This window comes from Globicephala melas, chromosome 19 (genome assembly GCF_963455315.2).
Source record: "Globicephala melas chromosome 19, mGloMel1.2, whole genome shotgun sequence".
Taxonomy (NCBI): Eukaryota; Metazoa; Chordata; class Mammalia; order Artiodactyla; family Delphinidae; genus Globicephala; species Globicephala melas.
Window position 1 is genome coordinate 28,974,970 of NC_083332.1, and position 144,179 is coordinate 29,119,148.

The following is a 144,179-nucleotide window of genomic DNA, read 5'->3' on the forward strand; positions in this document are numbered from 1 at the left end:
AACTCAACATTTAGGAACTCAACAAGAAGAAATCAGCTCCATTGTGAGACACACTGTCAAGGTTGCAATAACTCCTTAGCCGGAGGCTCCAGAGGCCTTACCTGGTTGAGAATCTAAAATTATTGGGACGGGGGTCTCAGTTGGATCCTGGTAGAACATCAGCTCCTGAGAAAACCACCAGAAAACCACTGACCAAGCACAACTGAGTGCATTAGACCTGCTGCAGAGAGGGGTGACCACCACCTTCACAGTCTTAATGGTGCCTCAGAAAGGGGAGGTCAGGAGAGGACATGTATAGGGTTTTGGGATAAGACCTCAAGTCGTTCAAGGTGAGACTTTCAACTGGTTAGGACTGGACAAAATTCAAGACTTTAAAATTGGTAACCACACAAGGCAAGGATTTTGAAGAAAGCCATGTTAACCATTGGTAAATGAGCTGTTTGCCTGTATGAAAAAATTCTCTGGGTTTAGAGGAATTTCTTAAAGCAAACAGTAAAGTCACTTTTTGGTTTCCAGCCCTATCTCCCGAGACAAGATTTCCCTGGAACAAATAATTAAGCCATGTGGCCTCAGTTCTCAATCCTGATATTCAAGACTGGTATGGATACAGATGATCTCTGCTCTCACCCTTATTACATGTGATAGATTCCAATATTGTGTATTCTATTTTTTGTTTGTTGTGTTTGTTTAAAAACAACAGCACAGGGGACTTCCCTGGTGGCACAGTGGATAAGACTTCAAGCTCCCAATGCAAGGGGCCTGGGTTTGATCCCTGGTCAGGGAACTAGATCCCACATGCATGCTACAACTAAGAGTTCACATGCCACAACCAAGGAGACCACAAGTCACAACTAAGGAGCCTGCCTGCCGCAACTAAGACCCAGTGCAACCAAATAAATAAATAAATGTTTTTGTTTTTTTTTTAAAAAAGAAAAGTAGCTTTAAAAAAAAACAGTCTTCCAGGGAGAAGTGAATTCCAAACTGCTAAGTAGCACTTGCAAAGGCACTGAAGCAGAAAAAAAGCAGAGATTTGGAGGAACATATACTCAAAGTTATTTGCCCTTGTGCCTTGGTAACCTCACTCTCTTATACTTATGAAGAGAGTCTGTGTCTCTTAATCTGTACCCTCTCAGGAACATAATGTGACCGTATCTATCTATCAACATTTAAATGGTTCATATCCCTTGAAACAGCAATTCCATTGCTTAGAAATATAGTTCATATAAAATTTGTATATATATGCAAAGATCTATGTTCATGAATGTGATCATTAATTTTGTATCAACTTAAAATGCCAAGATGCCCAGATATTTGGCTAAACATTATTCTGGATTTTTCTGTTAAAAGTTTTTGGATGAGATTTATATATTTTTTTAAATTTATTTATTTTATTTATTTATTTATTTTGGCTACGTTGGGTCTTCATTGCTGCACAGAGGCTTTCTCTAGTTGCAGCGAGCAGGGGTTACTTTTCATTTCAGTGCATGGGCTTCTCATTGTGGTGGGTTCTCTTGTTGCAGAGCATGGGCTCTAAGCACGCGGGCTTCAGTACTTGTGGCGCATGGGCTTAGTTGCTCTGTGGCATGTCGGATCTTCCTGGTCCAGGGCTTGAACCCATGTCCCCTGCATTGGCAGGTGGATTCTTAACCACTGTGCCACCAGGGAAATCTGATTTACATTTAAATGCATAGACTTTGAGTAAAACAGATTGTCATGATAATGTGGGTGGGCCTCATCCAATCAGTGGAAAGCCTGAATAGAACAAAAGATTGACCTCCTCTGAGCAAGAGGGAATTCTACCAGCAGATGACCTTTAGACTTTAACTGCAACGTTGGCCCTTCCCTGGGTTCCAGCGCGACGGCCTACACAGATTTTGAAGCTCACAGTCTCCATAATCACATGGGCCAATTCCTTAAAATAAATCTCTCTATATATACATATCCCATTCATTCTGTATCTCTAGAAACTGGTTAACTATCTACCTGAACTGAAATGGAAAGATCTCCTTGTCACATTATTAAATGAAGAAATCATTTCATATAGCAACTAGTAAGATATGATTCTATTCATGATTTTAAAAAAGAAAAATAATTCTATATGTATATAGATGTATTTAGTATATATACAAAAATATATAAGTAGATAGAAAAGATTACTATAGGGTGTTCCCTGGTGGTCCAAGTGGTAAAGAATACACCTTCTAATGCAGGGGACACGGGTTTGATACCTGGTGGGGGAACTGAGATCCCACATGCCACAGGGCAACTAAGCCCACGTGCCACAACGACTGTGCTTGCATGCCTCAGTAAGAGAGTCCGCATGCAGCAAACTACAGAGCCCACGTGCCCTGGAGCCCACACGCCACAAATAGAGAGAGAAAACCCCCACACCACAACTAGAGAGAAGCCCACCACAACTAGAGAGACGCCTGCGTGCTATAACAAAAAGCCCACGCCACAAAAAAAAGATCCCGCACACCTCAATGAAGACCCCATGTGCTGCAACTAAGACCTGACTCAACCAAAAAAAAAAAAAAAAAAAAAGAAAAGAAAAGATTACTATAAGATAACTAATAAGAACCTACTGTATAGCACAGGGAACTCTATTCAATACTCTGTAATGACCTATATGGGAAAAAACTTAAAAAGGAATCTAAAAAAATCTAAAAAGAAAAGACTCTAAAAAAAAGTAGATATATGTATGTGTATAACTGATTCACTTTGGTGTACAGCAGAAACTAACACAACATTGTAAATCAACTATATGCCAATACAAATTAATTAAAAAAGAAAAGATATTTACCAAACTAGCAATAAATTATAGTTGCCAATAATGGTTACCTTTGAGACGAGGAGTGAGTTTGAAGAGGGGATGGTAAAAAGAAACTTAAACTTATATTCCTTACATTTCTGTATCATTTAAATCTTTGACCACTAGAATGCATTCTACATTACATTAACGACATAATTTTAAAAAGCTATAACTACCAAGGTCTATTACTACGTTTTTAAAATCCAGAGCATTTTTACCCCTAATGTCTCTTATTTGGCTTTGCTTCTTCCCTGTCTATGGGAGTCCCTTCCTCGCTTCCTCTCTTCTTCCCTTTCTTCCTTTAGCAAACATTTACTGAGTATCTATTACATGCTAAACAATGCACCAGGTGCCTTGGTGAACCAAAGAGCCAAGGTCCCTCAGGGAGGTTGCAGGCTTTTAGGGGAACCAGACATTAGACAAACACGCACAAATGAACCAAGCAACTGACAAAGGTGTTGAAGAGTTGGAAGGGAAAATAACAGGTTGCTCTCTCTGGCTGTGAAAGGGCATAATTGGATGATTCTGAGTAGGATGTTCAAAAAGGTCTCTTTGCAATAGAGAGATTTGAGCTGAATGTTAACCAGGCAGAGGGTTGGGTGTGGGGAGGTGGGAAGCCATCCTAGCAGAGGGTAAACACTGACAGGTGACTGCAACTTCCCTAAGGTAATAAGCCAGAGGAATTGACCAGAAGCCCAAGAGACTGGCCAGTTCTGGGTGAGGGTACTAGTTTTATAAGATAAAGTTAGAGAGGTAGTCAGGGCCAGGTTGTGCATATCTAGGTAAGGAATTTGGGCTTTCTTATAAGGGTAATTGAACACCATTATCAAGTTATAACCAGAGAAGAGAGGAGATCTAATTTACATTTTTAAAAGCCCTTTCTTAAACCTACAGTATGGAGAAAAGACAAATCATTATTGAAGGACACTAATGAAGGTCTAAGGAAATGAAGAGCTAAGGACTTCCCTGGTGGCGCAGTGGATAAGAATCTGCCTGCCAATGCAGGGGACACGGGTACGATCCCTGGTCCGGGAGGACCCCACATTGCCATGGAGCAACTGGGCCCATGTGCCACAACTACTGAGCTGCGCTCTGGAGCCCACGAGCCACAACTACTGAGCCTGAGTGCTATGACTACTGAAGCCCACGCGCCTAGAGCCCGTGCTCTGCAACAAAGAGAAACCACCGAATGAGATGCCTGCACACCACAAAGAAGAGTAGCCCCCGCTCACCACAACTAGAGAAAGCCTGCACACAGCAACAAAGACCCAACGCAGCCAAAACTAAATTAATTAATTAACTAATTAATTAATTTAAAAAAAAAGAAATGAAGAGCTCTGTCTCAGCAGAGAGAGCCCAGAAATAAACCCACGCATATATTAATTAATTTATGAAAAAGGAGCCAAGACTATACAATGGTGAAAGAATAGTCTCGTCAACAAATAGTGTTGGGACAACTGGTCAACCACATGCAAAAGAAAGAAACTGGACCACTATCTTATGCCATACACAAAAATCAACTCAAAATGGATTAAAGACTTGAATGTAAGACCTGAAACTATCAAACTCCTAGAAGAAAACATAGGCAGTAAGCTCCTTTGACATCAGTTGGGCAATGATTTTTTTTGGATTTGCCATCAAAATCAAAGGCAACAAAAGAAAAATAAACAAGTAGGACAATATAAAACTGAAAGGCTCCTGCACAGTAAAGGAAACCATCAACAAAATGAAAAGGCAAGCTAAGGAATGGGAGAAAATATTTGCAAATCATATGTGATAAGGGATTAATATCTAAAATATAAAAAGCACTTATACAACTCAATAACAACAAAAAAAATCTGATTAAAAAATGGGCAGAGGATTGGAATAGACATTTTTCCAAAGAAGACATACAGACGGGCAACAGGTACATGAAAAGGTGGTCAGCATCACTAATCATCAGGGAAATGCAAATCAAACCTCATGCCTGTTAGAAAGGCTACTATCAAAAAGAAGCCACCACAATGGGAAGCCCGCACACTGCAATGAAGAGTAGACCCTGCTCGCCACAACTAGAGAAAGCCTGTGTGCAGCAACAAAGACCCAACAACGAAGACCTGATGCAGCCAAAAATAAATAAATTTATTTTTAAAAAAAAAGACATGAAATAACAAGTACTGGCCAGGATGTGGAGAAAAGGGAAACCTTGTGAATTGTTGCTGGAATGTAAATTGATGCAGCCACTATGGAAAATATATGGAGGAGGTTCCTCAAAAAAATTAAAAATAGAATTATCTATGATCCAGCAATTCCTCTCCTGGGTGTTTATCCAAAGAAAATGAAATCACTATCTCAAAAAAGATATCTGTACCCCCATGTTCATTGCAGCATTATTTACAATAACCAAGACATGGAAACAACCTAGATATCCACTGATGGATGAACAGATAAAGAAAATGTGATTGATATACATATATAATGGAATATCATTCAGCCATAAAAAAGAAGGAAACCCTGCAATTGTGACAACATGGATGGGACTTGAGGGCATTATGCTAAGTGAAATAAGTCTGGCACAGAAAGACAGATACTGAATGATCTTACTTATAGGTAGAATCTAAAAAAAACAAACTTACAGATGTAGAGAACAGATTGGTGGTTGCCAGAGGTAGGGGGTGGGGATGGGCAAAATGGGTGAAGGTGGTCAAAAGGTATAGACTTCCAATTATAAGATAAATAAGTCATGGTGACTACAGTTAAGAATACTATATTGTTGTGAATGAAAATTGTTGCCTCCCACATCAGTAAAAAAAGAATTGCAACCATCAAGCCATCAGCCACTGTAGCCACCCACAACTATGCACCCTGAGGGGACTCAAGATGGGAAAGAAAAGGATATTGGCCCTAGTTAAGATGCATATCAAAGGAATGATTTCAATGAGCCCATCCATTAACTTGAGATATCCAGTTTTCTTTAATTAACAGTAAACTTTTGATGTTCCAACTACCTGGTTTTTGTTGCAAAAACTCTTATATATCCTGGCAGTCCCTCGGAGGTATCTGAGAGGCTGTTTTCTGGGCTTGAGTCCTCAGAAAGTCCACCAAATAAAACATAATTCGTAACTTTTAGGTTGTGCATTTTTTTCAGTCAACATTGTATATTCGAAAGTTGCTAAGAGAATAAATCTTAAAAAGCTCTCATCACAAGAAAAGAATTTTTGTAACTATATGTGGTGATGGATGTTAACTAAACTTATTGTGGTAATCATTTCACAATATATACATATATCGAATTGTTATACTGTACACCTAAGACTAATACAATGTTATATATATGTCAATTATATCTCAATTTTTTAAAAATTTATTTATTATTATTTTGTTTTGCATTACGCGGGCCTCTCACTGTTGTGACCTCTCCCATTGCGGAGCACAGGCTCCGAACGCGCAGGCTCAGCGGCCAAGGCTCACGGGCCCAGCCGCTCCGCGGCATGTGGGATCTTCCCGGATCGGGGCACGAACCTGTGTCCCCTGCATCGGCAGGCGGACTCTCAACCACTGCACCGCCAGGGAAGCCCATATCTCAATTTTTTAAAAAGGAGAGCCATATGATGCTACTGATGGGATAGTCAATATCATAAAGATGTCAACTCTCCTCAAAATAATTTCTAATGGGAAAAGAATCTAAAAAAGAGTGGATATATGTATATGTACCACTAATGCACTTTGCTGTACACCTGAAACTAACACAACATTGTAAATCAACTATACACCAATAAAATTTTTTTTTTTTAAGTTTCTAGAGGCAGTACAATTCCAAAGTCTCAACATAATTTGTCATAAAACTTGTCCAGCTGAGTCTAAAGAGATATAGAAGAGCAAAGGGTGAAGAACACTCAAGACACTCCTTAATTACAACAGAGTATATCGGGCAGGAATAGACCCATTGACAAAAGGAACTGATGAGAGCACAAAAGTGGACACTTAGAAAAAGTTGATATAGACAGCCTTACCCTAGCAGATCAGTGAGGAAAGGATGGGCTACTTAGTAAATGGTGCTGGGTCAGCTGGTAATCCATATGAAAAGAAAGAGAATTTGCATAAATTCCTAGTGGTTAAAGATTTACATTTTTAAAATTCTGTGTAGCAGAAAATTTTGGAGAATTTTTTTGTGACCCCAGAAGAAGTAAGAATTCTTTAAACAAGATCCAAAAAGCACTAACTACAAAGGAAATTAGTGATACCTTTGACTAAATTAAAATTAATAATTTCTGTTCATCATTTTTGCTAATAGAGGAAAAAAGTAAGATATAACCTGAGAGATGATACTTACAGTAAATATAACCAATAGAAGATTAGTATTCATAACATTTAAAGAACTCTAACAAATTACTAAGACAAAGAAAAAAATCCAAGAGTAAAATGGCAAAAGACATGGACAGGCACATTACTAAAGATGAACCATATGAGATATCATTTTACAATCACTGGATTGGCAAAAACTAAGAAGTCTCACACACCAAGCAAATTTCAGTTCTAATGCTGGGCTGGTGAGGGGTCAATTATTATAGCTATTTTGGAGAGGTCAGTTATTATAATTGTCAATATTATAAGGGTCAAATATTATAACTCTTTGGTTTTTCTGATAAATTTGATTATGTTCACACCAGAGGACCCAGCAATTCTACTCCTGGGTACATACCCAAAGTAGACTATAGAATGTTCCACACTATGGATTGGTTGGTCATAAAGTCATTTTGTGGATCAATATCTTTTTAAAAAAATTAAATAAAGTAGCGTAGAAAATGCCAAGGTGCATCACGAAAATTTGGGATAAATAGATGTGTCTGTGTGTGTACTGGGTCACAGTATAAAATACGTTTCTTACAGAGAGCATTAGGGGGAAAAGTTGAAAGCCACTACCCAGAGGAAACCCCTGTACATATTTTTCATAAAAGAAATGAGAGGGGCTTCCCTGGTGGCGCAGTGGTTGGGAGTCCGCCTGCCGGTGCAGGGGACACGGGTTCGTGCCCCGGTCCCGGAGGATCCCACGTGCCGCGGAGCGGCTGGGCCCGTGGGCCATGGCCGCTGGGCCTGCGCGTCCGGAGCCTGTGCTCCGTAACGGGAGAGGCCACGATAGTGAGAGGCCCGCGTACCGCAAAAAAAAAAAAAAAAAAAAGAAATGAGAGAAAAGAAAAAGCAACAATCCAAATGTCTATCAACGGTAAAATACATAAACAAATAAGGGATTTTACAATGGATTACTAAGCAGTGGTGAAAATGACTAACCAATAGCTACACACCTCAACACAGACGAATCTTAGAATCAGTAATAGTGAATAAACAAACCAATTCTCAGAGGGAAATTCACAACATGACACTATTTTTGTAAAACTTACAAACGAGCAATATTGATTAATAAATTGCTTAGGAATACATACGTGGTAAGACTATAAAGGAAAGCAAGAGAATAATTTCAAAAGAACAAATTTTTTTTTAAAAAAAGGACGAATTCTCACTAGCATTGAGGACACTCAGGACATCAAAGGATTTGCCACTGTTCTGTTTCCTAGGCAGCCTGGTGGGCTCACAGCGTTGTTTTATGACCACACTTCATAACCTCCGCACGTGGTCCTTTATAGTTTTATATTTCAAATATCCAATATTTTGTCATTTTAAAAAAGGGATAGGGTCTCTTGAGTTGCAATAAGGAGAATGGCTGGGGTGGGGGGCTTGCAGAGTAAAAGTGGGGGAGAGGAGCAGATGGGACCCATCGCAAGTGTCCAGCTAAGAAATGATGGCGGAAGTGGAGAAGGTGGACTTGAGAGGAGTCTTGGACATAGGATGGACTTGCTGATGGGTTACACATAAGGGATGAGGAGGAAGGAAACTCGATAATGCCTGGCCAATGGAATAGAGGCCAGAAATAGACCTTCACAGACGTAGAAACATGATGTATGACAACACTGTCCAAGTAGATCAACAGGGAAAAGATAGGCTATTCAGTAAACGGTGCTGGTAGTCCACATGGAAATGAAGAGAAATTTACTATATCCCTGAGCAGGCTAAAGACTTCAGTGTAAAAGGCAAAACTTGAGAACATTTAGAAGAAAAAGTGGCTGGATTTAAGATATATATTGAAGAATGGAAATGGGAGGAGGGGAGAAAGGGCATGAATAACGCCTTAATTTTTATTTTATTTTATTTTATTTTTTTTTGCGGGACGCGGGCCTCTCACTGTTGTGGCCTCTCCCGTTGCGGAGCACAGGCTCCGGACGCGCAGGCTCAGCGGCATGTTCACGGGCCCAGCCGCTCCGCGGCATGTGGGATCTTCCCGGACCGGGGCACAAACCCGTGTCCCCCGCATCGGCAGGCGGACTCTCAACCACTGCGCCACCAGGGAAGCCCACTCCTTAATTTTTAGCTAAAGTAACTGGATGGATAATAAAGATGAATAATAATAGCTAACATTTACACAGCACTTATGTACAGGGCGGGCACTTTTCTAAGCATTTTACATGGTTTATCCTGTTCAATCTTCACACCAATACTGAAAGAGAGCTTCTCTTACTGTTGCCATTTATTGGGAAGCACAGGAAGGTCAGTAACTTACCTGAGATGCAGTATTGATCAGCTGCAGAGACTGTCCGTGTAAGAGTGACAAAACTAGTGTGTCAAGCTCGCACCCCTGAAGTACTATGTGAAGGAGGCAAAATTCTCAGAGTGTTTCCGCCTCTGCGGCAGGTCTCCTGGGATTCCCAGGCCCCACCTCCGCTCCCCTCCCCAGGGTGGTTGTGCAGGCCAATGAGAGATAGTGAAAAGGTGGAGTGTTATGTAAAAAAGTCCCAGAAAGCTGCAAGCTCCCCTCGCTCTGAGTGAATAACCACTCCTGGGATGCTGGGACTTAGCTTCATTCATTCTTTTTTTCTTTTTTTGTGACTAAGAAAGTTAACAGATATGTTTTATGGGGCATCAGTGGTAAAATAAACATAACACAAATATCACCCTTTTCGCCATTTTTAAGTGTACAATTCAGTGGCATCCACGCTTCATTCATGCTTCACACACATCTTGAGCTCTTGACATGCACCAGGCACTGTTCTAGGCACTGAAGGATGTAAAACAGATCTTCGTCTTGATGCAGCCCACATTTTATTTGGAGCGACAGACAATAAACATGGAAGAAATAAATACATATAATTGTATCGGATATTGACAGGTGCTGGGAAGAAAACAGGACAGGGCAAAAATCACAGTTGCTATGAAACACTTGTTATGTTCCAGTGGTGATTTGAGGGCTTAGCAAAGAGTATCGCATTGTCTCCTCACTCCAGTCCTTTGGCGGATAGCGCTTGTCCCCATTTTATGGGGAAAAAAGTGAAGCACAGAGAGCTTCAAATTCCACAGTGGATAAGCAGGAAGGAATGGGGGCCAGGTGGTGATGGTAAAAGAACTGCTCCAGCTGGAGTGATCTGAGGCCTCTTTGAGGAGGGAGCTGAATCCTAACATACAAAAGTTCCAAGGAGAGGAAAGAGCAAGTTCAAAGGTCCTGAGACACACATGACTCCTTCAAGGAAGAGCAAGGATCCCGTGTGACTGGAGCCAAATGAGCTGAAGAGGGGAGGGAAAGTGAGAGAGTGAGGAAGGGGAGCGAGGGAGGGAGGAGAGGAGTCCTTGAGAGGCAGTCTAGGAGGTAGGCAGGGTCAGCGCCTACAGAGCCTCATATAGGGTGACCAACTGTCCTGGTCTGGCCCAGGACAAATTGGTCACCCTACTAGGTCAGATATTATTCAGATTTTATTCCAAGTGCAAAGGAAAGCAATGAGGAGGTTTAACACAAGGGAGGGACAGGACCCCCTCTGGCTACTGTTTGTAGGAGAAAAGGAAGGGAGAGGAAGGAAGACACTCGAGAGGCTCTTACAATCCTCCACGCAAGGGTGATGGTGGCCTGGACTTGGGTGACACCAGTGGAAGTGAGAAGTGACTCAGTCTGGGATATATTTTGGAAGTAAAGTGGCAGAACCTGATGGATGGGATAAGGGGTGTGGGGAGGGGAGAGACTCAAGGACGACCCCCGGGCTCTTGGCTGAGCAACCGGTGGTTGCTGGGTCATTTACTACAATGGTGAGAATGGGTAAACAGCAGGTCTAGGGGTGAATCCACGTAAGTGCACATCATCTGACCGGTCCCCTGCCCCCCAGATTATCACAGCGAGGGAGGGGGGCTCTGTAGAACAAGGATGCCCAGTTCCCTCTCCTGGGACTTTTTTTTTGCGGTACGCGGGCCTCTCACTGTTGTGGCCTCTCTCGTTGCGGAGCACAGGCTCCGGACGCGCAGGCTCAGCGGCCATGGCTCACGGGCCCAGCCGCTCCGCGGCATGTGGGATCTTCCCGGACCGGGGCACGAACCCATGTCCCCTGCATCGGCAGGCGGACTCTCAACCACTGCGCCACCAGGGAAGCCCTCTCATGATCACTCTTAAGCCCACTTTACAAAGGAAAGTCCTACCCCTCACCACCCTGAATTACAACGGGGCCTGGTGCAGGAAAGGCTGGGGTGCGGGCAGCAGGAACAATCAGGGCATCTTATTTGACATAGAACACCTTCAAGGCCTCCTTAAACCAAGGTATGTTAAATCTGTCTATGCTCTTGGCTTTCTTGTCTTGTGCAGATTTCTGTTAAGAGTGAAGCACTGTTTGGCTGCAAGCAATTTGGGCTCCTGTTGATTTTTCTCAGGGATTTGCATTGAAGATGGAGGAAAGTTTCTGACAAATGAAGTGTGATTTCGCTGATTGTTTTCACAACAAGGACTGATAGGGCCAATTACAGTAAATGGTGAAGAGTGTCTATAAATTATATGAGCTCAATCAGCTTCTTCCAGCTTTTGATGAAAATATATTTAAGGTAGAAGATAAAAGCTTTTTTACTTTCAAAAAAATATTAGCAAAGATGTGTTTAAATTACCAACATTACCATTTTCCCAATTGCTTCTTAGCGTATTGGGTTACACAAGTTGTCTCCAAGTGAAGGAGAACCAGGTGAAATTAGTTCCCATTTGATAAGCTTTGGTAAGGCCTTTTTGGTATATTTTCCAGAAACTGGGGAGGTGAGAGGATCTAAGGACCCAGTAAGAAATCCTTTTGCAAAAGAGGAAGTTTCCACAATACTAAGGAGGATCTAATCGAGTGAGAGCAAGAAAAATACTTTTTGATGATAGGTTTAAAAATTTTTTTTAAATCTTGGTAAAATATACATGAGATTATCATCCTAACCATTTGAAAGGATACAGTTCAGAGGCATTAAGTACATTCACATTGCTGTGCTTCCATCACCACCATCATCTCCAGAACTTTTCCCGTCTTGTAAAACTGAAACCCTGCGTGCATTAAACACCAACCCCTCAGCACACTCCCCCAGCCCCTGACAAGCACTGTTCTACTTTCTGTCTCCATAATCTGGACTACTCTAGGCCCCTCACATAAGTGGAATCATACAGTATTTGTCTTTTAGCAACCGCCTTATTTCACTTAGCATAATGTCCTCAAGGTTCATCCACGTTAGAGCATGTGTCAGAATTTCCTTTCATTTTTTTTTTAAATGGAAATGCATTTCTTTTTATTTATTTATTTTATTTTACTTTGGCTGCGTTGGGTCTTCGTTTCTGTGCGAGGGCTTTCTCTAGTTGCAGCGAGCAGGGGCCACTCTTCATCTCGGTGCACAGGCCTCTCACTATTGCGGCATCTCTTGTTGCGGAGCACAGGCTCCAGATGCGCAGGCTCAGTAGTTGTGGCTCATGGGCCTAGTTGCTCCACGGCATGTGGTATCTTCCTAGACCAGGACTCGAACCCGTGTCCCCTGCATTAGCAGGCAGATTCTCAACCACTGCGCCACCAGGGAAGCCCCTTCCTTTCTTTTTAAGGCTGAATAACACTTCAAGTTTATATAAACACCACATTTTGCTTATCCCTTCATTCATCCGTGGAAACGTTGGTTGCGTCTACGTCTTCGCTACTGTGAACGATGCTGCTATGGAACACAGGTGTACAAATATCTCATTGAGACCCTGCTTTCAATACTTTTGGCTATCTACCCAAAAATGGATGTGCTGGAGCACATGGTAGTTCTATTTTTAATTTTTTGAGGAACTGCTATACTGTTTTCCACAGCAGCTGCACCATTTTGTATTCCCACCAACAGTGCACAGGGGTTCCAGTTTCTCCACATCCTTACCAACACTTATTTTTTTTTAACAGTAACCATCCTAGTGGTGAGGTGTTATCACATGATTTCGGCAGAGGACTCAAAAGGACTTTAAAGAACATTGATTTTACAAAATTCCTTCCATGCCTGTCTACTTCCTTATGTGAAAAAGGTTTTTCGGTACTTAGATGTATAATAATGAAAATTAAGAATAGAATTGCTATTGGTACAGCCATTTTGGAAAACAGTATGGAGATTTAATTTAAAAAATAAAAAGTAGGGAATTCCCTGGAGGTCCAGTGGTTAGGACTTGGTGCTTTCACTGCTGTGGCCTGGGTTCAATCCCTGGTGAGAGAACTAAGATACTGCAAGCCGTGCGGCATGGCGAAAAAAAAAAATTAAAAATAGAACTACCAAATGATCTAACAACCCCACATCTAGGTATATATCCAAAGGGAATGAAATCAGTATATCAAAAGCTATCTGAACCCCTGAGTTCAGAGTCCACACCGTAGCACTATTCACAATAGCCAAGATGTGGAAACAATCTATCTGAGTGTCTGTTGATGAATGAATGGATAAAGAAAATGTGAGATACACACACACTGGAATTTTTAAAAATTAATTAATTTATTTATTTATTTATTTTTGGTTGCGTTGGGTCTTCGTTGCTGCACGTGGGCTTTCTCTAGTTGTGGTGAGCGGGGGCTACTCTTCTTTGTTGAGGTGCGTGGGCTTCTTATTGCGGTGGCTTTTCTTGTTGCAGAGTGCAGGCTCTAGGTGAGTGGACTTCAGTAGTTGTGGCACATGGGCTAAGTATTTGTGGCTCGTGGGCTTAGTTGCCTTGCGGCATGTGGGATCTTCCTGGACCAGGGCTCGAACCCATGTCCCCTGCATTGGCAGGTGGATTCTTAACCACTGTGCCACTAGGGAAGTCCCCACACTGGAATATTATTTGGCTATAAAAAGAGGGAAATCCTGCCCTTTGTGATAACATGTGATAACACTTCCAAGGTTCTAATTTCTATATATCCTCCATAACACTTATTATCTGTTTTTTTTTTTTTTAATTCTAACCATCTCCATGGATGGGAAGTAGTTTTTCATCATGGTTTTGATTTGCATTTCCCTAATGGATAATGATATTGAGCATCTTTCATGCACTTGCTGGCCACTGGTATTTTCTTTCTGGAGAAATATCTATTCAAATCCTTTGTCCATTTTATATTGTTGGGTTGTAAGAGTTTTTAATATGTTCTGTTTTAATATGTTCCCCTTATCAGGTATATGATTTGCAAATATATTCTCCCATTCTATGGGTTGTCTTTCTTTTCACTTTCTCAGTGGTGTCCTTTGAAGCACAAAGTTTTTAATTTTTTTTTTTTTTGGCCACACTACAAGGCATGCGGGATCTTAGTTCCCCAATCAGGGATTGAGCCCTGGCCCCCTGCAGTGGAAGCACGGAGTCCTAACCATTGGACCACCAAGGGAGTCCCCACAAAGTTTTTAATTTTTATAAGGTCCAATTTATCCATTTCTCCTCTTGTCATTTGTGCTTTTGTTATTGTATCTAATATGGCTTTGCCTAACTCAAGGACACAAAGATTTATTCCTAAGTTTTCTTCAAAGAGATTTATAGTTTTAGCTCTTACATGATCCATTTGGAGTTAATTTTTGTGTATGGTAAAGAAACAGGTACAACTTCATTCTTTTGCACGTGGATGTTCAGTTGTTCCAGCATCATTTCTTAAGAAGACCATTGAATTGTCTTGGCACCCTTGTCAAACATCAATTAACTATAAATGCAGGGTTTATTTCTGAATTCTTAATTCTATTCCACTGATCTATATGTCTATCACAGGCCAGTACCACTCCGTCTTTGTAGTAAGTTTCGAAATGTGAAAGTGTGAGCTCTCCAACTTTATTTCCTTTTTCAAAATTGTTTTGGCTCTTTGGGTCTCTTGCATTTCCACATGAATTTTAGGATCAACTTGTCAATTTCTGCAAAAAAGCCAGCTGGGATTATAATAAGTATTGCATTGACTCTGTAGATCATTTGGGGGAATATTACCATCTTTTTTTTTTTATTGCCATCTTAACAATATTGTCTTCTAATCCATGAACATGGGATGTTTTTCCAATTTTTTAGGTCTTCGTTAATTTCTTTCAATAATGTTTTATATTGGTAGTTTTCAGAATACAAATTTTGCCCTTCTTTTAAAAAATGTATTCTTAATTATTTTATTTTTTTGATGCTATATAAGTGTAGTTACATTTATTTCATTTTGGGGTTGGTCATTACTGGTGCAGAGAAATACACTTGATTTTTGTATACTGATCTTATACCCTGCAACCTTGCTGAACCCATTTTTTTATTGGTGAATTCCAATAATACTTTATTGGTGAATTCCTTAGGATTTTCTATATATAAGATCATGTCTTCTACTTCTACTTCTTTCTTTCCAATATGGATTCCTTTGATCTCATTTTATTGCCTAATTGCCTGATAGAACCTCCATTATGATGTTGGACAGAAGTGGTAAGCATGGACATCTTTGTCTACTTCTGGATCTTAGGAGGAAAACATTCACCTTTAAGTATGAAGTTAGCTATGGGTTCTGTAGATGTTCTTTACCAACAATGAGGAAGTTTCCTTTTATTCCTAGTTTGTCGTGTGTTTCTATCATGAAAGGGTGTTGGATTTTGTCAAATACTTTTTTTTGCAACTATTGAGATGATCATGTGGGGATTTCCCATAATTTTAAAATTGAGATACAATTTACATATAATAAAATTCACTTTTAAAGTGGTTTTTAGTATACTCACAAAGTTATGCAATCATCACTATCTAATTCCGGAACATTTCCATCACTCCAAAAAGAAATATCATACTTTCTATTTTCCCTTTTCTTAAGCCCCCGGCAACCACTATCTAAGTCCTGTCTCTATGGGTGTGCATTTTGTAGCATTTATCAGTACTTCATTTTTTAAATTGTTGAATTATATTCCACTCTATAGAAATATCACATTTTGCTTATCCATTCATTAGTTGATGGACATTTGGGTTGTTTCCACTCTTTGGCTATTATGAATAATGCTGCCATGCACATTTTATGTACTAGGTTTTTCGTGAACATGTTTTCAATTCTCTCAGGTATATACTTAAGAGTAGAATTGCTGATTCATATAGTAACTACGTGCTTAACTTTTTGTTGAACTGCCAAACTGTCTTCCAAAGTGGCTGCACCATTTTATTGATACATTACTACTAACAATGTATGAATTCTCCAATTTCTCTACATCCTCATCAAATCACGTGGTTTTTGTCCTTTATTCTATTTATATGATTCATTACACTAACTCATTTTCTGATGTCAAACCAACTTTGCATTCGAAGGATAAAACACACTTCATCTTGCTGTATAATCCTTTTTATATGTTGCTGGATGTGACTTGCTAATTTTTTAAAGGATTTTTATGTCCATATTCATAAGAGATATTCATGTATTTTTAAAGGGATGATGGTGGGTGTCAAATTGCCATGGTATTTAAATTCCATTGAATACCTTTAAAAGAGTGATATAAGAGTTTCTTTCCAAATGTCAATGTATACAATACCAGAAATTACATCTTTCACGAGGATTCAAGCCCATGATGAAAATTTCAGATGTAATTTTAAAAACATGTGAGGAGGCATATAACTTGTCAAAATCATTTTAGAAGGTATTGCCATGGAAATGGCATGAAGATCTCTGTTGTAGTCACTGCAAGGGGCCATTGGTAGGGTCTGAGGACAAAACTACTGTGATCTTTTAGTGTTTTACAAACCACTCTGTGGAAAGGGTGGGAACAGGAGACTAGTGAGAGGCCACAGCTATAAATCCAGGCTATATGGTGGCTTGGATCAGTGGTAGCTGCAGAGTAGAGCCAACAGGATTTGCTACCTGATCTGATGTATCATGTGGAGAGAAAGAGAGGGAGAGAATCAATGATAATTCCAGCTACAGGGTTTGGAGCTGATCAACTCATCTACTTATATCTATAAACTCAACTCTAAAATGGATTTGATAACACGTTTTGGCTCATAGAGCTGCTGTGGGGTTTAAAAGAAGTCTAATTCTCCTGAACTATAAAAGATGTAGCGCCAGACCTCCAGTAAAATGTAACAAACTTTAGCTATTGTATGGATATCCCTCTTTGAAGCAGATCTTCATCTTATCACTGATGTTTTAAGAGTCTTTAGCATTTTGTCTTTTGTTTTTACACTAAACTCTATCTTTACAGAGGGCAGGAGTGATTCCTAGAGACCTTTGCATTCTCGGCTCATATCCCAGTGCCTGGAACATGTATTCCTTAAATATTTGTTGACTATCTTCTTGACAAATCCCATTGATATGATGTTTCTACAAATATATATCCTTTGGTCTCCCCATTACTTCAGGTTCCAAATTTTTTAGCCTAACTATGAGCGCCTATTTTCCTCTCCTCCTCCCTTACTGTTCCTCAAGCGCCCGTGATCCATACATGCAGATGCCAGTGACAAGATAAAAATGTGCACCCTTTCAAAGGCATGTTCAACATTTTTTTAAAATAAATTTATTTATTTATTTTTGGCTGCGATGGGTCTTCGTTGCTGCGCGCGGGCTTTCTCTAGTTGCAGCAAGCGGGGGCTACTCTTCATTGCGGTGCGTGGGCTTCTCATTGTGGTGGCTTCTCTTGTTGCTGAGCACAGGCTCTAGGTGCGCGGGTTTCAGTAGCTGTGGCACGGGTAACTAGGAAAGAGGTACTATAAAGTAAGAAATTCCATTATTTGGTTTCTAGTTGGTTCTGTACATACCTTATTTCTCTCTGAATCCTAGAGGGAGAGCTAGGTCGTTGATTACTGCATCCCTCGTTAGTGACCAGCACACTCCCCGGAAGGTAGCGGATGCACAATAAGTATTCGAGTAATGAAAGAACCAAGCAGGAAACGAGGAATATACGAAATGAACCGACTTGCCCGGACAGGCTGCAGTTCCTCCCCAGGGCAGGAGGCGGCGCCAGTGTTACGCCTACTCGGCTGCCGTCAGCTCTTGGCCCCTCTGGCTGACCGTCCAACTCCAGCTGCCAAACCCGTGCAGGAACTAGCCAATAGAAAACCGTCTTAGTCATGGGGTCTGGCAGAAGTATCCAATGAACGTAGTGGGTCTAGGAAAGGGGCGGTGCTAAGAGGAGGAGCGCAGGGTTGCTGTTAGAGGTGGGAGTTGGAGCTGCGGGCCTGGAGGGGGCAGCGGAGCTGCGATGCGGACGGGGCAGCGCCGGTGAACGGAGCTGCAGCCCGACATGAACTCGCTGGAGCAGGCGGAAGGTAGGGTGGGCCGCCTGGGTCGGTTCCGGGCTTCTCCCGGAAGCTGGCGAGGCTCCGGAGGGGCCTGAATCGTGGAAACCTGGTCCGGAGAGAGGAGGCCGCGAGGGTTGGACTGACGGGGTCCGGGGCTGGGGGCGCGGGGGCCGGTCCAGGGGCCAAGGGGCGGCAGTATCCGGCCGGTCGCTGCTTCCGGCGCGCGTGGCCTCAGCCGGCGCCTGTGGGGGGGGCGTTGCGTCAGTTCCTCCATTCCCCAAGCTTAGACCAGGTAGCTTCTCGTCCGGGCTGGTTATATTTCTCATTCATTAGCAAACATTTTTACTTCGTGCCTTGTAGTATGTTAACTCACTTTATTTTTTTTTTTTTTGATACTTGCACGAATTGTATCCCTGACTTCTGCCGTGGTTTCTGGTAATTGCCGGGGTAAGGGAGTGCCTCTTGGTCTCCTTTTCTAAAGTTCAAAAAACGCAACTGAGGGCTTCCCTGGTGGCGCAGTGGTTGGGAGTCCGCCTGCCGATGCGGCGGACGCGGGTTCGTACCCCGGTCCGGGAAGATCCCACATGCCGCGGAGCGGCTGGGCCCGTGGGCCATGGCCGCTGGGCCTGCGCGTTCGGAGCCTGGACTCCGCAGCGGGAGAGGCTACAGCGGTGGGAGGCCCGCGTACCGCAAAAAAACAAAACAAAACAAAAAACGCAACTGAAAGTGATACCGCACCTTGCTTATTCAGAGGGAGTACCTTGGGTGCCCCTGTGTTGTGGAACCAGGCGTCGGCGCTCCAAAAGTGCCACGAAGATCAATTGTAACCTCTTGGGAGGAAGGAAAGGGGAGCGTTTTTGCATACCCACCTGTTAGCCGTATCAGAAGTCCAGACTGAAAGCGTAGCCATTAATTAAATACAAGGGCTGGAAATCGGAATTGGGTAATTGCGTTCAAATTGACTTCGAAGACTTCGGTGTTAGGTAATAACGTTGTTCTGTCTAATAGGGAGTTCTTGGTTCCAACGGAATTAAAACTCGACCTGATTTTGATCCTTTATTTGCAACCCCCAAATTTCTAGCTTTTGGCACCGGCTGAGGCTGCTGTTGATTTTCCACATACCATTTTATGACGCTTCTAAAAGTGAATCGACCAGTTTCCTTATATGTGAAATTGGAATTAAAGAAACCTAATGTATTTGTCAAGTGTTTAAAGGTGTCATAGTAAAGAAGTAAACAGTGCAGTGATACATGTAAGTTGGTGTGCAAGACCTGAAGCAGAGTACATAAAATTCATCTTAATAGATTCAAACTAGTAAGAGTAGCTAATTAGAAAATTGAAATCTTTTTACCTAGATCTCAAGGCTTTTGAGAGGAGACTTACTGAATATATTCATTGTTTGCAACCTGCCACTGGACGTTGGAGAAGTAAGTGCCCGGATGTTTTTTAAGGGAAAATAAACTTAAAATTGATACTTTTATTCCTGCCTAGCAATGATTTGCTTCTCTGTAAAACTTTTGTTTTACAAATGCTTGCAAATCTTTATTAAACCATAAGATTCTCTTTTATTTGGACAGTTTTACATTTATTTAACATTGTAAGTAATGGCATTATAGGGAAATTTTAAGAAAAGAAACTGACGACCCTAAGAGAATAGTCTATTTTGTGTGGTTGAATTTTTATTTTTACATTAAAATGCATATACTTTTAAACAAATATTACAAATCTGATAATCAGCACACGTAATAAAAATTTCAGTAGTCTGTCCAGCAGTTTTACAGTTTTGCCTACAAACTATTGAAATAAAGTTTGTTAAGGAAAATGATATTCAACGAGTGCTGTAAAATATGATTTGAAAGAATTGTGGTTACTGCCCCATGGAAATATATAGGAAATGCAGACGAATATACAAGTGATGACCTCAGTAAGCAAAATATTTTGCTAATTTATGTTGGGACAGTCTTAATTTCTTGGCTGTTCCTTGCTGAAATTTAATATCTGCCAAGAAGGAAGTACAGCAGCACATGTTGAGGACATACTTTATTTTGAAGTATAATTCACTTTGTGGGACCAAACTGAAGAGTCCTATTGAAGTTAAGGGTCTTCTCCTATGTCGAGATTTTTTGTGTATTTTTATTAAATCTATTTGCAAAGTTTTAGTCATATGCTACAGGAATTCTGATTGGTTAGAATTCACAAGTAATGATTTTTCTCAGGTTCTCCAGTTTACCTAGGAATTACCCCCAAAACCTTGTTTCACTGTTACTTGAGAATCTTTTAAAATGTATATGATGCTTTTCTATCTTATAAAGTGTAATGAACACGCTTTTTCTCTGATTCATGGGCTAAGTGCTTACATACAAATGCCATCAGCTTGTTCAGCATACCAGAGTATGTGTATGAGGTCCCTTCTGGTGGGTTTGATTTTGCTTTTGCTTCATAAAAAAAAAAAAAAAAATCTGTATACTTTAGCATGTTTCTTATTGGAAGTGTAGAATTATAAGAAACTGAGTTTAATCTGTTCTGAGAACATAAGTTTGAAATTTTGCGTATTATTAAATATCTAAAATGAGATTGTTTTTCTATGATTTGCCTCTTCTAAAAGTATATCACCACGAATTCTAGATAAAGTTTTACTATATTTAGGTTGCACTTCGAAGCTTGATCTCTACATTTTAAAAATGTATGCATCCCAACTGAAAGATAGTAACTGATTGGTCTCCAGAATAGTAACTAGGTCTTGGTGCCCCTTTATTATTTTTTAGTAATACCATATATTCTTAAGTTTTACTTATGATCTATATAGAATTTTTAAAATAATTCTAGCTTAGTGGGGAGAAAGAAACTTTTTCGAACTTCTACTGTCAATAATTTCTACCCCAACCTTCCTTAAGTCCCTTAAAGAAAATCTGATACTGATTGGTGTGCTCCACACTTCCTGACATTGACCTTTGTTTAATTCAACAACAAGCAGTTGTCTGCAAGGCAAAAGTCTTTAGGCCAAATTCTCAGTGCATTCATGAAAGAGTCTTTGTTTGGTTTGTTTACATTTGAAAAATGAGGTTTTGGGGGTGGTTTGGGGGGGGTTTTGTTTTGAATTTATTAGATCTGTAACATCAGTGTAAAGATATTGAAAGTTACCTAAGAAAATCTTACATTAAAGTTTTACCATCTTGGTTCTTACTGCTTTTAATTTCATTAATCTTCAGAAATTTTGACTAAAGTAATAACGGGGACAGTATCCTCCTCAGTTACTAAGGTTCACATTGTTTCAGAGAATTCCTCAAGGTCATATGGCAAGTCTCCTCTAAGTCCTGAGTGGAGTACATTCTCCATTTAATGAAGTGCTGCATCCTTTGGCTGTCATATTAAGAACTGGTGGTAGTATCATATTAATAGCTTATTTCCTTACTAATTTCATGTTTATCTTTCATCAGTGCTTCTTATAGTGGTATCTGTCTGTACAGCTACTGGTGCCTGGAACTGGTTAATAGATCCCGAGACGCAAAAGGTAGAAGTTTTGATTTAAAATCTTTAACAGATTGAGACAGTGGATATAGCAGTGCTTTGTTCTTTGTAAAGTATTAATCAAATGCTACCTATTAGTACTAGTAGTGATATTAATCATTGTATTAAAAATATGCTTTATCTTAATTTGCTTGAGAAAAACTTTGGCTGGCTGCTGTGGGTTAAGTATCTTTGCAGAGAAAAAGGCCTAAGAAATACTACCTCACTTATATTACTTCTCATTCATTTCTGAACTTGTGTACAGTTTTTACATATCATTTTTACATATTTCAGTGTAAACGTTGTCTTTGTTCTGTTTTGTTCATTTAGTGTCATCAGTGCCAGCTTTTAAAAATTATAAAACAACATTTTCTTCTATGAATTATCTTTGTTAATTCTTTTCCTCATCTCATAAAGCATTCGAGACAACTTTGCAGGAAACATTATGATAAAATAGCAAATGTAAACGTAATAAACAGTCAAGACCAGTAAAAACAGAGTACGAGGTCAAAACCAGGAAGGAAACCAGGTTACTGATATCATAGGCCCTGTGGGCCAGCAGAGTTGCCAGGGTTGAGTTTTAAATTAGTCTCTAAAGTCACAGCTAGTTCCATGGTTTTCATTATCTGTGAGAACACATTTGTAAGTTCTTTAAGCTAGCAAAGGTTTTCTTTCTCATCATTTATCTTTAAAAAAATATTCTGCCTGAAGTTTAATATAAGAAACACTGAGAGATCTCCCACTGGGCACTAAGAATATTCCTGTATCAAATGCAATAACAGATTTCATAATGTTATTTTTTGAAGCATCCTTTGATGAAAGCTGGTAGCATGTTTCTCAAATTTCTCTTTCTTTCTACCAATTTGTGCCTTAATTTCAAACTTGGGCTTTTCTATTAGAGAAGTAATCGTCTTCAGTTTTCCAGTGAAGTTTTTTTCCCCCAGTTCAGGTTTATTTAGGTAATAATGATGTTGTAGTTTTCACAAATTTAACCCTACTTCCCCTTTTAAACTGTAATTAGGTATACTACTTCCAGTAGCTTTATTTACAACCTTTTGGGTTATACAAAAGAAAAACCTAATAAATAAGGCTTTTGTCAGCAGCCCAAATGGCAGTTCAGACAGCCAGGGGGTTGTTTCCCATGTAGTCTCCCTGACTCTACCCACTGAGGTGGAGAAATAAAAGAATAGGAAGCAGGGGAGGTTGGTAATGGGATCTCTTGTTAATAGAGGGGTTTTTATGATGGATAGGAAACTCTCTTGTATGTTCATTTATAAAAATCTGATCTTAAGGCTGTACTTGGTACTCATCTTTAGGGGAAGAGCGAAAGAGGCTGGCAAGAAGATTAAAAAAGGTCTATCTTGGGAAATGAATCTGACTTCTAATTGTGAACAATATAAGCTGATTTCAGCTAGTTGAGATCTTAATAAAACCCAGAATTAAATGTAATTTGAAATAGGCCCAAAACTCTGTAGTTAATATAATTTTCTAAATTAGGTGAGAATATAACTATTAGCTTAAGGGTTGGCTCTTTACATTTCACTATTTAATAACCTCAAACCTGACAAGAGTTTTGAATAGCAGTTGTCTGTAAGAGGACTTGCAAACTCAAAAGCCAGTGGCTAGCTGGAAGAACACAAGGAGAGAAGGAATATGGCAAACTGGAAAGTACACAAATGCCTGAACTAAAGGAGGCAACTGTTACTTGGATGCAGTTGATTGTTGCCGTGGAGGAAGGCAGGCTGATACTGACTGGTCTAATGAAGATTGAAACACTGTATGTGCTGATCTTGTACAGGGCACGTAAAACATAGGCACGTAATTCCTGTGGGAATTAAACTGTCCTCAGAGGTTTAAGAAGACATTACTCTGGAGTATTAAACTTTCTTCAGGATCTCGTCCTTCTGGGAGCTTCTTCCTTCCTGATGTTTTCAACCTGTCATTTCTTCATTTGACAAATTTATTTAACTAGTACCATGCTAGGCCAGTGCTCTTCATAAGTTTAGTTCTCTGTCTTGAAACAGGTACACATATCTTATCAGAGCGGAGCACAGATGCTCTTAGCTTGGTTCTATGCTCCCATTTAGTTTCTAGTCCACTCCATTTCTTTTTCTAGACTCTAAATACTTGTCTTCTCAGTCCACATTCCGATTCCCCAGTGGTCTGGCTTCAGTGCCTACTCTTGTTCCAATCCTGCATCCTGTACCCTTGTCCCTCTACCTACTCTTAGAATTATGTATGCTTCTGTTTTTTACTGTCAACTAATTATTCTCAGATTTTAAATTAGCCCTTTGTTTCTCTTGACCTCTAGTTTTTTATGGATAGCTACTAATCATTTTCCCCTGCTGGGATGTTCTGTGGCCATCTAAACCTAGTAGCTTCAAAACCAAACTCATGTTTTGCCTCTTTCAAAGAGAAAGGGTGAAGCTGGAACTGACTTTTACAAGGATATGTAGGAGCTAGCCAGGTGAAGAGGAGAAAAGGAAAATGGTAGCATAAGTGTGCAAGTGTGGCAGGAGATGATTAGACTGAGACCAGGTTATGAACGGCAGAATTTGCTCACCTCTGCTTTTTAACAGGGAAGATAACCAGATCACGTCTGACTTGTGTTTTCATTGAGAATCAGAGGCCTCATCTTCATTCATTCAACAATATTTGTTGAGCACCTATATTTGCCAAGTGCTGTTTCAGGTGTTGGGAAAATAATGATGCCCACGACAGTGTCTCTTTTCTCGTGGAACTTGTAGTCTTCTGCTTTTTAAAGTACTTCTCACTAGGAGGGTTTCAGTAAATATTTTTGGTAGGGTGTATTTTTATTATAGGAGTAAATTTTTAATGGTTGAAGCATTTGGAATGAATGGAGGGAATATTGCTACACTGTCTTGCTACACTGAAGATATAAAACATACATTATTTTAATTTTCATAGTATAGCAATATGGAGAACTAGGATTTTTGGAAGTCTCCAGATTCTTATAGTTTATCTGTTTTTGTTTTTGGGGGGGGGGGCATGCCACGCGGCTTGCGGGATCTCAGTTCCCTGACTAGGGATTGAACCCAGGCCACAGGAGTGAGAGCCCAGAATTCTAACCACTAGGCCACCAGGGAACTTTCCAAATTCTCATATTTTAGGTAATTAAATGTTATATATATTCATGCACAAGTGGGGAGGTAGGAATCAATATTGTTCTAGGATTTTTAACATTTTTATCTTTCCAACTCTTTTACAGGTGTCCTTCTTCACATCATTATGGAACCATCCATTTTTCACCATTAGCTGTATCACTCTAATAGGCTTGTTCTTTGCTGGAATACACAAGAGAGTAGTTGCACCGTCAATGTATCCTTTACCATGAATTGAGTTTTATTCTCTGAACTAAATTAAACCACCTTCTCAATCTCTAGGTGTTCTTAAAAGCTTACTCTTCAAATGTAAATTTTCCTTTGACCACATTTATTCAGTATAGCTGCTCGATGTCGAACTGTATTAGCAGAGTACAACATGTCTTGTGATGATGTAAGTATTTTCATTAGAAAACTGTAGACACGTGTGAAAGGACTGAAGTGTTTTGGCTTAAGTAAAACAAACATTTTATTAACAATAAATTGTCTCCATGGAATTAATAGGGGGGATATTCATTGTAGCATTGATTCTAAGACACTTTTTTTTTTTACATTGTAACATCTCTGAAGATTGACATGTATCCAGTAATCAATGGTGTCTTACAATTAAATTGGTAGAGTTGAGAGTTTAATTGTTAATGACATAAAGTCATGATCCATCTTCTAATTGAAGCTATCTTAGATTCAAAGAAATAAACAGTGGTCATTATTGGCCAAAAATGGCTCAGTGGGATGGTTTTGTAAACTACTGTTATGTATCTCACACTCTTCCGTATGTAGGATTTTATATAGAGTCATAGATTAATTGACGGACTGTGGACATATGAACGTACCGTATTTTTAAAAGTTGATCACATATCAATATAAGAATATCTCACAATTTTGATTTATTTATAAAAGCATTTTTACCTTCAACTTAAAAAACTATTAAGTAATACCTATCCAGTATAGGAAATTCGAATAAAAAACAAAAAAAAGTATTAGGGCAGGAAGACAGCTGGATCAATGGAAGACAATAAAGATTAAACACTTTGAGTTTTTAAAAATTAGTAGAAAAAAAAATTAGTAGAAGATAAGGGTAGTCTTTCAAGTCAAAAGGGAAGAAATAGGCTATTTATAGTATTGAGACAGTTGGCTCTTCATTTGGAAAAAGATGAATTTAGACCTCTACCTCACATCAATTAAAAAAACTAAATTCCAGGTAAAGTCTTAAAAATCCCACCATAAAAGCATTAGAAGAAAATACAGAAGAATATGTTTATAACCTTGGGATAGGAAAACATCTTCTTAAGTCGCAAAACAGAAATGCCATAATGGAAGAAGTTGGATACATTTAATTGCAGCAACATTTGAAGATTTTGTACATTAGAAGAAATCATTTGTAAGGTACCTAATAGATAGAGGGTAGTATCCAGAATGTTTGAAGGCCTATTAAAAATCAATAATAAAAAGACAAATAGTACATTTTTAAAATGGAAAAGGTAAGTCGTATCACAGAAATGGAAATACAAATGGCTAATAAACATGTAAAGACTGGAGAGCCTCATTTTGTAATCAGGGAAATGCAAAGTAAAACTGAGTTCATTTGTATTACCTGTCAGATTAGTAAAGATTAAATAACTCCAGTATTGTGGTGAAATGATGCAGCCATACACTGCTTGTTGGGAATATACATTGATGCAGCCATTCTGAAGGGCAATTTTCATCATTCTTATAAAATGTAATATGTGCATGTCTCATGACCTAACTATTCTACTTTTCCCCAACTCCCCTGGTTGGGGGGACCATCACACATGTACGCAAGGAGGCAAGTACAAGATTGTTCATTGTAATATCCTTAGCAGTAGTGAAAAAAATGGAAATAATTTTTGTTTCTCAACAGAAATTTTGTTTCTCAACAGTGGTAAAATAGGGTGTGGTAAAGCCATATAGGAAATCAGAAGTAAATCTATAAGTATGGACATGGAAGTATCTCGAAGACATAATGGTAGGAGCAAAAAGTAAATTATCAAACAATATAGTCAGTTTGGTACCTTTTTTTTTTTAAGTTTTAATTATGTAAATTTCCAAACATGAAAAAGCAGAGAAGAGCTAAATGAACTTCCCATGTATCATCGGCCAGTGTCGACAATAAATCAACTCATGGCCATTCTTTTTTTTTTTTTTTTTTTTTTTTCTTTTTTTTTTTTTTTTTTAATCTTTATTGGAGTATAATTGCTTCACAATACTGTGTTAGTTGCTGTTGTACAACAGAGTGAATCAGCCATATGCATACACATGTCCCCACATCCCCTCCCTCTTGAGCCTCCCTCCCATCCTCCGTATCCCACCCCTCTAGGTCATCGCAAAGCCCCGAGCTGATTCCCTGTGCTATGCTGCTGCTTCCCACCAGCCAACTATTTTATATTCGGTAGTGTATATATGTCGACGCTACTCTCACTTCGCTCCAGCTTCGCCCTCCCACCCGTTGTCCACAAGTCCATTTTCTATGTCTATCTCTTTTTTTTTTTAATTTATTTTTGTTTTATTTATTTTGGCTGCGTTGGGTTTTTGTTGCTGTGCGTGGGCTTTCTCTAGGTGCAGCGAGTGGGGGCTCCTCTTCCTTGCGGTGCGTGGGCTTCTCATTGTGGTGGCTTCTCTTGTTGCAGAGCACAGGCTCTAGGCACGCAGGCTTCAGTAGTTGTGGCACATGGGCTCAGTAGTTGTGGCTCCTGGCCTCTAGAGTGCAGGCTCAGTAGTTGTGGTGCGTAGGCTTAGTTGCTCTGTGGCACGTGGGATCTTCCCAGACCAGGGCTCGAACCCGTGTCCCCTGCGTTGGCGGGTGGATTCTTAACCACTGCGCCACCAGGGAAGCCCCCCCCGCCATGTCTACCTCTTTATTCCTGCCCTGCCTTTTTTTTTCTAAGTTAATTTTTTTTTAAATGGTGCTTTATTTTCATAATTAGAAGGTGAAATAATTACCATTTCAAATAGTTAGACAGATTTGAATATTTCCTATTTTGGTGCTTTCCTCTTCCCTGAAATGTATTCAAAGCCTTGTTTTTTTGTTTGTTTTTTTGAATTTTATTTAATTTATCTTTTTATACAGCTGGTTCTTACTAGTCATCCATTTTATACACATAAGTGTATACATGTCAATCCCAATCTCCCGATTCATCACACCACCACCCCCACCTGCTGCTGCTTTCCCCCTTGGTGTCCATAGGTTTGTTCACTACATCTATGTCTCAATTTCTGCCCTGCAAACCGGTTCATCTGTACCATTTTTCTAGGTTCCACATATATGCGTTTATTCCTGCCCTGCAACTAGGTTCATCAGTACAGTTTTTTTTTTTTAGATTCCATATGTATGCGTTAGCTTATGATGTTTGTTTTTCTGTTTCTGACTGACTTCACTCTGTATGACAGACTCTGGGTCCATCCATCTCACTACAAATAACTCAATTCATTTCTTTTTATGGCTGAGTAATATTCCATTGTATATATGTGCCACATCTTTATCCATTCATTTGTCGATGGACATTTAGGTTGGTTCCATGCCCTGGCTATTGTAAGTAGTGCTGCAATGAACATTGTGGTATGTGTCTCTTTTTGAATCATGGTTTTCTCAAGGGTATATGCCCAGTAGTGGGATTGCTGGGTCATATGGTAGTTCTATTTGTAGTTTTTTAAGGAACCTCTATACTGTTTTCCATAGTGGTTGTATCAATTTACATTCCTACCAACAGTGCAGGAGGGTTCCCTTTTCACCACACCCTTTCCAGCTTTTATTGTTTCTAGATTTTTGATAATGGCCATTCTGGATAGAATGCCCAGAGATAAACCCACGCACAGATGGGCACCTAGTTTATGACAAAGGAGGCAAGAACATACAGTGGAGAAAAGACAGCCTCTTCAATAAGTGGTGCTGGGAAAACTGGACAGCTACATGAAAAAGAATGAAATTAGAACACTCCCTAACACCATACACAAAAATAAACTCCAAATGGATTAAAGACCTAAGTGTAAGACCAGACATTATAAAACTCCTAGAGGAAAACATAGGAAAAACACTCTTTGACATAAACCACAGCAAGATCTTTTTTGACCCACCTCCTAGAGTAACGGAAATAAAAACAAAAATAAACAAGCAGGACTTTTTTAAACTTAAAAGCTTTTGCACAGCAAAGGAAACCATAAACAAGACAAAAAGACAACCCTCAGAATGGGAGAAAATATTAGCAAATGAAACAAGAGACAGAGGATTAATCTCCAAAATATACGAACAGCTCAATATCAAAAAAACAAACAATCCAGTTAAAAAATGGCAGAAGACCTAAATAGACATTTCACCAAGGAAGACACACATGGCGGAGAGACACGTGAAAAGATGCTCAGCATCACTAATTACTAGAGAAATGCAAATCAAAACTGCAATGAGGTATCACCTCATGGCCATTCTTAATTCATGTGTACCCCTGCCAACCTTCCCTATCATCAGGTTATTTAAAAACAAATCCCAAGTGATGTATTTTACCCTCAATCAGCATGATAGAAGCACCAAATTTTTATTCATATATGTGAATGTAAGTCCATAGGAAACAATCTGGAAGAATTCATGCTAAAACTGGTTTCTTCTATAAGAGGGCTAGTGTTTGAGGTGAATGGAAAGGGTGACTTTAAGCTCATCTTGGTTGAACTTTTTATAATGAGATTACATTAATGTCTTATGTAATTTAAAATAGATTTAAAGTGGATTTAAAACCATGATATTTTTATACAGTGGTATACATACATTCTGTATTGTAATAGCAATATAAAAAGGTACAAGCTGCTGAAACATAGTAATGTTGATGAATTTCAGAAACACGTTGAGTGAAGTAGATGAAAAAGAACACGCTGTGTGATTCCATTTACTTAAAGATCAGAGAGAGGCAGATTAACCTGTGGTAAGCAGTTATGTAGGGAGTGGGGGGTACCATTGACCTTGGAAAGGAGCATGGAGGAACTTTCTGAGTGGTGGTGATGTTCTGTAGCCTGATCTGGGTGGTGGTGACGTGGGTATATACATTTGTCAAAACTCATAAAACTGTACACAAGATTTGAGCATTTTACTGTGCATGAATTATACCTCAGTAAAACAGTAGAAAAATTAGTATCAAAGTTCTACCAAGATATCAAGGAGTTACCGAAAAAGTGAAAGTGAGAATTGAGAGGGAGCCAGAATCCTGACAACACTTGACCTGAGGACAATAAAGTGTGTTTCTGAAAACCACCTAGAATTTTACCAACCAAAGATAATCACCACGTTTTGTATTGTGTATTCTCATTTACTTTTATAAAAGAAAGTTGTTATAATCAAGTTTATAAAGAGCCATTAAAAAAATAAAAAGATGTTACGAATTTTTCAAACCTGCTTCTTTGACCCAACATTAGGATTTAAGAGCCACCGTATACTGAAGGTTAACTGTGAAAGGTCCCAGGCCTGTTTTTTTATCTGCATGATCTCAAGATCTTCCATTTTGTTTAATTACATACTCTCCCACTTTATGGACACATCATAATTTAATCCCCTATGTCCACATTTTGCATGTTATATATGTTGTGCATTTTTCACTAGAACTTAAGCTCCGTAAAGACAAGGAACTTTGTCTAGTTAGTTCATTACTGGGTCCCTGGCATCTCACACGTCTGGCACATTAATGGGTACTCAGTAAATACTGAATTAATAGCACTTAAATGTACATCTTTACCCTTGCACCTAGTTACCTTCAGATAAATTCCTAGAAGTGGAATTGTTTGGATTATATGGTATATGCTTTTTTTTTTGATAAATATGACAGCCCTGTAGAAGAGTTGTATCCACATACACTGAATACCAGCAGTGTATATGAGTGTCTATTGCTCCAACCATTGGTTTACATTTTAACTTGAGGAAGTTAAAGTTTTAATGTTAGAAAAAGGGAAAAATTTTTGTTCAAATACGTAGTTTTATTTATGTTTTATGGTAAGGGGCATAAATTAGTCTATATAAGTTGGGATTTTATTTTATCCACTGGGTTGGTTGGCTGATTTTCTGGTAGCCAGTGGATAGGGAATTCATCAAATAAAGATTTTATGTGTATGTTTTAAAGTACTAAAGATTTTAGAAGAAAGTTCCACACAAAGAACACTTGGAAAACATAATTATTAATTGCTTAATCTTGCCTAATATAGGGGGGTGTTCTAATGCCCTTTAAGGTTTCTAGGTAAGTGGTGGTGTTCTTAACAGAACTGTATACTTTTAAACTTTTTTTTTTTTTCATTTTTACAGACAGGAAAACTAATTTTGAAACCTAGGCCTCATGTTCAATGACAATCTGCATTCATTGTTATGGGACTTAAAACAACCTTTCTTCAAAAAGTGATACAGCAAAAAGCCATAAAGGATTGCTTTTACAGTTGGATATGTGAACGTCATAGCAACAACTGACAAGAAATGTGCAATATTTACCCAGATTATCTTCATGGTGGTGACTCGCGTAATCAGTGCTTTGGTACCTTTGATTATTTGTGTTTCAGTATTAGTGTCACTTTAGTACTTCAGATCCTGCAAAGATTTTTGCAGATGAAGTATGTATGTATGTTACTAAGTTAAACTTAGAAACAGAACCTCATCCAGTTTTTATAATGTATTTTTGTAAACTACTGTAAATAGCAAATCAATGCCAGTGTTAAAAAGGAAACGTTATGTGGACTTTGTTCTCCTGCACCAGTGTTTCAGGAACATCTGCTTGCCATCTCCACAGCTCTTTAAAACCAGCTATTACGTATAGCTGTGCCTTTCACTCTTACACTCCTCTCTTTTAATCATAATGCAGGAAAAACATTGGATTGAGCTAAGACTAAGGAAAATTCATCTCCATTATGTTTTAAGAAATTATAGGTGTTTTGAGAAACAGTTTTTGTTAAAACTAGATAGTGAACTTCAGCCACTATTGTGATATTTTCCAGTTCATTGTTTTCATTTAATGCTAAATATACTTTATATTTTTTTAATGATTTTAAGAACACTCCAAAGGCTTCTGAATAGACAAGTTTAGTTATAAATTATGTATTGTCTGGGGAATTTGATAGTCATTGTTTTAGATAATGGGATTTTATGCTGTGGTAGACGTGCTGTTACACTAGTATTGTGCAGGTGTGATTGATCAGCCACACCATCACAGGGACAACGGGAGCAGTGCCACAAACTAGAGTCTACAATTCTCACTGTTTAGAGAGTGTTAATGACATACTGTGTATGCATATTAGCCACATATACTATAACAGCCCTTAAAATTAAACTATTGGGATTGCTGTAAATATTTTAAAGAACTGGAGGTGCCTTTTACCTGTTTATTAGAAGATTTTGAAAGGTTTAAATTATTTCATGAGCAATCTTTTAAATTTCATTTAACATAAGGCTGAAAATTCAAAAACAGGACAAAAAACCTTTTTAACAAGGCTGCCATTTATTTTAAATGTGTCCATCTTGGCTTTCACGTGTATAAAATTTCATTCTTTGAACTGCAGCAATAAACCCCTCTGCTCCTACGAAGTTTTAAGAGGGTATTCCATATATTCTGCATTGTTTTATTTCCTGTAAATTTTGTAGGTAAATATGTGCATAAAAATAAATACTTTATATATATTTAGTGATTGGGCTTTTTCCTTGGTTTATTTTAAGTCTGTAACTGAAAAAAAATTTAAACATAACTGAGTGTGTCAGGTACAGGCTAACATAAAATGAGTCAGATACAGGCTGAGTAAAATGAGATACTTTAACTGTGTGTCCAGTAGAGCAAATTTCAAGTAGCAATTGAAGGTACCCAGTTTATTAGGCTGTGAATACTTTAAAATTTTTTTTTTTTTAATATTTATTTATTTCACTACGCTGGGTCTTAGTTGTGGCATGTGGGATCTTCATTGTGGCATGCAGGATCTTTTAGTTGCAGCATGCAGAATCTAGTTCCCTGACCAGGGATCGAACCTGGGCCCCCCCCCCTGCATTGGGAGTGTGGAGTCCCAACCGCTGGACCACCAGGGAAGTCCCCTTTTAATATTTCTTATTCATCATTGTCTGATAATATGTGGTGTTTAATTAGGAAATGCAGGTTTTCTCAAAAATTAAGCTCTACAAACCTGGATCACTAGTTTCCTCCAAGAGTATAAAGCTGAAGAGGGATTTTATGTGTCCTAAATCCTTTTTGGAATCATCAGCTACTTTTTGTATTTAACAAAATCCTTGAATCTTTTCCCCTAGAAAAATATGTCTGTGTATGTACACATACGGTGCATGTACTTGGAGAGGTTTTCAAGGATTTCCTGATGCCAGGCTACTTGGAATCCATTGGCTCCAAGAAAGAAACTTTTGTTACAGTTCCAAAGATTTTTCATACCTTTACTTCTAACAGAACAGTTCATTTTCCAAAAAAGTCTTTGCTCAGGTTGAAATGGCCCAAGGATCCTTGCTAGGTTAGCCTCTCATCACCAGCGCCCTCACTCTCTGATATGCTCTTCCACACTGTTAGGAAATTACTGTTGAGTCTAGTCCTCTAACTTTACAGGTGGGGAAGACAGTCTTAGATTTTCAAAGTGACTTTACGTCCCCATGACTTACTGAAGACAACTAACACCAAGTCTCTTGACTCTGATTGAAAGGATGTTTATGTGTGTGTGTTGAACTTAAGTCATGAGCCATTATAATGGTATGGTTAAGAATGTAGACGCTTATGCCAAACTGGATTCTAATCTCAGATCTTACTACTTGCTAGTTTTGTAACCTTAGGCAAGTTAGTAACGTTAGTGTTTTCATTTATAAAATGGGTATAATGCCAATCTCGGTAGAGGAAGATAATGTATAGGATATAGGTGTATCGCCAGTCATCTTATATTGAGTATTAAATTGTTAATTCATGGAGAGCACTTAAACAGTGCTTGCCTACAGAGTCAATGCTCAGTAAATCTAGTTGTTAAACCAAACACTAAAAGTAAAAAAAGGAACAAAACAAAAAACCTCATTGTTACAACTTTACCTAATATCAACATCTCAGTTGAGATAGCCAGGAGGAAGTTGTGCTTATCTTTTGAATCAGGCAAACTCCTGAATACTGGATTAAATACAAAGAGAAAGGCTATTTGGCCTCGAATGATTTAAGAAACCTAAAATGGTTCTAGGTGTTTTCTCAAGCAACTTCACTGAAAACATAAAGGCTGTGACTGCCGGATAGTGCTGCTTTTTGAGTGGCTCTTTTCTCCTTTAGAACTGGACTCTTGATGGGCATTTTGTAGAGACTTGAGTCTCTACATCCTTCTGGCTGACAGATGCTCTGCCTTCATCAGCAACTAAAGTGGCTCTATCATTTCCTCTCCTGTTGAAACCAAAGAAACTTGAGTCTCATTCTGTTTCCAAACTACACTTTCTATATGCTTTACATTAGGTAAGTATAATTTCTATCTTTTTCTACTAAAAATAGGTGCACCTTGTCTGCATCATAGAACACAAAACATTTTTTAAATTGATGTTTTTAGTGAATGATTGTGTGCCATGCAAGTCTATTTGTGTGAGAGACAAAAAAGGAAGTAAAAGGATATCCATTACCTGAAAGTTTTAGGTGTGCTCCTTCATCACCTTTGTACACTGCCCTTTAAGTGGCAAGTGCTTTGTTGGGTATTTGTGTGAGGAAGAATTTTTGCACTCTCAGAACTTGTTGCCTGGGGGGAATACAGACCAGTGATTGAGCAGTTACCATGTGGTTTAAGTGCTGTGAGGGGTAAAAGTGTGGGACGCTATAGGAGCCCAGAGGAAGTGGGCCAGCCCAGACACAACTTGACAGAGGTTATTTCCTTCTGATCTGAAGGGTCAGTCGTGGGGGGTAGGGGTGGGGCAGAGGCAGTTCTTGAACTAGCCTGGTGGTGAGGAGTTGGAGAGGAATTGTGGCAAGAGCTGAGGCTGGAAGTAAGTAGGCATCTGGGGTTGGGAGTCTTGTGAGGGTAGTGGCAAGCCACCAAACTGTTTTGGTAGGGAAGTGACTTAACTGGATTTGCATTTTATGATCATGACTGCAACTGTGTGGACTGAAGGGCCATGCCTTGGAGGGCAGTTAGGAACTGCTGCTATATAGTCCAGGTGAGAGATGAGGGCTCCTGAACCAGAGAAGTAAGAGCTTTCAGTAGTCAAATGAGTGGGACTTTGTGGGAGGCCAAGAGAGGGAGCAGTTGAGCATCAAGTCTACCACTTTTTCCATCCTGTTACCTGTTACAGAAATAAAGTTTCGATGATCACCAATGATTGGGAACTATTTTATCTTCTTAGAGAGTCCCTATGCTCCAAAGCATATTAAAAGCTCCAAGTGGTCCTGCAGTAGAGGAACCTGTTTCCCTGACGTTTTGTGAAATGCCTGTTAACGTACACTGTGGATATTTGGGTATTTGTCATATTTGTCTACCGAGGTTGTTTTGAATGCCCTTGCTAGGTGTGGGGAATGCCAGCTGAATGAGTCCAGTCTCTTGGAAGACAACCCAGAAAACTCCCTTCCTTTGCATTTGGGACGAGGGTGAGGCCATAAAGATAAGTTTCTGTTGCAGAGTACTTAGTAGTGCTCAGTGGTAGTGGCACCGGTTTCCTCATCAGGCCAGCTTGATGGCATGGGTATGGGCATTCTTTTCTAAAAGTTTAGCCAGACCTCCCCAAAGTCCTGTGAGGTACCCAACCCTTTCGATAGTCTGTCTTCTGTTTAATCAGCCAAAGTCAGCTTCTCTTTCTTGCCAATAAGACCCTGACTTACAGAATATTACACAGAAGAAGTGTTCCAAAGAGCATGCTTTGAGGAGACTTGACCCGTCCCTGTAAGGGACTAGGGAGCTGCTTCAAACCAAGCGTGATGTCATCTTCCAGGTAAGGGGTCTCTGGGCCATGTGTAGTGGAAGAGTCCAGCCTGGCAGATTGACTTGGGTCGTAGTCCTGGTTCCTCCATTAACCGCTTAGGCAGGTGACTTATTCTTAAAGTTCCTATATTCTGAGTCCTTGTCATCCGTGTATCTTTAGTACCCTAGAGCACCTGGCATTTGGAAGATGCTCAGTTACTGTTGGTTGAATGAGTGAATGAACCTTAACTTTGGTATTTAAATTTTGTACATAAGTACATCAAGTCATAAGTTTTCTTACGTAATGTATCTAGTTTTATGGGGAGGTTCTTAAGATAGAAGGCTAAATACTAAGATTTGTAAGGTAAATAACAGTAGGGAAACTAAAATAGCTAAGTCTATTATAAATTCATTAAGTAAATCAAAAGAGAAATATTGTATACCCTTGCTAGAAGTTGCTGTTTTTAAAAAAAGTTTATTTGTTTTTGGCTGCTTTGGGTCTTCGCTGCCGCGCGCGGGTTTTCTCTAGTTGCGGCGAGTGGGAGCTACTCTTCGTTGCACTGCGCAGGCTACTCATTGCGGTGGCTTCTCGTTGCAGAGCACGGGCTCTAGGCACGCGAGCTTCAGTAGTTGTAGCACGTGGGCTCAGTAGTTGTGGCTCGAGGGCTCTAGAGCACAGGCTCAGTAGTTGTGGCGCATGGGCTTAGTTGCTCCGCGGCATGTGGGTTCTTTCTGGACCAGGACTTGAACCCGTGTCCCCTGCATTGGCAGGTGGATTCTTAACCATTGCACCACCAGGGAAGCCCCTAAAACAATAATTTCATACCATCAAATATTCAGCTCATACTTCCCCAGTTTCCTCATAAGTGTCTCTTTTAGAGTTGGTTTGTCTGAATCAAGAATCAGATAAAGTAAATTTAAATAGCAACAGTTTGGAAAAAAAAAACAAACTAGGGTCTGGGCCTGGGTTTCTGAAATTATATCTGATTACATTTGTGAACTCATGCACATAGAATACTTTTTCAATAAATAAAATGACTCCAGTTAAGAGCTTCCACAGTAAACAACATTATCACAGGGAACACCATTGCGCTCTCTTCATGTATTAACAACTTCAAAGGAAATGGGGAACCCAATACCCAAGTCACAATGAAAGTCCAGTTTGACTGCTGTGCGGCATCCTTAGAGAACTCCCAGTCCAGATAAGGGCAGGAGGAAAGGAAGGAGATCACAGGAAGAAACTGGAATGGATATATTTGAACATACGGCAAATACTGTTGACAAAGATGTTAGACATTTGGAAAAAAATAATGGCAGATTGATGGAAAGCCAGGATAATGAAAAAAAGGCAATTATTAACTCCAAGATAAATGAAGGTTGTATAAGAAAGAGACTGGCTTTAGTGGACTTCTTAGAAGTTTAGCAGTGAGCAGTATTTGCATTGTCCTAGTAATTTGGATAGTGATCGCTGATTTAATCAAGAATTGTGGTACAGTTTTGTTGGATGAAGGAGAAATGGGGGAGAGGGTACAGGAGAGCTAAGTCCTTACATACCAGGGCAAGAAGGTAAGAAATAGTATATAATACTGACAAATAAGAAAAAGTAATAGCTTATCATTTGGGAGTATGGAGATAATAATAGGAGAAACAGGTAGAATAGTTGAGAATGTCTACTTCCTAGAATGGGCTTGGGGTTGGGAAGAAGTAAAGCAAGGGACTGCCATTCTTTTATGATTTTCAAATTGTGTATATGTATAAATACTTCTTTTCAGTGAGGTAGCAAAATGAATATGAGTTTGCTAGCTGGAGTAGTTCATTTTATGAGTGGAGAAACAGGTATAGAGAGCATTTTACCCAATTTGAGAGCCCTTGCTCTGCTCTTATACTTAGTCATTTTCTACGTTCCTCCCTTTATCTGGTGTTACCCATTAAAACTTTGGTTTCCTCAGTTTGCTAGCTCTTCAGTAAATACCAACAAATTCATTAGGAGACAGTGTATTGCATTTATTTTAACTCAGGTCTGACTGTGTAGGGTCAGTCCCATATTTGTCGTTTGCAAATCACGTGCTCTTAGGCAAGTAGCTTAACTTCTCTGTGCTTCAGTTCTCTCATCTCTAACATAGGGATGCTAACGTCACATGGGATTGTTGACGGTTTATATAGCTTAATGCGTGCAAAACTCTTAGAGCAGTGTCTGGCACATAGTGATGGCTCAAGAAATACTGTCAGTGGGACCCTCACTCTCCAAATAGGGAATGGAACCCATTATTATTGCCAATGAATATGGGGGAACTGATCAAAACAGGGATAGGTTCTAAAGGCTTTTAAAAAAATCAACTTTATTGAGGTTAATTTACATAAAACAACTCTCTAATTATTATAAAAAAGTTTTTAACTGTACAGTTTGATGGATTTTGATAAATGGAGCACCCCTGTAACAATCACTACAAGCAAGACACAGAACATTTCAGTCACCCCAAAGGGTTCCATCCTCCCATTTCCCAGTCAGTTCCATCCCCTACCCCTGGCTCTGGGCAACTCCTGTTCGGCTCTTTAGATTTGTGGTTTCTAGAGCTTCACATAAATGAAATCAGTATAATCATACAGTACTCTTTAGTCTGGTTTCTTTTGCTAAACATATTTTTGAGACTTTTTGTCTATGTTAATATATGTATCTGTAATTCATCCCTTTCCATTGCTTTTTTTTGTTTCTCCATTTACCTGTTGATAGGTATTTGGATTGTTTCCAGTTATTAATAGACCTTCTGTGAATATTCATGTACAGTTCAAGTGTGGATATATTCATTTTTCTTGGGAATACCTGGAGTGGGATTGCTGGATTATGGGCTGAGTATACGTGACTTTATAAGAAACCACTCAACTGTTTTCTGAAGAGGTTGCCCCATTTTACATTCCCACCAGCAATGTTTGAAGGTTCCAGGAGCTATACCCCCACTAAAAAGGCTAAAATGAGAAAGACTGACAATACTGGTTTAGGCGAGGAGATAGAACTGACTCTGTTGACTTTTGGGTAAATAGGACGCTCATAAAATGTTCTCCCATCACTCTGTTTGGATCAAAACCATTTAAGGTTTGTTGCTTTCCAAAGGTTAAGTGAGTTAGATGGGATTTAGGGCAATCTGTATTGCCCTAAATACTCACCGCAACGAAGAGTAGCCCAGGCTCGCCGCAACTAGAGAAAGCCCGCGCACAGCAACGAAGACCCAACGCAGCCTAAAATAAATAAATACATAAATAAAAAATTATGCCAATACTACCTGCTTATTCTAGAAAACCCCCAAAATAAACTAGTTGAAAAATAAGATATTTAAATGATCTCCTTTAACTCCCCCTATAGTTAAACACAGGTGACACTTCGGTATATATACTTTCATAGGTATTCCCTCTGTGTGTGTTTTTCCAAAAATGGGATTATACTATATATGCTGCTTTGTAACCTGCCTTTTTGCTTCATAGTACCTGGTGAACACCTTTCTTGCCTTATGAATAAACACTGTCAAAGGATGATTTTCAACAAGTTTAAATTTTCATTCATCAAATAAACGTATAGTGAGCATCTGTCAGTTCCTTAATGAAGGAAACAGGAAGATGGTAAAATTGGTATAAAGGAGGAACAGAAATTTATTTAGTGAGGAATAATATACTTAAACAAGACTGCTAGGAAACCATAAAATTCCTAGAAAGAAGAAAAGATTGGCAGCACTCTTTCTTTTTTTTTATCTTTTATTTATTTTTAAATGAATTTTTATTGGAGTATAGTTGCTTTACAACGTTGTGTTCATAGGCAGAACTCTTTGACATAAATTGCAGCAATATTTTTTTGGATCTGTCTCCTAAACTGAAGGAAATAAAAGCAAACATAAATAAATGGGACCTAATTGAACCTAAAAGCTTTTGCACAGTAAACTAAACCATCGACAAAATGAAAAGACAACCCACTGAATGGGAGAAAATATTTGCAAATGATATGACTGATAAGGGGTTACTATCCAAAATATATAAACAACCCAATTAAAAAATGAGCAGAAGAATTGAATAGACATTTTTCCAAAGGAGACATACAGATGGCCAACAGGCACCTGAAAATATGCTCAACGTCATTAATCAGCAGAGAAATGCAAATTAAGACCACAGTGAGATATCCCCTCACACCTGTCAGAATGGGCTGTCATCAAAAAGAACACAAATAACACATGTTGGCAAGGATGTGGAGAAAAGGGAACCCTTGCGCACTGTTGGTGGGAATGTAAATTGGTGCAGCCACTGTGAAAAACAGTATGGAGGTTTCTCAAAAAACTAAGAATAGAACTACCATATGACCCAGCAATTCCACTCCTTTGTGTACATAAATATATAGAGAGAGTGCATGCGCGCAAGCGCGCTAGTTGGAAAAGATACATGCACCCCAATGTTCATAGCAGCATTATTTACAATTGCCAAGATACAGAAGCAACCTAAGTGTCCATCAACAGATGTATGGATAAAGAAGATGTGGTATATATATACGGTGGAATACTACTCAGTTATAAAAAAGAATGAAATTTTGCCATTTGCAACGTGGATGGACTTGGAGGGTATTATGCTAAATGAAATAAGTCGGACAGAGAAAGACAAATACTGTATGGTATCACTTATATGTGGAATCTAAAAAATAAAATAGTGAATATAACAAAGAAGAAATAGACTCACAGATACAGAGAACAAACTAGTAGTTACCAGTGGGTAGAGGGAAGAGGGGGAGGGGATTAAGAAGTACAAACTACTAGGGACTTCCCTGGCGGTCCAGCAGTGAAGACTCCTTTGCTTCCACTGCAAGGGGCATGGGTTAGATCCCTGGTTGGGGAACTAAGATCCCGCAAGCCGCAAACCACGCGGCGCAGCCAAAAAAATAACACCAAACAGTACAAACTACTATGTATAAAATAAATAAGCTACAAGGATATGTTATACAACACAGGGAATATATTTTATATAAATTGTAATATTTTATAACTAATGGAATATAACCTTTAAAAATTGTGAATCACTATGTTGTACACCTGAAACTTACATAATGTACATCAACGATACCTCAAAAAAAAAAGAAGATTGCTAGGTTAGGTATGAAATTGGTTATGTCCTACAAGGCAATGAAATTGTATTCTTTGAGGTTATATTTTCTACTAGACAGAAATAATTTGCATCTCAATAGGACAAAATCATTTGTAATTTATCAATCTATAAATTATATCTAACTTCATAGAATCTAGGCCAATAAGCAAATAGTCACTCAACAAAAGTACATTTCTCTGATTCTCAACCTAGGGCAATATTGCTGCCCAGGAGACATTTGTCCTCTGAGGGGCAAAGTCATCCCCCCTGTTTAGAACCCCTGGTGTAGATTTGCACTGTACAAAACGGTACATGGAGGGCTGAGGATAGAGTATCTGCTGTGACAGGAGGACAACAGGCCAGGCCCCACAGGACAGCCATCTTTTTGGTTTACATCTCCTATCCCACAATGAGTCTAACACTCAGAGGAACTGGAAGTAGATCTAAGACTGTGTATCAGGAAAATGGAAATGATTAATGCCAGGGTGTACTGGGGAAGCTTGCTGAGCTATACAGCCCCCAGGCCTGGGTAAAGGAAAGTCCGAGGGAGTTTCTGGGGTGACTGAGGAGGCTCCCAGGCAAGAGATGAGGTGTTGGAAGCATGTGGCAGGGTGCTGTGGCTGCACAGGTATGTCATGTAAAAGTCTGAGCCTGATTCTACCTGGTTCAGTTATGCACCTACAGGGTCAAAGGTTTTCAACGAATATTGATCAGAGTGTGTTTTTAGGAAGATTACCCAACAGACGTGTGAAGGGGGAGAAACAGGAGTCTGAGAGAACAGCTAGTTCCTATTTGAAACAAAATTTATCTGCAAATAATTGATTACAAGCATTTTTATTGTCTCAAAAGGAAAGAGGCCTTCTAAGCAATCTAATTCAAAAATTCCCTCTTGACAGTGATAATTTGTAGGAAAAGGGGGTGGTTGGCTGGATCATTGACGTTGATCATGTCAATCATTGCTTGGCTGGATTTTTTAAAATGCCTGGTTAACCTGGATTATTAGATGGTTAAAGGTCACTGGGCTTCCCCTAAGACTGATGATCTTAGGTGGGTCCTGGAAGGGCTCTTAAGCTCATTAGTTTATCATTCATTTTTAGTAGAAATATAATATCTCACAGGAAATAGTAATAAAATAGATCCCATAGTTCTCCCCCGACTAAGGTTTTGAACTATTTTTTCTTGCTCATTCCCATAGTGAGAGAAATAGCAAGAATCTGTTTTGTCTCCCCCTATTCTGTCTAGATTGCATGCCCTACTCTTTCTTGATTATGTGGTCTCTATTCATTTAAGAAATGGCATGCTTATTTTGTGCCAGGTCTTGGCCAGTGTTGGGAAGACAGTGATGTGTGAAAACAGGCAGTCTTATCCTTACAAGGTTTAGTGTGCAGTTGGGCAGAGTATGGGTATAAGAATTGTGTAGAACTATACACAAATTTAAGTTATAACTGTAATTTTGAACTGTGCTTTGAAGCAAAGGAACAGGATATGTGCCATCTCCAGGGAGACCCATCTCAGACTTCAAAATCAGAGGAGGCACCTATGAAGAAGTGACTCTTGCATTCACTGTGACAGCGGTGGGGTCTGGGGCTTGTCCAAAGTCCTAAGGCAGAAGAGGCCCTTTGGAGGGCGGCTTAAGGGCAGAATGCAGGAGGTGACGTGAGATGAAGCTGCAGGCCAGGATGAGACACTGCAGCTGGCTAAGATTTTGATCCCCATCCTAAGAGAAATGGAAGCCACTGAAAGGGTTCAAGCAAAGGAGTGCATATGAGAAAGTTGGAGGGATATTCATTCTTAAAGAAATCACTCCAGCTTCTCAACGGATGGTGAGGGTAGAAAAAGAGACCAGAAGGCCATGTGGTCAAGACAAGAGAAGATAGTAGCTTGGACTAGGGAGGTTAGATCATCAGTAGCCAGAAAAGAGAGATCTAGGAAGTAAAACCCACCAACATATATCTGGGGGCTCCAAGTTTTCCTTGTGCCTAAAGTTGGTCTTTGATGGGCCTCAGCTTCTGTACAACTTCAGCTACACCTCTGTGATTATTTTCCAAAATATGCTATAGTAATTAGTCATTTCCTTTACTAGACAGTCAACTTTTTGAGGGTAGTGTTGCCATGGGATGGAACTTTTCTCCCATACATTGGTGACCTGAAAGCTATATATCTATTGGGTGCTCCATAAATGCATGTAATTATAAAGACTACAGGAGATTCTCCTGTACTTTTTCTTCTTTCTGAGTACTTACCACAACTGTAATTAAATACTTACATAATTATATATTTAACACATCTCTCACTAAACTGTAAACTCCATAAGGACAAAGACAAATGACAGGGTCCATATCTGTCTTGGTTATTGTTTTATCCCAATGCCCAGCACTGTACCTGGTACTCAATAAATATTTGTGAAAGAATCCTTTTGTTATTTGTTAAACGAAAGTTTCAACCATACATTTATATGGTGCTTATTATGTGCCAGTCTCTGTTCTTAGCATATTAAACACATTAACACATTTATCCTTATAACAACTCCATTACGTATATATTACTGGTATCCCCATTTCATTGATGAGGAAACTGAGGCAGGAAGGTTTAGTAACTTCTTAGGGAGTCCATCAAACAGGGACTTTGTCTGTGACAGGAGCTGTGCTAGGCACAAAATAAAATCGTGGTTAATATTTTTTGAGCACCTACTACATACATACATCAGGCTTGGAGTTAGGCGCTTTACATAATATTTTTTTAAGCCTCACAATAACCTGGCAAGTTAGGCATCCTTAATCGCATTTGATTATTATGGAAATAAAGGTTTGGCAAGTTCAGTAACTTGATAAATGTCACTAGCTGGTGGGAGGCGGAGTCGGTTCTACCCTTCAAATCCAGCCTTGCCCTTCCTGAGAAAACCCATAAGACACGCCCCTCCGCAAGGTCTGGGCCCGCCCAACCTCCCCTCTACGCCTGCGCTCTCCCCGCGCTAGCCACCACCCCTCTCCGCCGCCGACACGCCACGCGCACGCGCATTGCTTCCCCATGTGGGCTCGGGCCGTCATCAGGCCCAGCTGAACAGTAGTGCATAGACCCCTAGACTGCAAGACCTTGCTGCCAGCTGAGCAGACTCCACCGTCTTGCTGTTGCCCTCCTCTCTCGGTCTTCCCGCCAGCGCAATTCACAATGGGCAAGAGCCGGACGAAACGCTTCAAGCGACCTCAGTTCTCCCCTACGGGCGACTGTCAGGCCGAGGCGGCGGCGGCGAACGGGACTGAGCCAGAGGAGAACGACGGGCCAGCGGCGGAGCTGCTAGAAAAAGTGAGGCGAGGGCTCGCCGGGCCGCGCGGGGAGGGGCGGGGGGCAGGCCTCCCCCGGAGCCCCCCAGCAACGCCACACGCCCCTGCCGCCGCATCCCCGCGCGTGCGCTCTGCTCTCTGACACTTGTTCTTTCCCGCAGCTCCAGCACCCGAGCGCCGAGGTCCGCGAGTGCGCCTGCGCGGGGCTGGCCCGGCTGGTGCAGCAGCGGCCGGCGCTGCCGGGCCTGGCTCGGCGGGACGCCGTGCGACGCCTCGGGCCGCTGCTGCTCGACCCCAGCCTGGCGGTGAGGGAGACGGCGGCTGGCGCACTGAGGTGAGCAGGGAATGGGGTCCGGGGTTGTGCCTCGGAACCGGGCCCACGGCGTCCAGCTGGCGCCTCCTGTGTGCCACGCACCGTAGCTAATCGGCTTCATCCTCAGTGCACTTGTCTGCGGCAGCTCGGGAGGGCCAGGAACTGCAGAGGCTCTCCTGTTTGCAGAGGGGGGCATTTGAACACAGGCTTCAGACTCCGGAGGACCCCATGAGCCCCGGACTACACGCATTGCTGCTTCACCTGCAGTAGCCACCTGTCAAACGTCCTCTCCTCAAGGCCTAGCGCACGTTGTACCCTCTCCAGGGAGCCACCATGGAGTCCTGAGGTTCAGTGAACTCTTCCAGTATAAATGCCAGGTGTTCTAGGTGCGGTAGATTTTGAGCAGGCAGTACATTGAGCAAGACAGCCAAGATCCCTGCCTTCACAGAACCCGTGTTGATGCGGAGACAGACAGGAAACCAGTAAACAGGTGAAACATAACATTAGATCGTAAGTGGTGCTATGGAGAAACCAAGAGGATGATGAGTTGGGGGTGGGAAGTTACTTTAAATTGGGTGATCTTTAGATGACATTTGTGAACTCTAGCCTCCTGGCTCTGGAGGCTAGAGCCAGGCGTGGACAAACAAGGGAAAGAGCATTCCTGACAGAGGGAACAGCAACAGCAGAGGGCTTGGCATGGTTAAAGAATGGGAAGGTTATGTGGCCGAATAGAGTGGAGGGCGGGCCTTTTAAGAGTTGAGGCTGGAGAGATGGTTAAGGATCCGGTGGTGTAGAGCTAAAGGACCTATTCTAAACAGGAGTGACTGGTCTAATTTACCTTTTCAAAAGGCCACTCTGGTAGCTGTTCAGAGAATGGACTGTAGGGGGGGCAAGAGTAAAGTTAACATTCGTAGTTTTCATAGCTCTGTCTTTATTTATTCTGTTTCATTCATTGATTTAGCAAGTATATATTGAGTGCCTGCTGTGCACCAGGCAGTGGGCTAGGTCGTGGGCATGTGGCAGTGAACAAGACACATAATTTCTGTCCTTAATGGATCTTACAGTATTGAGGGAGGCAGGCATTATGCAATTAATCACACAAGTGTGTAATTACAGCCAGTGATATTTACAGAAGATGCTGTGAGAAGGTATACCTGGGGGTTCAGGGAAGAAAACCCTAAGGGCGTGATGTTTGAGGTGAGATCTGGGGGATGAGTGGGGATTAACCACTTGATGGAGGAAACAGTGTGTGGAAAACCCTCCCCTCCCCCCAAAGCATACACACACTGAGAGCTCCTGGAAGATGGTGAGGCTTCATATCCTGAGTGCCTAGCACAGTTTCTCTTCATATCCTGATTGCCTAGCACAGTGCTCTGCACTCAGAGGGCAAGCACTGTCTTTCCAATCAAAACTAAATTTAGTCAGGATTGCTTCAAGGGAATGTCTTTCTCAATAGCCTCACCCTTCCTACCCTGGAAGTCCTGATTCCAAGAAAAGTTCCCTTCGTATAAAATCAGGCAGGGGACTTCCCTGGCAGTCCAGTGGTTAGGACTCCCTGCTCTGTCTGCGGAGGGTGCGGGTTCAATCCCTGGTCGGGGAACTAAAATCTCACAAGCCAGGCTGTGTGGCCAAAAAAAAAAAAGATCAGACCATGACTGATTCACATTAAATAAGAGAAGTCTTCCCTCTCCCTGTGTATCGTCTCAGTCCTGAAAACTAAGCTGTTCCAAGACAGAGACATCTGTTTACTTCATGTAGAGCAAGGATCAGCATAGGTGGAGATCTGTGGATTGGCTGTGCAACATCTTACAGGAATCATAAGCGATTTCTTCCGGGAAACCTTAAGTATGGGTAGAAATAGAAATAAACTTGAGCGCTTAATATGTTTTGTGACATGTGGTCTGAAAGTAAAACCTGTTTTAAACTTCTTGTGTAGAAATCTCAGTGCTTGTGGCGGTTTCGAAGTTTGTGGTGACATGGTGACCAAGGATATCATGACTCCGCTGGTCGCACTGCTGAAAGAGGTATGCCACTTTCCCAGGTCGCTGTTAGTATACACACTCAGACAGTTTGGGGTTTTGTTTTGCCTTTTTTTTTTTTTCATTAAGTTTATTTATTTATTTTTGACTGCGTTGGGTCTTTGTTGCTGTGCGCGGGCTTTCTCTAGTTGCGGTGAGCCGGGGCTACTTTTCGTAGCAGTGCCTGGGCTTCTCATTGCTGTGGCTTCTCTTGTTGCGGAGCACGGGCTCTAGGTGCCAGGGCTCAGTAGTTGTGGCTCGTGGGCTCTAGAGTGCAGGCTCAGTAGCTGTGGCGCACGGACTTAGTTGCTTCATGGCATGTGGGATCTTCCCGGAGCAGGGATCGAACCCGTGTCCCCCGCATTGGCAAGTGGATTCTTAATCACTGTGCTACCAAGGAAGTCCCTGTTTTGCTTTTTAAGTACTTTGGTGTTAGTTATTTTGTCTTCCCTCAAAACATTCTATAGGAATTGTATTTCTTTCCTGGAAACACTGATCTCATCACGGATACTAGTCTCTAGTTTGTCCCCACTACCTTTATTTATCTGCTTGTTAGAAAAGACCTTCCTAAAACTATAGACTGACTCCTTTAGACTTTAAACTTCATACGATGAAAATAATTTGTATTTATTGGTTGCTTATTTATGTGCTCGGTGCTGTCTTGTATATTATTTCACTTAATCTTCGGAGCAGTCCTATTTGGCAGGTATCGTTATTCCTGTTTTACAGATGAGGAAGCTGAAGCGCAGACATTAGGAATTTGCCGAGAAGACTAGATTATGTTCTCAGATTTAACATCATGCCACCTTTATTGCATGATGTAGTTCAGGGATTAAGGAGCTCTTCCTCAGCCGTGCCTCCGGTCCACTCTTCTGTATTGATGGGTAATTTTCACTTGGGGCCATATAAAGGATATCCAGTTTCGATGAGAAGTGTCAGTCTTGTTCCCTTTAGAACAGTGATTGTACTAGGGATGATGTGCCCTGCAGGGGACATTTAGCAATGTCTGGAGCCATTTTTGATTGTCATGGCTTTGGAGTAGGGGTTGCTACTGGCATCTAGTGGGTAGAGGCCAAGGATGCTGCTGAATATCCTACATTGCGCATGACAGCCACGTGCACTGCAGCAAAGAATCATCCCATCCAAATGTCAGTAGTGCCGAGATTAAGAAGCCTGCTTTAGAGGGTGCCGTGGATTTTAGGAGGGGCAGAACTGCAGAGTGGTTCAGAGCACCCAGTTCGGAGCCAGGATGCCTGGATCTGAATCCCACTTCGCTAGATACTAAGCTACACCTTCAGCAAGCTCTCTGTACCTGTTTCCTATTTGTAGCAGGAGATTAGGGATAAGAGTTCATCTACTTCATAGGTTTGTGGTGAGGACTAAATGACTTAACAGACATGAAGTGCTTAGAATAGTGCCTTGCACAAAGAAGGTACTGTATAGATGTTAGCTCTTATTATGTGTTACTTTTCTTTGCCTTATATACTATCTTTACCACATTAGATAAAATATTTTGTATTGATTTTACATTTTCACTTAAAATGTGAAATGCTTTTTATCCAGTTTGTACAGTGACTTGTGAACCTTTCTTGTCTGTATTTCTTGCCAGAAGGGCGCAGGGTTACAGGAACTGTACTGTTTGAGAATTTGATGGGCTTGTTAACCACTGTCATTTTTAAAAAAATTTTATTGGAGTATAGTTGATTTACAGTGTTGTGTTTATTTCAGGCGTATAGCAAAGTGAATCAGTTGTACATATACACATCTCCACTCTTATTTTTTCTTTAGATTCTTTTCCCATATAGGCAACCACTATCATTTTTGATGTTTACTTTTTGTGATTCTTCACTGTCTTTCTGTTTAATTATTCTTTTGAACAAAGGTACTAATCATGGTGTTTGATTTCAGTGTAGTACTGGACTGGATTCAAATGAGATGTCTCCACAGGAAAAAAAAGATCAGAACAGAAATTCTATTGAAAACATAGCCAATGAGGCCGTAAACGTGCTGTGGAATATATGGTAAGATGCTTTCCAGACGCAGCCTCCTGCTTCAGTGCTCTTCAGGCTGCTGCTCCCTCTGTTAAACTGCAGAGGAATCTCTGTTCTCTTTGGTAGGCGTGTAAATCTGTGATGTTAGTGCTTGGTCGGAGGTCTCATCAAGTGACCTAAGATCAACTGTCCTTCCCAAGCCGTTTTCCTCGTAGCATCACTACGTCCTTTTTTGCTTTACAGCTCTTCTCTCCAGTCATTGCTGCTGACAAAATAAGAGGAATCATGGTCATTAGTACCCACTGCACCTCCTTCCTCCCCCACTACCCATGTACCTTAAGGAGCAGTTGTCTTCAAGCCAGCCAGCCTCCAGTGCAGTAGATGCTTTGGCCTGGCATCTGGAATGAGACAGGGACCACAGACCTTAGTGGGTGCTTTACTCCTCTGCCGTGGCAGGTGCCATTTGACAGGGAAGTAGATGCCTGAGAAGAGCTCCTTTGGTCCCAGTAGGAAGAAGGCCACGCTCCATTCCATCATTGTAACAATGGCCGGGGGCGGGGGAGGGTGGGAGTAGGGGTGGGGGTGGGTGGACTTGCTTTTAAGAATGGAGATGGCTGGAAACACAACCTGCATTTTTTTCTATGCCATTTTATTGTCTCACATTTCTAGCCAGATTCTAGCAAGAATCTGTCATTTCCTTATTTTTAGTCAGCAGCGATGATTATTTCTGACCTAAAGCACAGGTACTTCATAGAATACAAGGTTAAGTTGGATCCTGGAAAGCTGCCTACACAGCAATCCGAACTTGCCTATGATTTCTCTCTTTTTTTTTTTAGTTTTTATTTTTATTTAATTTTTATTGGGGTATAGTTGATTTACAATGTTGTGTTAGTTTCAGGTGTACAGCAAAGTGAATCTGTTATACATATACGTATATCCACTCTTTTTTAGATTCTTTTCCCATATAGGCTATTATAGAGTTATTGAGTAGAGTTCCTTGTGCTCTACACTAGGTCCTTATTAGTTATCTATTTTATATATAGTAGTGTGTATATGTCAATCCCAATCCTCCAATTTATCCGTCCCCCCCATGATTTCATTTTAAACTAGTGGATGCATTCCACCAGGAAAATTGGAGAGATCAGGTTTGAGGAAATGCCATATTCAAGCAAGCTAGTGGGTGCTGTTTTTCAGATAACTTTAATATATAAATTGTTGAACTCAGAAATTTAAAAAAAGTTTTCTTTGAAAAGTGCCTGAAAAAGTGGTTTCCACAGTGATCTCTCTTTCCTGAGTGCCCATTATCTTAACACATTTATGCTTTATTTTCCTGACTATACCTGACTTTACTATGGGCTTCTTGAGGGGAGGTTCATAGCAGTGTTGCAGTAACTAGATGGATGGATGGATGGATGGATAGATGGACACACAAACAGAAAATAGTTTATCTTTAGACAGCAGGATTGAATTTAATCATTTAGTCAGCTCTGTTAGCTGTTAGTCTGTCATGTGTATATATGGTATGTCTGGAGGAATATTCTTCTCTGGAACCAGGAAAAAAATTATTATAATTAGCTCTGTTTACCCTATATTTAGCATATATGTTAATAACATTGATAACATTAATTCTGATTCTTTTATTAAAAAATAGTGTAATTTCAAAAATGCTTATTATAACAATTTCTTGTTGCAATCTACAAATTCTGTTAAAATTATAACAGTCTAGATAGAATGAATAAAATTTTAATTTTACTTTCTTTTAAATTTGTACTTTTTGTGTGATAAGTATAGAGGCCTTCTATCCTTACTTTAATTTATTATTACTGTGATACAGTGGAAAGACAAGTTAAGCTGGACCCAAAGACTCACCAGTAACAAAGTGTGTGATCTTTGGACAGATCACTTCACCTCTTGGGGTCTGAGTTTCCTTACCCACAAAATGAGGAATTGAAGTAAATGATTTCTAAGCTCTCTTCCATCTTTAACCTCCTGTAAGGAAATTGGCGTGCGGGTAAAGAGATTGGCTAAAAGATCCTACTGTGATGGAAGTAAATGTACAGATAGCCAGTTGTGTTCCTGCACAGTGACTATGAATGGGCATTGGTTTCTTCATCTATAAAAATGGTGGGTGTTTGACTACAACTCTTTGGTTCTTTTACAAAGCCTAATTATTTTTTCATGAATTTCTGTGGTTGATAATGTTAAAATGTGAATAGTAAAACTTTTTTTTCCCCCCTTCAATTTAGTGAATGCAGTAGTAGAGCAGTATCTATATTCAACAAAGAAGGGTGTTTGGAGATTGTATTAAAGTATTTAAGTAGGTTTTCCACCAATGTTGACCTGGCTATTTCTGTAGGTAAGTGAAGAAAAGTATGTGTGGCCTTATTCAAAATTTTTTATTCAGACATAGCATGTTTATTTTATAGGAGTGATTTTTTTTTTTCTCATTGTATGTAAATGCATAGCTGAGTTCTATTCTGAAGCTTTTAAAGTCTGTGATTAATGCTTTACTTACTCATGTAGTTTTCCCACTCTTGACCCTGAGAGGGAGGAAAGTAATTATGTGAGCATATGTGGTTTCTAGTATACTACCATTCTTAGAAGGCTTTATTAATTCTGGAAGCTTTCATCTCCCATTTGCCGAGAAACAGTAACCCACAACTACCAGGCCTTTGAGCCATAGTTAATTGGAATGTAGACCTATTTAAATGGCTTGTACCACTATCTCATACTTCCAGAAGAATACTTCTGATAACCTGTGCTTTTTTTGAGAGAGGAAAATAAGTGATTGGAATTTCACATAGGCCTGCTTGCCTTCCAGGCAGGGAAAGCAAAGTCTGGCAGCTTCAGCTGCCTTGGCTCCCTCGCCTTCTGTACATGGGGTTAGAGAGCAACCGGGGGCCCGTACTCAGCAGGTGGAGGAGACAGAAACCAGAGGGTGGGTGGCTCAGCAGAACTCTGGGGGCAAGTGGAGAAATAATGGGTGAAAAGCATTTTTTTCTACCCATCGTAATATAGGCATCTGGCTGTCCTTTTATTTAACTGTGTATTTCTCCTGGCAAGGGCAAGTTTATTCCACTTACTGAAGTGTATTCCCCTTACCAGTGTTTCTCTTGGCTCTAGTGGACATAGAACAGAAAAGGAAAAAATAATAGTGGAATAAATACTACTGAGACAAATTTTTAAATCAGTTTCTCAAAATGGAATCTTTGGCAAAGGGGAGATTTGTGAGTAAATGAGAATTTTAAAAACAGTCGAACTAGGAAATTGGTAGGTGACTTTTAGTCTCAGAGGACAGTCTTTATTACAATAAGAGAATTTCAGGAAAGTTCATAGCTTTTAAAAGAGAAACTTCACTTCTGTTTTGGGGCCTCAAGGTTTGTAGATTTGGTTATTTATTTAGTTTTTTTCCTAAAGAACTTTTTTAAAGAACTTTAAAAAAATGGATCAGAATAAAGTTATTTTGCATTGTATAGCAGTGTTTTCCTTGGCACTTACCTAGGTTCATGATTTTTTAAACAAATGTCAAACTACTTCTGTTTTGAAAATCAAGCACGGCTTACATATAGTAAAGTGAAATTCTGAGATTCCATCCTATGTATTAATACAGCTTTCTTTGAGCTTGTGTTGTCATAGCAATCACAACTTATCTTGTTTTTTTGCTAAAGTGAGTTTAATTAGTCTCTTAATGAAAAAAATACTACATTGGGGTATATGTATATGTACATATATGCATATATATGGATTTATATATAAATGTATTTTGGAAACCAAAATAGAGCACAGCAATAGCGTGTATTTTGACTACTAATTTGGATGGGAACGATCTGCTTTGGAAGTTTTAGACCTGGAAAGAAATGGATTTGTATGGTCTACAGTATCTCAAAGAAAACAGATTTGGGCTTGCTTCCTCATTTGTGCTTCAGTCAGACCTTTCATGCAGTCCCAACTGTTTTTATACTTTCAGTTAATTATTTCTAATTTACAAGTTGTAATCCATTGTCTTGTTCTAATGCCAGAGAACAGTTAAGTGCTAAATAAATCATATGTCTATTAATATTTTACCCATCTCTTAATTTGATCATATTTTTATATAAAACACTTTTTTCCTTAAATATGTTTCACCAGAAATAACTCTAACTTTTAAGGTCGTGCTGAATTTCAACGAAACCAGAATGTTCCCAAACCTAGGGCTTGTCTTTGACAACAGAACTACCCTGAGAGTGTTGTCAGTGCACTGGTGTTTGGTCCGCAGGCTGTTTGCTACTGGTCTGTGATGAGTACAGAAATAGAGGCTAAACCTTTATAAATGTTTATAGTAATTCCACATTGTCACGGCGGTTAAGAGGCTTTTAAATTATATTTCATAAAAGTATAGTTTTATAAAGGATTAGAAATTAAGAAAAAAGGGAAAAAGGTCTTTTATACCTCTGATAGTTTGGGAAGCCTCATTTGCATGTTCCGTGTTTGAGGGAAAGCGTATATCTCCTACAAAAGCTACCTGTGTCCAAAGAACTTGTAAAGATGCAAATGTTTTTCGATGAGTTATTTTGGTTTAAATTATCCTAGCAGAATTCATTTTTTTCTAAATATTTGATGTTTGTCTTTATAGCATATTGTTTGCAGACGGTGACTGAAGATAACCCAGAGCTACTGAAATCTTTCAGTGCCCCAGCATTGCATGTGCTGGAATCAGCAATGCTTTCTCCTGTCAATTCCATGGAATATATTCTATTAAAGACATTGGTGGCAGGTAAAGTTTAGCCATATGTGATAGTGTGCTTTTTTAGTAACTTGTAGTAGGTAGAGATGGGGGACAAAGTTATTCCCCCATTTCACCGCATCAGGGCTTTCTGTGCTTAGTCTGTTCTGAAAATTTTAATATTTTAGTGGAGACCCTTAATTCAAGCGGTTCTGCATAGTTTCAAAGCCTTCTAAGATTAAATGTGTTTTTAGTTTAACAAACTACTGTTGTCTGATAAAGAAATGCTGTTGTCAGGACCCCCTCTTATTTATGAACCAGTGAGTTCAGAAGTTGACTGTGTAGTGTAGGCATCTAAGACATGACCATTCACTTTCCTATAAGATCTTCACCCGCAATGCATCTCCCCAGAATTTCTAAATACAGAAAGAAGAAATAATCTGATGACATGTCAAGTAGTAGGAAACTTATTATATAGTTTCCTCTTGCCTTTGGTCTTCCAGGGGTAATTTATCTTGAGAGGTGGTTTTTTCCCCTAAACTGATAAAATACACATAACATAAAATTTAACATCTTAACCATTTTTAAGTGTACAGTTAAGCAGTGTACATTCGCATTGTTATATAACCAATCTCCAGAACACTTTTCATCTTGCAAAACGGAAACTCTGTACACATTAAACAACTCCATTTCCCTCTCCCCTCAGCCCCCAGCAACTACTATTCTCCTTTCTGTCTCTATGGATTTGACTACTCTAGTGCCTCAAATAAGTGGAATCAAACAGTATTTTTCTTTTTGTGACTGGTTTATTTCGCTTAGTGTAATGTCCTCAGGGTTCATCCGTGTTATAGCATGTGTCAGAATTTCCTTCCTTTTTAAGGCTGAATAATATTCCACTGTATGTATATATGACATTTTGTTTATCCATTCATCTGTGGACGGACACTTGGCTTGCTTCCACCTTTTTGTTATTGAATAATGCTGCTATGAATATGGTTCTACAGATGTCCATGTGAGTCCTTGCTTTCAATTCTTTTTGAATATATATACCCAGGAATGATTTTTATTTTAACCGTCACATTTTTTTTTTTTTTTAATTAGTCTAACTACTTAGTGGTAGCTATTCTAGTTTCATAAGCAGAAAACCAAGAACCTGCTCTCTGGTTGTCCGTGAGACCTTGGAATTTTAGTGCATTCCATTCCACTCTTGGAATATAAGAAGCTGCTTAGGAGAGCAGCTCAGGTTAAGATGAAAGAAAGCCAGGCAACTCAATTTGTCGTGGTAAAAGAAACTTGATCGGTGTTCTCTTGATCTGTTGCTCTCTGGTGTATCAGAGCAAGGCATTGTGTGCCAAGAAAAGGAGATGATTGTGAAGGACTGCTGTAATAAAGGGAGCTGCCTCAGTGCAAAGCTTTCCGACATTTAATAAAAACGGAACAAAGGCAGTGGGATTGGGATTTTTTGAAATTACACCTGAGCTTGAAGAGCCACTCTCATGGAAACTGTATTTAATAAAAGATTTCACAGTTGATTTCTTTGTCCTTATGCTCATTTTTTTTCCACAGGCACCATTTGGAATCTAAAGGACATTATTCCATCCAAGAGTCAGGCAGAAATCATAAATGCCATACTAAAGATCTTATCTGAAGTTCTGGAAATGGATGCTGGTGAAACGGTTCTTCAAATGAAGGAGGCCGAAACTCAAAGGATAAAAACTGCTGCAGAGACTGAGGACACATTACAGAATGTTAATGGTGATGATTTGATTGAGGATGATGAAATGGAAGGAATTCCTCATAGAAGGAAAGTCAGAAGGAAAGCTTTCATTTCAGATTTACTTCCAGTAAGTCGGATTGATGCTTTCAGACATGGATTAATACAGCTATTTTCTTTCAATAGGTATCCTAAGCTTTGTAGGAAAATGTTACAGCAAAGTTAATTATAACGTGAATTTCAGTTAAAAAAAAAAGTCATGTTTTCCCATTAACTCATAACTCAGAAATCTCCCAAAGGAGAAAAAAAAATGTCCTAAGACAAATCTTTTATATAGAGAAGGTTTGAAAGATGGGGTAGACCAGTACTTTTGCAGCACTTCAGAGACATGTGGTCATCTCCCACTTCAGTTACACATTCTCTTCCAGACTGTCTTCAAACTAAAGGAATTTTTACTTTGCTTGAATTGTCCCTTGCATTCTTGTCTCTTTTATTTTAGTGTTTAGCCTTACCAAAGTAGCAAGCCAAACTTTCATTTACCCCCTACTGGCGAGCAGAGGAGGTTGGGTGATTATGAAAATTAATGATGGTTTGTAGTTTTTGCAGACTGGTTTATAGTCTTTGTTTGTTTGTTTGTTTTATAAATTTATTTATTTATTTTTGGCTGCGTTGGGTCATCGTTGCTGCACGCAGGCTTTCTCTAGTTGAGGCGAGCAGGGGCTACTCTTCGTTGTGGTGTGCGGGCTTCTCACTGCAGTGGCTACTCTTGTGGAGCGCAGGCTGTAGGCACGCGGTCTTCAGTAGTTGTGGCATGCGGGCTCAGTAGTTGTGGCTCACGGGCTCTAGAGCACAGGCTCAGTAGATGTGGCGCACAGGCTTCGTTCCTCCACGGCATGTGGGATCTTCCCGGACCAGGGCTCGAACCTGTGTCCCCTGCATTGGCAGGCGGATTCTCACCCACTGTGCCACCAGGGAAGTCCCTGGTTTATAGTGTTTGATTGGGGCTCATTTGTGCTAGTGGGTGTGACGGTGGGGTGAGGAGGAGCAGTCTTGGGTGCAGGGAACACTTCAGCTGAGCCCATCAGCAGCGATGGAGCCATACTTTGGGAAAACATTTTTCCCAAGGAGGAGAGCAGGTCGTCAGGAAGACAGGGAGGACAGTGAGTTGGGCTTTATTCATCTAGGTGCACATTTTCTGTGCTTACTCTGTGTGCCAGGCCCTGTGCCAGGTGCTGCTGATAGAAAGATGATTAAGGCATATGTCCTGTCTTCAGGGACCTTTTCCGTCTTGAGAGGATAGACATGTAATGATAATTTATTATAATGCCTGTGCTAAGAACAGTGATAGGGCTGTGCACAGACTTCTGAGGGGGTCGTATCTATAGAGTAGGCACACCTGACTCAGCCCTGATGGAAGCAGAACGGAAGACGCTCTCAGAAAAGGCTTTGTGGACAGAACACCTGAACTGTCTTAAAGGATGGCGTAAGAAACAGCATGATGAAAGCGGATTAGTGTTGTTTGAGGGGACTGGAGGCAGGAAGACCAGACAGGAGGCTGCTGAAGTCATTGGGAAGAAAGACAATGAAGCCTGAACTGGAAGAACCCTAGTAATGTCCTGTCACACTTTCTACCATCTCACTCGTGGCCTGTCCTGATTCATGTGCAATGAACTGAAACTGAGAAGTATCTTAAGTCAGTGTCTTAGAGTTTTGACAGATTTATTTTTAAAGAATTCTTAGTGGGCATAAACTCATCAGTATACCACTGCCCTACATTCCTGAAGTCTTGTAAAGCTGAATTGGTGGTGTCTTAAAGCAGTCAAATGCTGTAGTTAAGAACTACTTTCTCACTACAGATAACTCAATTTCGTTTCTTTCTATGGCTGATTAATATTCCATTGTATATATGTGCCACACTCCCCATGAACAGCTGTTAGGTGCAAAGCATTGTGTTAAGTGCTGGGGTGAATCCGAAAATGAAAAGGCCATCCTGCCCTTGAGTTGCTTGCAAATCGTAGAGCGGCTTAAAAATCATATCACCCCCTTTTGGTGCAAGAGGCGTGTATTTGAACACCCAGTTTACTCCTTGTCTCACTTGTGCATCTGAGTCAGAGTGGGTAGAATTTAAAATCAGTAAAGCAAGATAGACAAAGGCATAGCTCTGAGCCTTGTCATTCCAAAGGGTGTTTCTAGAACCCCAGCAGCAGCCCCTCAGGTACCACATGGAGGTGAGTTACAGATCTGGGATCCACATGTGGAACATCAGCTATAACAGGTCAGGGTTTGGGGGCTCTTCTGCAGGTGTTGCATCGTGCTGACCAGGTCACTTTGTCCTGCCAGATGCACATATACTATGTTTCCCCACCCCGAATTCCCATCAGAGCAGAAGTGGAAATTCCACTTGGGCTGTCAGGGGACTCTGAAAGATCGGACATCTCTGGCTGGGAGAACAGCACTCCTGCAGGGTTTCCTCATCTCCAGCCTTGCTTTCAGGGGCCCCACAGGGAATGAGTGAGTGGGGATTGAGATCCACATCCACCAAGATGAAGTGTCACTGTTTCAAAGTATCGATATTTAACTGTTATTTAGAGATTCACTTTCCCAAGTATTACTTAGAAATAGAATTTTGGTGCTTAGAAAATGCAGTGTTTTCTCTTAACAAAAGCTTGCTTTTTAAAGCCTATCACCATAGCTGAGTAGACCGGATGATTAACATGCTGATCAGGCAGCCAGTGTTTAAGTGCCAGTAGTGTGCTAAGCATCGTGCTGCCATGTGCCAGGAATACAAATTTACAGCCAGGCAGCTCTGGTCTTTCAGGCTGCCCAGTGGCTTGTGCAGGGATCCTTTAGAATCAAAACCCTTAATTGCATCATTTAACTTAAGAAGGTATAAGCACAAATCTGTAAAGAGAGAACTGACCCAAGTTGTGGCTGTAACATGCAGAAGTAGGACAATCCCTACCCAGCTTCCACAGTTAGCAGTTGTCAAATCACAGTCTGTTTTCTTTCATCTATTTCCCTACCCACTCTCCCAACTACTGAATATTTTGAAGCAAATCTCAGCTGTCATAACATTTCCTCTGGATTGGTTCTTTAGGTCAATTTGGTAACAATAAGAAGCAGGGAAATGTTCTGAGCAGGAAAGTCAGGTAAAGAAGTGGAACTTAGTTTCAGAATTCTTCTAAGGCAGATCTTTGTAGGTTTTAAGTGGATGAGAGCCCAGCAAAGGCATGTCTTGTGTAGCTTTGAGTCGCCTCTAAGAAATGTTTAGTTGAATATCATACACGCACGAAGTGAGTAGGAATAAATTTTAGATACGTTCTTTTCTTTTTAATTAATTAATTTTATTTTTGGCTGTGTCGGGTCTTAGTTGTGGCACATGGGCTCTTTCATTGCGGCGCACGGGCTCCAGAGCACGTGAGCTCTGTGGTTGTGGCCCGCGGGCTCAGTAGTTGCAGCGCGCGGGCTTAGTTGCCCCGCTGCATGTGGGATCTTAGTTCCCTGACCAGGAATCGAACCCGCATCCCCTGCATTGGAAGGTGGATTCTTAATCACTGGACAACCAGGGAAGTCCCTAGATACATTCTTGCCAGCAATAAAATGAATATAAACATAGGGATTCCTGTGCTACATCTATTAAATAAGCTGTCTTCTTTTTTTTTTTTTTAAGAATGTGGTTCAAAATTACAGTTAAATCGTTGCACAAGAAGTTGCTGGAGGATTAAAAATGAGTACAACATTCTGGAAAAGGAGAACAGGAATATGTCACAGTATCTATAGGTGTGTTTTTAACCTTTGATCCAGTAAATCTGAGGAAATAAGATAACCAAGTAATCTGAAATATTCCATGCTAGAGGAATGCTTAATAAATTATAATACATTCATTTAATGGAATATTTTACAGCCATTGAAAAGACAGAAACTGGGAAACATTCAGACAACAAAATATACATTACTTTTAGCTTATGTACTGTTTTGGAGTGAAGCTATTTCACTTTTCATAGGTGACTTGAGAATTAAGGTCATATAAATTTATACAACCCATTTTGAGAATGTTACTTGATAAGTTAGGTTCATGTTATTTATTCCCAGGAGAAAAAGTCCCCCTCTTCCTTCAGTCTTTAAGAAATGCTTTATTGCAGTCTTCAGAGAAAGCCAGAAAGCAGCAAGCCTGTCTGCTCCTTAGTCAAGTTCTGGTGGTCATATAAGGGCCTGTTAGTAATTCTGGTTAATGAAGTCTCTTCCAAGAAACTGTGTAAGTGTCTAAAAGCAGGTTTGTTGTATGTAAGTGCCTGGTGTCCAAAATGAACTCTTGTTTTAATCTTAGTATGCTGAGCTACTTCTTAACACATTAGATTAAGTTTCAGGGTGAATTTAGTTCAGAATTCCTGAATATTTTTCTGTTCTCTCCAGCTAACTAAGCAACACTTAGAAAATAACCGTGCAGATAGATGGAAACCCGGTGAACAGTGGCACGCTGCACAGTGCCAAGAGGAATCATAATGCCTGTTTGTCCTTCCAGCACTTTATGACTTTTCTTCTACTTACCCACCCCCACCCAAGTCCTCTATTCCAAGTGCAAATATCATTTAGTAGGCTTTAACTAAGGAGGGTCACATGAAAATATTTTTCCACACATTTGAGAGTTGGTCGTTTGCTTTTTTTTTTAAGCCCACCGACAAGGAGCTGAGAGAGACCATAGCGTTGCTGACAGCTCAGCAGACTGCTCTGGAAATCATTGTTAACATGTGCTGCAGTGAAGGTCTGTGACCAGTTCCCATTTAGATATCCTCCCCTGGACTGGGAGGGCAGCTTCCATGAGGATTATCTTAAATAGTCCAGTTCTGTGTGATCTGCACTCTTCCCAGATCCCACCGACGATGAATGGGAAGAGCTCTCCAGCAGTGATGAAAGCGACTCATTTATGGAGAATTCCCTCAGTGAATGCGGTGGGCAGCTGCTGTCTCCCCTCTGCCTCTCCCATGAGGTTCACACCGCTCTCACCAACTACCTCATCCCAAAGAAGGTAATCTGTTTTCAGTCTAGGCTCGTTCTAGAGCACAGGGAAGGCTGAAGAAAGCTGTTACTTCTGTGTGCAAAGGAAGTGCGCTAATACTGCCAGGTGTGGCTAATTGGTAAGACCTGGGAAACAAAACAATGACCAACACTGGAGGCGGGCCGTTCAGAATTCCTGAGCACCTCTTTATCAAGCCTGACCATCTCACTTAGAAGTCACATGTTGGGATTTTATAAAGGAATCGTGTAAAAACCCTACTCTTTAACCTTTGCCTTACTTCCTTTTTAAATTTAGATTTTTGAGAAAACTGCCTTTCCAAACAGCACTGCAGTTGACGTGTGTTCCAGGAACCCCAGTTGGAAACCTTTGATTAGAAAGTAAGAACTTTTCTAGTTTCAAAACCATTTGTCATTGTTATTATATGAAATGATGGACCATTCAATGGAAGATGCCGACTCCCCCTTCAGGATCTCTCCCCCTTTGTCCTGTGTATGTTCCCTGGAGAAGTCTGCCCATATGTTCACTAAGACAGGAGAGTGCACGTAGCAGTGTGGTTCACAGTTGCCCCAACTTGGAAACAACCCCAATGTCCATCAGTGGCAGAATGGATAAATAAGTGCTGACATAATCATACAGTAGAATACATACAGCTGAGCTACTTCTTAACACATTAGATTAACACATGCAGCAATAAAAAATCTGAACTAGAACACTGACACTAAACTGTTTCCTTTAGTGATGCATACATAGGTGGTAAACCTGTAAAGAAAAGCAAGGAAATGTCTGCTATAAAAGTCTGGAGAGTGGTGACCTTTGGGGTCAAGGAGGTGGGGCGTGATAGGGAAGGGATAGGTGGGCCGTGAGGGCGCTAGCAGCATTTCTTTTCTTTTTTTTTTTAATTGAAGTATAGTTGATTTACAGTGTTGTGTTAGTTTCAGGTGTACAGCAGTGTTTCAGATATATATGTATTCTTTTTCAGATTCTTTTCCCTTATAGGTTATTACCCTATAGTTCTCTGTGTTATACAGTAGGTCCTTGTTGCTTATCTATTTTATATATAGTAGTGTGTGTATGTTAATCCCAAACTCCTGATTTATCCCTCCCCCCCTTTCCCCTTTGGCAACCATAAGTTTGTTTTCTATGTCTGTGGGTCTATTTCTGTTTTGTAAATAAGTTCATTTGTATCTTTTTTTTTTTTTAGTTTCCACCTATAAGCGATATCATATGACGTTTGTCTTTCTGGCTTAGTTCACTTAGTATGATAATCTCTAGGTCCATCCATGTTACTGCAGGTGGCGTTATTTCATTCTTTTTTATGTCTGAGTAATGTTCCATTGTATAAATATGCCACATCTTCGTTGGACATTTAGGTTGCTTCCATGTCCTTTAAATAGTGCTAGCATTGTTTGTTTCCTACCTAGATGCACAGGTGTTTGCTTTGTAAACCGTTAAACTCTGTATATTCATTGAGCGCTTTATGTATGTCATATTTCACAATTAAAAATAATTTTAAAGATACTGCCACGCATAGAAATTTTTCTCAAGCAGATTCCATGTGACTCATAAATGTGCTGTGCCTCAGCGGCCCTGAGTGCTCAAGCAGTTTGATCTGGTAGGATTTTTTTTTTTTTTTTTTTTTGCGATATGCGGGCCTCTCACTGTTGTGGCCTCTCCCGTTGCGGAGCACAGGCTCCGGACGCGCAGGATCAGCGGCCACGGCTCACGGGCCCAGCCGCTCCGCGGCATGTGGGACCTTCCCGGACCGCGACACGAACCCGTGTCCCCTGCATCGGCAGGCGAACTCTCAACCCCTGCGCCACCAGGGAAGCCTGAGCTGGTAGGATTAACAGTTCACTTTACGAATCCTTGCTCACTGCCCTAGACCTCCTTCTGCTTACAGATGGTCCCTGTCAGAATCTGACACTTAGTTTCAAGGTCAGTGCTGAATTCTGCTGGGTTACTGTGAGAGGAACAGACAGCATTCTCTCTCTTCCTTTGCAGAATGAGCACTATACAATGCAGAGCCCTCGTGTGTCTCCAGAGCCTTGTCTCCCTCCTGGATGTGGACCATCTGGGAGGACCTGCAGCCCTTCAGACACTTGCACAGCATCTGTCACAACTGCTTTTTTCTCAGCCAGGTAAATATTTAGGCCTTATTGTGAAAAACGACTGGGATGGAACAGAATTTTGAAGGGCCAGGAACTTGGAGTTTGTAATTATATGGTCTCTCACCCAACCTGCAGAAACCTTTCCCAGACACTAGCAGTCATATATTTATAGTTGCCGGTGGGATAGAGTCAACAAAGTATGCAGGCAGGCCTCTGGGGTATAATTATCTTTTTCATTAAAATTGCTTGCATCCAGTTACGTCAGGACAATCAAGGCTGCATCACAAATATCATAAATATTAGGGTTCATTAAAATATTTGGGTAATTCTCTATTCCTTAGTTTTCTTCTTAAATATAAAATCGTTTGATTGACATTTGATTGGGTGCTACAGATGTGTATGACAGAATTCACAAGGTTTGAGAGCACATAAAGTGGAAAGCCTCGCTCCTTTTTCTCACACTACCCAGTTCCTCTCCCAGAATTGGTCCCTGTGGCCAGTTTCTTGTGTATTCTTCCAGAGAGATTCTCGATACCAAGGCATGTATGTGTATTTTTAAGGCAAATGATAGACTACCGTACACACAGTTCTACACCTTGCTTTTTTTCCAACACATCTCTTTCTTCAAATACCTTTGCGTGGTACAAGCTGAATCTCTAAGTAACAGGTATCTGATGTGGATTAATTTCATTTGTACGCAGAAACCTAGAGAGATACTGTACATTAGATAGGTGTTCTTTTTTTTTTTTAAATTTTTACTGGAGTATAGTTGATTTACAGTGTTGTGTAAGTTTCTGCTGTACAGCAAAGTGAATCAGTTATACATATACCCACTCTTTTTTAGATTGTTTTCCCATGTAGGTCATTACAGAGTATTGAGAAGGGTTCCCTGTGTTATATAGTAGGTCCTTATTAGTTATCTATTTTATATATAGTAGTGTGTATATGTCAGTCCCACTCTCCCAGTTTATCCCTCCCCCCCCTTCCCCCTGGTAACCATAAGTTTGTTTTCTACATCTGTGACTCTGTTTCTGTTTTGTATATCAGTTCATTTGTATCATTTTTTAGATTCCACATACAAGCAATATCATAGAATATTTGTTAACTGTTCTTTTGAAATGACCTAGCTGTACAGCGTATAATGCATGCTCTTCTAACAGATTGTCATAGTTCACTGTCGTAGAATCTCATTTAACTTAGGCACATTAAACTATAGGAGCTCAAACAAAGCCAAGAAAGGAAATAGAGGTATTTTACATAGTAAAGGAAAATTCTTCGCGTTACTCTATCCGGCATGTATGTCTGGAGTGAGGGTTAATACGGGAGATGTGAATCTGCTCTATTTCTGTGCAAAACTGTTTAACATTTCCGCTTCTCAGACACAGTACTAAGTCCAAGAGCTGAAACTCTTAGAAGATCAAAATATGGTCACTTTTGACTAAATACAAGTTTCTGTATAAGCATTCCTTCAAGAGGCGGTCTCTGATTCTTTAAGACATCTATCTTGCACTCTATGAAGAGGTGCTGTGTATTTAATGGTGCATGTTTTAGAAGTTCTAGATTAATTTTTAAAGATTAAGTAAATAAATATTTAGAAACTCATTATATAGTTATCAATATTTGTCCATTAACAGGTGGAGTTTTCAAGTGATCTCACGCTGTATATCCTTTAGCTGGTGCCGTCATGTGAAAACCACATGCCCAGCCATACCTAAGACAGGATGTTGAACAGGATGTGAGCAGTGTTAGCCCCACTCCCGTTCCAAGCCCGTACTGGGCCAGCTCTGGAGCACAGAGGTGACTGGTCATTGTGAGCTGGCCAAATGATGACCATAGCTTTATATTTCTCTCCCAGCCTTGTAAACCTAACGAGATCTGGATGGCATGGGGGGCAAGAGGGATGGTTTCCGTCAGCCCAGCAGGATGTCCTGTGGAGGGGTGGCTGGCGGAGACTGCTATTGCTCATGCCCCCTCCCATCCACGCATTCCCATGGGCTCCCTGCAATGGGCAGGGCCAGATAGGGGAGTCCACAGCTAGGCCCCCAGGCGAGCAGGACCTACCCAGACCTCTTAGTGCTTCCAAGACCTGCTTAACCTGAGAGAACCCTGTTTGCCCTAGTTTCACAATTGCCATCTCTTTCCTCTGGGCCATTTCTCCATGAGGGTCCAGTCAGGGTCCCACAAGCCCCATCCCCTGCCAGCATGAAGAGTTTATTTCACTGGAAGTAAGTGCACATATTCTGTGCCTCTGCTTATGCAGAACACACTTAGGTGTGTTTCTCCTAGTTCAGCTGGCTGTTCTTGGTCACTGGTACAGGCACATTTATTACCTGGAAAGATCACAGGAAAACCATAACAAGCTGAGCCTGAGAGAAATAATGGAAAGTTTCTGAATTGTGAGAAAGTATGATTAAACACTTAGATTTTTAATAAATTCCAGTTTCCTAGCTATTGTAGACATAACCTTTTTATCAGAATGAAATTTTTGATAAAGGATAATTGCTTATACTATTCTAGTATAGTCTTTCCATATATTTGGGATTTATAAAATAGTGTAACCCTGTGAGCTCTACATGGATAATGTGAACTGTTATTGAAGAATTTGGTGGGGAGAATGGGGCTAAATTTCTCTCTTTTGTGTTACCATGTTTGAGTTAAATGTATGAGGATCGTACAGCTGTATTGTATTTAACTTGTTTTAGTTTTGCTGTTGAAATACAGTTCTGAATACTTATAAATTTTTTGATATATACCTCCATAGATTTGTGGCTGACATCAGAGATAAAATGAGCAAGTTTTTAGTAGAGTCTGGTCCTTGTGTTCAAAACACCAACCTCTTTGTCTCCTTCATTTAAAATATTGATCTTCAAAACATAAGAAATTTTTAGCAATGTTGTATTTGCAGATTGGGTCAGTTTGTCATTTTTTCCATTACGGGGGTTCTAAAATCATTTAGGATTCCCTGCTACCCTAGATTTTGGGGAGCAGAAAGCTCATTTTCATTACAGTTAGAATGGTGGTAGCACCCATTCTGGGATACGGTTTTTATTCCATATCAGAACATTGAAAATCAGTCTGCAGAATTCACCTAAATATAATTTGCTGCTTGATTACTTGTGGGTTGACTATTTACCTACATTTAGGTGTGCTACAAATTCTTAGATGCTGTACAAAGTTGTTGCGGGGAAAGACATTTTGAATCACCTCTTTTGTTTAACTTCTTTTGACATTTACTTAATTTCTTTTGACAATACCACGTCTTGACCTTTTACTGAGCATTTCTCAGAAAGGCAGAGTTGTTTGAACTTCCTTCCCTAATTTGGATAAATGAACAGAAACGTGAATTAAATAAAAATCATCCAAATTTAGGGGAAATATGAATTTCACGTAATGTAAAACAGTAGTGTAGTTTAGATTAGGATTTTGAATCTAAGGTCATTGTTATTTTCCTAAGAATAGAGGATAGAAAAAAAATTGGTTCTGAGATGTGTTCTAGTTTGTATCAAGTTAGTTCTGCATAACATGGTTTAATAGTTTTATGTGCAGCTGACAGATTTCCAGGACTACACTTACAGCTTTAATCAAATATAAGTTACTTTTCAGAGCCAGTATGGTGGCTTTTGGACGTTTAATAGTAACAATTTTATACCAGTTTTTGAGGGCCTCTTAGGTACTAGGTTTTATGAGCTAGGCATTTATTACTCCACCTGCCTGACGGGGACGCTGAGATTTAGAGGTTTAGGGACTTTTTTCAGGGGGGTTCCTTCTTTTAACAACTATTTATTTATTGACTTACTTTATGCCTCGCGCTGTTCTAGGTCCAAGGTATACAGGCATAAACAAGATAGGCAAGGCCGCCATGCTCATGGAGCTTGCATTTTCATATAAATAAAGGTTTAAGGTCATTTTGGCTAGGAAGGAAAAACATAAAAGCAGAATGGTATGAGGTGTCGCACTAGTTAGTATGGAAAGGCCCCTTTGAGGAGCTAACACTTGGGCTGAGACCAAAATGAGAAGTCACATAATGTCACAGGCTGGATCCTGGCCCTGGTCTGTCTGATCCTAAAGTATCCTAGTATCTGTTCTGTGATACTTACAGGAATTCCCTACCTCTGTGCATAACATATATCTGAAAATGAGAGAGCCGAAAGATAAGACAAGCCTTAATTGCAGTCTTTGCAGAAGCTGCCTTGCTCTCATGCGGCCCAGAAAGGGGCATCAGAATCTCTATTTGGCCAAGGGCACCACAGAGGAGAAGGACACAGTGTCTCCTGCTATATAACAAATCACCCCAAAACTTGCTGGCTTAAAACAGCAGTAATCGTATGCTATTTCTCGTGGTTTCTGTGGGTCAGGGATTTAGAAAGGGTCCAGCGGAGATGGTTTTCTCTACCCCATGATGTCTAGGCCAGTGTGTCTCAACTGGCAGCAGTTTTTGCCCCCCGAGGACTTTTGTCAATGTCTGGAGACCTTTTTTGTTGTTACAATTTGGGGGTTGTTGCTGGTATCTAGAGGGTAGAGGCCAGAGATGTTGTTAAATATCCTAGTGCCCAGGCGACTCCACGTGCACCACAAAGAATGATCTGGTCCAAAATGTCCATAGTGCTGAAGCTGAGAAACCCTAGCCTAGGGCCTCTGCTGGAAGACTGGGAGCCAGAATCATCTGAGGCCTATTCACTCACATGTCTGGTAGTTGGTTTGGGGCTGTCAGCCGGAACACCCACCTCTGACCCCTTCATGTGACCTGGGCTTCCATAATATGGTGGCTGGGTTCCAAGGGCGAGAGTTGAGAGAGAGGAGAGAGCAAAGGCATGTGAGTCAGGTGGAAGTCATGCCTTTTACCACTTAGCCTGTCACTTTCACATGTTGTCCTGGTTGGAGAAGCCACAAAATCCCACCCAGGTTCAAGGGGAGGGGAAATAGACTCCACAGTCTTTATGGGAAGTGGCAAGGTTCTGCAAGATCATGCAGAACTGGAAATACTCTTGTGGCTATTTTTTTCTATTTTAAATCAATTTGTTGGGTTTTTAAAAAAAATACATTTATTTATTTATTTGTTTTTTTATTTTTGGCTGTGTTGGGGCTTCGCTGCTGCACACGGGCTTTCTGTAGTTGCAGCGAGTGGGGCTACTCTTCGTTGCGGTGCGCGGGCTTCTCATTGCAGTGGCTTCTTTTGTTGCGGAACATGGGCTCAGGGCACGCGGGTTTCAGTAGTTGTGGCTTGTGGGCTCTACAGCGCAGGCTCAGTAGTCGTGGCACACGGGCTTAGTTGCTCCGCGGCATGTGGGATCTTCCCAGACCAGGGCTCGAACCCGTGTCCCCTGCATTGGCAGGCGGATTCTTAACCACTGCGTCACCAGGGAAGCCCTGTTGTGGCTATTTTTGGAAAATATAACCTATCACACCACATCAATTGCTTTCCCTTCCACCAAAGGGGTTAGGGAGCCAGCTCACCTAGGCGGTCCTCACTCTCCTATATGGCTGTGTTATCATAATTGTTTATTGCTGTTGTTCTGTTTATTCCGTGTGGGAAGAAGGGACAATAAGAAAAGAGTAAAAATGAGCAAGAGTGGGAAGGGGAAGTTGGGTCAGTAAAAACCACAGGAGCCACTGAAAACCAGAGGCATAGTGGCCTGGCCCTGCACAAGCAACACTTCTTGGCTGGGCAGTGGGCTTGGGTTGGCGAGGAGGCACTCTGACTTGGGAGATGACTCTACCCTATGTCTGCCCAGCACCGTGATAGCAATCTGTGAAAAGCTGAATTCAGTCTACAAAGGTTAGCTCAGGCTTATCACGTGCTACAGTGTGAGTTAAATGAAAATCCAGCATCTACATACAAGTCAAGGACTCTCAGGACTATCCTGATTATTTCAATCGTGGTCATCTTTCCGACTCAAATATGCAGTTCACAGGGAGCTGTGAAGTGGAAGTTTGGGCTTAAATATCAAATGTTTTTAATATTGTAGCATATATTAACATTTAACATGCTTTGTTTTGACTCTTTTTCTATAAATAACTCTTCTTAGAGAAAAACAAAAACAAATTTATATTTCACTTTTGTGTTTTAGATTTCGCTAAGCATGTTGACTTTTTAGAAGCTATAAGTAGTGCCTTGAGGGCCCTTTTGCAAACGGTGGCCTCCAAGAACATTCCTCAGGTAAGGTTTTAAAATTTTTTTGTGGAACTAGCCAAGATTCTGTATTATGGAGGCAAAATTTATTGCTTAACTATTTTTCAGTATTTATTTCTATTGAAAGAGTAATGCATGATCCTTGTAAAGTGGAAACAAAAGTACTGAAAGTATAAAAGTAAAATCTTTTCCTTCTCCCCACCACCCCCATCAAAACATACACAGTTTTTTAGTTGATATAATGTGTTTGGCATTTGTGTTGTAAGTATTTTCTCTGGAAATCATTTGTCTTTTTTAAAACATTTTATGACAGAAATTTATAGGCATGTACTCCAGGTCCTCCACAGTGATCTGTCTGCACCTCTGTGATAGGTGCCTTATCACGTTTATTTTTTACTTTTTATGAAGGAAATTTTCAAACATTTCTAAAAGCAGAGATAATAGTATTGTTACCTGAAAGCATTATCACCAAGTGTCAACAAGTTGCCAACATCTTGTCATTCTTGTTTCTTTCACTTTCCCTACATTTTTGTTTTAGCTTCTTGGAATAGTTAAAGCAAATCATATTATTTCACCCATGAATGTTTTATCGTGTGCTTCATTATGTGTCTGTGACAGAAAATGAACTTTTAAAAATCTTAACCGCAGTACCATTATCCCAAACCCCCAAATCAACAGGTGTTTTAAAATTATCGTTTGATATGCAGTCTGAGTTCAGTTTCCCCTGATTGCTTTTAAAATGTTTTTTTTTTCCAATTGGTTTGTTCAAGTCAGCATCTAAGTAGGATCCATGTATTGTTCTTAGTTGGTATTTTGGTCTCTTAAATACATATATTTTAACGGGGTTAGTGAGATTTAATTCACATACCATACAGTTCACCCATTTAAAGTATACAATTCAGTAGTTTTTAGTATAATGACAGATTCTTAAATCTCTGAATTTATAACATTTCCCCTGCCTGCCTGCCTTTCCCCATACTATTTATTCATCGAAGAAGCTATCGGGTTTCCCTGGTGGCGCAGTGGTTGAGAATCCGCCTGCCAATGCAGGGGACACGGGTTCGAGCCCTGGTCCAGGAAGATCCCACAGGCCGTGGAGCAACTAAGCCCGCGCACCACAACTACTGAGCCTGCACTCTAGAGCCCGCGAGCCACAATTACTGAGCCCATGAGCCACAGCTACTGAGCCCGAATGCCCAGAGCCTGTGCTCTGCAACAAGATAAGCCACCACAATGAGAAAGCCGTGCACTGCAACGAAGAGTAGCCCCTGCTCGCCGCAACCAGAGAAGAGCCCGCGCACACCCAAAAATAGAGACCCAATGCAGCCAAAAATAAAAAATAAATAAAGTAATTAAAATTTTTTTAAAACCCAGAAAACGCCATAATATTAAAAAGAAGAAGAAGATGCTGTCATCTGTCCTAAAGAATTTCCCCCATTCTCAGATATGGCTGCTTTAACAATGTTATTATTTAACAGGTCCCTCTGTCTCCCATATTGCCTATAAATTGGGAGCTAGGTCTAGAGCCTTAATTAGATTCAGGATCAGATCGTTTAGGCAAAAATAATTCACAGTGCTGTATGTATATTCTACTTTTATATCACAAATCACATATTGTTGTAAAATAGTGATGTTAAGATTAATCAATGGATTCACTTGTAGCAACCAGTGATTTTTGTTGTATAGATCCACTATTTTGCAAACCACTATAGGGTTTGCAAAATGGAGATATCCTAATTTTGTCATTCCTTTTAAAGCATTTATTAGCTGTGATTCTTCTGTAAATAAAAACTTCCTATTTCATCAATTAGTTGGTAACTTTGAAATAAATTTCATACCAAAAAAGATAGGGCATGATTCTCCCTCCCCCCACCCCACCCTTTTTTCTAGAATAATGAGTTGGTGTCCTAGCAGTCTCTAAAAATAACCAGTTTTTTAAACCATCATTAAAAACTCATTATTAATTATTTACCCTACAGAATATAGTTAATAATTTCAAAATAATGGTATTATTACTAACAATAACACTACTGAATGCAGTTTAAGATTTCTTTGTGATTCTTCATGTCCTTAGGGAAAAAAATCCCTCTAGGTCTATACAAATTACTGTGTTTTAAAGTTGCTTGAAAAGTTCTCTTTGTGGCTTGTTATAAAGTTAGCTTCAGTTGTTTCAGCTTTTATTAAAGCATTTTTTGTTTGCTTTAATTTTTATTTTTTAATTATATAAAATATTTACACAGTTTCAGAGTTAAAACTGAAACAAGATATATTCAGAGAAAAATATGGTATATACATACTGTGGAATAGTATTCAGCTTTAAAGAAGAATGAAATTCTGATACATGCTACTGCATGGATGAAACTGGAAGACGTTATGCTAAATGAAAGACACAAAAGGACAAGTATTGTATGAATCCTCTTATGAGGGTCCTAGAGTAGTTAAATTTGTGGGACAGAAAGGAGAACAGTGGTTGCCAGGGGTTGGGGTAAGGGTGGGGTGTGTGGGGAGACATTGTTTAATGGGTACAGGGTTGCAGTATGGAACAATGAAGAAGTTCTGGGGATGGATGGTGGTGTTGCACCGACCGGTTGCACAACAGTGTGAATGTACTGTACTTACTACCACTGAACTGTACTTTTAAATATGGTTGAAATGGTAAGTTTTACGTATATTTTATCCCCAAAAAGAATATATATATGTATATATTTAGAGAGGTCTAGCTTCTGTCCCTTTGCCCCTGTTCTTTCCTTTGTGCCATTGGTAATCATCCTTTTTGGTTTTTTAATTTATCATTCTATTGTTCTTTTTTGGAAAACATAAGCAAAATATGTATGTATTTGTATTTCAGTCCTTTTCTTTTCTTTTTTTTTTTTTTTTTGCGGTATGCGGGCCTCTCACTGTTGTGGGCTCTCCCGTGGCGGAGCACAGGCTCCGGACGCACAGGCTCAGCGGCCGTGGCTCACGGGCCCAGCCGCTCCGCGGCCATGTGGGATCCTCCCAGACCGGGGCACGAACCCGTGTCCCTTGCATCAGCAGGCGGACTCTCAACCACTGCGCCACCAGGGAAGCCCCACTCCTTTCCTTAAAAGTAGTGCTTCTGTACTTTGCTCTTCTCCCTTATTAATCACCATAGACATGTTTCTCATTTCTTTTTTACAGCTTCATATCACTCCATTGTGTACATATTCCATATTCAACATGTCTGCATCGATGGATATTGTAGTTGTTTCCAATCTTTTGCTATTACAAATAGAACTGCAGTGAATAGCCTTTTTACAGAAGTTCTGTTGTGTTTTTTGCCATTGTGTCTTTGGGATCGATTCCTAGAATTGGACTTGCCGGCTCAGAGAACAGATGGATTTGTAGCTTTGCTCTGGGTATTGCTGTAGTCCCCTCCTTAGAGTCTGAGCCGTTTCGAATCTCCACCAGCAGCGTTTGAGAGTGCCTGTTCTGCCAGAGCCTCACCAGAAGAATATGTTGTCAAAATGTTGGATTTTAAGTGGTCTGATGGGTGAGAAATTATATCTCAATTTTAATTTGCATTTCTCTTACTGTGAGGAGGTTGGACATCTTTTCATGTGTTTTAAGGGCCTTTGCATTTCTTTTTCTGTAACTTTTCCCATCTGTTGCCAATTTTGCTATCGGGTCTGTGGTCTTTTTCCTCTGTGTGTATAAGGGCAAATCCTAGGGCTTTGCCCTCAGTCTACTGAAGCAGAAACTCTGGGGAGGGGCCCAGAGATGTCTGTGTTTTAACAAGTTCTCTAGGTGATTGTCATGCACTCTGAAGTTTGAGAACTACAGTTCTAAACCGTCCTCACTGCTTCCTTTCTAAAATCCTCCAGTTCTGAGTACCACGTCACTAGACCACACCACCCCACCTCTCTTGGTTACAGTCACCCACCACCCCCAAGGGCGCCCCTCGTTCCTTGAAGATTCCTGCTGTTGGTTTCTGTTACTTTTCACTGGTCCCGTCATGATTCTAGGTGATTTCAGAATCCACGTGGATGCTCTTCCCAGGAACCTGGCTTCGCAGTTCTTCGGCCTCCTTTCCTCTGGTGGCCCGTCTTCCTTCCGTCCTTAGTCATTGCATGGCCACACCTCTAGAGCAGTGCTAACCCAGACTTGGCCCTGTTCCAGAGTTTAATGGGAAGTCTCTGGTGTTTTACTGTTAAATATAGCACATGATGTTGGCCTCTAATACATACTCTTTAAATATTTTCTCTTTGTATATTTGAGAATTTTTTTCAAGAACGTAACTTCTAAAGAAAAAAGAAAGAACATAACTTCTGACCCTCAGTTTCTATGAAAGGGAAAGTGACATTTGCACTCTTGTGATACCTGTGTCCACGTGTGTGTTCAGATCAGCTTAAAATGAAAATTATCACTACTTGGTGGAAGCACTATATGATGTAATGGGTTTTACAGTCTTTATTAATTTACCATAACACACAAATCTCAGAGTCAGTTCTTACCTTGTATAGATTTCAGCCCATTTTTATTAAAGCTGCATGGTCCTATTTACATTTTTTATGATCAACGTTGAAAAGAAATGAGAATCTCTTTGGTCTGTGTATCTCTGAATGAAAGTCTTCAAATGAGACAAATAGGATCTGAAGGTTCTTTTACAGGCTTACAGCCATGGGATAGAGTAAGTGGTGACAGTGACATGAGCAGGCCTCGTCCTAGTTCAGAGTTACCAACGTTATTAATGAGTGATTAGAATATGTAATAACTTCACCGAGAGTTTGTGTCACTTGTAGCATCGTGCCTCTTGTAGAAGAGACTCCTGCCAATCCCGTTGCACATGCTGTTGGAATTGGCTGAGTTTAACGTGCTAAATACTCTCTCCTTCTCTTTCAACAGTGCATGACTCCCGACCAGCTGTTGACACTATGCAGAGCAGGCATCCATAGTAGTAATGTTGGGGTGAGGGTGAATGTGGTTAGTATTTTAGGAATCACTGGCAGCGTCCTAGCCAAAGAAGATGGTACACTTGACACTCTTAAGGTAAAAACAATATGCTTCCAACCTAAATCATTAAGTCATTAGAAATGGGAGAAGAGTGACTATTGGTGTGGGATTTTAAAAACTTCTGTGGACTTCATGAGAAGAAATCATATCAAGAAGTTGCTTACTGGGGACTTCTCTGGCGGTCCAGTGGTTAAGACTCCAAGCTTCCAATGCAGGGGGTATAGGTTTGCTCCCTGGTCAGGGAACTAAAATCCCGCCTGCCGTGCGGCACAGCCAAAAAATAAAACTAAAAATATATATATATATATATTGCAAGAAAAAGAAAAGTTGCTTACTAAGGTATATTATTAAAACATACCCTTTGGCTTAATCTAACTCCATGAATCAGATAGGTACTTGAAGAGTTGTCCCATTTTGCCATTTAACTTTACTCCGGAGACGTTTTATCAAAAATAAATTCGTCTTCAGTGGAAGGCCAGGGTTCAGAGTTGTTCAGGATGCCTCTGCCTTTGCTGTTGCGTTAAATGTGTACATGTTGTATTCTCCTCCTGGTGAAGGAACAGTCCAGACAGCTTCCTCAGCACACCAGGCTGTAGTGCATTCTGCACACAGCCACCCAGTTCATCCTAAGACCTCTCATAAATTTTAAGCAGCAACTCTGGTAGTGCCAGCACACTAGGAACTCACTCAGCATGTTTGCTTCCAGCACTTTATCTCAACAAGTTGCTTAGGAACTGCACTGCCAGAGATACAGCCTAGTAACTAAAAGAACAGTAATAGTAAAATTACCCTTTGTTGTGCTAATCATCATTGCTGAAGTGTAGATTGCTGATAATGGATTATAAACTGATTATTATAAAGTATTTTCTTAACTTGCTAAGAGCTAAACAATGTGACTGGTATTTTTTAGAAGCTTATTTTGAAATGGTGATACATGCATATAGCAAAACATTTAGGAAAGTAGAAAAGAATCTGTAGTGCAAAGACACATCTCCACTCCTAAACATCCGGTCCCCCAGTTCCACTCTAGAGAGGCAGCCACTGTTACCCATCTCTTCTGTGTCATTCCAGGGATTTTGATTATATATAGACACCAAGTGAGAGGGCATGGCTGTGTGGCTCTGTACGTGTACACATATACCGATGAGCATGTGTAGGTATAATCACTTCCCACCCCTTTAGACTGTAAGGTCCAAGGTCCACTTTAGGGGAACAGCGAGTTTTTCTCAGGCATAACATAAGATTTCTGAAATATTTTTATTTAGTCACATTTTCAAGCATGAAGAAAAGTAGAAAGTGCAGTAAATTTTTGTATAGCCATCAAGCGTATTTAAGAATTACTAGTTTTCTATCATATATACTTCAAGTAGTTGCTCTGCTGAGGGTGTTAAAGACATCCTGGTATTCTGCCCCTATGGGTTCAGTAGGCGTATCTTAACAAGAGGGACACTCTCTTATATAACCACCATTATGCTGTACACAATTAACAGTTATTTCTTAATATGTCTAATACCTGGTCCATATTCAGAACTTTCCAGTCGTTCCAAAAATACCTATTTGTGGATGGTTTGTTTGAACCAGGATCTAAGTCAAGTCTACATGTTGTGCCTGCTTGGGGGTCTTCTAAGCCTCTCTCCACCTAGAGCCACGCTCCTTCTTGCGCCACCTCCCAACCCCTGTTTTCTCCTCAGCTCCCGGCTTGGTTGTGGCTCATAATGTTCAGCTTCTGGATTTGTCTATTGCTTCCTTGTGACGTTACGTTTGTTCCTTTATCCTCTGAATCTCCCGCAAGATGGAAGTTAGATCTAAAAGCTAGGTTCGATTCAGATTAATCTTTTCAGTAAAACTACTTCGTAGGTGATGCTGTATATTTCATGTTGTATGATAAGATACTAAATTTAAATACTATCCTAGAGGTTATCTAGACCACTTCTATTCAGAGGAGAAAATTGAGGCCCAGCGTGGGTAACGGGACTGTCCCGGAGTCACCCCGTTATTTATGGTAGAGCTGGAGTTTGGACTCAGCATTTCTTAAATTTATTTTATTTTATTTTATTTATTTTATTTTTGGCTGTGTTGGGTCTTCGTTGCTGTGCGCGGGCTTTTCTCTGGTTGCGGTGAGCGGGGGCTACTCTTTGTTGCGGTGTGCAGCCTTCTCATTGCGGTGGCTTCTCTTGTTGCGGAGCACGGGGCTCTAGGCGTGTGGGCTTCAGTAGTTGTGGCTTGTGGGCTCTAGAGCGCAGGCTCAGTAGCTCAGTAGCTGTGGCACATGGGCTTAGTTGCTCCGCGGCATGTGGGATCTTCCCAGACCAGGGCTCGAATCCGTGTCCTCTGCATTGGCAGGCGGAGTCTCAACCACTGTGCCACCAGGGAAGCCCTGGACTCAGCATTTCCACTCTCCCACCCGTAATACAGATGTGCACATAGCCCTTAAGACATAAAGTGTGAAGCAGAACAGCCAAAATAAAATAACTTTACTCTTAAACAATTCTTTGCAGGTTGGGAATGATCTGTTCATTAGCTAGCTAATTGTGAAAGAAATGGGTAGATGTTAAAAATCATCACAGTGATGCAAAATGAGATTATGTGCTCTTTAGTTTTTTAATTGTCTTAGAGTGTTTTTCATGTAATTTAAAAAGCAGGGGCTTCCCTGCTGGCGCAGTGGTTAAGAATCCGCCTGCCAATGCAGGGGATGTGGATTCGAGCCCTAGGCCGGGAAGATCCCATGTGCTGTGGAGCAACTAGGCCCGTTCACCACAACTGCTGAGCCTGCGCTCTAGAGCCCGTGAGCTGCAACTACTGAGCCCATGTGCCACAACTACTGAAGCTCACGCACCTAGACCCCGTGCTCTGCAACAAGAGAAGCCACTGCAATGAGAAGCCCACGCACTGCAACGAAGAGTAGCCCCCGCTCGCCACAACTAGAGAAAGCCCGCGCATAGCAATGAAGACCCAACGCAGCCATAAATAAATAAATTAATTAATTAATTTAAAAAAATTTTTAAAAAAGGGTTTTTTGTTACAGATAATATTTATATGCATTTTGACACCATGGGAAAAGCCTTTTTGATGGAGATAGAAAGGAAATTTTAATAACTTCCAATATCTGTCTTTCATGTATCATTTATGGATCTTAATTCATTTTATTTAGGAATATAAACTATAAGATTTTAAATTTATCTTGCTTATGTTATACTTGGTATTTTTATAAATATGTGTTGCCTTTGATCTTCTTAAAGTTTTAATTTTTCCCTAGCATTTATTTATTTATTTATTTATTTATGGGCCACACCGCATGGCTTGTGGGATCTTAGTTCCTCAACCAGGGATCACACCCACGCCCCCTGCAGTGGAAGTACAGAGTCTTAACCACTGGACTGCCAGGAAAGTCCCTCCCTAGCATTTTTATGTAAAATTTTATGCGTGAATTGTTGTCACCTTTAGAGTTAGTACTTATTTCGAAAGCTGACTCAGGATGTTGGATGATAACTGTGTTTTGTTGTCTCCAGACCATCGGGTGCTTTCTGCTTGAGGTTGCCACCAAAGATCCCTCCCTTGTAGTAGCAGGAGAGGCTTTGGATGCCCTCTTTGATGTTTTTGCAGATGGTAAGGAAGCTGAAAGGGCCTCAGTTCAAATTAAATTGTTATCTGCTCTGAAGGAATTCCAGCCAGTCTTCAAAATGAAGGTATGTAGCATTTTATTTAGAAATGCTGAAGTCTCAGCGTTCTATGGGAGGCGGGTGTGTGTGGTTCCCTCCGTGCAATCTCAGTGATTCATATAGCACTCCATCCCCAGTTCTGTGTAAACGCTTGTTGGCTGAGTCAGGGCTCAGTCTCCCTTTCTGTTGAATCACTGTGACGTGAGCCAAAATGGTGTCGACACGTTCCTGTTTCTGCAGCGGTTTAGAAATGTTAACAGTGCTTATGTGTAAGCACTACAGTCTGGCCTGCAAAGCACTTTCATAGACATGTTAAATTTATTTTATATCATGTAATGCATTATAGGCTGATTTCATTGTTACGAATATTTCCCTTTGGTGCTCTGAAAAAAAGACAAACAAACTCCAAGTTGGCCTCTAATGGAGAACGTAGCTACCTTCATTTGCCCTTTTATTGATTGATTGATTGACTGATTCATCAGAAGCATCAAAGCTAACTTTGAGTCAAAAAAATAATGTTCAAAAACTGTTTTAGTGGTTGGGGGAAGGCAATCAGAAATTTTAAAAACAGCGTTTGATCACATGTCCACGAATGTAAGTTTATCAATTCTCCTCTTATCTAAATCTCTATTTCATTTTGAGAAATAAAAATATTTGTATTTTTTGCTTTTACATTTTAAATTAAACTTTTGCTTTTAAAGCTTTGTCAAGAGAATAGAGGCTTTAATGGAAAAGTAGCTTACTTTTGTTGCTTTCCAATACGTGTTTCTTTTCTCTAACAAGCTTCTAAGGCAGAATTCAGTTCCTGTGGCCAGAGCTCTGTGATAAGTTTTCAGGTGAATGTGATTGTATGTTTAGAAATTTAAACTTTTTGAATTTTTTTAAGGCATAAAAAATAGTTTTCTTTTGCAGAAGAAAAAACTAGCACATGCCGTGCACATTCTGTGTCACAGTTACATCAGTATTAGTTTAGGAACATTAATAATTGGTTTGTTTTTTAACATTTTCATGTTTTGGCATCCCACATTTAAAAATGTAGTGATAGTGGCTGACACTTACTGAGTTAAGCTTCACCAGTAGGTGACTTTAGTCTTGAGGGGGGAAAATTGATCAGTTTACTCTTAATTATGCTTTGTTTAAGCCTGTAGTTTTGTTTGTTTCTTTGTCTGGGTTTTGTTTTGTTTTGAGATGTAATTGACATATAGTGTCAGTTTTAGTTATACAACATAATAATTTGATCTATGTATCTATTGCAAAATGATTACCGCAATAAGTTTAGTTAACATTCATCACCACACATAGTTACAAATTTTTTTCTTGTAATGAAAACTTATAAGACCTACTCTCTTAGTCACTTTCAGATATATAGTACAGTGTTGTTAACTGTCATCACCTTGCTATACATTACATCCCCAGGACTTATTTCTCTTATACAGTTGATCCTTGAATAACACGGGGCAGATCCACTTAAATACACAGATTTTCTTCTGTGGTAAATACTACAGTACCACATCATCCGCAGTTGGTTGAATCCGTGGCCAACAGTAAACTTATTCCCAGGTTTTTGACTGGGGGGTGGGGAGTTGACGCCCTAACCACTGCATTGTTCAGGGGTCAGCAGGAACTGAAGTGTGTACCTTTTGACCACCTTCACCCATTTTACCCACCCCGATCCCCACGGCCTAGTGTTTATTTTTTAAGCAGTGAGAAGTTTTATTCCCACCTGTTCCCTGTCTCATGGGTAACCAAATTGAATGGTGTTTCTCTAAGCAAAGACAAATGCACCTTAGTATTTTCCCCCTTCATTATCCACAAGATGGTATAATATATTCACATTCCTGTACTTTATGTGCTTTTACTTAACACTGTCTCCTAGAGACATTTCCGTACCAGTACGTGGAGGGTGTCCACATTGTTCTTAAAGATCACAGGCTCTTTAAACTTCTGAAAAAGCAGTCTGCATGGTAAGGAGAAAATGTCCCCTTTCCCTGCAGCTGCAAGGAAAGCAGATGCAGTTGAGTCATCAGACTGTGTAGAAGCGAATGCTTCGAGAGCAGTGATGTAAACTGTGATCCACCTCTAACTGGATTAGAGGTGAGGTATAGTTCACATACCATACAACTCATTCTTTTAAAGTCTACAATTCAGTTGTTCTTGTAACTATCATTTAAAAGGTGCACAATCTTAATTTATCTTTATTGTGGCTAATGTACTGTGTTCCATCACCTTGGAAGTGAAAATGTTTCACCAAAATCTGACTGCTGTTTGTTCTAAAAATAAATACACCACAAATTAAATGCTTTCTTATTTAAAGGAATTAGTGATATATACCAAATCACATATGATATATTTTTGGCAGATACGGAAAGAAGGGAGAGCTAAATACAGTCCAGATCAGCTGTGTGTTCTTGACAACGTGAAGATGAACTTGAGAAGGTTTGTCGCTTATCAAGAAACTGTTGAGAAAAAACTGACTACTTGAAAGAGACCAGTCCTCGTCTCAGAGCGTTCAAAGCTGAAGAATACTAGAGGGTTTCCTTTCAGTGTGTGTGTTCCTGAAAGTCATTTTTTAATGCCTGTACACTAATTTGAAGTTCATAAAAACTCCAGAACCTATCAGAAACTCTTAAAAGCTCTGGGATCTGTGTGGCATTTCTAGTGCTCTCAGAAATGTTTCCAGCATATTTTAATCACTGGAAACACGAAGAGTGGAAACACAAGGAAATCTCAGGTGCTTCTTCACGAGCAGTGAAGACACTTCCAAACAATCATGTTTTCCTTGAATTTTGCAAAAAAGGAAAATCCGAAGCATTGCTCGGCTGCTCTTTTAAGCCATTATCATTTTATATTAGCTAAATCTTTAACTGAAATATGAAGACAAGCTTTATAAATTTTTTTTGGTATGAAGTATATCAATTATGCTTACCTTTTGTGAAGAGGGGAGTGAGTTGGAGTCATACACCACTATTTAGCAGACTATACTACTAGCTAATGAGCTCATGAGGTCATCGTCGTCCTCTGTACAAAAGGATCTGATCGGATACTGCTTTGGAACATCACTCCTTATTTAATTGGAATTTAAATGGAATCAGAATTGGAAGAATATGTTTTTTAATAAATAACTTTTTAATTGAAAGCTTTGTGTCTTGGAAGATCTTTTTTAAAATATCAGATAATCCTATTACTGCGTGTTTGCTTGCTAATGGATCTTGCTTTGAATATATGTGTGCTATTAAAAACAAGACTTTATACCAAGAATCTCCAGCATTACTGTCAATGTCCTTGAGGTAGTACGGTGACAGGTGCAGCAAAGGGAGGGAGCTTCAGTGCACATCATTGTCGGAGTGGGGCCCCTGGACCGGGTCTGTTGTCTGTCTATTTGCCTGATCAGAGGAGTTGTTGGAGATTTGAAAATTTACCCACTGTAGATCTCAGTTGACCTGTTAAAAGGCCCAATACCCAGCACAGGACTTAACTTTAGTTAACATCCATCACCTCACATACATTTTTTTTCCTTGTGATAAGAACCTTTAGCATCGACTCTCTCAGCAACTTTCAAATGTGCAATACGGTATTGTTAACTGTAGTCCCCGTGCTGGACATGACGTGCCCAGTCACTTATAATTGGAAGTCTACCTTTTGACAACCTTCACCCATTTTGCTTGCCCCCCACCGCTCACCTCGGGCGACTAACAATCTATTCTCTCTATGCATTCAGTTGTTTGGTTTTGGGGCGTTTTTTTGTTTGTTTTTTTAGATTCCACATATGAGTGAGATCATACAGTATTTGTTTTTCTCTGATGTATTTCACTTAGCATAATGTCCTCAAGGTCTACCCACATTGTCACAAATGGCAGGATTTCCTTCTTTTTTATGGCTGAATACTATCCCATTGTGTATATACAGTACGTTTTCTTTACCCATACATCCACTGATGGGCGTTTAGGTTGTTTCCATGTCTTGGCTACTGTGAATAATGCTACAATGAACAAATGGTGCATATATCTTTTTAAAAATAAATTTATGTATGTATGTATTTATTTTTGGCTACGTTGGGTCTTCGTTGATGCCTGGGGGCTTTCTTCAGTTGCGGCAAGCGGGGGCTACTCTTAGTTGTGGTGCACAGGCTTCTCATTGTGGTGGCTTCTCTTGTTGCGGAGCATGGGCTGTAGGTTTGTGGGCTTCAGTAGTTGTGGCTTGCGGGCTCTAGATCGCAGGCTCAGTAGCTGTGGCGCACGGGCTTAGTTGCTCCGCAGCATGTGGGATCTTTCCCGACCAGGGCTCGAACCCGTGTCCCCTGCATTGGCAGGCGGATTCTTAACCACTGCGCCACCAGGGAAGTCCTGCAGATATCTTTTTGAGACAGTGATTTCATTTCCTTCAGATCTATACCCAGAGGTGGTATTGCTGTATCATATGGTGGTTCTATTTTGAATTTTCTGAGGAATCTCCCTACTGTGTTCATAGTGGCTACACAATTTACTTTCCCACCAATATTGCACAAGGGTTCCCTTTTCTTCACATTCTCACCAACACATATCTCTTGTCTTTTTGAAAATAGCCATTGTAGCAGGTGTGAAGTGATAGCTCATTGTGGTTTTGAGAGACAAATTCTTCCAATGAAGAAAAGTTTCAGAGTTCTCCCTGCTTCAAATGTTTATAGCATATATTCATTTTCAAGGAGGATAAAATTTCCAATTTTGTAATCTTTCCCACACTTTCCAACCTATAAACATTATGCAAAATAACTAGCACAGGGCTTAGTACATAGCAGGCTCTCGATAAATATTTGTCGAACAAATAAATGTTAGTGATTTTCTGTCTTATTAAGCAAGCTTGTTGCAGTTTTTGAATGCAGAATCACCCTATGGAACAGTGGAACGTGAGTTATTACATTGGAAATGTGCCATCCCCCCAATGTTTTAGGCTCTGAGGCATTAAGAGTCTGTACTGCTACCATTTAATTTTGCTACTCAGAACAACAATAAAGATAGGAAAAGATTAAATATACTCTACAGCTGTTTACATAATAGCTCAGCAAGCATATGAATATTATTCATGCCACAGTAAAATAGAAACTGTAGTTTTTTATGTAGGAAAAAAAAGTCTGCTTTAAAATACAGTTATTTGCAAATTATCCAGAATAGTCCATTAAGCATATACACTCTTTAAGAGTTGAAGTATAAGCTCACGTGAGAGCCTTTTTTCTAGAAAATATTTTTAAGTGTCCAACCTGCCATGGCATGTTTATCCAAGGAAATAAAAATCACTGCTTTACTTCTTTTTCTTTTTGCCTTTAAGATGGAAACTCATTTTAAAATAGAATTGATTTTGAAATATTAGTCATTTAATTACATTTCTTTATCTGTAGTTTTATCTTTTGCCTTTATCTAGTCTTTCAGAGGAATACCTTTGAGTAATCAAGATAGGGAAAGTTCTTATCTCTTCAGCGTTCCTGTTCAGCCAGTTCTGTTGCAGGCTTGCTTCCTGCCTTTTTGAAATTGCATGGACCAATACTTGATTGTACAGGCAGACCTGGGAGATACTGGTCCAGACAACCGCGTCAAAGCAAACATTGTAATAAAGTGAGTCACCAATTTTTTGATTTCCCAGTGCATAAGTGTGCAATAGCATTATGTTTAAAAAATAATGTACATACTTTTTTTTTCCTTTTTGGCTGCGTTGGGTCTTCATTGCTGCGCGCGGGCTTTCTCTAGTTGTGGCCAGTGGGGGCTACTCTCCGTTGCGGTGCGTGGGCTTCTCATTGCGGTGGCTTCTCTTGTTGCGGAGCACGGGCTCTAGGCGCATGGGCTTCGGTAGTTGCAGCACGCGGGCTCAGTAGATGCGGCACGTGGGCCCTAGAGCACGCGGGCTTCAGTAGTTGTGGCTCGTGGGCTCTAGAGCGCAGGCTCAGTAGTTGTGGCACACGGGCTTAGTTGCTCCGCGGCATGTGGGATCTTCCAGGACCAGGGATCGAACCCGTGCCCCCTGCATTGGCAGGCAGATTCTTAACCACTGCGCCACCAGGGAAGTCCTACATACCTTAATTTTAAAATACTTTATTGTTAAAAAATGCGACCCATCATCTGAGCCTTCAGTGAGTTGTAATCTTTTTTGCTGGTGGAGGCTCTTGCCTGGATGTTGATGCTGCTGACTGACCCGGGTGGTGGTTGCTGAAGGCTGGGGGCGCTGTGGCAATTTTTTAAGTCACCAGTGAAGCATCTCTTGACGCCTCCTTTCACAAACAAGTTCTTTGTAGCATGCAAAGCTTTTGATAGCATTTTATCCACTTCTTTCAAAATTAGAGTCAATCCTCTCAAACCCTACTGCTTCCTTGTCAACTAAGTTTTTGCTCATCCATAAGAAGTAACTCCTCATCCATTAAAGTTTTATAATGAGATTGCAGCAATTCAGTCACATCTTCGGACTCCCCTTGTGATTCTAGTTCTCATGCTGTTTCTACCACATCGGCAGTAACTTCCTTCACTGAAATCCTGAAATCCTCAAAGTCATCCATTAGAGTTGGAGTCAACTTCTTCCAAACTGCTGTTAATATTGATATTTTCATCTCTTACCATGAATCATGAATATTTTTAATGGCATCTAGAATGGTGAGTCCTTTCCACAAGGTTTTCAGTTTATTTTGCCCAGGTCCATCAGAGGAATTGCTGACTTTGGCAGCTGTAGCCTTACAAAATGTATTTCTTAAATAAGACTTGAAAGTGGAAATTACTCCTTTATCCATGGGCTGCAGAATGGGTGCTGAGTTAGCAGGCATGAAAGCAACATTAATCTCATTGTACATCTCCATCAGAGCTCTTGGGTGACCAGGTGCATTGTCAATGAGCATTAATATTTTGAAAGTCATCTTTTTTTTTCTGAGCAGTAGGTCTCAACAGTGAGTTTAAACTATTCAGTAAACTACGTTGTAAACAGATGTGCTGTCATCCAGACTTTACTGTTTCATTTATAGAGCACAGGTAGAGTATATTTAGCATAATTCTTAAGGGTCCTAGGATTTTTGGAATTGTAAAGGAGTATTGGGTGCAACTTAAAAAGTCACCAGCTGCGTTAGCCCCTGACAAGAGACTCAGCCTGTCCTTTGAAGCTTTGAAGCCAGGCATTGACATAACCTCTCTAGCTATAAGTCCTAGACAGCATCTTCTCCCAGTATAAGGCTGTTACATCTACAATGAAACTCTGTTCTTCAGTGTAGCCACCTCATTAGTTATCTTAGCTAGATCTCCTAGATAACTTGCTGCAGATTCTACATCAGCATATGCTGCTTCACCTTGCACTTTTATGTTATGGAGTTAACTTCTTTCCTTAAACCTCATGAACCAACCTCTGCTACCTTCCAACTTGCTTCTGCAGCTTCTCACCTCTCTCAGCCTTCATAGAATTAGAGAGTTAGGGCCTTGCTCTGGAATAGGTTTTGGTTTAAGGGAATGTTGTGGGTGGGTTTGATCTTCTATCCAGACCACTAAAACCATTTCAGCTATAAGGCTGTTTCACTTTCTTATCATTCCTGTGTTCAGTGGAGTAGAACTTTTAATTTCCTTCAAGTACTTTTCCTTTGCATTCACAACTTGGCTAACCGTTTGGTGCAAGAGGCCAAGCTTTTGGCTGATCTAGGCTTTCACATGCCTTCCTCACTGAGGTTAATCGTTTCTAGCTTTTGATTTAAAGTGAGAGACATGCGACGCTTCCTTTCACTTGAACACTTACAGACCAGTTAGGGCTATTAATTGGCCTAATTTCAATATCTTTTTGTCTCAGGGAATAGGGAGGCCCAGTAGAGGGAGAGTAACGGAACAGCCCGTGGGTAGAGCAGTCAGAACACACACAAAATTTATTAAGTTCATCATCTTATCTAGGTGCAGTTTGTGATGCCCCGAAACAATGACAATAGTAAACATCAAAGATCTTTGATCACAGATCGCTGTAACAAATATAACAATAATGAAAATTTTGGAATATTGTGAGAATTACCAAAATGTGACACAAACACAGAGGAAGCAAATTTGTAAAAAACGCCGCTATCTGTGAATTGCAAGGTATGCCTAATTTAACTGATATATAGGACATGAGCAATTTTAACACTCTCTTCTCCATATCCAAAAACACTTTGTTTTCAGCAACAGTAACCTTGTATTATACTAGTTTAAAACATCCGCTTTTAGGAGCAGAACACTTCCTTCCTTTCCTTGCCATTTTATTTTTATAAAATATGGATTTATAGTATATGGTCAGTCCATATATTCTGTCCCCTTCAAAATAAAATCTGTCATCGTCTCTGTCTTGTTACTGCTTAGATTTATTTTTTTAAAAAATTTATTTTATTGACGTGTAGTTGATTGACAATGTGTTAATTTCTGCTATACAACAAAGTAATTCAGTTATACATATATACATTCTTTTTCATATTCTTTTACATTAGGGTTTATCACAGGATATTGAATACTGTTCCCTGTGCTATACAGTAGAACCTTGTTGTTTACTCATTCTATATATAATAGATTGCATCTGCTAATCCCAAACTCCCAGTCCTTCCCTCCCCTACCACTCCTTCCCCCGGCAGCCACAAATCTGTTCTCGATGTCTGTGAGTCTGTTTCTGTTTCATAGATACGTCCATTTGTGTCATATTTTAGATTCCACATATAAGTGATATCATATGGTATTTGTCTTTCTCTTTCTGACATACTTCACTTAGTATGATAATCTCTAGGTCCATTCATGTTGCTGCAAATGGCATTATTTCAGTCCTTTTTATGGCTGAGTAATATTCCATTGTATATATATGTACCACATTTTCTTTATCCATTCATCTTTCGATGGGCACTTAGGTTGTTTCATGTCTTGGCTATTGTGCTACTATGAACATAAGGGTGTATGTATCTTTTTGAATTACAGTTTTTGAATTCTAGTTTTGTCTGGATATATACCCAGGAGTGGGATTTCTGGATCATACGGCAACTCTATTTTTAGTTTTTTGAGGAACCTCCATACTGTTTTCCATGGTGGCTGCACCAATTTACATTCCCATCAACAGTTAGAAAAGGAGGGTTCCCTTTTCTCCACACCCTCACCAGCATTCGTTATTTGTAGATTTTTTAATGATGGCCATTCTGACCAGTGTGAGGTGGTACCTCATTGTATGCTTAGATTTATTTCTAAGTGTTTATTTCTATTATAAGTGGACTGTGATACTGATAGATTGTCTGCTGCCAAAGTAATTCGTGGTCCTTTGGATGGTTCTGCCCCAGGGCTTGGACTGCTGTGGAATCAACACCAAGTCAAGTGTTCGTGAGACATTTGTGGCAGGAGCAAGTGGCCTGTGGTCACAATGGTGTCCTCTTTGGGGCAGCAGTTTCTTACTAGGCCGTTCCTATGGCTGCACCAGGTCCCTTGTGCCCTGTGTCTGCATTTCCTGCCCATTGAGAGAAACTGATTCTCCCTCCCTCTCATCAGTTTTGTGAGCTACCCTAGAACTTTATAATAAACCTTATTTTTTGATAGCCATGCTGTTTCTGCTGCTTGCAACCTAAAAACCCTGGTTGATAGGTATCCTTCTAGAACTTTCTGGGCACATCCATCTAGACATACATGAATGTATTTTTTCTACCATAGGCACATAATGTTCTGCAGCTTGGCTTTTTTCTTTAACAGTAATTCAGGGATGTATTGTCATGTCAGAATTGTGATTAGATCTTAGGGTAAAGACCTAATCTTTAGGTCTTTAGACCTAAAGACCTAAAGACCTAATCTTAAGGTCAAGACCTTTCTTCTTGAACGTGAAAAATCACTTCATTTCCACTGGAGCGTCTGTTAGATCTTAGCTTGATAGGTTGGGGTGAATTTGCTTTTCTAGGCCTGTTCTTTTTTTTTAATTGAAGTATAGTTGATTTACAATGTTGTGTTAATTGCTGCTGTACAGCAAAGTGATTCAGTTATACATGTATATACATTCTTTTTCATATTCTTTTCCATTATGGTTTATCACAGGGTACTGAATATAGTTCCCTGTGCTATACAGTGGGACCTTGCTGTTTATCCATTCAATATATAATGGTTTGCATCTCTAGGCCTGTTCTTGAGACAGCACTTTTAAACATTCTTTTGAATCTTCCAGTGGTTTGGAAAATTGAATCTCCTCATTTGTTGGACCTAATCCCAAACTTTTATTAAAAATAAACCCATAGAAACTATAAGATAGGGACCAAAGATTTTTAGAAATCTAGTACGTATTTTACAGTAGTAATTCCTAACCTTTTCTGGGTCATTAATTATGCTGAGAATCTAATGAAAATTATAGACGCTTCAAATAAATGCACTGCATTAGTTATCTCCTGTGTAACAAATTATCCCAAATTTAACAGCTTAAAATAACAAACTTTATTATCTCACAATTTCTGTGGATCAGGAATTCAGGGGCAACTTAGCTGGGTGGTTCTGCCTCAGGGTCTCACAAGGTTGCAGTAACGATGTCGTCCAGGGCTGCAGTCAGCTGAAGGCTTGACTGGGCTGGAGGGTTTCTTCCAAGGTGGCCCATTCACTTGGTTATTGGCAGGAAACCTCAGTCCTCATGACACAGCAACTGGCTTTCGCCAGAGTCAATATTCCAAGAGAGAGAGGAGAAAGCTGAGATGCCTTTTATAACCTATTTTCTTTTCTTTTTTGTTTTTAAACATCTTTATTGGAGTATAATTGCTTTACAATGGTGTGTTAGTTTCTGCTTTATAACAAAGTGAATCAGCTATACATATACATATATCCCCATATCTCTTCCCTCTTGCGTCTCCTTCCCTCCCACCCTCCCTATCCCACCCCTCTAGGTTGTCACAAAGCACCGAGCTGATTATAACCTATTTTCAAGAGTATGAAAAAGAATATGTGTATGTATAACTGAATTGCTTTGCTGTACAGCAGAAATTAACACATTGTCAATCAACTATACTTCAATAAAATTTAAAAATTAAATAAATATAACCTAGTTTCAGAAGTAACACGCCATCACTCCAGCCATGTTCTATTCGTTGTAAGTGAACCAATAAGTCCAACGCACGCTCAGGAGGAGGAGAATTAAGTTCCACATCTTGAAGAAAGGAATAGCAGAGAATTGGTGGACATATTTTTAAACATACATACCTTTATTCTGCATCAGAGTTCAGATTGTTTATGGAATTTTTCAGTTCACACATGGACATCAGGTTGAGATTTGTGATTTTATACTGAGTTGGTTACTCTTCTAACTTTAAGTCAAAAAGTATTCTGTGCACTTCTACATGCAATTGTCTATTGAATTAATTTTTAAAAATTTTATTGAAGTATAGTTGATTTACAATGTTGTGTTCATTTCCACTGTACAGCAAAGTGATTCAGTTATACATATACACACATTCTTTTTCATATTCTTTTCCATTATGGTTTATCACAGGATATTGAATATAGTTCCCTGTGCTATACAATAGGACCTTGTTGTTTATCCATCTTATACATAATAGTTTGCATCTGCTAATCCCAAACTCCCAATCCTTCCTTCCCCCATCCCCCCTCCCCGCCTCCCCCCCGCAACCACAAGTCTGTTCTCTATGTCTGTGCGTCTATTTCTGTTTCATAGATAAGTTCATTTGTGTCATATTTTAGATTCCACATAGAAGTGCTATCATATGGTATTTGTCTTTCTCTTTCTGACTTACTTCACTTAGTGTGATAATCTCTAGGTCCATCCATGTTGCTGCAAATAGCATTATTACATTCTTTTTTATGCTGAGTAGTATTCTGTTGTATATGTACCACATCTTCTTTATCCATTCATCTGTCGATAGACATTTAGGTTGTTTCCATGTCTTGACTGTTGTAAATAGTGCTGTTATGAACGTAGGGGTGCATGTATCTTTTTGAATTATAGTTTTGTCTGGATATATGCCCAGGAGTGGGATTGCTGAATCATATGGTAACTCTATTTTTAGCTTTTTAAGGAAACTTCATACTGTTTTCTGTAGTGACTACACCAATTTACCTTCCCACCAACAGCATAGGAGGTTTCCCTTTTCTCCGCGTCCTCTCCAGCATTTGTTATTTGTAGACATTTTTTTAATTTTTATTTTATTTTATTTTTTTGGCTGTGCCTTGCGACATGTGGGATCTTAGGTCCCCAGCCAGGGATCGAACCCGTGTCCCCTGCATTGGAAGGCGAATTCTTAACCACTGGACCACCAGGAAGGTCCCCCATGTAGACTTTTTAATGATGGCCATTCTGACTAGTGTGAGGTGGTACCTCATTGTGGTTTGCATTTCTCTAATGATGAGCTAGATGTAATTGTCTATTAACAGATTTCTTTATTCATTCAACATTTAGTGTTTTATTAAACAAATACTGCCCCCATTGTTATCTTTTCTCCACATTGGAGTGAGAGTAGTCTTTTTGAAACATGAAATAACTTACGTTGCTTCCTTGCTTTTTGCTCTAATTCTTCAATGTTTCCCATCACCCATAAGATAAAGTTTAAAATCCTTGCTATCCCCTGCAAGTAGCGTGATTACATGTCCAGGTTTGCCTGAGAGTCCAGCATAATTATTAACACCACTCTATTTGACTATCAGAAGTGCTCTGGAAACTAATGAGACAGTGTAAGATCCAGGATTGGGTCTGGGACCAGGATACAAGCAGCTCTAATGGACGTAACTGAGACAACTGACCAAGTTGAATTTGTAAGGTGGACTAGATAGTAGTATTTTATCACTGTTAAATGTCCTGATTTGATTACTGTGTTTATGAAAGGGAATGTCCTTGTTCTTAGGAAATACACATTGACACATTTAGGAGTAAAGGAGCAGGATGTCTCTGACTTACTCTCAAATGATTCAGAACAAAAATTCATCTCTATATAAATGTAGAAAGAAATAAAGCAAATGGGGCAAAATGTAAAGAACTAGTGAATTGGGTAAAGGGTACATGGGACTTCTCTGAACTATTCTTGTACTTTTCGTTAAGTTTGAAATTATATCAAAATTAAAACTTAGAAAAATAATGTTTTTAAATTAGGGGGAAAAAAGTTCTCCAGTTTAGACATTAAATTAAATGGCATCCTAACCATAACCCCCTGCTTGACCCCTGGTTCCTCCTGCTATCTGCCTCGCTAAGTTTCAGCCATTCTGTCTTCTATTCAGTTTGAATGCACCATGCTCCTCTGTGTCACATGTGTACGCAAACCCACCATCTGGCTTCTTTTCCCACTTAATTTAGGGAACTCCTATTCATCCCTCAAAACTCAGCTCAAATAGCAATTTTGCAGGGAAACTTTCTCTAATCCTCCAGACAAGCTCAGGAGTTAGTGTTCTAGCCACTCATAGCATCTTGTACTATATACCCTTCCTTTGTAGCACTTCATTCTTCATCAGAATGCTAGCACTTGCCTGTGTGCCAAGCACGCAGCTTCTGAAGACACCAAGGTAAGGAAAATGTCTTTATAGAGCTTATGGACTCACAGGAGACAGACATAGTCAACGTAAAATTACAAAGGTGAGAAGTGCTACGAACAGAGAGTACAGGTTGTTATGAGGCCATAAGAGAGACTTGCTCTAGTCAGCGAGGTCAGTGGAGGCTTACCTGGATACACAGGAGCAACCCGAGAGGTAGGAGAAAAACCAGAAGAGTGCAAAGACAGGGGCACTAGGGAATGCTTTCAGGAGGAAGGGGCCAAGATCGTGGAATGTGATTCAGGTCCAGGAAGAGGAGAGATGAAAAACGGCCACCAGTTTAGTGACTCGGATGTCACCGGTGTCAGTAGCAAGGGCTCTTTCCATGGAATGATCAGGTCAGACGTCAGCCTGGAGGGAGCTGGTGGAATGTGAGAGGGGAGGAAATGAAGCTGGTGCGGAGACCAGTCTTCAGAGAGGTTTGTGAAGGGAAAAAGGAGACAAGGCAGTAGCTGAAGAAAGGAGTCACATGTGTCCATTTACTATAAATGAATGAACTGGTGATGTATTGGATATGGACGATAGAGCAAAAGAAAATCCCAGGATCATCCTGGCTTCCAGCTTATGGAACTAATTGAATAGTGGTCTATTTGTCTATTGGAGATGGGAAGCAAGACTCAGGTTAGGAGGAAAGTACCTGTAGTTTGAGTTGAGGAAGCATTTACCTAGGAAAATGTTTTTTTTTAATTTATTTATTTTTGGCTGTGTTGGGTCTTCGTTGCTGCGCGAGAGCTTTCTCTAGTTGCGGCAAGCGGGGGCTACTCTTCGTTGCGGCACGTGGGCTTCTCATTGCAGTGGCTTCTCTTGTTGCAGAGCACGGGCTCTAGGCACATGGGCTTCAGTAGTTGTGGCACGAGGACTCAGCAGTTGTGGCTTGTGGGCTCTAGAGCGCAGGCTCAGTAGTTGTGGCACACGGGCTCAGTTGAGCCGCGGCATGTGGGATCTTCCTGGACCAGGGCTTGACCGTGTCCCCTGCATTGGCAGGCGGATTCTTAACCACTGAGCCACCAGGGAAGTCCCTACCTAGGGAATCTTAATTTACCTTTTAAAGAAGTTGCTTTTTTCCTCCCCAAACCTCAAAACCTGTTTACTGCTTCTGTTGGTAACAAACATTGAGAGTTTCAAAGTCTTAGTGCACACTCTTTTCATCTTATCCTGTCTTTGAGTTAAAAGTTCACCTTAGTCTTACTGTCTAACCAAAAAAATGTTATTTCTTCATATAGTGGAAGATTCTCAAACTTTGCCTTATTAGAGAAATTTATATCTGTAATTGAAACTATTTTGGTCCCCTTATTTTAATGAAAGAATTAACTTGAGTCATTTTTTTCTAGGCAGAGTGAGAAATTACAAACAAGTGATTTCCAGTTTTGCTTAAATATATATATATTTTCTCTTTTCTTTTTTTTTTTTTAGTGGTACGTGGGCCTCTCACTGTTGTGGCCTCTCCCATTGCGGAGCACAGGCTCCGGACGCGCAGGCTCAGCGGCCATGGCTCACGGGCCCAGCCGCTCCGCGGCATGTGGGATCTTCCCGGACCGGGTCACGAACCCGTGTCCCCTGCATCGGCAGGCGGACTCTCAACCACTGCGCCACCAGGGAAGCTCTTAAATATATTTTTATCCTCCCTAATCTCATATAGGAATCCTAATTATGACAACACAGTTACCCTAAACTTTTCACATTTTCAGGAATGTATGCCTGTCCATGAAAAAAAACAAATTCTTTTTGAATAAAGAAGTTATAGTCTTCAATTGCTTTCATTTAGTATGAATGAAACCAGGAAAAATGCTTTCCTACTCTCATTTGTAGGAACCAATTTCCTGAGTTTATTTAACATAAAGATAATTAAAGTTATTCAGGTAAAATAGGAAGAAATGAAGTTTTTGTTTTTAGACTGAATGCTATTGAATTAAAGGAATAATGGATTTGTTTTTAGGGCCATGAGATTTTAAATTACAGATAGTGGAATAGGTACAGAACATGGAGCTGAAATGATATCACAAAGGTGTTAGAAATAGTCGCCTCCTTTTCCTTTTTTATTTCAAAGATTAGTGTAAAAAGATTAGTCAGAAAAGAAGTTTAAAATCATGGCCATTTTTTTTTTTTTAATTTTTGGCTGCGTTGGGTCTTCATTGCTGTGTGCGGGCGTTCTCTAGTTGTGGTGAACACAGCCTACTCTTCGTTGCGGTGCGCAGGCTTCTCGTTGCGGTGGCTTCTCTTTGTTGCAGAGCACGGGCTCTAGAGTGCAGGCTCAGTAGTTGTGGCGCACGGGCTTAGTTGCTCCGTGACATGTGGGATTTTCCTGGACCAGGCTCAAACCCGTGTCCCCTGCATTGGCAGGTGGATTCTTAACAACTGCACCACCAGGGAAGTCCCATGGCCATTTTTAAAACATTACACACTCAAAGGAAATAACTCCGTATCGTGCAATTATTTTCATTAAAATTTACACATGAATTTAATGTGTTTCACAATTTGATAAAAGTAAAACTGATAAGCCACCAAAAAATTTTTAAACCATATGAAGGATAAGGAAGTTTTCACCTTTGGTCTTTCACTTTGACCTTAAAGTATAAAGTAAAATAAGTTCTGAAAAATTCAGAAGATGACATTTCCCATTGCTCTATTGAAAGAAGTTACATTTCCTTTCAATTATTTATTTATTTTAATTTTAAAAAATTTTATTTTTATTTTTTGGCCGTGCCGCGCGGCTTGCAGGATCTTAGTTCTCTGACCAGGGATTGAACCTGGGCCACAGCAATGAGAGCGCCGAGTTCTAACCACTAGACTGCCAGGGAATTTCCTCAATTTTTAAAAATTATATTCAAGAGGTATTACATGTGTATGATAAGCAATTAAACAATGCCAGAAAAGTCCTTGAAAAAATTTTCTATTTCCCAGCTCCTCTCCCCAAAAAACATACCCCTTCCGGTTTTACATGCATCTTTCTAGAAATGCTCTTTGCATGATAAAGCTCATACATGTGTTCTGCCCCAGGTTTTTTTGGTTGTTTTTGTTGTTGTTGTTGTTGTTTTTGTGGTACACGGGCCTCTCACTGTTGTGGCCTCTCCCATTGCGGAGCACAGGCTCCGGACGCGCAGGCTCAGCGGCCATGGCTCACGGGCCCAGCCGCTCTGCGGCATGTGGGATCTTCCCGGACCGGGGCACGAACCCGTGACCCCTGCATCGGCAGGTGGACTCTCAACCACTGCGCCACCAGGGAAGCCCCCTGCCCCTGTTTTGTATAAAAATCTTAGTGTACTCTTCATACTATTCAGTATCTTCATGTTGTTAGTTAATATCTTCAAGATATTTCCATATCAACTTTTATAGAACTGCCCCCCACCCCACCCCCCTTTTTATTAGCAGCTCCATAGAATACCATTAAAAGGCTGGAAGCATGATTTAATTAATCTCCCCTTAGAGAGGGAGGCAGCATTGCATCCAGGTCAAGAGATTAGGCTCTGGAGCCAGATTGCCTGGGTTTGAATCCCGATTCTACCACTTCCTCATTGTGTTAAGTTGGACAAGTGACTTAATTTGCATGCCTCAGTTTTCTCATCTGAAAAAGGGAATAATGACATTAGACCGTTAATAGGTTTGTTGTTGAGGGTTAAGTGAGTTAATATTTGTAAAACACAGAACAGTGCCTAACACGTATTAAAAGCTATACAAATGTTTCTTACCTAGATAGGTACCTAGACTGTGTCCAGTCTTTTGCTGCTGTAGACAATGCTGAAGTGAATATTCTAGTACTTATGTGAATATCTATGCACGAGATCCTAGGACTTGAATTACTAAAGGAAAAGAAGTATATATGTATATATGTATATGCACACACTTATATGTATATATAATGTATTATATATATTATGTATAACATATATTATGATGTCCCTTCCCACACCCCTCATCTAAAATAACACACCCTTGGGAATTCCCTGGTGGTCCAGTGGTTAGAACTCGGTGCTTTCACTGCTGGGGCCCTGGTTCAATCCCTAGTTGGGGAACTAAGATCCTGCAAGCCACACAGCACAACCAAATAAATAAATAAAATAAAATAAAATAGCACACCCTATGCACACTATACACCCTTACTCTGCTGTGTATTTTTTCTTTAGTACTTATCACCATTTGATATATACTTTTATTTAGAACATTGTATTTTTAATTCCATAAATTGGCCCAGATTTCTTCTCTTTACATTTGGAAAGAATAGGAACCAGAAACTGGAGAAACCTCCTGTGTTCTAGGTTTTTGCATTGCTTTAAAGAGGGCTTTAGAAAGAACAGGGATCTGGAAGCCGCGTGTTACCTAGCGCTCACCTTGCCCTTTCCTGCTAGCGCTGGAAGGCGAGGAAGTCACTGTACCTGCCTTCCGGGGGCTTGCAGCGTCCCTGCAGAGAATGAGAGGGCTGTGAGTCTCTGCGATTTGTAATGACATGGGCAACCAAATAAATTCTGGAAGAAACAGGGGGAAAGAGGCAACTAATCCTGCTTAGAAGTTTTAGGAAGACAGATGTGTCAGATGCTACCCTACAGATCTGCCCTCATCCTTGCCCCCTTGGCGCACACCTGTCTAATTTCCTGCTGCCAGCCCCTACGTTTCCTTGCCTGAGGACTTTCTTTGGCCCCCAGGTGTTTCTTTGCCCCAGCATGACAAGGAATGGATGAAACCTCCTCCTTCCCATTCCTTCCATCAACGACTGGCAGGCAGAGGTGTAATAACTACCCAGCACACTTGTCCCCTGGATGGGGTGTGGCTCTGAGGTGCCCACATGATCCAGCAGGATTAAGTCTTAGTTACTCACACTGGTAACTAAGACTAAAACAAACCCTTCATCGCTGCCTCCCTTCCCCATTTGGCTTTCCTTCTTCCCACTGGGGTCTCCTGGGATCACCTCCCACATAAACTGTTTACACTTGAAACCTTGGCTCAGTGCCTGCTTCTCCGAGAACCCAAAGCAACACAAGACATATTTAAGTTGTGTTTTAGGGGGCAAAACTATGTGTGTGTAAAATTCGTAAGTTCATAAATTTCCATTCTGGGTGTGCAATAGTTTTGTGCGTTAGCCATATCCATGGAGTGGCTCTAGTCAACGTGCAGGGTGATCATCTTAGATTTCCTGCCTTAGGATAGAAGATAATTCTCATTTCCATTTATCAAACTAATTTCCTTCTGCAGATATCAAAAATTGCTTACACCAGCCCACATCTCTAGTTAACAGAAATGGATTTGATGATCGATTATATTTTGATCTACTTAGGATCAGAATAATATAGCTATTTGAAAAAAATGTGTTAAAAAATACTAGTGGGAAAATACGTTGGCACTCCCCATGTTTGTCATGTCATTGCCAATTACGTGGGAAACAAATTCAAGAGGGAAATCTTTCATCCTGAAACTCATAATTGCTGGTGGATTCTGAGGTCCGAACAACTAACTTCAAAGCTGATTTTTGAGATCTAACCTATGAGTGTGTGGATGGAAATACTTGCTGAACTACACATGAAATTGCACTTGGAAAGCCAATTGATAAGTTCTTGTCTAACAGGAATGAGATGAAATGAGATACTGGAAAATCAGAGCAATACACCTAGTTTGAAAAACAGTGTTTTAATCCAGGAGAGATGACAGGTATAAAAAATATAAGAACTTGCTTATCTAAACTGTGCCTCATTTCTGCATCTGTGAAGGGGGATCACCTTGATGATTACTTGGATAGGTCTGGGGATTAATTTAGAAAAATAAAAATAAAGTCGTTATTAAAAGACATGCATTTTAAGATATAGAACTGCATAGACTCCTATGAAGATCTTCCTTACAGCAGTGTTTATGATAGCAAAAGATTGCAAACTACCTAATGCCCATCTGTAGAGGTGTGGCTAAATTCCGTATGGAGTTAATAAAGGAGGAAAGTAGGGGCTTCCCTGGTGGCGCCGTGGTTGAGAGTCCGCCTGCCGATGCAGGGGACACGGGTTCGTGCCCCGGTCCGGGAAGATCCGCGGCTGGGCCCATGAGCCATGGCCGCTGAGCCTGCGCGTCCGGAGCCTGTGCTCCGCAACGGGAGAGGCCACAACAGTGAGAGGCCCGCGTACCACAAAAAAAAAAAAAAAAAAAAAAAAAAAAAATCATAGAAGTTAATGAGAGTTTCAAAGACAAGAGTATACCGAGAAACAAAAGGGTATTAGAGAAAGTCCATGTTCAGAGAGAGGAAGGAGGAGGAGAAACCAGCAGAAGAGTGAGATAAAGAGAGCAGATGGGAGGAGGGGGCGCTAGTGAGGGGCCAGAGCACAGAACCAGAGGGATGACAACTAGGAGAAAAAGGGACTTGTAAGATTGCTGGGGGCCGGAGTGGGGGGGGGGGGCAGGGGTGGTGGTGTCTGTGTACTTCCATGACCAGAGGAAATAGGAGAGGCAAGGTAGGAAGAAAGCGGTGAAAGATTCAAAGACCCAAGAGAAGCAACAAGTAATGGTTAAAAAAAAAAAAAAAACAAGGAGGGAGATTAGCCTTTGCAAGGAAGAAAGACCTAGCTTGGTCATTGTGATGGTTTAAAAATATATCCACAGGGTTTCCCTGGTGGCCCAGTGGTTGGGAGTCCACCTGCCGATGCAGGGGACATGGGCTCGTGCCCCGGTCTGGGAAGATCCCACATGCCGCGGAGCGGCTGGGCCCATGAGCCATGGCCGCTGAGCCTGCGCGTCCGGAGCCTGTGCTCCGCAACGGGAGAGGCCACAACAGTGAGAGGCCCGCGTACCGCAAAAAAAAAAAAAAGGAGGAAAGTAGATCTACATGTATCAACACTGAGAGATCGCTAAGGTTGCTAAGCAAAAAGAAAGTTACATTACAAAATACACATCTATATTTTTAAGACAAATAATATGTTTTTATAAAAATACATATGTATGTGTCTAAGAGTATGAGTGTGTGTATTGAATTTTAAAATTTTTTATTGTTTGTCTCCCCTACTAGACAGTACGTTCTATCAAATCAAGGGCTATGTTTTATACGTTATGTTCACTGCTATATGTACCTTCAGTGTCCTTAGCAGGAGCTCAGTAGTTATTTTTATTCATGTGCATATGTGTGCGTATGTTCCTCTTCTTTTTTTGTGGCAAAATATACATAAATATATTTTTTAAATATACTTAAATATGACGTAAATTTACCACTTTCACCCCTTTTAAGTGTACAGTTCAGTGGCATTAAGGACACTCACACTGTTGTGCAACCATCACCACCATGCATCTGCAGAATGGTTTTCATTTTCCTCAACCCAAACTCTGTACCATTAAACATTAACTCCCCTCACCCCACAGCCCCTGACAACCATCATTCTACTTTCTGTCTCTATGGATCTGACTACTCTAGGGACCTCCATATAAGTGGAACCATATGATATCTGTTGTTTTGTGACTGACTTATTTCACTTAACATCATGTATTGAAGGATCATCCATGTCTGAGCATGCAACACGTTTTTTTAAATCCATTTATCTGTTGATGGACACTTGGGTTGCTTTCACCTCTTGGCTATTGTGAATAATGCTACTATAAACATGAGTGTATATGTATCTGCTCAAGTCTCTGATCTCAATTCTTTTTTTTTTTTAATATTTATTTATTTATTCGGCTGCGTCGGGTCTTAGTTGCAGGACACAGAATCTTCATTGCTGCGTGCGGGCTCTTTTCGTTGCTACAGGCAGGCTCTTTTGGGTATACACCCAGAAGTGGAATTGCTGTGTGGTGTGGTAGTTCTGTTTTTAATTTTTTGAGGAACCACCATGATGTTTTCCCCAGCAGCTGCACCATTTTACATCCCCCCCAATAGTGTGAGGTTGCAATTTCTCCACATCTTTGACAACACTTGCTACTTTTTATGTTTTGATAATAGCCCTCCTAATGGGAGTAAAGTAGGCCATAGTTATTTTTTTGAATAAACAATATTTCTAAAATTAGAATGACTGTTTATTGCATGGCATCTTGTCTAAGGATATTAATATTATAGAAGAATACTTGTATCCTTCTGAGATACACTGTTTCAGTTCAATTCAACAGCAAGAGCATTAGACTTTCCATTTTCTACAGGATATCTAATAGACCCTAAGACAAAATATAATGCTAAACCCAAATTACTGCTTTAACTACGATAAATAATATCCGTTGTCAAAGAGAGACCAGACTGAAAGATCTTTCAAGATCCTGTCATATACATTCTCATTTATGGCATGTAACTAAATATTAAAATACAATGAGAAGCAATATTCATCCTCAGAAAGTTAAAACATAGAATTACCATATGACCCAGCAATTCCACTCCCAGGTATGTACCCAAAAGAACTGAAAAGAGGTATTCAAATAAAAACATGTAAACAAATGTTCATAGCAGCACTGTTCACAATAGCTAAAAGTTGGAAACAATGCACTAAGTGCCGTTGAATTATACGCTTTTGGATGGTTAAAATGGTGAATGTTTTTCTACGTGAGTTTTTTACCTTAAAAAAAAAGTAACATGCCTTCACCTAGCAGTGAGGGTGGGCAAAGCACAAACAGTATGGAAGGGTATAAGGAACAAATTCTTCCTCCTCATGCTCCAGGTCCACTCTTTAGTGGTAATGACTGCCAACAGTTTCTTGTAAATCCTTCCAGAAAATATTGGTGCTTAATTTTTTTTCTTTTTACAGAAATTGGATCATATTCTATACACTGCTCTGCACCGTGCCTTTTCCGCTTAATGATATAGTTTAGTGAGTTCTCCATGTCACCGCGTTTAGCGCTGGCTCATTCATTTTAACAGTTGCGTGGCAGTATTTTATTGACTGAATGTACCTTAATTCGTTTGACTAGCCCTCTCCTGAGGGATGCTTAGGTTATTTACAGTTTTTGGCTACAGCAGACAGTACAGTTTTTGTGTTTTTTTTAAATTAATTAATTTATTTATTTTTGGCTGCATTGGGTCTTCGTTGCTGTGCTTGGGCTTTCTCTACCTTGGGCAAGCGGGGGCTACTATTCGTCGTGGTGCGTGGGCTTCTGATTGCGGTGGCTTCTCGTGTTGCAGATCACGGGCTCTAGGCATGCGGGCTTCCGTAGTTGTGGCACGCGGGCTCAGTAATTGTGGCGCACGGGCTTAGTTGCTCCATGGCATGTGGGATCTTCCCAGACCAGGGCTCGTACCCATGTCCCCTGCAATGGCAGGCAGATTCTTAACCACTGCGCCAGCAGGGAAGCCTGACAATACAGTTTTAAATATTGTTATTTAAAGATCTTTGTGCACAATGCAAACACATATGTCAGATAAATCTCCAAAACTGGACTTGCTGGTCGTTATGGACTATACTGTGACCCTAACTCCTGCCCCCTGCCAAATTCACATCTTGAAATCCTAACCCTCAATGTGTATTTGGAGAGAGGGTCTTTAGGGAGGTAATTAAGGTTAAATGAAGTCATCAGTGTGGGGCCCTGATCCAACAGAACTTGTGTTCTTTTAAGGAGAGGAAGAGAGTCCAGAGATTGCTTTCTTCCTCTGTGTGCACTTTTAGACACAGGGAAAAAATGTCACCTACGAGCTAAAAAGAGAGTTCTCACCAGAATCTAACCCCATCAGCACCTTGATCTTGGACTTCCAGCCTCCAGAACTGAGAGAAAATAAATTTCTGTTGTTTCAGCCAGCCACCCAGTCTGTGATATTCTGTTATGGCAGCCCGAGTAGACTAAAACACTGGGACAAAGGACATACACATTTTTAATTTGATAGATGGACCAAAATAATCCTCTGAAGTTTTGCTCCACTTGACCCTTCCACACACAGTAAACAAGGCTTGTTTCCCCTGTATCCTCACCGGCACTGGGTATAATCACACTGTTTAATCTTTGTCAATCTGAGAGACACAAAAAATGTATGTATGTAACTTAATGTATGCTTGAAATTGAGATTTTTTTCCAAATGAGCATGTGACTTTTAGAGTGAATCCTTTATCCTCCCTCTCCATCCCTGGAAGCCCATTATGTGGTATTACATGAAAGCTTGTCCAACTCCACAGGGACGTTTCAAGTAATTTTCTTATTCACTTTCCATTTCCTCTTGCTTCTTTAATAATTCATGAGTTGAAGTGGCTATAAAAGAAATAAAGGTAAGAGAGCATTATTGGGAGGGTCTCTTATATTTGGTAGTAAGATATGTAATTCACTGTGATTTGGAAAAATGAGCTATAGGTCATATAATATTATAGATGAACGTAAGTTTCCACTAGAGTCAAATTTTCTCAACTGCCTGATTGCCATGTGAAATGTATTTGAACAGTTTTAGAACAGAAGTTGTTATTACATGTGTCCACAGACTGATAGAAGTAGGAATGAGGGAGACGTGCAATTTTTTTTCTCTGAGACATGTTGAGCTAACTTCTTACTGATCATTCTTCTTTCTTCTTGGGAGTACAAGGATGTGTCACCAGGACACTCTGCTCCAGGGGCTCCCAGGTGCCCCATTTGAATTATACATCCCCTGTGCCTATCCTCCAGGTGCTTGCATTCTAGCCAAATGAAAAAGGTTGGGCTACAATGACATATATTGATTAGAAAACACACCCACACACCCGTGGACCACTGGATTATGAATGATGCCCCTGACTTGTACCCCAGTGTTAAATGTTGATGGAACGAGTAAATGTATGTATGTATGAATGAATGGCAAAAATACCAATTAGTTAAGTATCCAGATGTTTCTTGGGAAGGATGTTATTTTGGCCAAGAGGCTGAGCACAGCTTTTGATCTTCATAGCATTCAAAGTCATGACCTTGTAGCCACACTGGCAAATTTCGTGGCTTGAACAGATGGAACAATCAAGCCAACCTATGAAAAACTGAAGTATTTTACACATATATACCCTCACACGAAGTGAATTACGATTTGAGAAGCTGGATAGCGATGATATCTTATTACTCACTGTTTTTTAGCCGTTAATTCACAGATGTTGATTAATCATTGACCACTCATGATTGTGTGTTTTCTGATTCAGTTCTAGAACTTTGAACAAGGTCAGTAACCTTGTGTTGCTGTGGTCATAGTACCTTGCTAATTACTGAGAGTGAATAATTATGTCAAATATTTTCTAGAGCACTAAGAAATGGCTTTCAGGATATCTTAAATTTGTTATATGGGCTAGTTTTAAAACAGATCGGGGCTACAAATTTGAAACTATTCCACTGGCATGATGTCTACGGGGGCGGGTGTGTGTGTGGTGTGTGTGTTTGTTGTTTGTTTGTTTGTTTGTTTGTTTTGGTAAGTGGTAACCTCGGCAATTTCTATTTGTGGCACGTGGTGTGTGGCCTCTCAGAGCTCTATGCTATACTCTCTGACTCCGTTTTCCTTGCTATGCAATGAGTTCATTTGTCCTCAGCCTGCAAATTTCAGTTGGCTTTTTTTCCCTTCTGCCAAACCAATATGGAAATTGCCCCCCTCCCATTACTTTGGCCACATTTTTCAAAGCTTATCAGACCAGCCCCAAACTCCAGCATAACTCTATAACTTAAATTATTCAAAATTTTCTTGAATGAGATGCCTTTTAGACTGGATACATGATAACAATAAGGGAAAAGCTTGGCACATTTTGTCTCGCATTTTACTGTAGAAAAGGCCCTGGTGGCTTAGCTTACACATGTCTGGAAACAAAATTTGCCTTTCTGCATCTTTGTGAGGCAGTCAAAGCATGATGTGCAAGTCCAAAATATATTTAGTTCTGTCTGTAGCAATTCTTTTTAAAAAATATTTATTAATTTATTTGGCTGCGACGGGTCTTAGTTGCGGCATATTGCCACGTGCGGGATCTTCATTGCAGCATGCAGGATCTTTGATTGCAGCATGCGATCTCTTAGTTGTGGCATGTGGGATCTTAGTTCCCTGACCAGGGATCGAACCCTGGCCCCCTGCATAGGGAGCATGGAGTCTTAGCCACTGGACCACCAGGGAAGTCCCCGTAGCAATTCTTTTGTTGAAGATGCTTGCCACGAAACACCCTGGAGGGAGATTGGGTGGAAGAATAATAGACTAGGGTGTTGCTTGAATGGGGCAGGCAGAGCACTGCCTAAAGGAATAAGTGCTGAAGAAGTGATTTTACTTTATAAAACATTCAAATCTGAAGTCACGGGGACTATCTTGTTCTGTTGTGTATGTGTTTAAGTAATACATTTATAGCATAAAACTATTTTTCAAACAGTTCAAAAGGGTATAAAATGAAATGAAAGTCTCCCTCCTTCATGGATTTCTAATACTTTTGTTTTCCTCCCCAGACTTTTGTCAGTTTCTTGTAGACCCCTTTAGAGAAATTCTACATTTATGCAGGTACACACATACACACACAAGTGATAGCATATTATAACAAAATTGTCCACTTTGTTTTCTCTGTTTTGTTTTTGCATAATAATATAGTAATTCAACAGACATTTATTGGGCACCTAATATATGCTGGATTCTGTTCTAAGTACTCAGGATAGAACAATGAAGAAAAAAACTATGTTGGTTTTCTATTGCTGAATAACAAATTACCACAAGTTTAGTAGCTAAGAACAACAGACATTTATTAGCTCTCAGTTTCAGGGCATCAAGAGTCTGGGCACTACTTAGTTGAGTTTTCTGCTTCAGGCTCTGGCCAGGCTGCAATCAACATGTCCGCAAGGCTGTGTTCTCATCTGAAGGCTCAGTTGGATTCTTCATCTGCTTCCAAGCTCGCTCCAGTTGTTGGTAGAATCATTTCCTTTTGGTGCCTGGACTGAGAGCTTCAGGTTTTCAACTGGCTTTTGGTCAGAGGTGCTAAGTTCCCAATTGCCAGCCTCAAACAGTTCACAAATGGCAGCTTGCTTCTTCAAGGCCAGCAGGAGAGTGAGAGTGGATCCACTAGCAAAACAGTCTTATATTATGGAACATAATCACGGGAATGACAGCCCATCACTTTGTCACATTCTGTTGGTTAGAAACAAGTCACCTGGGACTTCCCTGGTTGTCCAGTGGGTAAGAAGCCGTGCTCCCAATGCAGGCCCGGGTTTGAGCCCTGGTTGGGGAACTAGATCCCACATGCATGCCGCAACTACGAGTTCGCATGCTGCAACTAACACTCCATGTGCCGCAACTAAGAAGCCTGCATACTGCAACTAAGAGTCAGCATGCCACAACTAAAGATCCCACATGCCTCAACTAAAAAACATGCCACAACAAAGATCCTGCATGTTGCAACTAAGACCTGGTGCAGCCTAAATAAATAAATAAATAAATAAATATATATATATACATATATATATATATAAAAGAAACAAGTCACAGGTCCCATCCGCATGTAAGAGGAAGGAATTAAACACCAGTAAGTGGGGATTGTGGGTGGGGGCATGCGTCTTAGAGTCTGTCGCCTCACGAACCAAGCCCCTGCGGTCATGGAGCTTACATTATAGTAGGGGAAGACAGACAACAAAGGAATAGACAGATAAAGGTTGCAAATAAATGCTAAAGCAGAACAATAAATCTGGCTAAATGGAACAGAAGTGAAGGGTGCAGTCAGGGCAGGCCTCTCAGAGGCAGCAACATGGGAGCAGAGACCTGAAGGAAGTGAGGAAGCTGCAGAGAGCTAATAGAAGTGGGCTCCAGCCTGAGACAGCAAGTGCACAGGCCCTACCTTGTGGATTTGCTGGAGAGTTCTGTAAGTCGGCAGACTGGCGTTGCTGCAAGCCATCGCTCAGGTGGAAGGACACAAGCCCAGAGAGGAGATGGGATCAGATGGGATAGGACCTTGTGGGTGTAAGGATCTCTGAGCAAGAGGCAGAGCTATTGGAAAATTGGGGGCAGAGGAGAAACGTTGTTTGGCTTACCTTTGCGAAAGATCACATGGTTCCTGGGGTGAGAACAGACTGAAGGGAGGCGTCGGCGGAAGCAGGGAGACCAGTTTGCAAGCTGTTTTAATCATCTCGGCAGGAAACAATGATGGTTTGGATGGAAGTGGCGCTGGTGTGTTTCCTGGAAAGTAGGCGGATCTAGTCTGAGGTGGAGCCTGCAGCACTGAGGGTGGAATTGATGGGCGGTGGGAAGGAAAGAGAAAGGTTAAGGGTGATGGCAAGGATTTGGGCCTGAGCCACTTGAAGAATGGTGTCACCATTTACTGAGATGCAGAAGACAGTGGGAGGAATGGGTTTGGACAGAAAAAATCTAGAGTTTGATTTTATTATACACTTGAAGGCGAAGGATATAGTCAACTTCATTTTTTTTTTCTTTTTTTTTTTGCTGTAAGCGGGCCTCTCTCACTGTTGTGGCCTCTCCCGTTGCGGAGCACAGGCTCCGGACGCGCAGGCCCAGCGGCCATGGCTCACGGGCCCAGCCGCTCCGTGGCACATGGGATCTTCCCGGACCGGGGCACTTCATATTTTTAAAAGTTCACTCTGGTTGCTGTGACATGTTGGATTGAGAAGTTAAAGTGTGGATGGCTCTGAGACAACAATTGGAATGGTATTGTGGCAGCCCAGGCAACGAGTGTTGGTGGCCCGGGCTCAGCAGAATAGGGTGGGAGGAGACGGAACTGAATGGACTTTCAGTGTGTCCTGGAGGTAAAATAGGGCAGGTCTGGAGGTTGTCTCAAGGTAGTAGGAATGGTTTTGTTGCAGGGAAGACCACACTTATCTGATGGGCATAAAGCAGAAGGTGACTATCAAAGTAGAACAACAGCAAGAGTAAAACTGGATTCTCCACAGGGGCTTTGGAAACTTCTTTCATGAACAAGTGTCTTAGTCCAGGCTGCTATAACAGAATGCCACAGAAAACCGCAAGGTGGCTTATAAGCAACAGAGATTTATTTCCTGCAGTTCTGGAGACTGAAAGCCTAAGGTTGGGGTTCCAGCATGGTCAGGTTCTGGTGAGGACCCTCTTCCAGGTTGCAGACTGCCAATTTCTCGATGTATCTTCATATGGTGGAGAACAGAGGGAGGAAGCTAGTTCTCTCATGACTCTTTAAGGGCACCAATCCCATTCGCGAGGGCTCCACCCTCATGACCTCATCTATTCCTAATTGTATACTCAACTCCCCCCCACCCCCCAACCCCAGACTCCTATACCATCACATCAGGGAGTAGGGTCTGGGAGAACATAAACATTCAATCCATAATATTCTTCCCCTGGATCCCCCACATTCATGTCCTTCTCACACACAAAATACATCTGCTCAAAAGTCTTAAACTCATTCCAGCATCAACTCTAAAGTCTAAAGTCCAAAGTCTCATCTAAATATTATCCAAATCAGGTATGGATGAGACTTGAGGTATGATTCATCCTGAGGTTGATTCCTTTCTAGCTGTGAACTTGTGAAACCAAACCAATTATGTGTTGCTAAAATACAATGACGGGACAAGCATAGGACAGACATTCCCATTCTAAAAGGGAGAAACAGGGAAGAAGGCAGGGGTGATGGGTTCCGAGCAAGTCCAGAACCCAGCAAGCCAAACTCCATGAGATCTTAAAGCTCCAGGATAACCCTCTTTGGTTCCATGCTCTCCCCTCCAGGCCCACTGGGGCAGAAATCCCACCTTTCTGACCCACTGGGGCAGTGGCCCCACCTCCACCGGGGTGAAGGTGCTGCCTCCAGAGCCCTACTAGGCAAGAGTCGGCCCCCAGGACTCTGCTAGGAAGCCCCATCCCCACAGCTCTGGGCAGCCCTGCCCGTCCGGTTCTGGGCAGAGGCTGTCTAGCCTGGTAGAAGCAAGGCAATGGTCTTATTTTCTGAAACCAAGGAGGCAGCCCTGATGATCTCTGAATCGCCTTTGGGGTCACTCTTCTCTCGTCTTGAAGAATAGCACATGATCTCACCAAATAGCTCTACGGTCTCATCCTGTAAAATCCACAAAGTTTGACAGCCTTCCTTCATTCCTTCCTATTTCCTTCTCCTTCAGTTTAAATTGGCAGTTTTCCTCCTGGGGTGTCAGCCATATCCTTACTCATTTCCTGATGCCCCAAATGGTCACTTGGCCATATCCTTAGTGTTCTCATTTTCTGCAATATGGATAGGCTGAGAATTTTCCAAATCATTAAGTTCTACTTCCCTTTTGCTTAACAGTCTGTCTTTAAGTCATTTCTCTCTTCTTGAATTTTACTATAAGCAGCCAGGAAGAGCCAAGCCACACCTTCGACACTATTTTAGCAATCGCTTCAGTTAAATACCCAATTTCATCGCTTGCAAGTTCTACCTTCCACAAAACACTGGAACACAAACACAATTCAGCCAAGTTCTTTACCACTTTATAACAAGGATTGCCTTCCCACCAGTTTCCAATAACATGTTCCTCATTTCCATCTGAGACCTCACCAGAATGGCATTTACCATTCATATTTCTACCAACATACCGTACATGACTACTTAGGTATCCCCAAAGAAAACTGAGACTTTCTCTACAGATCTCTTTTCTTTGACCTCTCATCAGAATGACCTTTAAAGGCGGAATTCCCTGAAAGTCCAGTGGTTAGGACGCTGCGCTCTCATGGGTTCAATCCCTGGTCAGGGAACTAAGATCCTGCAAGCCATGCGGCCAAAAAAAAAAAAAAAAAATTACCTTTAAAGGGCCTTTCATGGCAGTATAAACTTTTCTACCATGCACCTCCAAACTTCCCCAGTCTCTACCCATTTCCCAGATCCAAAGCTGCTTCCACATTTTTAGGTATTTGTTAGAGCAGCACCTCCACTTCCTAGCACCAATGACCTATATTAGTCAGGGTTCTCCAGGGAAACAACCGGGAGGATATATATATTATCTATTATTTGGATTTGTTATCTATGTAATATATATCCATATAGAGAGATTTATATGGAGATCTATTATGAGGAATTGGCTTATGCAGTTGTGAAGGCTGAGAAGTCTCATGATCTCCTGTCTGCAAGCTGGAGACCCAGGAAAACCAGTGGTGTAATTCAGTCCAAGTCTGAATGCCTGAGAACCAGGGTCGCTAATGATATAAATCCCAGTCCAAGCTGGAAACGATGAGATGAGATGAGATGTCTCAGCTGAAACAGCAAGGTGTGAAAAACGGGGTGAATTCCTCCTTCCTCTGCCTTTTGTCCTATTCAGGCCCTGAACCCGTAGGACTCCAAAACTGGATGGTGGTGATGGCTGCACAACTCTGTAAATTTAGGAAAAGTTATTAAATTGTACACTTAAAATGAGTGAATTTTATGGTATAGAAATTATAGTATAAAGACTTTAAACACACACACACATGCATACACACACAGATACTCTCACTCCAAAGATCCCAGAATGCACACAATTTGAGCAATATTTTTTCTAAAAGTTAGGAATGGGAGAAACTTCCATTGCACGGAACAAGATACAGGCTTCCACACTGCATGTTATTTTGAAGTCTCATTGAAATGCAATTCCCTACTTGGAATCCTCTTTGTACTCACAAAGGAGGAAACAAACATGGTACAATGGTGTATATTCTGTGCAAAAAAGAGAAAGTTGTAAATGGTACCTAAGCCCAAGATTATTAATACCTGGGCAAATACTTCATTTGCTAAACGCAGAAGATACTAATAACTATAACTATGTGACTATTATTCATGGTTTTGTGAACTCTGGAGTAATATAATCACACACTGATTTAATTACAATGACAATTATTAATAACACCATGTAGTAGTATGTATGTGCAATTCCCCTTCTGTTTTATTCAAGTTAATAAATCAACAAAATTGTACTTAAATTTGCCTGATTCTTGGGCAACTTGCTTTTCATTTATCTACTCAATTTTTACTCTGCAGAATCTTGATGTTTCTGTAAATCTTGCAAGTTGAGACCAGCTCAGTATTTTCCCCCCTAAGAGTAAGAATGCTGAGAATGAATAGGACGTTATATTATGCAGGATAATGTCTGGTGGGTTTTTTTTAAATTAATTAATTAATTTGGTTACACAGGGTCTTAGTTGCAGCAGGCGGGCTCCTTAGTTGTGGCATGTGGACTCTTAGTTGTGGCATGCATGTGGGATCTAGTTCCCTGGCTGGGGATCAAACCTGGGGCCCCTGCATAGGGAGCATGGAGTCCCAACCACTGCGCCACTGGGGAAGTCCCCAATGTCTGGGTTTTTGGCTCATCAGTTTAATGAAGGTGGTTTTAAAGAATGTAATGTTCTAAATAGCAAAATGAAAAGGTTGAGTAATCAAAATTTATTATTGAAATTAGTGTAGTCTTTCTCTTTGGTCGCAGTAGTAGATTACTTTGAGACAAAACATTGAGATTTGTTGTGGAAAGTGAATATATTTTTGTGTATTTAAAATTCCCTATTGTTTTAGACTGGATGGTTTTTGAGGAAACTTCCAGAAGAGATACTTTATGATTCTATATACATTCAACACTCATTTACATTGCCTTATCATCCTGCACACAAAGTAAATTCCTGCCTCAGGGCCTTTGCACTTGCTGATTTGCACTTGCTATTCCCTCTGTCTGATGTGTTATTCCCTAGATGGTCATGGTCCACTCCCTCACTTAAGTCCCTGATCAAATATCACTTCCTCAGAGCAGCCTTCCCTGATTAGCCCATCTAAAAATAGCACACCGTCACTATCCTTTTAGCTTGCTTTCTTTCTCTTCACAGCACTTAGCCACTGTCTGACCTTATATGCTTGGCAGGGACATCGTCAGTATTGTTCATTGCTATATCCCCAGACTTTGGCACATAATAATTGCTCAAGACATGTTTGTTGAATTAACTGAATGAATTTTAATTTGACTTTAAATATTTACCTTTTTTTGCCTCCCTAATCAGACAGTAAATTCATGGAAGGCAGCCAAAGGCCCTGGTTGCTTATTTATCTTCTCTAAAACAATTAGCTCAGCTCTGCAAGGATGCTAAACATTCAACCAAGATTTACTGAATGAATGCCTTGAAACATGGACATGTGACACGGCTAACCAGTCAGCGTTACCTGCAGGTGAACAAGAACAGTGATGTCTTGCCTTACAGCCCACATTTTACAAATTACTTTTATGTATATTAACTCATATGATCATTTTGGTAATACTTTAGTAGTTCTGAAGGTTTGCCTGAAGAAACAAGCATTCAAAAATAACAAATGTTAATTTCTGGCGTGTACTATTGCTAATTCTGAATACTATTTTTTTTTTTGGTTTAAATATCATTTAATGTGTTCTTGGACATCTGAAAAACTATTTTAAAAGACTGAATAAGATTTAAAATAAATAAGGAAATAAGTAAAAATAAGAAAGACTGTCTTGAAACATATATATGCATGGAGAGATTTTTCGAAGAGTGTTTATCAAAGTCTTCATGGTAGTTATTTCTACATGGTGGGATCTTAGTATTACTTTTTTTTGGCTTTGCATTTTTCTCACTTGAATGTTTAAAACAAATTTGAAGTCATGAAAAGAAACTTTTTTCTATACAATGCTTTATTTTTAATTTGCCAGTGTGAAGGGCATAAAAATATCACTACTCATTTTCCTGGCTATGTAATTCTCAGGACATAGCAAATTTCATTCTGAGAAAACTTTTAATACTGATTTATAGTAAAGCAACAACAAACACAGAACGAACCAAAATTCTTTAGGGTTTTCGGTGTGTTTTCCATATTTATGCCCATGTTATTCTCTGAGCAAGAAAAAAGGTAGAGCAATGCTTCGTAATTTGTTAATTTTTCATCTTTGCCAAAAAAACCTTTCCAGGAAATTGCGCTCCCCAAATAGGCCAAAATCGGGCGTTAGGGGCTCATTCTGGACTTTGGACCAACCTTAGAGGGCACACATGAAACGTACTAACTTATTTTCCGTTTTTCTCTTGATGATTTAAAACACTTAAAATCCCTGTCTTTTCCCCACAGGAATTGGGAAGATATGCAAATAACCACTTTGTGGAAAATCTCTGCTGATGCCAACAATATGGTCCTCAAATTAGGCTTAAAAGGTTTTGGGTTTTCTTTCATTCTGAACTAAGAAGGGTTTTTCATGGTTGCTGGTGCACCTTTGGGCAAGTGAAGTTTCTTTACACGCTGAACACCTTGTGTCTGTCTCCCTGCCGGTGCGTCTGCGCGTGTTTCTGTGCGCAAGTCTGCATAAAGTCGGTTTGGGGTGTGTGACGGTGGTTTTGAGCCCATGGTTTACGCACTCTACGAAGAAGCGCGTCCAGCCCTGTAGGTGGGCACAGGTTTCTCCAGTCTCGGGGTCGTGTAGGGGGACCCTCCGCCAAGGCCTGCGGCTCCCAACCCCAGCCAGGGCGCGGCAGAGCGGGCGCAGGGAGTAGTGGGATGGCCCGGCAGCCTGCGTCCAGGCAGGGTCCGGGACACATGCTCGGGTGGCGAGGGGGCGCATTTTCTCCCCTCTGGAACACTGCTTAGAGCGGAGATCTCGGGAGGGGTCGGAGAAGCCCAGGGGGTCCCGGCGCTGCAGACTGGGGGAGGGGACAGTGGGCGGGGCGGCACCTCCCACAATCCATTCCCTGCGGAGGGGGCGGTGACCTCCGTCCGGCCCCACCCAGCCTCAGGGACCGGGAAACTGGGACCGGAGGCGGCACGCGCATCAGGGGCGCCTGGACGCCCAGGTGCGTGCTACCCTCTCCCTAGCCGGCGCCAGGACGGTTGGGCCGGGCGGTTTCAGCCCCAGACACACCTTCCCGCGGCCTCTGTGACGCACCGCGCGGCCTCTGGGGCTGGACCGGCGGCGCGGCGCGCGCTGTGGGGGCGGGGCGGGGGCGGGGCGTGAGGGGCGGACCCGGCAGCGGCCCCGCCCCGGGGCCGGAGGAGCAAGGACGCTACGGAGCAGGCGCGTCCCGCCGCCGTCGCTGCCGCTGCCGCCGCCGACGATCACCCTTCTCCAGAGCCGCCGCTGCAGCCGCCATTTGCACGGGGACCCCGGTGACAGGGGCTCGGCAGAGGGGCGGAGGGAGGGGGGGAGGGCCCGCGGAGCCCCCGAGGGCGGGAGCGACGCCGCCGGCGCCGGCCGGGCTCACAGCGCGACCGCGCCGCCCGCGGCGGGCCGGGAGCAGCAGCAGCAGCAGCAACAGCAGCAGCAGCAGCAGCAGCAACAGCAACAGCAGCAGCAGCCGCCGAGGCCGGGCGTGCGCCTGAGGCGCGGCGGCGGCGGCGGCGGCCCTGCGGGCAGCCAGGAGGGGCGGGGGCAGCGGCCGCCGCCGTTTGATGGATCCGAGGATCGCCTGGTTCCAGCCAGAGCAGCTCGGACCGTCCAACAGTCTGTGGATGCAGATCTGGGAGACGACCCAGGGACTGAGGAACCTCTACTTCAACCACCACTGTCACAGCAGCGGCGGCGCGAGCGGCGGCGGCGGCGGCAGCAGCACGGCCACCGGCGGGAGCGGCAGCAGCACCGGCAGCCCGGGCGGCGCGGCCCCGGCCCCGGCCCCGGCCGGCATGTACCGTTCTGGGGAGCGCCTGCTGGGCGGCCACGCGCTGCCGGTAGAGCAGCGGGACTTCCTGCCCCTGGAGACGACCAACAACAACAACCACCACCACCAGCCCGCGGCCTGGGCCCGCCGGGCTGCCGCGGGCCCCTCGGCGTCCCCGTCCCCCTTGGCGTCCTCGTCCCCGCACTCCTCGGCCGCCATCCCCGCCGCGGAACCCGCCGACCCAGCTTCGGGCAGCAGCAACAAGAGGAAGCGCGACAATAAGGCCAGCACCTACGGACTCAACTACAGCCTGCTGCAGCCCAGCGGAGGGCGGGCCGCGGGGGGCGGCCGGGCCGACGGCAGCGGGGGCTTGTACAGCGGGACCCCGTGGAAGCGGAGGAACTACAACCAGGGAGTCGTGGGGTGAGTGGTGGCCCTGCGGCCTGGCGGCCTGGCCCTTGCACACGCGCAGCCGGGCACACGCCCACAGAAGGGGGATTGGGGGGGAGCCTGGGTGAGGCCACCCCCCTCTGCCTACCTTCGTTACTGGTCCTCAGGGGGCTGATGGCCATCGCTCCATCCCTCCGCCATCCATACCTTCTCCCAACCTTGGTTAGCGGTCCACAGCTTTCCCCCCTCCCCCTCAGCTCCACGCCTTTTCTGGACATCCCCTCAGCCATCCACACCCTCCCCTCACCTCCCTTAGTCATCCACATCCTCCTTTTTAACCCTCCACACCTTCCCTGGACCCCCCCGTTATCCATCCAGTCTTTCCTCCCATCCCCCCTAGTCAAAGACACCTTCCCTCTATTCCCTCTCCAGCCCTCTAGCCCTCCCCACCCTGCTCGCCATCATCACACCCCAAAATGAAGTCGCTTAGCACAGGCAAATCATTCATTCCCTGAGAACGTTCCTGTGTTAGTGCCTTTTGACGGTACAGGACTTGGAGGTGCTTTTCTTGCCAAGAATAGAAACATCCAGAAAGCTCCTCCCCCTCCCCCAATCCCAAACAGGAATCCGTGTCAGCCCTGAAAGGCTTTGCCTGCTATTGACCCTTGGCCCATTTCTTTATTTTTTATTTTTAAAACTTTCTTATATTAGCGATGCCTTGCTTTGTGGGGAGTGAGGAATGGGGTGACAGTTAAGTTTAGGCTGATGGAGATGGTGAGCTCTTCTTCTCAGGCGGATAGAACTTTCTAGGAGTTCATGGTCCTTGGCCCCAGTTTCTCCCTGTAAAGTTGTCATCCTGGCAGAGACAGCCAGTGCTTTTCATTCTAGGGGGTAACTTTATGCTAATGAATGAATGTTGCACCACTAATGACTTTCTGTTTAAAGTTCAGCTGTTACAAAATGGAATCTTACCTGACCCCTAGTGAATTATGTACATAAACAGGGACTGTTTCCAGCTAGATTTCCCTTCTGGAAGAGCCCCTGTGCTGGAATAGATTATAGAGTCCTTTTTAAAAATTTTTGTAAAATAAAGCTTTTGGGCCGTGTGTGTGTGTGTGTGTGTGTGTGTGTGTGTGTGTGTGTGTGTGTGTTTAGCTTGAGTATGGAGAATGAGCTTTAAAATTGCTTTTCATTTTTCAGATCCTGTTTTACATTGTGGGCTACAGTAGGCAAATGAAATCACCATTAGTAGTCCTTTGTGAAACCTTTTCTTAGATTCATCCATTCAGATCTGCCCTGCTTTGGCAAGCAGAGAGAGTTCTGTGTACCTTTTTGAAGGTCTGGGTAAAATGAGTTGGTGGGTTCCATCTGCTTCTAGTGGGCTGGTGTCTGCTGTATGCTACTATTACAACTCCCACCTTTTATGGAAGATATAGTCAAGCATTTTAGGACTGGCATTGGGGTACATATCAAACCTGTCCTCACTTTCCAGAGGGGAACCTTTTTGGGTTTAGTCCTCTGTTGCTAAGCTTCAAGGGCGCTCTCCATGGTCATCTCGTTTTAATAAAAGGCTCATGGTTCCATCCTGTTAGCATTTCCAAGATGAAGCATAAACCTGTGGTTTAGTGACAAGCAAATTGATATTGAGGGATTCTGGTAGTTTCATTTCACAGGAATAAGCTCCAGTTAAGTAATCACTGTAAACTAAAATCTTGAAGTTCCCTAGTTTCATTTTACTGAAGCTTCTGCATATGTATGTAGCAATGATAACATTATAAATCCAAAATGCTGGCTTGCCTCTCTTTTTGATAGATTAGAAATTCTCCTCTCTTTCACTTGCTATTTAATGTTGAGGATACTGTAAAAGGCTCACATTTGAACTTAGGTAGAAGCAAGATGTTCTTGGTCCTGATTCAAATATTATATTGTCCTCAAAGGGATTAAGGAGAGGAATTTCCATTTCCCAGAGGGATTACTGTTTAAAAACTGATTGTAAACCTGTCTTAAAACTGCTTATCGCTTCATCAGACTTTCCATTCTTTCGCCTCCTTCTTTAGAGGATGTCAGCAGTTAAATTTTTTAAATTTTATTAAGCGGTTCCTAAGAGTGTTTTTGTAAAAGTGTCTGGGTGCTTAAAAATTCTTGTTGTGATTTACGGATCTTTATTTCTTGACTTTTACAAAAGTTTTGCTTTTTTTAATACAGGTATTTTAAAAAATCTGATTTCAGAGTGCACCTCAATGTTACGCTATTCTGAGATTAAATACAGTAAAACTATTCTGAGTTCTTGGGATGACTGACATTTAGCTAACAGATTAACAAATCGTGGTGGTCCCTGGCCTCTGAACTGACATGACTGTCCAGATAGGGAGAGGAAGAAAAAGCACATGAACAGTGGACTGGAACTGTGGGACAGCTGTATACACACTCTGTCTCACATGTTTGATCTCTCTGTGTTCTTTGTTTTGGCCAGACTGGTTGACTTACTCCCTGAACACTCCAAGATCCAGTTCAAAATCCTGACTTTGTTGCCCAGGTTCATGATTTTTTTGGTTCTTCCTCTGAAATCTTGTAGTACTTGTTTCATGCTCTTGGTATAGCTTGCTTATGTTTGATTTTCCTTTTATGTATATGTTTTCTCTTACCCACTAGGTCACTAGTTAAGATGAAATTTCTTTTTTTTAAATTGAGGTAAGATGGAAATTTCTTAAATGTAGAATAAGATGTTTGGATTTCATCCCGAAGTTTTCATGGTTCTCTTTCAAAATTAAAACTCACCTGGGCTTACCATCTCAGCCTTCTCTGTGTACCCCAGATCCAGGGAAGAGTTTGTTTGCTTTTATTTTCTTTTTTTTTTTTTTGCGGTACGCGGGCCTCTCACTGTTGTGGCCTCTCCCCTTGTGGAGCACAGGCTCCGGACGCGCAGGCTCAGCGGCCATGGCTCACGGGCCCAGCTGCTCCGCGGCACGTGGGATCTTCCCGGACCGGGGCACGAACCCATGTCCCTGCATCGGCAGGTGGACTCTCGACCACTGCGCCACCAGGGAAGTCCATAGACTTATTCTTTTTTACTTAATGATTTTAATAGCTGTGTATTATTCTGTCTAGTGGTTACATCATATTTTACTTAAACTCATCCCTATTTTAAGCATTTTATATTTCAATACATTGTTCAATATTCTTTGTGACTATGAGTTTCTCTATAGTTTGGATTATTTAGGTTAGAATCTTTTTTTTTTTTTTTTTGCGGTACGCAGGCCTCTCATTGTTGTGGCCTCTCCCGTTGCGGAGCACAGGCTCCGGACGCGCAGGCTCAGCGGTGATGGCTCACGGGCCCAGCCGCTTCGCGGCATGTGGGATCTTCCCGAACCGGGGCACGAACCCGTGTCCCCTGCATCGGCAGGCGGACTCTCAACCACTGCGCCACCAGGGAAGCCTTCTTTTTTTCTTTATAAAGTTGCTTTCACTTATTCTGTTTCTTGGAATTCATCCCCTTTCAGCGCTGGCTATGATGTAGGACGAGTCCGCCTGCCGCTTCTGGTTGTCCGTGAAAATGAACTTTAAGCCCTTTGCTTTTCAGAGATTTAATTGTTGATCATAATGGAGAAAGAGGAGATGCCAAAAGGTACCAAACATGGGAAACTTTGGCAGATTCAGAGTCCTTGGTCCTGCGTCCAGGTGTCCAGAAACTTCTTGTGGAAGGTGCTTGGCGCTTGTCCAAGCTCATGAGGATAGGCTTGTGTTGGCTGCACTGCCAACTCTGTAGATATTTTTTCAAGGCTTGGATGACTTGTTCAAAACAACGTTTTAGAGTATGAATTTGACTGTGGGACATCAAGAAGTCCCTGGTGGGAAACTTGGGTTGAAGGAATAATTTCTTGAACTGGGATGATGCGTATGGGAATGGGAAGGAGTGAATGTGAAAGGTACCACAAGGTAAGAATGGAAAAGATTCTGACTCCCTTCATGGATTTAATAACAGCTTTGAATTTGAGTGACTAGGGTAATGTTCGTGTTATTGTTGAAAATAAGGGTTATGACTGTTGGTTTGGAGCAAAAGGTATGGTGCTGTTTAGATAGAACTGTCTAGCAGGGAGATGAAATTTTGGGGCTGAGATACAGTCATCTTTACTGCAGTGGGGCAGTGTCCTTTCTTATGTGTGTTGTACGCTGTATCGTAGTAAGTCCGAGATGTTAACGCTATTCTTTGGCCCTGGCCTTATGGCCTCTTTCTGACTGTTTCTACACAATATGATCAGTGGGATTGGTGTTAGTGCTGGGCTCCAAAGCGATCAGGCAGATTAACATGAAAGAATTTAGAGGCCTTATTCCAAGGGTTTGCTCTAAGTATAATTTCTGTGCATTTGCAAATGTAGCCCACAGTAATTCTTCACTGAACTAGGACCTTCAGGCTATTGAATTTTACTGCATTTGGGTGCTTAAATGTGCTTTCAAGAAGACATTAGGTTTTCTGCAGTGTAGATTCTACACTAACAACGTAATTCATATTTGAGAATTTCAAATCTAGTATACTGTGTTCAACTAAGCTGCTTCCATGCCACAACTCATCTTCTGTCTAAAATCTGTGACAGTGAACACTGTCACACCGTCAGAATCATTGGCATTTTAGCGTGTGGAATTTTCTTCAACACCCATAAAGTTTTTAGGTGCCGAAAGGCAGAAAGAAACCATTACTAGAGCTTTTAGGAATCTACCGTGAGGTCACACAGAAGGTTTAGTTTTTTTCTGGAAAGGAAGCATGGGAAAGGGATACTAGGAAAGTCTAAGGTAGGGAGGAGGAGGGAGTGTGTGTTACAGCAGTTCTGGTCCTGGGGTGGTAGATGGCCTTACATCACAACTTCTTCCGTGAAACCGCTACCAGTAAATCCTAGTGTTAGGAGTCCAGAAGGGTCCATGGGGAGAAAATTTCAAGGGCTCCCTTGCTGGTATTGGACTAGTCAGACAGTTGTGGTTAGGTATTCTTATACCTGAGAAAAATTTAAGCCACTTTTCTATGGAAAGTAGAAAAGCAAGGTGTTGTATGATTTTACTCAGCTTTCTTTTTGTCCTTTAGAGTAAAATTTAGTGGAGGAAACTATTTCAGGATCACACCCACTGCACTGGAGACTGTATATATTAATCATTTATACACACATAGGTATGGAGTAGTCTTGAAGGGGCCGTAGGCCTAAGAGGATGCTCATTTGAAGAATTAGGGTCCAGTTCCCAGCAGCTGGTCTGAGACTGCTATTTTGACTCTTTCCTACGGAACTGGCTGGACAGCTCAGCCTACTTCAGGGATTCAGAGGATGGCCTAACCCTCTGAATATTTGTTAGGGACTCAGCTGCTACAGAACACCAAAAAGACTTTAAATTCATTTTTACCATTTTTACCATGACAGGAAATTATTTTTTTCTAAGAGAATATTTATCGAAGTTGAGGATGCCCTTGAACTAGGCTTTTCATTAATTTGAACCCAAACAGCAGGTGTTAATTTATTTCCATCCTATAAGTTACTTAATGATATTAGAGACTTTTTTTTAATACTAAGGGCTTTGGGTTATGCGGAAATTTGAGTTAAAGATTTTGGGAAAAAGCTGAATGTGGAGCTGTTTTTGTTGTGTACTGGCTCCTTAATCACTTGAAGGGTTTCAGAGTGTGGAAAAAAATCTTGCCATGTGCATAAGAGATTTCATGTAGTATCTGGTAACTGAACTCTGGAATTCTAGCTCAAGTCATGCTTTCTGTTGAAATAGTTTGAATAGTATACAGAAACCTGTGTTTTCAAATTAGTTGCTTTATTAAAAGTGCTCTATAAAATAAAAGTGCTCATGGAGCCTTTTTACCATGTTCCATATGCTGTGTTAAACCTTTTGTATTTCTTATATTAACCTTCTCATGCATAGCCCCATATAATTTTTTAAAACTTTTTATTTTGAAATATAGATTCACAGAAAGTTGCAAAAAATAGTACAGAAAGATCCCATGTTCCCTTCACCTAGTTTCGTGCAGTGGTAACATCTTACATAACTATAGTTTAATATCAAAACCAGGCAATCAACATTGTTATAATCCATAGCCTTATTCAGATTTCACCAGTCTTACATGCACTCATTTGTGTAGTGTGTGTGTGTTTAGTTCTGTGCAATTTTACATGTGTAGATTTGTGTAACCACCACCGCCGTCTTTAAGATGCAGAACTATACCATCACCTCAAAGATCCCTCATGCCGTCCCTTTATTTTCACGCACACGCATCCTCATCTCTAACCTCGAACAACCACTGATCTGCTCTCCATGTTTATAATTTTTTCATTTCGAAAATGTTATATAAATGGAATCATATAGTACTTTACTTTGACTTTTTTCCATTTACCATAACTCCTTTGAGTTCTTTCCAAATTGTTGCATGTTTAATAGTTCCTTCCTTTTTAATGCTGAGTAGTGTTCCAAAATTTGGATGTACCACAGTTTGTTTAACAGTTTACCTGGCAAAGGACATTCCGGAAGAGTTTATATGGTTTTTGGCTATTGCAAATAAAGCTGCTATAAACATTCATGTAGTACACATTTTTATGTGAATGTAAGGTTTCACTTTGGGGGGAATAAATGCCCAAAGGTGCTGAGTCATTTGGTAAGCACATGAAACTGCTAAACTCTCTTCTAGAGTCGCTGTATCACATTACATTCCTACCAGCAATGTATGTGAGATCTGGTTTCTCTGCATCCTCACCAGCATTTGGTATTATTACTGTTTTTTATTTTAGCTGTTCTCATATGAATAGCAATAGTTTATTATGCTTTTATCATATTAACCACCTCATAAATAACTCCACCTAATTTTAAGTTTTATTTTAAAAACTTCTTGGCAGTATTGAGAATGTCTGCAATTAAAAATCTGTAAGTAAAATTGACTGAAAAGGGCCTTACTTTTCGATTTGCTTTGATTTTATGCTTAGCAATATCACTTTAACTCTTTTATCATTGAATTACTTTACAGTGTTTCCTTTACGTGTTGCTTTTTCTTAGAAACTAGTATGAAGTAGAGCTTTATTTTCATTTTCTAAAAACATATAAAAGGATAACTTCAGAGTTGATTTCAAAATTTAGAGTCCTTCCTTTCATATGCTATGAATAAACTTTATTTTCTGTTGGCTTGGTTATATTTTGGGGAGTAAACCCCGTGGTTAGTGGTGATTTTTTTTTAATTAATTTATTTTTTGGCTGTTTTGGGTGTTTGTTGCTGCACTCAAGCTTTCTCTAGCAGCGAGAGGGGCTACTCTGTTGCAGTGTGCGGGCTCCTCACTGCAGTAGCTTCTCTTTGTTGCAGGACATGGGCTCTAGGCGCGAGGGCTTCGGTAGTTGTGGCGCGCGAGCTCAGTAGTTGTGGTGCACGGGGTTAGTTGCTCTGCGGCATGTGGGATCTTCCTGGACCAGGGCTCGAACCCATGTCCCCTGCATTGGCAGGTGGATTCTTAACTACTGCGCCACCAGGGAAGTCCCTAGTGGTGACTTTTTTTGTTGGTGGTGGTAGTAAGGTTTTTTTTGGTTTTTTTACAGTATTTTTACATCTGAACAGTGCCTTCAGACTGTGTAGAATAAATATATTTTCTTCATATCTATGCTAGAATAAACCATGTTTCATTGGAACCATTTTCTTGACTGAGAATTAGGACCTGGTCTCTTATCTTTCCCTTACCAGCCCCTTTAGTCACTGTTTTGATTTTGTCAAAATAACGTAACTTTTAGCACTGTCAAGTTTGTATTATAAATTGTACTTTTTTTTTTTTTTTTTTTTTTTGCGGTATGCGGGTCTCTCACTGTTGTGGCCTCTCCCGCTGCGGAGCACAGGCTCCGGACGCGCAGGCTCAGCGGCCATGGCTAACGGGCCCAGCCGCTCCGCGGCATGTGGGATCTTCCCGGACCGGGGCACGAACCCATGTCCCCTGCATCGGCAGGCGGACTCTCAACCACTGCGCCACCAGGGAAGCCCTATAAATTGTAAATTTATTGTATTGTAAATTTCTGCCAAAGCAAGAGTAAGGATGCATTAGGATTGTGGTTGTGGAGTTTTTGTTTTTGTTTTTGTTTTTTTTATTTATTTTTGGCTGCGTTGGGTCTTTGTTGTTGTGTGCGGGCTTTCTCTAGTTGTGGCGAGCGGGGGCTACTCTTCGTTGCAGTGCACAGGCTTCTCACTGCGGTGGCTTCTCTTGTTGCGGAGCATGGGATCTAGGCGCGGGCTCCAGTAGTTGTGGCACGTGGGCTCAGTAGTTGTGGCTTGTGGGCTCTAGTACGCAGGCTCAGTAGTTGTGGCACACGGGCTCAGTTGAGCCGCGGCATGTGGGCTCTTCCCGGACCAGGGCTCGAACCCATGTCCCCTGCATTGGCAGGCGGATTCTTCCGTTATTATTTATTTATTTTTTTGCGGTATGCGGGTCTCTCACTGTTGTGGCCTCTCCCGCTGCGGAGCACAGGCTCCGGACGCGCAGGCTCAGCAGCCATGGCTCACGGGCCCAGCCACTCCGCGGCATGTGGGATCTTCCCGGACCGGGGCACGAACCCGTGTCCCCTGCATCGGCAGACGGACTCTCAGCCACTGCGCCACCCGGGAAGCCCGGTTGTGGAGTTTTAAAAGTTATCTTCTAGTAATTTGGATTTAATAAAGTGTTAGGTCTGTGATGAGGTTTTAAATTTGATGTCTTTATTAAATTTAGTTATTCACCCTTGGTTTTCTTCTTTGTTTGAGGTGTTAATACCACTTTTCCTTAGAATACTTGTTTTCTGGTGTTTTTTTTTTTTTGGCCGTGTTGGGTCTTCGTTGCTGTGCGCGGGCTTTCTCTAGTTGCAGGGAGCGGGGGCTACTCTTCGTTGCGGTGCGAGGGCTTCTCATTACGGTGGCTTCTCTTTTTTTTTTTTTTTAAACATCTTTATTGGAGTATAATTGCATGACAATGGTGTGTTAGTTTCTGATTTATAACGAAGTGAATCAGTTATACATATACATATGTTCCCATATCTCTTCTCTCTTGCATCTCCCTCCCTCCCACCCTCCCTATCCCACCCCTCTAGGTGGTCACAAACCACCTAGCTGATCTCCCTGTGCTATGCGCTGCTTCCCACTAGCTATCTATTTTACCTTTGGTAGTGTATATATGTCCATGCCACTCTCTCACTTTGTCACAGCTTACCCTTCCCCCTCCCCATATTCTCAAGTCCATGCTCTAGTAGGTCTGTGTCTTTATTCCCATCTTACCGCTAGGTTCTTCATGACCTTTTTTTTTTCTTTCTTAGATTCCATATATATTTGTTAGCATACGGTATTTGTTTTTCTCTTTCTGACTTATTTCACTCTGTATGACAGACTCTAGGTCCATCCACCTCACTACAGATAACTCAATTTCGTTTCTTTCTATGGCTGAGTAATATTCCATTGTATATACGTGCCACATCTTCTTTATCCATTTATCTGTTGATGGACACTTAGGTTGCTTCCATGTCCTGGCTATTGTAAATAGAGCTGCAATGAACATTTTGGTACATGACTCTTTTTGAATTATGGTTTTCTCAGGGTATATGCCCAGTAGTGGGATTGCTGGGTCGTATGGTTGTTCTATTTTTAGTATTTTAAGGAATCTCCATACTGTTCTCCATAGTGGCTGTATCAATTTACATTCCCACCAACAGTGCAAGAGTGTTCCCATTTACCATTGCAACAAAAAGAATAAAATATCTAGGAATAAACCTACCTAAGAAGACAAAAGACCTGTATGCAGAAAATTATAAGACACTGATGAAAGAAATTAAAGATGATACAGGTAGATGGAGAGATATACCATGTTCTTGGATTGGAAGAATCAACATTGTGAAAATGACTCTACTTCCTAAAGCAATCTACAGATTCAATGCAATCCCTATCAAGCTACCACTGGCATTTTTCACAGAACTAGTACAAAAAATTTCACAATTTGTATGGAAACACAGAAGACCCCGAATAGCCAAAGCAATCTTGAGAATGAAAAATGGAGCTGGAGGAATCAGGCTCCTTGACTTCAGACTATACTACAAAGCTACAGTAATCAACAGTATGGTACTGGCACAAAAACAGAAATATACATCAATGGAACAGGATAGAAAGCCCAGGGATAAACCCACACACGTATGGTCTCCTTATCTTTGATAAAGGAGGCAAGAATATACAGTGGAGAAAAGACAGCCTCTTCAATAAGTGGTGCTGGGAAAACTGGACAGGTACATGTAAAAGTATGAAATTAGAACACTCCCTAACACCATACACAAAAATAATGGATTAAAGACCTAAATGTAAGGCCAGACACTATCAAACTCTTTGAGGAAAACATAGGCAGAATACTCTATGACATAAATCACAGCAAGATCCTTTTTGACCCACCTCTTAGAGAAATGGAGATAAAAACAAAAATAAACAAATGGGACCTAATGAAACTTCAAAGCTTTTGCACAGCAAAGGAAACCATAAACAAGACCAAACGACAACCCTCAGAATGGGAGAAAATATTTGCAAATGAAGCAACTGACAAAGGATTAATCTCCAAAATTTACAAGCAGCTCATGGAGCTCAATAACAAAAAAAACAAACAACCCAATCCAAAAATGGGCAGAAGACCTAAATAGACATTTCTCCAAAGAAGATATACAGATTGCCAACAAACACATGAAGAATGCTCAACATCATTAATCATTAGAGAAATGCAGTGGCTTCTCTTGTTGTGGAGCTTGGGCTCTAGATGCGCGGGCTTCAGTAGTTGCAGCATACAGGCTCAGTAGTTGTGGTATGTGGGCTCAGTTGCTCTGTGTGGCATGTGGGATCTTCCCCAACCAGGGATTGATCCCATGTCCCCTGCATTGGCAGGCGGATTCTTAACCACTGTGCCACCAGGGAAGTCCCAGAATACTTGTTTTTAAAATCAACATATGTTTTATATACTACTAATAAGTGCTAATTGTCAAAAAATTAGAAAATACAGCTAAACCAAAGGAAGAAAAAATAGCCCTTATAATACTAGTACCAGGACATAACTATTGTTAGCATATTTTGGTGTAGATATTTTTTATAATTTTATAATATTAAATATATTTAATACACTTACTATATTTCATTTTTTCTGTCTATCAATATGGACTCCACTATGGGTATACTTAAATTTTTTTCCCGATTTAAAGAAAAATTTTTTTGTTTGTTTGTTTTTGCAGTACACAGGCCTCTCAGTGTTGTGGACTCTTCCGTTGCGGAGCACAGGCTCCGGACGCGCAGGCTCAGCAGCCATGGCTCACGGGCCCAGCCGCTCCGCGGCATGTGGGATCTTCCCGGACTGGTGCACGAACCCGTGTCCCCTGCATCGGCAGGCGGACTCTCAACCACTGCGCCACCATGGAAGCCCCTAGAAAAAAATTTTTTGAATAATAGAAATTTATTCTCTCACAATCTGGAGGCCAGAACTTAGAACTGGTTTTTATCTTAAGATTGTTTTCTACTTTGGGAGAAGGGTATCAGACTATTGTGGGCATACTTTTTTGACTTAAAAAAATGTATTAATGTGACAAATATCTTGCATATGAAATACATTTCTACAGCATTTAAAAATACCCCACTACCTTTAGTATGACTCTGTGTACCTACTGTGTGTGGACATGGTATTCCAGTGATCGAATGCACCTTAATTTATTTCACCAATCCCCAGTTGAACATTTAGTTTGTTTCCAATCTTTTTTTTTTTTTTGCATTACGCGGGCCTCTCACTGTTGTGGCCTCTCCCGTTACAGAGTGCAGGCTCAGCGGCCATGGCTCACAGGCCCAGCTGCTCCGTGGCATGTGAGATCTTCCCGGTATCTTCCCGGACCGGGGCACGAACCCGTGTCTTCTGCATCGGCAGGCAGACTTTCAACCACTGCGCCACCAGGGAAGCCCCAGTCTTTTGTTTTTTAAAAGACATGTTTTTAGCTGAGCCTGTGCCACAGTGAGGATTATTTCTTCTATTTTTCTACTTATTTTTACTGAGATAAAATTCATATGCTATCATATTCACCCTTTAAAGTGTACAATTCAGTGGTTTTAGACCATTACAAGATTGTGCAACCATCACAGCTATCTAATTCCAGAACGTTTTCATCACCACAGAAAGAAACCCTGTACCCATTATCACTCCACTATCCCCTTCCCCTTCAGATCCTGGAAGCCTCATACAGACTTTTTGTCTCTCTGGATTTATGATTCTGGAAATTTCATAAGAATGGAATCATATAATATGTGGCCTTTTGTGTCTGGCTTCTTTCACTTAGCATGTTTTCAGAGTTCATTTGTGTTGTAGCATGTATCAGTACTTCATTCCTTTTTATGCCTAAATATTCCAGTGTATGAATATACCACATTTTGTTTATCCATTTATTAGTTGATGGACATTTGGGTTGTTTCCACTTTTTGGCTATTATAAATAATGAACATTCATGTACAGATTTTTTTTGTGGACATGTGTTTTCATTTTTCTTGGGTAAATAACTTGGAGTGGAATTGCTGGGTCATATAAAGTGGCTATAATATTTTTCATTCCCACCAGCAATGTCTGAGGTTTCCAGTTTCTCCATGTTCTTGTCAATACTTTTCATTATCTGTCTTTTTGATTATAGCCGTCCTAGGGAGTGTGAAGTAGTATCTCATTGTGCTTTTTTGTTTTTGAAAATTTATTTAATTCATTTTATTTTTGGCTGCCTTGGGTATTTGTTGCTGCGCACAAGCTTTCTCTAGTTGGCGCAAGCGGGGGCTAGCTACTCTTCGTTGCGGTGCGTGTGGGCTTCTCATCGCAGTGCCCTCTCGTTGCGGAGCACAGTCTCTAGGCGCGCGGGCTTAGTACTTGTGGCTCGTGGGCTCCAGAGCACAGGCTCAGTAGTTGTGGCGCACAGGCTTAGTTGCTCCACAGCATGTAGGATCCTCTCCGACCAGGGCTCGAACCCATGTGCCTTGCACTGGCAGGCGTATTCCCAACCATTGCACCACCAGAGAAGCCCTCATTGTGGTTTTGATTGCATTTCCCTAACGACTAAGGATGTTGAGCATCTTTTCATGTGCTTGTAGGCTGTGTGTATATCTTCTTTGGAGAAATGTCTGTTTAAGTTGCTTGCCCAGTTTTTTCTAGTGGACTTTTTATTGTTTATGGTAAGAGTTCTTTATATATTCTGGATTGTAGACCCTTATCAGATAGATGATTTGCAGATATTTTCTCCCATTTTGTGGATTGTCTTTATATTATCTTGATATTGTCCTTTGAGGCACAAAGTTTTATTTGTTTGTTCTATTTTATAAATTCCAATTTGTCTATTTTTTTTCTGTTTCTTGTGCTTTAGGTGTCATATCTAAGAAACCATTGCCAAGATCACAAAAATTGACCCCTATTTTGCCTTTTAAGAGTCTTACAGTTTTAGCTCTTAAATTTAGGTTTTTGATCCATTTTGAATTCACTTTTGCATATGGTGTGAGGTAGAGGTCTAAGTTCATTCTTTTGCCTGTGGATATGAGGTTGTCCCAGCACCATTGGTTAAAGACCATTCTTTCTCCATAAATTGTCTTGCCACATGGTTATTTCTTGAGGATAAAGTTTTAGACTGGAGAATGTTTATATCTTTTAAGGCTTTTGCCAAATTTTCCTGTGGAAAGATTCGATCAGTTTACCCTTACATTAGCAGTGTGCAAGAGTCCGAATTGTCCCTAAACCTTCACCAATGCTACATGTTACAAATAAAAGCAAATACCAATACAAAAGGAAACATTTTTTGCCAATTTTATAGGTAAAAAATAGTATTTTACTGATTTCATTTGCACATGCCTTCACATTAATTGGCTATTTTTCTTTGCAATTTCTTATTTCCCTTGCCTATCTTTTTTTAATTGGAGTATAATTGCTTTACAATGTTGTGTTAGTTTCTGCTGTACAGTGAAGTGAATCAGCTATATGTATACCTATATCCTCTCCCTCTTGGACCTCCCTCCCACCCCTCGCTCCACCCCACCCATCTAGGCTGTCACGGAGCACCAAGCTGAGCTCCTTGTGCTATACAGCAGGTTCCCACTAGCTATCTGTTTTACATGTGGTAGTGTTTTTATGTCAAACCTAATCTCCCAATTCATTCCATCCACCCCTTTTCCCCTCTGTCCACATATCCGTTCTCTATGTCTACGTCTCTATTCCTGCCCTACAAATAGGGTGTTTGTACCATTTTTCTAGATTCCACATATATGCGTTAATATACGATATTTGTTTTTCTCTTTCTGGCTTACTTCACTCTGTATGACAGACTCTAGGTCCATCCACATCTCTACAAATGACCCAGTTTCGTTCCTTTTTCTTGGAGATGTTGGTCTTATTTATAAGAGCCCTTGTTCTGTCCTATTACAAATACATGTAATTTTTAATTCTAATTTTATGATTTATAAATAGCTTTTATTAGGATATAATTTATATATAATAAATTCACCCATTTAAATTGTACAGATAGGTGACTTTTGGAAATATATACAGTTGTGTGACCACAACAATCAAAATGTAGGAAGAAGATATAGAACATTTCCATCACTCAGAAAGTACCCTCATGCCCGTTACAGTCAGTTGCTTTACCTCATCGCTTCCCCTGAGCAACCACTTTTGCCTTTTCTAGGATTTTGATTAAATGGAATTACATATGCTGGGTAGTCTTTTGTGCCTGACTCCTCTTAGCGTGATGTTTTGGAGGTTCATGCATGTTGTGTGTAATATAGTTCTTTGTTACCTTTTAATGCCGAGTAGCATGTTTATTGTATGGATCTATCACAATATGTTCATCCATTCTTTATGACATATAGATTTTGTAAACATGTCCTCTGCTTTTGGTTCTTTATTACTTGTTGATTTTGCGACTCATCTCCAAACAGACCAGGATGATCCACACGGATTTTTGGTTGGATAATCTACTGCTGTATGCAAGCCACTGCACTAGGCTTTTTGTGGGAAGTAAAGACAGTAAAACATTCTCTGCCTTCTAAGAAATTATGGTCTGGTTGGATAAACTGGATAAGGTGGAGAGGTTGCTTTTGACTAGTGAGGTAAGGGCAAACTTTGAGAAGAGTAGAGATTTTTTGCTAATGTTTTGAAAGATTGGTTAGGTTGTGGAGGGTTGGAAAGGAAAAATTGGTTATACAGGTTTCATATGACAATCCCTAAAAGGATAGGTTGGATATACAGTGGTCCCTGGGTATCCATAGGGGATTGGTTCCAGGATGGATACCAAAACACGGGGATGCTCAAATCCCTTACATAAAATGGTGTAGTGCAATGAATACAGTTGGCCCTCCGTATCTGTGGGGTTTGCATCTGAGGAATCAACCAACCTCGGATTGAGATTTTGATCTGTGGTTGGTTGGTTGTTTGGATGCGAAACCCACGGGTACGGAGGGCTGACTGTGTAGTATTTAGCATAATCGAGATAGATGGGGAGCAGCATCTACTATGATGGGCTATAATGGTTTATCTTTCTTAGAGAAATTTGAGATCTGAAATTACTCTACTTCATTTTTTTTTTTTTTTTGCGGTATGCGGGCCTCTCACTGCTGTGGCCTCTCCCATTGGGGACCACAGGCTCCAGACGCGCAGGCTCAGCGGCCATGGCTCATGGGCCCAGCTGCTCTGCGGCATGTGGGATCTTCCCGGACCGGGGCACGAACCCGTGCCCCCTGCATCGGCAGGCGGACTCTCAACCACTGCGCCACCAGGGAAGCCCTCTACTTCATTTTTTAAAACATTTTTATTATGGAGAATCACAAACGGTATGAAAGTACACAGAATAGATAATGAACTTCCATGTACTCATCACACAACATCAACAGTCATCAACCCATGGCCAAACTCATTTCACTTGCATGCCAGTCCATTTCCACCCCACATTATTTTGAAGCAAATTCCAGATGTCACATCATTTTATATAAACCTTTCTGTATGCATGCGTCTCTAGATAAGGACTTAAAAAGAAACCATAATCGTGATACTATTATTACACCTGAATAAGTTAACAATAATTCGTTAGTTACCTCAAATACCCAATGTTTATATTTCCCCAATTGTGCCTTAATTTTTTTTTTAACAGTTTGTTCAAATCAGAATCCAAATGAGTTTCTTGCATTGCTGTTGGTTGAAATGCCTTTTTAATCTTTTAATCAACAGCTTTGTCTGCTGTCTGTTTTCCCCCCATTAATTTATTTGTTGAAGAAGCTGGGGTGTTTTTCCTATAGATTTTTCTGCTCTCTGAGTTTTGCTAATTGCACTCCTGTGGTGTCAATTTAATATGTTCTGTGTACCCCTGTATTTTCTATAAATTTGTGATTAGATCTAGAGGCTTGTTAAGATTTGTTGTTGTTGTTTTCTGCAAGAATACTTCATAGAGGGTGGTGTGTACTTTTCCCAGGACACATATAGTATCTGAATGTCTTTATTTTTGTGATATTAGTAGCCATTAATGATCATTGCCTATAAATATTTGTTCATTATTAGAGTTGTAAACTTGGGATCTTCTTATTCTCTTGATCCTTTATCATTTATCAGCTCCTAAAAGGAGAAACTTTTCCTCCTCAACCATTTGGTTGTCCTGAGGGTACGGTTCCCATAGGGAAAACAGGATAAGAGTGAGAAAGGGGATATAACTTTTAACTAGCTCTGTTAATGAGCTGTCGTCCCTCAGGAAAGAGAAGCAAGGTGGGCTGCAGGAAGCTGAAGTGGGCTTTGGGCCGACTAGTGCCTGGTGTGTGGAAGAGGAAGTAGTGAACTGTACGTGACCTTTGGTCGGTGGCTGGGACTGTCAGGGGAGCCCTTGGCCCACAGGCACACCTGACCTTTGCTTTCAGCTTGTGGTAGCTGAAGAAAACCATGATGGATGTAGTGGCCTGTGAGCCTCTGCGCAGGAGACAGAATTCTCACAGCCTTAACTTGACAACCAGAGTAATACATTTATTTTTCCTTTAAATTGAACTTGGATTATGTTTCTTCATCTTGTGCTAATATTCTTTAACCTTAGGCTGAAGAATGCTGTAACCCATACAGCATTATAGGAAGGATTCCTACCGGGAGTAAATGTTTAACACTTTACCTCCAATCAAATACTTATTTTAAAGGTTACTATTTACGTATAAAAACCATGTAGCAAGGTGTGTAAAGGAAGGGCAGTATGACCTCTGTAAAGGAAGGCTCCAAGATGACGACGTGAATCGAGCCTCAAGATCATGGTTTGGCTTCAGCTTCCTTAGGAGTCTGTGGTCGCCCCTTCTGGGGAGTCAGTAGGCAGGGAAAACTGTGAGACCTGGGCAAAGTGGAGATATTCATGGACATTTCTGTTCTGAAGTAGCTGGTTCCTCTTTCCTTCCCCAAGAGCCGTGTGTGTGTGTGTGTGTGTGTTTTATGTATATATTTGTGTGTATATGATTTTTTCTTGAGCAGTTTTACGTTTACAGAAAAATTGAACAGAAAGTACAGAGTTCTCATATACTCCCTCACTTCCCCACTCCCACCCCAGTTCCTCTATAATTAATGTATTGTATTTGTTACAATTGATGGGCCATATGTTGATACATTACGACTAATGAAAGTCCATAGTTTACTGTTAGGTTTCACTCTTTGTGTTGTACATTCTGTGGATTTGGCAAATGTTTATAATGACTTGTATCCATCATTATACAGAATGATATCACGCAGAATAGTTTCACTGCCCTAAAAATCCTGTGTTCTACCTGTTCATCTCTCTCTCCCCCTGAGCCCCTGGCAACCACTGATCTTTTTATTGTCTCCATTGTTTTGTGTTTTCCAGAATGTTATATAGTTGGAATCATACAGTATGTGACCATTTCAGATTGTCTACTTTCACTTAGCAGTATGCATTTAAGGTTCCTCTGTATCTTTTCCTGGCTTGATAGCTCATTTTTATTGCTGAATAGTACTCCATTGTATGGGTGTACCACAGCTTATGTATCCAATTACCTGTTGAAGGACATCTTGGTTATTCCAGGTTTGGGCAGTTATGAATAAAGCTGTTATAAGCATCTGTGTGCAGGTTTTTGTGTGAACATAAGTTTTCAGCTCCTTTGGGTTAATACCAAGGAGTGTGAGATTCCTGGATGGATGGTAAGAGTATATTAAGTTCTGTAAGAAACTACCAACTGTCTTCCAAAGTGACTGTTCTATTTTACATTCCCACCAGCAATGAATGAGAGTTCTTGTTGCTCCACATCCTCTCCAGCATTTGGTGTTGTCAGTGTTTTGGATTTTGGCCATTCTAATAGGTGTATAGTGGTATCTCATTGTTTTAATTTGCAGTTCCCTAATGACATATGATGTCAGGTATCTTTTCTTATACTTGTCATCTGTATTTTCTTTGGTGAGGTGTCTCCTCAGATATTTTGCTTTTTTTTTTTAATTGAAGTATAGGTGACTTACAATATTATATTAATTTCAGGTGTACCGCATAGAATTTGATATTTTTATAGATGATACTCCATGTTTTGCTCATTTGTAAGTTAGGTTATTTTCTTTCTTTTCTTTTTAAATTAATTAATTAATTTATTTTTGCTGTGTTGGGTCTTCATTTCGGCACGAGGGCCTTCTCCAGTTGGGGCAAGCGGGGGCCACTCTTCGTCGCGGTGCGCAGGCCTCTCACTATTGCGACTTCTCTTGTTGCAGAGCACGGGCTCCAGACGCGCAGGCTCAGTAGCTGTGGCTCATGGGCTTAGTTGCTCCGCGGCATGTGGGATCTTCCCAGACCAGGGCTCGAACCCATGTCCCCTGCATTGGCAGGCAGAATCTCAACCACTGCGCCACCAGGGAAGCTCAGTTAGGTTATTTTATTATTGTTGAGTTTTAAATATTTTGGATACCAGTCCTTTATTAAATATGTATTTTTTAAAAATTATTTATTTATTTATTTTATTTATTAGTTGCGGCGTGCGGAATCTTCATTGAAGCATACGGGATCTTTCGTTGTGGTGCGCGGGCTCTTCGTTGTGACACTCGGGCTTCTCTCTAGTTGTGGTGTATGGGTTTCCTCTTCTCTAGTTGTGGTGCGCAGGCAGGCTCCAGGGCGCGTGGACTCTGTAGTTTGCGACCCGCAGGCTCTCTAGTTGAGGCGCGCGAGCTTATTAATTGTGGTGCGCGGTCTTAGTTGCCCTGCAGCATGTGGGATCTTAGTTCCCCGAAGTTCCCCGACCAGGGATTGAACCCTCATCCCCTGCATTGCAAGGTGGATTCTTTAACACTGGACCACCAGGGAAGTCCCTTAAATATGTGTTTTGTAAAAAATTTTTTCCCAGTCGATGGCTTGCCTTTTTTCCTTCTCTTGACAGTGTCTTTTGCAGAGCAGAAGTTTTTACTTTTAGTGAAGTCCAATTTAGCAATTTTCTTTTATGGACTGTGCTTTTGGTATTGTGTCTGAAAAGTCATGGCCAAACTCAAGGTCACCTAAATTTTTTCTTAGGTTGTCTTCTAGGAATTTTATAGTTTTGTGGGGTTTTTTTGTTTGTTTGTTTGTTTTTCTTTTGTGGTACGTGGGCCTCTCACTGTTGTGACCTCTCCTGTTGCGGAGCACAGGCTCTGCACACGCAGGCTCAGCGGCCATGGCTCACGGGCCCAGCCGCTCCGCGGCACGTGGGCTCCTCCCAGACTGGGGCACGAACCCGTGTCCCCTGCATCGGCAGGCGGACTCCCAGCCACTGCGCCACCAGGGAAGCCCTGGGCTTTCTATTCTGTTCCGTGTCTAGCCTTTCGCCAGTACCTCACTGTCTTGATTACTTTAGCATCATAGTAAGTCTTGAAGTCAGGTATTGTCATTCCTCTGACTTTATTCTTCTCCTTCTATATTATTGTGGCTATTCTGGATCTTTTGCCTTTCCATATAAATTTTAGAATCAGTTTGTTGATATGTACAAAATGTCTTGCTGAATTTTGATTGGGATTTCATTGTATCTGTAGATCAAGTTGCAAAGAAATGGAATAGATCTTTGATTTCTTTCATCAGAGTTTTGTAGTTTTCTTTGTATAGATCTTGATCATATGTTGTTACATTTATACCTAAGTATTTCTGTTTTGGGTTTTTTTTAAATGGTATTGCATTTTAAATTTCATATTTCATTTGTTTATTGCTGGTATATAAGGAAGCAGTTGACTTTTGTTTATTAACTTTGTATCCTGTAACCTTGCTATAATGGCTTATTAGTTCCAGGAATTTTTTTGTTACTTCTTTGGGATTTTCTACATAGATAATCATGTCAGTAGCAAACAAAGGCAATTTTATTCTTCCTTTCCAATATGTACACTTTTTATTTCCTTGTTTTGTTCTGTTGCATTAGGACTTCCAATATGATGCTGATTAGGAGTGGTGAGAGTGGACATCTTGCCTTGTCCCTAATCTTAGTGGGAAAGCATCTAATTTACATCATTAAGTAGCTGTAAGGTATTTGTAATATGTTCTTTATCAAGTTGAGTAACTTCCCCTCTATTTCCGGTTTCCTGAGTTGTTTTTTTGGGGGGGGGGCGGGGCGGCGCACCACGAGGCATGGGGGAATATTAGTTCTCCAACTAGGGACTGAACCCGTGCCCCCTGCAGTCGTAACCATTGGACCACCATGGAATTCCCTTCCTGAGTGTTTTTGATTGGGTGTTAGATTTTTTTCAAATGCTTTTTCTATTTGATATGATTATAGGATTTTTCTTCTTTAGCCTGTTGTTGTGATGGATTACATAAATTTATTTTTGAATGTTGACTCAGTCTTGCATACCTGGAATAAATCCCACTTGGTCATGGTGTATAATTCTTTTTGTACATTGTTGTATTTGGTTTGCTAATATTTTGTTCAAGATTTTTACATCTGTGTTCAGAGATATATCAGAGATATTGGTCTGTAGTTTTTCTTTCTTATAATGTCTTTGGTTTGGGGATTAGGGTAATCGTCTCAGAGAATGCATTACAAACGATTTCCTCTGCTTCTATTTTCTGGAAGAGATTGTAGAAAATTCAGATAATTTCTTCCTTAGATCTTTGGTAGATTTCCCTAGTGAACCCATCTGGGGTTGTTGCTTTTTATTTTAAGAGCGTTATTAGTTATTGATTCAGTTTCCGTAATAGACATAGGCCTATTCAGATTGTTCTTTTCTTCTTGTATAAATCCTGGTAGATTGTCTCTTTCAAGGAATTGGTGTATTTTATCTAGGTTATCAATTTGTGGGTTCATAATATTTCTTTATCTTCCTGTTAATGTCCATAGGATCAGTAGTGATGGCCCTTCATTCATTTCTGATGTTAGTAATTAGTGTCTTCTCTCTTTTTTCTCAATTTGGCTAGAGGTTTATCCATTTCATTGATCTTTCCAAAGAGTCAGCTTTTGTTTCACTGATTTTTCTCTATAGATTTCTTTTTTCACTGATTTCTGCTCAAATTTTAATTATTTTTCTCGTCCTTACTTTGAATATAATTTGTTCACCTTTTTCTAGTTTCCTAAGGTAGAAACTTAGATAATTGAATTTTAGATCTCTCTTCTTTTCTTTCTTTTTTTTAAAATAAATTTATTTATTTTATTTATTTATTTTTGGCTGCACTGGGTCTTCATTGGTGCTCGCAGGCTTTCTCTAGTTGCAGCAAGCAGGGGCTACTCTTCGTTGTGGTGTGCGGGCTTCTCATTGCGGTGGCTTCTCTTGTTGCAGAGCACAGGCTCTAGGCATGCAGGCTTCCGTAGTTGTGGCATGTGGGCTCAGTAGTTGTGGCTTGTAGGCTCCAGAGCGCAGGCTCAGCAGCTGTGGCGCACAGGCCCCGCTGCTCTGCGGCATGTGGGATCTTCCCGGACCAGGGCTCGAACCCATGTCCCCTGCATTGGCAGGCGGGCTCTCAGTCACTGCGCCACCAGGGAATCCCTTTCTTCTTTTTTAATATTTGCATTCAGTGATATAAATTTTACTCTATGTACTGCTTTCCCTGCATGTCACAAGTTTTGATAAGTTATATTTTCACTTTCATTTAGTTAGGACTATCTCTTGAGACAACTTCTTTGACCCAAGTTTTAATTTCCCAATTATTTAGTCTCCAAGTATTGCATATTTAATCTTCAAATATTATATTTGGGATTTTCCAGCTATTTTTAAATTACTGATTTCTCGTTTAATTCCACTGAGGTCTGAGAGTATACTTTGTATGATTTAAAAGTTTTTAAGGTGTGTTTTATGGCCCAGAATGTGATCTGCTTACAGGTCTTTTTTTTTTTTCCCCCCAAGAAATGTGATGATGTAAGGTTCTCTCATTTTTATTGTATGTGACTTCAAAGTAACATACAGTTAAAAAAAAAAATCAGAATGAAGCAACCCAAGTGTTCATTGATGGATGAATGGGTAAACAAAATGTTGTAATATACACACAATGTAATATCATTCAGCTTTATAAGGGAAGGAAATTGACACATGCTACCACATGGGTGAAACTTAAGGACGTGCTAGGTGAAAAAAAAGCTGATCACAAAGGACAGAATTGAATGAGATTCTACTTCTATGAGATACCTAGGGAGTAGTTAAATTCACAGAGACAGAAAGTAGAACAGTGACTGCTAGGGGTTTGGGGGCGGGGGAGAAGAGAATGGGGAGTTAGGGTTTAATGGGTACAGAGTTTCATTTGGGGAAGATTAAAAAGTGGAGGGCTTCCCTGGTGGCGCAGTGGTTGAGAGTCCGTCTGCCGATGCAGGGGACACGGGTTCGTGCCCCGGTCCGGGAAGATCCCACATGCCATGGAGTGGCTGGACCCGTGAGCCACGGCCGCCGAGCCTGCGCGTCTGGAGCCTGTGCTCCACAATGGGAGAGGCCACAACAGTGAGAGGCCCGCGTACCGCAAAAAAAAAAAAAAAAAAAAAGTAAATAAAGGGGGCAGGAGGAAACTTTTGGGAGGTGTTGGATATGTTTTTGGCCTTGATGGTTGGTGATAGTTTTACAAGTATGGTTATATACATTAAATATTTTATGTGTCAGTCATACTTCAGTAAAGTGGTTTAAAAAGAAAAGTTCTACAGATGGATAGTAGTGATAGTTTCACAAGATGTGTATGTCTTCTTTTTGTTTTTTTAACGTCTTTATTGGAGTATAATTGTTTTACAGTGGTGTGTTAGTTTCTGCTCTATAACAAAATGAATCAGCTATACATATATCCCCATAACTCTTCCTTCTTGCATCTCCCTCCCTCCCGCCCTCCCTATCCCGCCCCTCTAAGTGGTCACAAAGCACTGAGCTGATCTCCCTTTGCTATGCCGCTGCTTCCCACTAGCTATCTATTTTACGTTTGGTCGTGTAAATATGTACATGCCACTCGCTCACTTTGTCCCAGCGTACCCTTCCCCCTCCCCGTGTTCTCAAGTCCATTCTCTAGTAGGTCTGCGTCTTTATTCCCGTCCTGCCTCTAGGTTCTTCATGACCATTTTTTTTTTTTTTTAGATTCCATATATATGTGTTAATATATGGTATTTGTTTTTCTCTTTCTGACGTACTTCACTCTGTATGACAGTCTCTCGGTCCATCCACCTCACTACAAATAAATCAATGTCGTTTCTTTTTATGGCTGAGTAGATGTGTATGTCTTAATGCCATAGAACTGCACACTTAAAAATGTTTAAAATGGTAAATTTTACACATATTTTACCACAGTTTTTAAAAATGGGAAAAAATTTCCTTTAATCAGAACATTAACAAAGACAAGGTTGAATTATTTTAAAAATTTCTTTATTCCAAATGTATGTATTTATTTTTATAGTTTTATTTATTTATATCTTTTTATTATTTTTTTAAATAGATCTTTATTGGAGTATAATTGCTTCACAATACTGTGTCAGTTTCTGTTGTACAACAAAATGAATCAGCCATACGCATACATATATCCCCCTATCCCCTCCCTCTTGAGCCTCCTCCCCACCCTCCCTATCCCACCCCTCTAGGTTGTTGCAAAGCACTGAGCTGATCTCCCTGTGCTATGCGGCTGCTTCCCACTAGCTAACTACTTTACATTCGGTAGTGTATATATACGTCGATGCTACTCTCACTTCACCCCAGCTTACCCCCACACCCCGCCCCGTGTGCTCAAGTCCATTCTTTATGTCTGTGTCTTTATTCCTGCCCTGCCACTAGGTTCATCAGTACCGTTTTTTTTTTTTTTTACGGTATGCGGGCCTCTCACTGCTGTGGCCTCTCCCGTTGCGGAGCACAGGCTCCGGACGCGCAGGCTCAGCGGCCATGGCTCACGGGCCTAGCCGCTCCGCGGCATGTGGGATGTTCCCGGACCGGGGCACGAACCCGTGTCCCCTGCATCGGCAGGCGGATTCTCAACCACTGTGCCACCAGGGAAGCCCAGTACCATTTTTTTTCCTTTAGATTCCGTATATATGCAGTAGTATATGGTATTTGTTTTTCTGTTTCTGACTTCACTCTGTATGACAGATATTGAGCTCCATGAGCTGTTTGTATATTTTGGTGTCTGTTTCCTTTGCAAATATTTTCTCCCATTCTGAGGGTTGTCTTTTTGTCTTGTTTATGGTTTCCTTTGCTGTGCAAAAGCTTTTAAGTTTAATTAGGTCTCATTTGTTTGTTTTTATTTTCATTACTCTAGGATGTGGGTCAAAAAAAATCTTGCTGTGATTTATGTCAAAGATTGTTTTTCCTATGTTTTCCTCTAAGAGTTTTATAGTGTCTGGTCTTACACTTAGGTCTTTAATCCATTTGGAGTTTATTTTTGTGTATGGTGTTAGGTAGTGTTCTAATTTCATTCTTTTACAAGTAGCTGTCCAGTTTTCCCAGCACCACATATTGAAGAGGTTGTCTTTTCTCCATTGTATGTTCTTGCCTTCTTTGTCATAAATTAGGTGACCATATGTGTGTGGGTTTATCTCTGGACTTTCTATCCTATTCCATTGACCTATATTTCTGTTTTTGTGCCAGTACCCTACTGTCTTGATTACTGTAGCTTTGTAGTATAGTTTGAAGTCGGGGAGCCTGATTCCTCCAGCTCCGTTTTTCTTTCTCAAGATTGCTTTGGGTATTCAGGGTCTTTTGTGTTTCCATACGAATTGTAAAATTTTTTGTTCTAATTCTGTGAAGAATGTGATTGGTAGTTTGGTAGGGATTGCATTGAATCTGTAAATTTCTTTGGGTAGTAGAGTCATTTTCACAATGTTGATTCTTCCAATCCAAGAACATGGTATATTTCTCCATCTGTTTATGTCATCTTTGATTTCTTTCATTAGTGTTTTAGTTTTCTGAGTACAAGTCTTTCGCCTCCTTAGATAGGTTTATTCCTAGGTATTTTATTCTTTTTGTTGCGATGGTAAATGGGATTGTTTCCTTAATTTCTCTTTCTGATTTTGTGTTGTTAGTATATAGGAATGCCAGAGATTTCTGTGCATTAATTTTGTATCCTGCAACTTTACCAAATTCATTGATTAACTCTAGTAGTTTTCTGGTGGCATCTTTAGGATTTTCCGTGTATAGTATCATGTCATCTGCAAACAGTGACAGTTTTACTTCTTCTTTTCCAATTTGTATTCCTTTTATATCTTTTTCTTCTCTGATTACCGTGGCTAGGACTTCCAAAACTATGTTGAATAATAGCGGTGAGAGTGGACATCCTTGTCTTGTTCCTGATCTTAGAGGAAATGCTTTCAGTTTTTCACCATTGAGAATGATGTTTGCTGTGGGTTTGTCGTATATGGCCTTTATTATGTTGAGGTAGGTTCCCTCTATGCCCATTTTCTGGAGAGTTTTTAATCATAAATGGGTGTTGAATTTTATCAAAAGCTTTTTCTGTGTCTATTGAGCTGATCATATGGTTTTTATTCCTTAATTTATTAATACAGTGTATCACATTGATTGATTTGTGTATATTGAAGAACCTTTGCATCCCTGGGATAAATCCCACTTGATCATGGTATGTGATCCTTTTAATGTGCTGTTGGATTCTGTTTGCTAGTATTTTGTTGAGGATTTTTGCATCTATGTTCATCAGTGATATTGGCCTGTAGTTTTCTTTTTTTGTGGTATCTTTTTCTGGTTTTGGTATCAGGGTGATGGTGTTTTCGTAGAATGAATTTGGGAGTGTTCCCCCCTCAGCAATCTTTTGGAAGAGTTTGAGAAGGATCAGTGTTAGTTCTTCTCTAAATGTTTGATAAAATTCACCTGTGAAGCCATCTGGTCCTGGACTTTTGTTTGTTGGAAGATTTTTTTTTTAACCTTTAATTCATTTATTTTAAATCCTTTGTTCATAGGAATTTAGAGACTATTTTCAAACTAGTACAAATATTTTATAAATAATATCTAGCAGTTTATTAACTAGTGGAGTATACTGCACAACAAACTACCTCACATCTTTCAGGAAGAAAAACTACTAAATTTGAAAAGTAAAAAGATGTCACCCACTGAATTTGGACACAATTAAAATGTGCTTTAAATATTTGTTTGGAGGAGGGGGGTCACACACTTCTACTCAATTAAGAGAAACATTTATACAGTCCAGGTCTTCTATTTTCTTTACACCCATCATGCCATGAATTCATAGGGAATGGGCTCTAACAGTTCAGGATCCTTTCCGTTGGTTCTCACAAAGTGTGCTTCTCTGGGTGGAGCAGGCTGGCGCTTCAGTTGAACCCAAGTACCTTTCTCTTTGTCTTCCTTCTTTTTCTGATCATTTTCCTTCACCCGTTTCGGGAAGCTGTCTCGGCTCTTAGAGTGCTTAATATGCTCGATACGCACATGAATTCTCTTGGCAAGAATCTTGCCCTTAACTTGTTTGTTTACAATGATGCCAACAGCATGCTGGGTAACATTGTAGACTCTCCCAGTTTTGCCATGGTAACATTTCTGAGGTATTCCTTTTTTTTTTTTTTTTTTTTTTATTTGCGCGGTATGCACGCCTCTCACTGCTGTGGCCTCTCCCGTTGCGGAGCACAGGCTCCGGACACGCAGGCTCAGCGGCCATGGCTCACGGGCCCAGCCGCTCCGCGGCACGTGGGATCCTCCCGAACCGGGGCACGAACCCGTGTCCCCTGCATCAGCAGGCGGACTCTCAACCACTGTGCCACCAGGGAAGCCTGGGGTATTCCTTTTTGAACAGTGTCCAGATATCTACAGTATCTCCTTTCTTGTAGATTCGCATGTATGTGGCCAAAGGAACAACTCCATATTTTCTAAAGGACCTGGAGAACATGTAGCGGGTGCCCCTCCTCTTTCCCTTTGTGTTGATCATTTTGGCGAATTACTGGAAGATGGTGGTTCCGGCCGAAAAGCTGTTGGAAGATTTTTAATTACAGTTTCAATTTCATTGTTTGTGATGGGTCTGTTTATATTTTCTATTTCTTTCTGGTTCAGTCTTGGAAATTTGTACCTTTCCAAGAATTTGTCCATTTCTTCGTGGTTGTCCATTTTATTGGCATTTAGTTGTTTGTAGTAGTCTCTTATAATCCTTTGTAATTCTGCAGTGTCAGTTGTGATTTCTCCTTTTTCATTTCTAATTTTACTTATTTGCGTCCTCTCCCTTTTTTTCTTGATGAGTCTGGCTAAGGGTTTATCAATTTTGTTTATCTTCTCAAAGAACCAGCTTTTAGTTTTATTGATCTTTGCTATTGTTTTCTTCGTTTCTATTTCATATATTTCTGCTCTGATCTTTATGATTTCTTTCCTTCTACTGACTTGGGGTTCTTTTTGTTCTTCTTTCTCTAGTTGCTTTAGGTGTAGGATTAGATTGTTTATTTTGATAGTTTTATTTATTTGTTTGTTTAATTTTTAAAGAAATATTTATTTGGTTGCATTGGGTCTTAGTTGCGGCTCGCAGGCTCCTTACTTGCAGCTCCAGGGCTCCTTAGTTGTGGCTCGCGGGCTCCTTAGTTGTGGCATGCAAACTCTTAGTTGCAGCATGCATGTGGGATCTAGTTCCCCAACCAGGGATTGAACCTGGGCCCCCTGCATTGGGAGCGTGGAGTCTTATCCACTGCGCCACCAGGGAAATCCCTGTATTTATTTTGAGACTTATGTGACTAGTTTAATTTTCACTTGTGATTGATCTGATAGAATCTAATTAGGTTCAGTTAGGATTTCTTATGGTGTGATGATGAATAGAATTTTTATGTAGATTAGCATAAAATTATATGTATGATGAATCTGATACTCGCAGAAGATATTCATGCATTTATTTAAGGCTACTCTGCTTATGGACTTGATTGATTTGTGGCCACATGGTAGAATCATCATGGGGTTTGAGATCAGAGGATCTTCGGAGGTCATTTATTCCAGTCCTTTAAAAAATTGATAATTTGAACCTCAGAGAGGTTAAATGACTTTACCAAGTTTCAAGTTAGTGGAGTGACTTTATCTTTAGTTGAAACCAGGGCTTCTTACTAGCCCTAGTCTATAATGGATCTTAGTTATAGAGAATCTTGTCCCGTTAGCCTAACTCTGTGATTTCAAATAAAACTGGGGGTTGGTGTTTCAGCTCCTCTGCTGGCTGCCACTGTGTTTCCTATGGCCCATGCAGATAATGGTGTTCTGCTTCCTGAGCTGGATAAGAGCAACGCCTAAACCAGTTACTTCAACACAGGGTTCTCAATCTGAGGAAGTTAAAAAAGAGAATTGATGACGGGAACCCACTCCTCAGAGATTCTGATTTAATAGGTCTGCAGTGGGTGGTGGCTCTCACGTCATATTTAAAAAATAATAATCGTATGCAGCATGGATTGAGAAGTACTGCTTAAAACCCACTTTTAGAGCGTGGGTTCCCAAATCCGGCTAATTATCAGAATCCCTTGGACCCCCTTGCTATAAGAGGGGTTCCTTGTTGAGGCGGGAGATGAGATGCTGGAAGTCCTCCGAAATTATGCTCAAAATGGAATAGCTTTGCCTTCCCACTAACTTTTCTGTATTGATTAAAACCAGACCAAGTGAATGAAACAACTTCAAAATAGTTATGTGGGCAACAGACATCATCTTAATGAGGTGAAGTTTGGCTAAGGCTTTGTAACACTATCGTTTTTTGGATGAAAAGTAAAAATGCTTATTAAGGAGTTTGAGATTATGTGTAAGATTTTTTAAAAATTTGGTCTTGTACTAAAAGTGCTTTTTTCCTTTTTTTTTTTTTTTTTTTGGCGAGGAGCGTGTCTGGGGTTGTTTTTAAGGAAGGAAACATATTTACATTGTTGGAGAGGTACAGAGGGAAGTGTGTTTTTGTATTTAAATGTGAAGACAGGGCACCTTCAATGCGCTTTATCAGTTAGACCCATACCACCTGTGTTCATATAGATTTGAATTCCTTTAATGGAATATTAGATAAATCACATGCAATTTATAATCCAGAGATTTTTCTTAAATTATAATTATGGAAATAAGGCATGAATTTATTCTCCTTGTAAAAACTCAAAACGTTACAGAAAAGTCAGGAGTCTCCTTTGACCACCATTCTTATTCTTAGCTCCAGCCTCTTCTTTAGAGGTAGTGATTGTTTCCAGTGTCCTGTGGATCCTCCCAGAACTTTTCCTACTGGGTGGACTTTATTTTGTAAATTTTGGTTTTTTCCAAATAATGTATCTTGGAAATTTTTTCGTGTCAGTTCACGTGCTGTGTAGAATTCAACTGTGTAGTTGTACCATAATTTTTAAAGCCATTTTCCTCCTGGTGAGCACAAATGTTGTTTCCACTGTTTCCTATTCCAGTGCTGCAGTGAACATTCTTGTGGCTGCCTCTGTGTGCACATGTGCTGTGATTGCTGGGGCAAAATGCTAAATTGTCCTCCAGCCAGGTCATGCTGCAGAAGTGTTGAGGAGGGGAACTCAGGAGAATTTTCTGGACTTCACTGAATTTGCAAATATTTCAGTGAAGACACAAGAGTAGCAGAGCAATTTTTTTGTTTATAGTTGTCAAAAATTTGAGGAGTGTTTTGGGTTTGCTCCGCATACCCTGAATGTCTTCATGCCCAGTGCCATTGTGCTGGCTGCTGACTTGGAAATAGTTTATAAAAAACGCTGAATTAGGTTAGTGATGTGAAGATGATTAACAGATAATGGTAGCCAGAATAATTGTGTCAAAACAGCAAGAAATATCAAGAGAATTTGATGAGTTCCGCATTTTCTTTGGTGCTTGCCTTTCATAATAGTGTTAGAAACTTTACGTTGTATATTCAATCAACTTGACTGTACAATAACAACAAATATGCCACTTCAAAGAAGCTCTTCATTAAAAATTATCAACTAATATTAGTCTCCATAAACTCTTATTTAAGTGTCATTGTACAAGATCCATTTAAAAATATACAATTTTCTTCTACTTGAAAGATCTTATTGCTTCTCCTAGTTTACATTTTGCATGGTCTTTTCCGTGTATTTACATAGTCTACGATGCAGTGTTTTTTGGAGAGGGTAGACCATATTTTCCTACATAACTATATATACCAGGGTTTACTAAAGCACGCCCTTGTTATTGGACATCTAAGTTGCTTTTCATTTTCTGTTGTGAATAAAGCACGAGAAACATACTTATAAGTGTTGTTTACTTTTGAGCCAGTTTCTCCGTCTGTGTTCCTCAAAGTAAAATTGCTGGTCTCATTATGTGTTAGAAAGACTGTGAAGGTTAACGGTGCATGAGGGAAACTGTTACCGCTTTTCTGAAGGCTCCCAGGCTCCTACCCTGCACCCTGCTACCCCCAAGTAGATTTGGGCTTTATCCGTTTACTTATTTTTGTCATGGAATAGTGGTTGTGAGATTTTTGCCCCATGGGTTTGTTGGTGTGTGTGTTTGTTGAGGTATGTGTAAATGTGTTCGCTGTATTATTATTCTACTTTGAAGTTTCTAGTGTGTTAATGTTCTGATTTTTCTCAGGCGTATCAGTTTCTTATCTGAAGGTGAGGTAATAATGAACTTGGCACCCCTGAATTAGAACATTGGCAGTTTGTCCTTGACCAGAAGATCATATGCCCAGGAAAGAGGTAATTACATGAGGGATTCAGCAGTTCCAGAAATGGGTGGTTGTGTCTTCCAATGGAGAATGTCAAAGAGTTATTCTTCAGATTTATATAACTTTCCGTAAAATGAGACAAGACTCCCTAAGTAATGGTAAACTTAAGGACATATAATATATGCTCATTGTTAGGGAAGTTAATGGTGAAAAGAGTTTTTGTTTTTGTTTTTTTGTTTTTGACTTTCTGTGGATGCTTGAGGATTATCCTGTGAAACCAGCAGTGCCCAGGAGGGAGCTGAGGTGGGCAGGCGCAGATTCATGGACTCTCTAATGACATGTGGAGAAGCTATTGGGACTCTCGGATTAGATTGATGTTGCGTTAAAAGTTCTGAATGCTGGGCTTCCCTGGTGGCGCAGTGGTTGAGAGTCCGCCTGCCGATGCAGGGCACACGGGTTCGTGCCCCGGTCTGGGAAGATCCCACGTGCCGCGGAGCGGCTGGGCGCGTGAGCCATGGCCGCCGAGCCTGCGCGTCTGGAGCCTGTGCTCCGCAGCGGGAGAGGCCGCAGCGGTAGGAGGCCCGCGTACCGCCAAAAAAAAAAAAAAAAAAGTTCTGAATGCTTTAGATACATGTTGACCCTGGGATCCCTAGGTCCTTTTTGGGTCTTTCAGTATTTCAAAAAGCGTAACAATTTGCCTGTTACCTTGGTCCATGTGCTAAGTAAAATGTCAAGTTGTTTTGTTTTGGGTTTGTGTTAAGTCATTTACTACCTGGATATACAAGTCTTCTTTCTATTGACTTATAGACTCTCCTATTCCTCTTATTTTGCTTTGTGGTGACATACAAGTTGAGGCAGAATCTTTTGGGGTCTGTAATGGCAGCTTGTCCTTGTTTTTTCTTTTTTCCCTAATAATAGCCTCACTGAGATATGTACAGTTCAGATGTCTTTTAGTATATTCACAGAGTTGTGCAGCTATCATCAGAATAAGTTTTAGAATATTTTCATCACCCCCAAAACAAGCCTCATATCCACTAGCAGTTACTTTGTATCTCTATGGATTTGCTTATTTTGGGCATTTCATATAAATGGAATTATATAGCTTAGGTGTCCTTTTGTGTGTGCC

At 40.8% G+C, this 144,179-nt stretch overlaps 3 protein-coding genes across 13 annotated transcripts in view; all 3 read left to right on the top strand.

Moving 5' to 3' along the window:
- Nucleotides 1-18,197: 18,197 nt before the first annotated feature.
- Nucleotides 18,198-32,589, top strand: CNEP1R1 (CTD nuclear envelope phosphatase 1 regulatory subunit 1). Of its 2 annotated transcripts, XR_004034425.3 has the most exons (7): nucleotides 18,198-18,338; nucleotides 19,667-19,738; nucleotides 21,749-21,822; nucleotides 25,048-25,157; nucleotides 25,280-25,334; nucleotides 29,784-29,868; nucleotides 31,233-32,589. XR_004034425.3 is itself a non-coding variant. In XM_030833036.2 (6 exons), exons 1-6 carry the CDS (start codon nucleotides 18,314-18,316, stop codon nucleotides 31,272-31,274), a joined length of 378 nt encoding a protein of 125 aa, XP_030688896.1. In that variant the 5' UTR covers nucleotides 18,198-18,313; the 3' UTR covers nucleotides 31,275-32,589. The 2 variants fall into 2 exon arrangements, 1 of the variants encoding a protein (XP_030688896.1); XM_030833036.2 differs by lacking the exon at nucleotides 29,784-29,868.
- Nucleotides 32,590-34,191: 1,602 nt separating this feature from the next.
- On the top strand, nucleotides 34,192-79,958 carry HEATR3 (HEAT repeat containing 3). Of its 9 annotated transcripts, none has more exons than XM_060288279.2 (16): nucleotides 34,192-34,380; nucleotides 44,076-44,221; nucleotides 44,361-44,533; nucleotides 46,449-46,536; nucleotides 48,439-48,551; nucleotides 50,768-50,877; nucleotides 53,134-53,274; nucleotides 54,790-55,067; nucleotides 59,609-59,699; nucleotides 59,806-59,963; nucleotides 60,249-60,331; nucleotides 61,956-62,092; nucleotides 68,131-68,219; nucleotides 73,056-73,199; nucleotides 76,673-76,849; nucleotides 79,182-79,958. In XM_060288279.2, the coding sequence occupies exons 2-16, from the start codon at nucleotides 44,087-44,089 to the stop codon at nucleotides 79,302-79,304; spliced, it is 2,040 nt and encodes a 679-aa protein (XP_060144262.1). In that variant the 5' UTR covers nucleotides 34,192-34,380; nucleotides 44,076-44,086; the 3' UTR covers nucleotides 79,305-79,958. The 9 variants fall into 9 exon arrangements, 8 of the variants coding, with proteins under 8 accessions (XP_060144262.1, XP_060144263.1, XP_030688892.1 ...); XR_009559874.1 differs by lacking the exon at nucleotides 34,192-34,380 and adding an exon at nucleotides 77,606-77,658 and having other exon boundaries at nucleotides 43,920-44,221; nucleotides 76,767-76,849; nucleotides 79,182-79,258; XM_060288280.1 differs by lacking the exon at nucleotides 34,192-34,380 and adding an exon at nucleotides 77,606-77,658 and having other exon boundaries at nucleotides 43,920-44,221; nucleotides 79,182-79,314.
- Nucleotides 79,959-111,281: 31,323 nt separating this feature from the next.
- TENT4B (terminal nucleotidyltransferase 4B) overlaps nucleotides 111,282-144,179 on the top strand; it is a 60,163-nt gene continuing 27,265 nt past the window's right edge. The window contains exon 1 of one of the 2 annotated variants that reach the window (XM_030833031.3): nucleotides 111,282-112,102. In XM_030833031.3, coding sequence (XP_030688891.1) covers nucleotides 111,474-112,102 — 629 coding nt within the window. In that variant the 5' untranslated portion in view covers nucleotides 111,282-111,473. The remainder of the gene's footprint in view (nucleotides 112,103-144,179) is intronic. The other variant, XM_030833030.2, reaches the window with a different exon arrangement.

Coding starts and splice junctions, on each gene's coding strand:
- CNEP1R1 (XM_030833036.2), top strand. CDS start 18,314: ATGAACTCGCTGGAGCAGGCGGAAG. Junction 18,339..19,666: donor CTCGCTGGAGCAGGCGGAAG/GTAGGGTGGGCC, acceptor CTTTTTACCTAG/ATCTCAAGGCTTTTGAGAGG. Junction 25,158..25,279: donor AGAGTAGTTGCACCGTCAAT/GTATCCTTTACC, acceptor ACATTTATTCAG/TATAGCTGCTCGATGTCGAA.
- HEATR3 (XM_060288279.2), top strand. CDS start 44,087: ATGGGCAAGAGCCGGACGAAACGCTTCAAGCGACCTCAGTTCTCCCCT. Junction 59,964..60,248: donor ACTACCTCATCCCAAAGAAG/GTAATCTGTTTT, acceptor TTTTAAATTTAG/ATTTTTGAGAAAACTGCCTT. Junction 73,200..76,672: donor GTACACTTGACACTCTTAAG/GTAAAAACAATA, acceptor TGTTGTCTCCAG/ACCATCGGGTGCTTTCTGCT.